Raw genomic sequence first — 144,179 nt, 5'->3', positions numbered from 1 at the left:
CAGACAGAGGCCGATGGCGTTTTCCTCCTCTGAGGCCCTCAAACCCCACTAAGAACCACAGACTGCAAACTCTGGGCGCTAGGACTGGGCCTCAGTGGGGAACGGGCCTCAGGCTGCCACCAGCTCTCACTCTATGGTCCAGGGCTGGGTGTCAGCAGGAAACCACTTTCTCTCTGACCACCGGCCTGAGGTGGTGACCTCTCAACATCCAAGGAGACCCTGCTACTTCCAACGTTTGCTCACTGATGCACAGCTGCCCTAGGCAGGCAAAGAGCGGAAAAGGGGAGAATCGCCGCACAGGACACCACCATCTTTGACCTAGAAAGAGTGGCTGTTTTCCACACACCTTCTTTTCTTTCTCTTTTTAGTTTTACTAGCTTTTCTTTGTTCTGATTTTCCTCTTACTTCTGCAGACAGGCATCTGCGTATATGTAGGGTTTTTTATTCTTTCCAGGATATTATGCACCTTTCTCTTACTTTCCCAGTTTTTTGGGTTTTACAGCTTAGTGGGGAAACTGAAGCTTTCATCATTTTCACCCTCACCAAGCTCAGTCTCCTCAGTCCTCCCTTTGCTCACCAAAGGCCAGGCATAAGTACTTACAAGGGAAAAGACTCAAGAATCTGACCTGTGAAGTATTTGTGTGCATGTGTGCGTGCGCGCGTGTGTGCACACACACATACACACACATACACAGACACTCCCTTCCCCTTTGGGCTCACACTCACCAGAGCCTGTTGCAGATGGTCACCTTTTTCTCGTTAACTGTGGTCTCGACAGCAGTGTGGCCCCTCACACCTAACTGTCTTGAGAACCCAGAAACTGAGTTTCCTGAGCTCTTGGTGAGCTGTAAGCTACCCTAAGGGCCAAAGGCTGATGAGCTCAGACCAGGCAACACGCCTGGAACGCTGCCGCTGGATAGCCCTGTACTCACAGGCACCCCCTGTCTCCCTGGGATGTAAGGTTCTGACAAGCTCTTGGTTCCAGGTCTTTAAGGGAAAGATACTAACTATTGTCAAATGGTTTTTCAAATCTCACCACTGACCCTTACTTGCTTAGTGAACTCAGGCAAACTTAACATTTCTTTGCCTCAGTTTCCTCATATTTAGAACAGGAATAACAAAAATCACCTATCCCGTAAGGCCTTTGGTCACATGAATGTGAAAAACCTACGGCTCTGGGTTGCATGCAGAAGAACTCTGCTCTGGACAACTGAACCAACAGGACAGCTCTCAGACTCAAGGCAAACAAACTGGATGCACAGGTCCCAGGAAAGGCAAGGTCTGGAGATACACGGGGACTTGGGGATACAGATACGAACAATGTCTTCAGGGCATTCTCGTGGGAATGAATCAGTTCCACTCATTTTTCCCCTCTTGTTTCGCTCAACTCAAGTTTCACATTTCCGAGAGAGAGCGGCCTGATTGGCTCAACGCGGCTCGCACACGCAGGCCCCTTGCCGGTGCGGCACTCAGGACTTTGATTCACACGCGTGGCAATATGAGGCCTAAAGTTAAGGTCCACTGTTCGGTGTGCCTTGACACGTGGGGAAAACGGGGAGGGCCTCCAGCAGCCAAACCGCAGATGCCCCGCCCTCCCGCGCGGAAGGCCCCCTGGCCGAGGAGCCTCCCATCGAGCAGATCCAGTGTGTTTCCCGCTTACCCCTGAGCCGCTGTTTTTGGTTCCCTGCCAGCTCGTGGAACTATTCAGACAGCCCAGTTGGACACTCATGTGGGAACCAAGGGCGATGCTGCAAAGTCTGCCCGCGCAACCTCTGCCCATCCGTCCCCTTGGTGCACGCAGCCCCGTGCGGTCCTGGGTGGCGTGCAGTCTTCCTTGCTTACCCTGTGAGGGTAGGTCAGGTGTCGTGCGTGCAGACATCTCTATAACCCCAGGGAGGGAATCTGTCCCTCACCAAGGGGGTGAAGAGGAAGCAAATAAAACAGGCCCCCAAAGATGACCCACCCCAGCAGAGGGGTGGACCCCGAAAGGAAAATCAGGGTGCCATTAGCAGGAAACGAGGAGGCATGCCGGACAAGCAAAAATGACAGGTGTCCGACGTACGGTGAAAAGTGCTTAACACAGGGCCTGAAAACCAGAAAGTGACCCCCCAAATACAGGTAGCAGTATTATTTCCAAATCATTGTAGAAATCAATGAAGGCTCTGAAAGGAAAGTTCTCACTGCAGCATTTCCCACATTTCTGGAGCCCTCCGCAGCCTCCTCCTGGCCCCTGCGTGGCCATGCAGAGCGGCGGGCACCAGGAAGCCAAGGGCAGCATCAGGCTCTGGGGCCCAATGCAGGAAGTACAGAGACATGCCTTGTGTGGGATTCCCGAGCTGAGCAGGTGGATGACATGTCAGGAGTGCGTCACACGTGCACCTTGCTCTGCAAAGAAAGTCATGGTCAGCCTCAGATGCACCAGGCTGGAGGTGAACAGATGAGAACCAGCTATTTCCCTCCTCCAGGTAAGAGTTAAAAACACTATTTCTGGCAAAGCCTTTGGAGCAGAAAGTGTGACCACTGCGTCATGATATATTCTGATCATAAATGCCAGGCAGAGATCCCCCTGACCCCAGACATCAACCTATTGCTTATTATTATGCCATTAAAGTGTCATTCTTCCCGTTTCTGAGAGTCCCCTTTGAAATGACATGGGGCCCACCTTGTCAGCTAATACTTTACCTTTGCAGAGGTTTGCTCTCCTTAGACCGAGAACCGAAATAGGACACTGTCTGGGTACCTGACTGGAAGCAGAACACCTGACTAGGACAAGACCCAGGAGGGAGGAAAGGAGGGCTGGGGAGTGGCTGGGGACACACACCAGTGACGAATATCAAGACAGCTGCCCGGTGGACAGGGCTCCACCAGCACTGGCCCCACCTTGAGCTGCAGGGCCATCTAGCCAAGTGGCGTGCCCGCAGCCTGGCGTCGCTCTGACCTCTGTCTGCTGAGCACCTGCCCTTGGCACGGACACCAGGAATGCGGGGGCCCCAACGTTGGCTACGTTTCAGAAACTTCCAGACACTGCCCAGGGCCTGGGAACTCAGCCCCTCGAGCACCAGGAAACCCTACCTTGGGCTTCCTGTGGTTCAATCCCCATTTTCCTCCTTCGCTTTCCACCACCATCCGTGTGGTGTTCAGAGGTCAAAATTCTTGTGTGGCTGCACGCATAGCTCTCTGCAGCCGAAGAGGAAGCATCACGATGCCAGTAAGGGTAACAATGAAATTAAAGAGCTTATTAAATGCCAGGCACTTCATGCATGTTTTCTTATTTATCCCCCTCCAACAAACCTGCTGGGTGGGCTTTGTTACTCTCCTTTAACAGGTGAGGAAATTTAAGTCTGGGGTGTCGTCCAAGGTCATGCAGTTAGTAAGTGGTGCAGCTGGAACTCGAATCCAACTGCAAAGCCTCACAGACACTTACTGCCCCTCGCAAAAGGTGCCGACTTATCACTACGTCCCCATCATGAGTTCCTACACCCATCAAGGACCCGTGAATACGCGATGGCTGCTCCCGAAGGTTTCACTCGGGAGTTCAGAATGTAAAGTTACACAGAGACTTGGATGCCAATGCATGGTCACACTTGACCTTGTGACTCAGGCTGCAGACCCAGACCTTTCCCTCGTAAATGTTACTCGAGCTGCACCTGAACTCTACCATGAACTCCAGCTGCCTTTTAGCCTGCCTCTAGAGTCCTTATGGACACCTCTTTTCAGTATGTTCCTATCTCACCCACGGCTAGGACAGAAAAATGTTCCTGACTTGAGACACCATCTGAACAGCTTTTATACCTTTTTAAAATGTGGGCATCCTTTAAAATAGCCACATTTTACAATAAACAACACCATTTAGAATATCCCAACACAGAAGCATTTTTTTCCTTCTGTTCCTCTTTTGTAGCCATGGAGACTTCAAATGTAGTTGAAAGGGACAGGCAAAATTAAAACCTGCACAAAATGCTGGTATCAGAGCAAATAATAATGATGGTTTATATTTCAGCGGTACTTGTGTCTGAGGAAATCAATCAATCATTCTACAGACGGTCCTTCGCTCTGATCTCTCACTGAGGTAGAAAAAGAACAGGTGGTCTCCTCCTTCTAGGATCCACACAGGACCCACGGTGAAGGCCGTGATAAAAACAGACTGGGACTGTAGTGCCCCAAGATACAAGGAATTTCACTCACCCAGTTATTTAGCATCAGACTGGTCAAATAATCATTTGAAGCTAATACTTGAATCAGTCAACTCAGCCATATTGGTCTATCCAGACAAGAATCGCCAAATTCACAACAAATCACGGAGAACAGCAGAGAATAAACCTCACTCAGGTCACTCCATTAAACGTGTGGCTTTAAAAAAAAAAGAAGTTTCCTCGCCCCGCCGCCGCCACCGTTGCTCACCCTGAGAACTGCAGTGTCCCACCTACCTCCCACTGTCCCCCGGGGGGCGTCTCTAAAACCAGATCTGATCACCCTCCTCCATTGACTGCAGGACGGACTTGAAACTCTTCCCGATGCAGGTCCCTCCCGGCCTGACCCCCTGCCCACTTTTCTGTCTCATCTCGCTCCCCGCCCCACTGCGCACTGTGGCTATAGGAAGCTATTCATCACTAGCAGGTATTTAAATATCCCAGGTCGTCCTGCCTCTCCTGACCACACGTAAACCCCCCAAGGTGACCTCCTCATTTCCTGTTTGAAAACACTCTTTCCTTTTAGGACTACCTTTTAAAGTAAACTATTTTATTACAAAAGTATAGAGAGATACAGTAAATAAAGAAAAAGAGAAACAAGAAAATTAAAAGCATACATAATCCCATTACTCAGAGATAATATCCTGTTCTCATTTTGATATACAGTTGACTCTTGAACAACATAGGGATTAGGCGCCCTGACTCTTCTATACAGCTGAAAATCCAGGTATAAGTTTTGACTCCCCCAAAACTTAACTGCTAGCCTATTGTTGACAGGAAGCCTTACCAATAATGCAAATAGTCAATTAACACATATTTAGCATGTTGTATCTATTATACATGGTACTCTGGTAAGCTGCAGAAATGAAAATATAATTGAGAAAATACATTTATAATACCTATTTAAAAAGTTTACATGCAAGCGGGCTCGTGCAGTTTAAACCCATGTTGTTCAAGGGTCGCCTACATTCCTTACAGTCTTCTTTACATGCACATAGCCAGACATTTTCTACCACACCACTTTGACTTCTGAAACCTGACTCTCGTGCCATATCCTTTAAGAGGATTTTTCTAACCTTTCCTCCCCCACATCCACCAAACTTAATCATGCGCACTCCTACTCACCCTTCGGGTCTCGGTCTTTTAAATGTCACATTCTCAGACAGTCCTTTCCTGACCCTCCCCCACCGAAGTAAATCACATCACCCCAGTTACTCTCTCTGCAGCACAGTACTTTTTTCCATCACATGATCTGAATTTATAACTGTATATTTATCCGTGTGCTCATACATTCATGCCTTTCTCATTAGACTACAAGCTCCACAAGAGTAGGGACCGTAACCGGTGTTGAATATATGTTGAGTGACTAAGTGAATAGCAAGAAGCTCCTTTCTCCATAGTTCCACTAACACCTTACCCATCTCTACCATGTCAGCTTTTGCTCACCACTGCACTGTACGCTCCTGGAAGACAAAGACTGTCTTTAAATCTATAAAGTAATATTTAATATATGTGAAGTCATACTTACAACCCTATACACCATGACTTGCACATAGCACATATTCCATTTTTTGAGCAATTGAAAAAATGAGGGACTTGCTAAATATAGGCAGGACAGCTGGCCAGTGATGCTGTTGGGTGATCCTATTTCTCATGTAAATCCTTTACTCCTGATTTTGCTTAATTGTGGTTCCTATATGATGCCAAAATACAGCTGAAAAGGGAAGACATTGCTCTGCGTTTCAAATGTTTCATTTTCAAAACCAAACATCCAGATCATTGGATTTATATGAGTGAGCATCTCTTCATCCAGGTGTTTGACATCTTGGCTCATGCAGAGTCTAAAGGAAAAAGGAAATGATGCTTTGCTCCTCCACCGCCAATAAAACTAAGTCAATATAAATAATTTAGAGAAAATGAAAACAAGTAATTACTGTGGTGAAGACCCACATTTTCAGCACACCGTAATCTTGCTACCTTCCAAAGAGCATTGGCTAACACAAGAGACAACTGCTAGGTGAGTGAGTTTGCTTTTAGCTGCAAATAAGAAAACCTGTCTGAAAGTGACTCAAATATCAATAGTTTTGGTAGAGCACGTAAGAGGAAGTCTGGAGGGTGGCTGATCAGGCAGCTCCGTCGCACCCGCCAAGACCCTGGCAGTTCCTACCTTTCTGCTCTGCCTTTCTTAGAAGAGATATTCCTCATGGTTTCAAAGTGACAGTAAGAGCTCCTGGCGTCACATCCATAACAAATAGAGTCTTGCAAAGAAGGCAGTTACTCCCACACACCTCTTTAAGTTAGCAAAGCAAACTTGACCACCTCCCTGCCCCATCTCCCTGCAGAGGGAGATTGGATCAAATGCCCATGCTTACCCCACTTACTAGAAAGGGGGGTAAGATTGGCCTCACTGCTTTAGATCAGCTCCCAGCGAACTATGCATAACTGGGTTTTGAGCTGTTCATGCAATTTCTGCTTCTTTGGATATTTCACTTTTAAACCATCTGACCATTTTTATCATCGCTGAAAACTTACCTTAAATATTTCTTCGTCATTTAAAAACTTTTCCAAATGATACAATAGGCCTTTTCTTCACTTTTCTTGCTTTTCTTTCCTTTATCTCCCTGCGGGCCTTTATAGTTCTGGTTTCAGAGTACCAAAAGTTGCAAATAGGTTTTTGAGCAATGACTGCATTTAACCCTACATTATCACAGGAAAATGATTTAGTCACAAAATAGCTGTGGTCTACCTGGTGTGGTTTGAAAGAACTACTGAAAATTCTTTCACAAAAAAATTTTTACTTACCTGCTTTATGATCTCAAATTCCTATTATTAAGAGTATATCTATCCTACTAGGTAAAAGCTTTGGGTTTTCTGCTAAAATGAAACTATTCATGGAAAAGACGATATATCTCACTTCTCTACTCAAAAGCTATCCGTTGATTCTCCACTAGCTACAAAATAACCTCCAGGTTCTGCATCTGATCATCCAAAGCTCTGAGACGAGCTGCCCTGCCTTCCCAGTGTCCTCCCCAAACCCTCCATCAGAAGCTCCCTGCCCAACAGGGCCACGGCGCCCGTGTGTTCTGAGCGCGCCCAGTGCAGGCCTTCTGCCAGCTTTTCCTTCTAAGGTGTCCAGGGTGCCTTCCCTTTCCATTTAAACATTTATGCTTATCAATTACCTACCTCTAACATTGCGCTTAAATTTTGCCTGGATTATAATTAATTTTTTTAATTCTCCCTGATTTAGTAAGTCTTTCTTTGGTTTCAAGTGAGAGAGACCCAATTCATTCATTCCTTCTCCAAATATTTATTTAGTGCACGCCACGTGCCAAGTTCTAGGCGTTCAGGGTGCAGCCGTGAAAAAGGCAGAAAAAGATGCGCAATTCAGGTTTAGTGAAGCCAAAACAGAGGAGGGAGACTGTCTTGGCTCCTGTCACTGAAAAACTAAATTTGGTTACAGTCACAAGCGAATCTAGGGACGTCATCAGACATGAATCTCTCTCTGTCATGAAATTCTTAATTCAATTCTACTTTTCTTGGATATGTTTCATTCTCTGGCAGGATTTCTTCGCAGAGAGAAAGAAATGGCCACTTGGCAGCCCTATGCTTGTAACATTGTAGAGGCAAAAGTGCCAAAGAAAATAGAGCGATTCTCTCCCAGGGAAGGGGCACTGTAAGGATCTGCTCAAGGGAAAGTCAAGCCGGGTGTGCACTTAGCCTGAGCTTTTCTGTGTGTCTCTCCCTCACGTCACATGTACGAAATTGTTTCTAGCCTTCCTGGGTAGGAGCGCTCCTACCGCCCGCTGTGCTGGCCATCCGGCCTCACAACACAGGGACGCAGGGACGCAGGGCCAGAGAGCAAGCTCTCTGACGCGGAGGGGAGGGCCCTGGAAGCGCTTGGGTAGGTAGAGAAGTGAGGCCTGCCGTGCACAGCGTCAGAAGCTGGTCCACGGAAAACGCTTCCCACCACGAACCTGTGAAATTCTCAGGGGAGAATTTCGTTTCACCTACATCCAGTCAAAATGCACGCTCCTTCCCACGGCGCTCCTAACTGTGAAACACCTTTCCCCTCCTTGGTGGAGACAGACAGAAGCAAAGACATCAGAGCTGCTGTGTTGCTGGGCACAGACCTACGGCAGCTCTGTGGGCAGAGTTGCAAGCTTTGTGCCCCTTGGTGTCATGCCTTGGCATATTTGATCCCTCCTGTCCTGATGAAGAAGGTAGTTCCAAATAAAATTTTGCAAAATTGTCAAAAACACAGAAAAATGGCCCATAGGAACATGTTGTCTTTTTCACTTGAAAAAGTCCATGAATTTATTGAAAAGTATAAGTAATATGGTATAAGAGTAATTTGATTACCTGATTTTATCTCGTATCCATTTCTGCCTCCCCAACTACCCTGTGTTAGTTTCCTAGGCCACAATAACAAATTATCACAAATTAGGTAGGTTAAAACCACAGAAATGTATTCTGTCAGGGTTCTGGATGTTAGAAGCCAGAAATCAAGGGGTTGGCAGAGCCACACTCCCTCTTCCTAACTTCTGGTGCCTCCCAGCGATCCTCGTACTCCTGGGTTTAACAGCTGCATCTCTCCAATCTCTGCCTCCATTGTCACATGGCCTTCTAGCCTGTGTCTCTGTGTATATTCTCCTCTACTCATGAGGACACCAGTCACTAGATTAAGGACGCATTTTACTCCAGTATGACCTCATCTTAACCAATTATATTTGCAAAGGGACCTTTTAGACCAAGTAGCGCAGTTGAACCTTTCCACAGTTTCAGAAGGAGCAACACCAGCTGGTCACCCAGCAGAGCTCTGAGAAAAGACACACAAGAGGGTGATACAGCGATGGGATCAGGGCGAGTGACAGGACTGAGGTCCTAGAGCCACCTCGTTGGAGGAGGAGCAGCAAGAAGTTCTGGGTATCCACAGGACTCCCTGAACCCAAGGAAAGGGAAGATGAACCTAAACCAAAACTTGGTGATATGTGCCACCGTTTTATAGGGTGAAGTTTCTAAGGCTGGTATTTTTGGTATTCTAGCGGTATTGTGTTTTCTACTAGATTCTATGTCTAGAATTCGCACAGGCTCAGCCACCCCCTGGTGCCTGAGGTTAAGGTAATCAATCAGCCAGGATTTCCCTAGTGACAGACAAATGAAAGACACATTAATTGAACTTTACAAATCAATAAAGTATAAACCCCATTAAAGTAACAAAACATTGGTGTTAACAATTCATGAGTAACTAACATTTGCACACATTTTAAAGGTTGCACTATAGAGAAGATAGTTAATAAATTATGAACATGTTAGGCACAAGTCAGACAGCTGTCTTAGCTTCCACAACTGCTATTAGCACTGCTTGAATTTCCTCGGGATCTTTAACATCTGGGCCCGGTACTCCTACTCAGTGGCTTCTCAGAAGCTTGCAGTTTGCAGTTCTCAGTTAATTGCAGTCAGCTGGCACTGATTGCCCTTAGGAAGGAATTTCATGGGTGCCTACGGAACGCTAGTCCCAGGAAAACCCTTAGGTTTCCAAACCTTCATTTCCAATGAAAAGGCTGTGGGTTTTCCACTAAGCTTTCTCTGTAGAATGCTCACAAGCATCCTCAAGGCAACCCGAGGGTAAGAGCTGTGTCTACGTGGCCCCCCCAAGCCAGATGTTATAACATGTGACTCCATTGAATTTCCGTTCTATTACAATCCTCCCCAACAAAAGTAATGCACCTCCAATGTTAAAGGACCTGGGATGTTTCAACTCTCCTCATGGTCACTTTCACAAAGTGAGAAGGAAGCTGGTGATGGAACCCAGCCAGAGTGCATTCCAGCGGGTCCACGGCCTCAAGGAGCCTGTAGCCAGGCGCGAGACCTTTGATAGGGGCTTTTGTTATCTTGGACCCTCCTGGCTGAAGCTGGCTTCTTGGCTTCCTGGGCCCATGTACCTCACTCTAGAGGCTGGATCAGCAAGAGGGGATAACCCGTTAGCTTCTCCCTCTCTTATCCCAGTATTCCTCAACCCATTCCAGCAATGGATGACGAGAGTTAACTTTTTATTGGATGCTTATCATGTGCCAGGAACCCATTTAAGCATTTTGCAGGTGTATCTCATTTAAGAGATGACACCTTTCTTTAGGCATGGATTCGAGCCAGATTGCCTGAGTTCAAATCCTGTTCTACCACTGCCTAGCTGTGTGACCTTGGGCAAATTTCTTAACCTCTCTGTGCCTGACTTAGCTTCTTCATCTGTAGAATGAGCTAATTCTAGCCATACCTCATGGTATCATTGGGGGAATTAAACGAGTTCATATAGAGGGAGCATGTAAAACAGTGCAATTTGAGTATTAGCTATTAATAATATGTCTGGATGGAAGAGAGTTTATGATGAGTTTTGGTTTTCGTGATATGGAGTTTTTCTCTTCCTGACATTTCAAGGGAGTAAAATTGGCATTCTGCTTTTTATTCATTCTCATAAATGTGAAGAATTTTCAAACAGAACCTTTTCGTGAAAAACTCATGACCTAAATGGAATTTAATAACTAAAAACTAAATATAGTTCTTGTAGGCTATTTTGTTTAATGTTATGAATTTTAAAACACCAATTAATTCAACGAGGATTATAATTATCATATGTATTTCTCTGCTTTGATAATAATTAATTTAATTTTATAAGTATTTGTAGGTTCAGAAAAGCATAGTTTTTCCTTAGGTAATATTGCTAATATATTCTCTTATATGTATTAACCAACATTATTTTGCTACTCATTTATATGAAAGTTCTTAGTACTTATTTTTACATATGAAATTATAGTTCTCACAATCATATTAATTATTGCAGGATTTTTCTCTGGCAGAAATAAATATATGTTTATACTTCATTTGACCAAGAGACTTAAATGAATAGGCACAGAAAGAGACTTTTTCCTTCAAGTTACATCGAGAATAATGCTCACCTACATTTGAATATTCCAGTATCCCAATATTCCTATGTTAACAGCAAGTTCAAACAATATGTGTTCATTGTACAGGTATTGTTATACTAATATTTTATGATGGCAAATTAATTATTACATAATCACTGCTCTTGAGTTCAGAGATGTCAGACATGATATTGAAGTAAGCATTCCTCTATCAGGGCTTCAAAGACTAAGCCTGAATCAAACCTGAGTAGGATCTTCTGGCTAAATACCAAAGCCAAGGTTCAGTGTGTCTGATATATTAGAATACTCTGCAGGCATGAAGGATGATAGTTCAAAAAATAAAGATACAGGAAAATGCTCATGACCCCTTCAGAGACCATAATAAAACAGGATATGCCATTATATAAATAAAATGAGCCCCATTATTTCCATAGGAACTCTTCAGGCCCTGAAGAGGGGAGGCCTTCTCCAGCTCGCACAGGTAAAAGAAGCCTGACTTTAGGATAAACACTGAGCGGTACAAAAAGAGTCAATGAAATTCAAGAGGAAAAACTTAATAGAGCTAAAAAAAGAGGAAGCAAAAGCAGAATAAGGGCAAGTGTGTTAAAATCATCACCTAACATGGTAGGGAATCAAGAGTCAATGTCTAAAGCTGATTAAACCAGAAAAGATTTAAGGATTTTCTTTAAAGATTCAACAAAGAAAAGCAATAGAAACACTAACAATAACTGCATTAAAAATAAGAAGAGGAAGAAGACAAAGATGGTGTAATACTGCTTTTGGATAGGCGATACGCAATAGATATATCCTAAAATAATCAATCAAAAATGAGCAAGACAAGCGTTCTACTTAGAAATAGACAGTAACTACCCAAACCTCTAGCAGGTGGGAATGGGGTAAGGCAGATACCATTGCTTCTTTTATAAGGCTTTCTACCTGATCTTTTTAAATTCAAGTTTCATGTATTACCTGGACAGAAAACTTCAAATAAAATGGCGGATTGTAGGAGAAACATACACCCACACAGTTTCTTCCCTAGGATATTTTTGTCTGCATGGAAGGTGAAGATATCAGCTTGTGTGTGACTTCTGTCTCTTCGCCTGAGAGGACCTTGGGATGAAGAGCAGCAGGTTGGGCTGGTGCGGTCCTGGCTGATATCTTCCGCGTCAGAGGGCAGCACTTCTGGACGCTTCTGTCCAGTGTGCCCCCTCCTACTTGCGATACTAACCCTGATTACAGCAAAAATGGGAAACTCCCATTTTTATTTAAAACTTGCATCTTTTTTCCAAAGACAGTACAAAGAAAGTGTTTCTCATTTACATTTCATAACTCCCTCAGTCACATAGTAACTTGTTATTCTATGAAAATGTGGAGTGTAAATGTAAATGGCTTCAAGAAGCCAAGCAGCATTAAAGAATATAATGTCTTTCTTTGCCCCATAAGTCAAACTCTGATAAAGCTGCATTAACATACTAATTAGTAATTTTTGCACATTAAAATTTTTATATAGATTCAATACCATTTTCAGCTTTTGTTTAGGGGATATTTAATTCAGAAAGCTATGAAATAATAGGTAATTATAGCTCTACAAGAACACATATTGACATTTAGTTTAAAAGACGGTGAAAGGTGCCTTGTGCTTGCAGTGAGTTTATAATTTAAACACAAAGGAAAATTTTAAGGTTGCCAATCAAATACTCATCAGAAGAAAGACTTCACGGAGGATTGCACGTCCTCAGGGCCCTCAGGCAAAGGAGATACTAAAAATAGCACAAGAGCAGATTTGGCAGACCTCGGTTAGGCAAAATTCCAAACACATCAAAAGAGGGCTGTTTTGTTTTGTTTTTTAATGTTTCTCTGGCTTGCAAGCAAAGGCAACAGCATATAAGGGTCAAGTTTGGAAAAGATGGTGGAGGCAATAAGCAAATGGGCAAGAAGGTTGAATTTCATTACCCAATCCTTTCTTTAACATCCTGTCTTAACGTGAATTGTCCTCCAATATCTTCAACCCTTTAAATGGAACCCAGGTCCCTCTTGCTGTTTCTAAGAAACTCATTTTCTCTAACGTGTAGGAACTGAATGAGTTTATCCCTTCTAGGGGATGGAGGGGTGGGTTACATTTTAAGAGATCCTTTTAAAAGGTTTAAACATGTGTACCTATCACACCTTTTCTTGCAAAGAGTCTGGCCAGGTTTAAGAAAGAAAATGTTAGAGACCTTCCAGCAACTCACCCCCTACCTTGCAGAGAAAGATCAGTAGATCTCCAATTTTAACATGCTTAGGAATTTTCTGGAATGCTACAACTGACCCGTCCAAATTCCTGAAATTCTGAGATTCTCATTCAGACCCAGAAAGCTGCACTTTTAACCAGCATAACAAGCGATTCCGATGTAACCCATCCCCTGACCCACATTTGAAAATCACTGTGTTGCACTAAAAGACTAAAGGGATACAGGAAGCTTCACTCTGTCTGTTGCAGGGAAATCCACCAGGACAGGTGTTGCTAAGAATGGTGTCAAGGACCAGCCAGGGATCAAGGTAAGGAGGAGATTAATGAGGGGAGACTCAGGCAGATCTACCTCTAGTACCAGGTGTTCACCCACACTGTCCAACAAAATGAGCAATATTTGCAGACTCAACATCGACAGACTAGCAAAGGTCCTGAAGCATTGCTGGAACAGAAGACATGGCATGGATGCCAAATTATTTTGGCTTCAGATTTGACTAAACAAAAAGTAGGTCAGCTACAATATGCTCTCTACATTCTCTACATTCGCGGATGGGTATTGATTGACTGGAAGCTAAAGGACTCAGCCTCATGGTGATGGTTATGAATTTGGATGCCAGTTGATCATACTTGCAGCTTTATGAAGTGCAAACATCCCACCGGCAAAGAGAGTAATACTTGCCAGTTAAAAATATCGGAAGAGTCTCATCAATAAGTCACAGGAAAAAATAATTGAAGAAACCTTGGGCTAACGCAAACATATTTTCATACCCCAATACTCCCACATCCCTCTTTGACTTGGTAGTTGATCCAAATACTTTTCTGTGCTTTTCTTTTGTTGTCTCATTACAAGGTATGGTTTTGTACGAATTATACTTGACCAAGACGATCTTCCTGTAATAGAATCTACTAATATTAACTAAGGAGGTAAGGGAATTGACCTAAATACCCAAGTTAGGCACCGAAGAGTTATAACTTTGCATTGTCAGTACTCAGAGGATGCTGGGAGGTTCAGAGTCAATGACTGTTTAGTGACAAGTAAATAAAAGTTCAGAATTTAATGCAAGCTAAACTTAGTACTTTCTAAGGTAACACTGTTCGTGGAAACATGTGAACCACTAATATGCTAATATGAGCCACATCTGCAGTTTTAAATTTTCTAGAGTCCAAATTAAAAGAGGTTAAACAAAACAGGTGAAATTGATGTGTATAGTATATTTTAGCACAATATGGCCAAAATATTATCTTTGTAACATATATTCAGTATTTTCAAACTATTCATATTTTACATTCTCTTTTGTTATCCCAAGTTGTTGAAATTCAGTGTATATTTCAAGCTGACGGCATGTCTCAGTTTAGACTCTTAGCCCCATTTCAAGTGCTCAGCAGCCCCATGTGGCTCGTGGCTGCCGTACAGGGCACCACAGTCCTAACATCGCAAATGGGTAGGAAATTCAAATACAGAAAAGCACTTACTGAATATATTATTTTAACATGCACCATGTTCCCTTGATTATAAAGTATTAAAAGCATCTGTAACTAAAGAAAAGCCACTGTGTATTCTCTTTAAAAGAAAATATAGAGGATTTTTTGTTTCCAAATTAGAAAAAGATATCCGTTGGTTAATTTTGTGGTGGAATCCTTCAATCGAGCAGAATTTAGAGACCAATGCTTGGGGATAATATGGGTCATTTATAACTCTGAAAAAAAAAAGAAAGCCCTGAAAGCAAAATATGACAGGGACAGGGTGAGAGAGAAGGAAAGAAGAAAGAGAAGGAGGAGGGAGGGAGCAGCAGGTGCCAGGCCTGCCAGAGACGGCCCAGTGCGGGGTGGGGGAGGGAGCGCATCTCCACCGCGTTCTTACCAAGAACCAGGGCTGGTCTTGAATACGTTTATGCCTCTCTATACCAGTTTGCAATTATTTATTGCTCTGGCTCCCTCTGTTCCGTAGTCACAAGAGACACATCTGAAGGATCATCTGCTCATTCTGAGCAGAATCCTGGCTGATCCCGATGACCAGGGCCTGCCCCACACAAAAGCGGGGGCAGTGACCTACAAAGGTCTTTGTGACTCGCACACCTCCCGTACTTTTCTGTTTGAGACATTAAGGGTCATTAATATAAAATATGGAATCAAGAAATAAAGGAACAGATAAAGGAGTCAAGACTAAATCGTTTTAGCTGGAGTCAGTGAAACATTTATTGATGGAAACACATGATGCGATCACTTAATAAGAGTAAACTAATAAAGGACCTCAAAACCCAGTAGGAGTCTGGAATACAGTTCAGAGACAGATAGCAGGTCCAGGTAGAGGACTGGGGCAGAACGAAAAGGCTGCCACATCACTTGGAGGGCCAAGGAGACTGTCTCAGAGGCATCTTGTGGGGCAAGAGGCTGAAGGTTAATGGTACGGACATTGAAAGATGTGGAAGCTCTAGAATGAAGGAGACATTCTCTCTCTTCCATGGGAAGTGTGATCTGGAGTTCCATCCCTGAATTTGATATGCATTTAACCTCTGGTCCCGCCTCATCCCTGACACACAGAATCACACCAGATCATCTCCTGGGGTCCCTTCAATGTGACAGGGCTGCTGCCTGTGTGGAAATGGCTTTATGCCCCTGCACACACGGATGCTGGGAGGCGCTCAGCATTCAGGTGAACGATGAAATCTGCTGGTCACAGTTAGCTGCTATTTTACTTCATTTTCCGTTCTTTCTTTAGTGTCAGACTGTTACTCCTCGTTTAGGAAGAGAATCAGTGCTTAATAGATGAGAGAGAAAGAACCAGAAAGGCGGTTTTCCGAGGGCTTCTGCACTCCAGTGAGATGATTTCTCTTCTCCCTAATGCTGACAGCAAGAGTCGCTGGCGCGTCTGACCTGGGGATGAAGCTGCTTTGGATGGGGGTAGAAAGGCACCTGTCTTAACACACATACTCACACATTTTCTGGAGCTTGTAAGGAATTAAGGTTTCTTTTCAAAGGGGAGAGAATAAGAACAAGCAAACTGTTTGTTCCTTCTCCAAGGGATTTTATGTTTACAGGCTTTTTATTTGTGTCGAGATCCTTCTGCCAGGGAGAAGGAGGCGCTGAGGATTTCCTCGTTGTGCCCTTGTTTTCAGGAGAAAAACATAAGCCTCCGTCCGTCATCCCAGAGGGGAGTCTCAGCAGCTCTGATCCGTGCAGAGGCTCTGAGGCTTCCTTTCCCGTTGGCCTTGACCTCTGCCTCCTTGGGCCTCCCTTCTGGTTACCCAGCCAGGGGGCAGCCGAGCACAGGCCACTCCCCCAGGAGCCCTTGCAGGCACCAGCAGCTCCCTGGCAACAGTGACAATTATGCTAACAGGAGACAAAACAGGAGTGGAGACCAGAGAGAACAGCTCCTTCCAGAACCTACAAGAAGGAAAGGGCAGGAAGGCAAACAGCTCTTTTCATCAATGGCTTTTTCCTCCCCGTTCATACCATTCTCCTGAATCCCCAACTCCCAATTTCTATCATCACCTGGTGAAAATAGCCTCCCGTCGGAGAGTTTAAAAGCAGCCACAGAGACTTATATGGAATAGTGTACTTGGGGAGACCCCGTAAGCAACCGCCGTCCCTCCAGTGCAGAGTGCTCAGGAGCTGAGCAGCCCCAGGCCCCATCCGTGCACACGCTGTATTCCAATCCCAGGATGTATTTTGACCACCTAATTGTCCTTAAGTTGTGTGAACAAAGAAGTACTGACAGGCAATTCTCTTGCTTCTCATTACCCTGACCACAGTTCCACCATAAGTGGCACTGGAGAGCCAGGCACAAGCACCCTGGCTGTTGCAACAATGCCCCGCATTTACTGAATCCTTACTCTGCTCGAGGTGCTGCCCTGAGCGCTGTGCAGACACGTTTAACTGCCAAAACAATGTTATGAGATCAATAATATTATCACCTCCACTTTACAGATGAGAAAAACTTGGGCTCAGACAGCCCAAGTCTGACTTGGCTGTCCAAGGTCATACATCTATTAACAGCAGGGCCAGGATCGGAACTCCCTTCAGGATGCGAACTCACGTTCTTAACTGTTTTGTTATATGTAGATAAAAGGTGAGGGAATCTTAGCAAATCCTAGGAGGAAGCTTGGATGATAAGGCAGAAATGAAAATTACCCAACTTTAAGAGTCAGTGGATGAAAATTAATTCTACTAAAGTCACCAAATAGAATATGCTAAGAAAAACTTACTCCTCGTTAAAGTGGGACTGTGTAATTGTAAGGGAGGCTGATCCATCGTTTTCATCAGAGTCCTGTAATACTCTGTAAACACCAACAGACCTTGGGGCATGTAAATGTCAGCCTACTGGGAAGAGGACCCTTGAACACCCTGTCATCCTCATCGTTCTGATTTGAAGAGAAACACTTTGAATGTGGCTGTGTGAGTCAGCACAAACAGAATGACATGTGGAGTGAGATGACCAGGACTTAGTCTTGGCTTGGCTGTCCACTCTCTTTGTGACCCCATAGAAGTCAATTCCATAAACATTTATTGTGTCTATGTCTTGCACCAAGTACTGACGTAGGAGCTGAGGAAATAAGAATTACCAGACATCGACCGTGCTCTGAAATGAGGTCCTGGGCTCATAGAACAAGGGAAATGGTGGACAATATCCCACATTCTTCTTACCTATCGACAGAGAAGACTAACAGCAACTTCTGTTGTGAGCATCACATGAGATAATGACTGTGAAGAGCACTTACTTATTGGCAATGTAATACGTCATGCAACGTTAATGGTGATTATTAGCGCTGAAAATGAGCTCTTAAAATAACTCACAGATATCACTGTGCTTATTATCTACACGAACTGATCCCTGCCGACCTCACCGACTGTATCATCCTCTAGCTCCCTGTCTCTCTCCTTAGTCGTACAGGCTAAAAATAGTCCTGCCTTAGGGTCTTTGCATTGCCGGGAATGTAATTACCCAGTTATCTGGATGGCTCCTGCTTTCATTTCATTCAGAACTCTGCTCAGAAGATCCAGAGAGGCCCTCCCCATTCACCTTAGCTAACAGAGAGAGCGTGTGTGTATGCCCAGATACACATACACACATGCACACACCACACGCACGGACAGACATGCTGTACACTCAGATGCATTCGTACATACACGCAAATCACTCCCTATGTCCTTACCCTGATTTACTTTCCTTCAGGGTACTATTTTTTGTAAAATCACATTTGTACATGCTTGCTCGTGGACGTATGTTATCTGAGTCCCCCACTGGAACGCAAGCTCTGTGAGGGCAGGAGCTCAGTCCCGTGCAACAGCCTATTGTCAGTGCCCAGAACAATTCCTGACCCGTAACGCAGCTCCGTAAGTACTGAGACATAATGCACATGCCACACAATTCACCTCTTTAATGTGTAAAATTCAATGGTCTTTAGTGTATTCATGGATTTGTGCGACCATCACCACCATCCATTGCAGAACATTTTCACGGCCTCAGAAAGAAAGCCCATTGCCATGGGCAGCCAGCTCTTCATTTCCCCCCAAAGGCCCTGCGCACCCCCAAGCCCTACTAATCTACTTTCTGTTTCTGTAGATTTGCCTGTTTCAGACATTTCATAGAAATAGAGTCATACAATATGTATTCTTTTGAACATTAAATTTTGATAAGTGAGCGGAAAATCCAATTATTTGCCATACCTTCTAGACATTAGTAGACCCCCCAGAGAGTCTCCTTCCACAAGTTTTGAGCAATCTAATATTTAATCAAGAAAATGAAGGCATGTAGTCTGGCAAAAATCTCATTTATTTATGGTACATTTTCGTTTGGTTGGTTTTCAAGAGTGACATCTTGACAGGAGTTGAAAGAGCGTCCCTTTGCATTATCAACAGAAAAAAAGGGAGAGTTGACAGCAAGTAAATACTTAAAATGAAATTCTGAGGGGCCTGTTTATCTACTTAAGAGACCAACTGTTTGCAAACCCTCTGAATTACAAGTAATTTAATTCTAATCTAAGCAGAAGCCAGCAAGACTGGTGCTCTGATATGTTGATTACAAATCATTCTCTATTCATTAAGGCATGACCCTGACCAGCCAACTTTGGTAGACATAATTCCACGCACACATGGACTTGAAAGTCATAAAATGGCCTTTTATTATTTATAAGCATTTCCTAATTGACTTCACCAACCCAAATGGCTTTCCCCTTCAATTATTTTAAATTAGTGAGGTTTTAGTGCATCAATATGCTCTTCTCCAACCGGTATCGATCATCCAACTATTTCTCACATTGGATTCACAAAGAGCCGTGAACATCAGCCTCTAAGTCAAACCATCAACTTGCTCTTAGAATTGAAAACGAACCGTCAGGTGTAACAACCTGTCGATGTTGGAATGAATCCCTGGGATAACCTCCCCAGCATGGACGCATCCCAGAGATCAGAGCACATCCGTACTTAGAGCAGCCTCCTCCATTCCAGGCAACTTTAATGCTAACATATTGTCCTTTATAGTAAAACCCCCAGGTATCCTAATTTAAAGATTTTTTCCCCATGTGACTATCTGGTGCATCTACTTTCTTTTAGTCCAAGATCTGGCCCCTCAGGTAAAAAATGGGAAGCCTACTTTTTCCGCCCGGGGTGAGTCAGTCCCTCAGATACCTGGAGACATCTCCTCCCTGGGAATTCTTCCCTGAGCTGGCCTGCCCGCAGGCTGTCTTACACCTTGGTCTGCAAACGCTCTCTCTGCGGCGCTCCCACACTACCGCCCCCCCCCACCAACCCCCGGCCACCACCTTTCTGGTCACCTGCCATCAAAGCAACCCACTGCCGTCTCACAGCACCAACCTGAAACACGGGCATTTAATTGTGAAACTTCCCAATAAAAAAAAAAGGAGGCTATCCTTGCCTTCTGCGAATTGCTAAAATAACCTCTTAAAGGCAAAGGCATGTATATGAATTGTGGAGAGTACATAGAAGAATTTATCTGTAGGTAGTGACTTCTGTGGGCTTTTCTCTTTCGTTTGTGGGTCAAGGACAGCTTTGAGCTAAAATGAGCAGATCCCACTTAAACAAAGGATGGTTGGTATCCATTCAGGAGCTCTGACCTGCATGTCCTATCTTTAGACACGTGTAATTTCAGCTGAAGTTACCATAGGCTGAACCAAGAGAGCCAGGGCTATTTCAGCAGCTGCGAAGACAAAAGCAACAATACCAAGCTTCTTGTATCCATTGAATGTGGAGCTTTCCCGAGCAGAAAAAGTAAATTTCAGTGTGCTTCCCATTTAAAGATGCCACACAGAGAATGTCTTGTGATTTCACAAGTCCTTCTCGTGGTCCGTCAGAGCTATAAGATAAGGGGAAGAACTGACAGCCTGTTTTTATCCGAGACACCATCTTAATGAGAATATTGCAGTTCAAGGTCTAATCTGTCTGTATCTTACACATTCAAGGACAATAACAAGTTCACCCAGAAGTGAGCCAGTTTGGAGGCCCGAGTCCCACCAACTGTGGCTACTCCTTAATTTTCAACCAGAGAGACATCTCTGGCCCAAGCGTGAAACAAGCAAGAAGCATCAAGCAATTTCCTCCTGACAGAGAGCAGCATGCAGGACAGAAAGAAGGCATGGAAGGTTAGTCCAAGCGAGATTTAAATCACAGCTCCACCATTTCTCATGAATGACTTTGAAGAATTTACTTAACCACCCTTAGTCTATTTCTACATCTAAAAATGGGGTCCCTGGATACCTACCTCAAAAGGTTGTTTTGAGGAGTCCTGTATGATAATATACATGAAGTGTAGTCAACAGGGCCAGGCACATAGTAGGTGCTCATTAGTAGTGACGCATAAACAAATGGCAGATAAGAAATTTGCTGGGTGAATGCAAAATGACAACATAGGGCGTGGGCTGTATTTAAGGACTCTCTCTCCAGCTCCGAGAGGTGAATGAGTTTCCTCCTTTCTGCTCTGTCTAAAGGCAGGGAGCAGCCAGCGAGAATGGCCTGCATTCTCTCCTGGGCAACAATGAGGTCACAGCGACACTTCCCAAATTTTCTATTTTCAGGATCTGCGCAGACAAAACCTTTCCCTGCCACTTGTCATTGTAGCACAACCCTTTTGGCATCAACACTAGTTTCAGATCCCTGCTTATACAGAAGATTTTTCTTTCTTTATAATCAATAGGAAGACACTTGAGCCCAAGGGCAAACTATACCTTATAGCTAAGCCTGGCTTGCTTCTGAAGGTTTTCTTTTCTTTGTTAAAGTTCAGTCACAAAAAGTGGCACTTTTTCCTTGGAGTACCTTGTTCTCTCACCAAACTCACCTGTTTGAGGATTCCTCTGACTATGGACAGATTCCCATCCTCTTGCCCAAAATTCACTATCATTGAATAAATGTAGAGTTCTCAGTTTTATCATTCAATACAAATGCACTGAATATCTTTTTGCTTATAGTATAGGCCAAGAAGAATGCTATATAATTCATGTTTTTAAGTCTGAGTTTATCCTAATTCTTGCCCAACTCTTCTACGTCATCAACCCCACATGTGAGAAAACTAAGATGCAGAGAAATCCAACCTGCCTAATGTCACAGAGACAAGTCCTCCAAGCCAATACTCCCTCCACTCCATTCCTCCTCCTGCCCTGGCACAGGGCCTGGGCTGAGCCACCTGACAGACATTCTTGAGGGATTACCTTGCTTCCTTGGCAACTGCAGGAACTGGCATATCAATCAGGCGTTTTCTGGGATGGCCAGTGGTTCAAGGGCCTGACATGGAATAGCAGCAGGTGGTTCCTCTCAGCATCGGCCTTTCTTGGCATGAGTAGAATGCTCTTTCAGGAGATGTTTGGTCTCATGGGACAGCGACAGCTTTGTCTCCTCCCTCTTCTTTCCTCTTATTGTCCATCTATAGAAAGGGAACTGACTGTGCAGCAAGTGGCTAAATCAAGATGCTGAAGCTGGAACTGGGGACAATCCAAGTTGGTGGCCACTGAATCATGAGGAGATTCTATGCTGCCACTTGCTCTTCTACCAAGCTTGAGTGACTCAGTTGTTTAAATCTTGTGGCAAGACACCTGGAAGCTATTTATCCCGTTCACTAAGGACTCATTCACAGGACAGAAATGTGATAATGTTCATTTACCACCACGCCTTCACCCTGAGACCCAGATTGCTGCAAACCCAATGCGGTGCTGAGCCAGTCATCCCGTCGCTGCGGCAACGTCCTCCTGCAACAGCTATTTATGTCCCAGCACCATCTGAAACACCTCTCATCTCCTCTTTGAAACGTTCAAGGCCCAAAGAGGCAGCCTGCTCTGAAGAGAACTTCATTGGCCGTGGGTCTGAGGAGAGCGCGACTGAAGGTCAGCCAGCCACCTTGGGGTCTTGCCTTCCAGCTCAGGCGATACCTCCTTCTTATCCTCAAACTTATTTCAGGACAAACTTCCTCAGAATAACAGGGTCACAGGCCACCTCAGCTCTGGGACAGTCCACTGCCCACTGCAGCAGGAAGAAGGTGGGGAGACGTCGGTAGCTGAACATTTGATAACACTTGCTTCAGACTTGCCTATGGCCTGACATGAACACTCAGTCACCTGCAAGGCATCTTTGTGCTTCAGTTTCCCCAACTAAAAATGAGGATATTTACCCCACAGTGAAATGAGGTAAATAAATGATGATATGAGGCTAACCCCATAATGGTGTGTAGTTGGAGTAGCTGGACATCCAGTATGAAGCCAGTAGAGGGGCAAAACTGTGAGCCTATTTATATAGTAAGGAAGTCCTCTCCTTCTGTCTCCTTCAGAGGGCCTGAGGTCTCTACCAGAAGAGTGATCGCCAGCCCTGACTGGTGTGGCTCAGTTGGTTGGAGTCATCACACAAAGTGAAAGATCGCCAGTTCAATTCCCAGTCAGGGCACGTGCTTAGGTTATGGGTTTAGTCCCCAGTCAGAGTACCGCGAAGAGGCAAGCAATCAATGTTTCTCTGTCATTTCAATGTTTCTCTCCTTCTCTTTCTCCCTCTTTTCCCTTTTCTCTAAAAAAATAATAATAATACATAAATATTTATTAAAATAAAAGCGTGATCACCGGGAGGAAAAGCTGTCCTTTTGTCCTCCCTCCTTCCAGGTACATCAGGTGACAGTGGTTGATAAAATGCTTGTGGAGGACTCTAAGCTCCTGGGAGATCAATGCTATATGAATAGAAAATCTTCTTATATTGCAAAACACTGGAGACTGGCTTCCACAGAAGCCCTCGCACACCAGGCAGACAATAGACGAAATAATTTCCTTTCCTTCCATCTGATCTCCGGCTAAAAGTTTCTCAGTCATTTAAGGAGGATTTAATCCACTAGTGGACTGTCCCCATTTGAGGACTGCTGGGCTAAAGTTAGTACTGACCTGAACGCGACAACCACAAGGGGAAACAGACCACAGTTTCTTTCTGCTGCAAACTAGTCATCTGCCAGTTGGCACAGCCTTCCTTCCCCAGAGTTTGGGGGACACAGTTTTCCACCAGCATCTCTCCTTGGAAATGCCTTCAAGCCAGAGAAGGCTCAGGAACACTCCCCACTGGCCTGCTCCCACCCCTGATTTTCACTGCCTTTCAAGGGACCTACCCTTCCTCACTGGCCAAGCGCCCTGCTCTTAAAGGCTAGTCATTATTACTCCCGTTACATGGTAGCTTTTTTCAAGCAACCAGTTTTAAGGCTCTGAGGAAGAGTGTTGCCAGGAGCTAAGGAAGAAATTTTCCTTTCAAACGGCTCCATAAAATTAGCTTCCAATGGCAGCCTTCATCTGAGTCCATTTCAGAAGGCAACAACTGTCTGGTCCCGAGAGAAAAGCCCAAGGGCGGGAGCAGACAAGTGGCGTGAGGATTACCTGATAGGACTGGGAAGTTTCACTCAGAGAAGGGATTGCTCCAGGAGATGCACAGGTGCTTCCAAACATGAGAGCGTGTGTAATTGCTGTTTGATGGTTACGGTCACAGACGACAGAAACCCATTCGAGCTACCTCAAGTAACCTGGAGTTGTTACGGGCTTCTAAGGGGCTCCGGAAGCAGAGGAAGCCACAGCAGGCCTGGGCCCCCTGGAGAAATGGGCAGGGCAGTGGATTTGAATTTGGTCTAGAAACTACAGTCGCAGAAGCTCAAGTGCCTTTTTATATAGAAAATCGTCTTTAACGTGACTCATCTGCAGGCGACCCATCTGCTTCCTCCTCTAACCATCAGCAAATTCCTTCCAAGTTGCTTCATTAAAATACCATTGAGAATCCCAGTGACTTGGCTTACTTTATTTCAATGGCTTTATTTTTTCTGAGCAGGTTAAGATTCACAGCAAAATTGAGAGGAAGGGAAAGAGGTTCCACATAGGCCCTTAGCCCCCACACATATATAGACTCCCCCATTATCAACACTCCAGACCAGAGTGGTATATTTGTTACAACTGATGAACTTGCATTGGCATGTCATTATTATTAAAGCACGTAGTTTACATTAGGGTTCACTTGTGGTGTTGGGCAAATGTATGATGACATGTACCCATTATATAGTATCATAGAGGGTATTTTCAGTGTCCTAAAAAGTCTCTGTGCTGTGCCTACTCATCTCTCCTCCCCCACCTCCAATCCCTGGTGACCACTGATCTTTTTATTATTTCCATAGTTTTTGCCTTTTCTAGTATATCATACAGTAAGAATCATACATTATGTTACCTTTTCAGACTGAAATAATGTGCAACTAAGTTTCCTCCATGTGTTTTCATGGCTTGGTAGTTCATTTATTTTTAGTCATGAGTAACATTCCATTTTCTGGATGTACCGCAGTTTATTTATCCATTCATCTACTGAAAGATGTCTTGGTTGCTTCCAAGTTTTGGCAATTATGAGTAAAGCTGCTATAAATATCCACATGCAGGTTTTCTGTAGCCATAAGTTTTCAACTCTTTGGGGTAAATACCAAGAAGCAACATTGTGGGATCATACGGTAAACATGTAATTAATTTTGTAAGAAATCACCAAAATGTTTTCCAAGTAGCTGTACCACTTTGCATTCCCATCAGCAATGAATAAGATTTCCTGTTTCATCATAGCCTCACCAGCACTTGGTATCGTCAGTGTGTGGATTTGGGCTCTTTTAATAGGGATTTCATTGTTTTAATTTGCATTTCCCTAATGACATATGATGTGGAGCATTTTTTTTCATTGCACTAGTATGTGGGTTTAAAAGCACAAGCTTCAGAGCCTGGTTTTGAGACCTGGATTTGACCCCTGGCTCCGTCCTTTCCCATTCGTGTGACCTTGGACAGAGAACTTGATCTCCTCGTGCCTAAATTTCCTCGTCCATAATGTAAAAATCACTTTACCCTCATAAGACTGTGACAGGATTATATGAGATAATGAATGTAAAAGCATTTTGGGTTTGGCCAAACAAAGCCATTATTATTGTTATCATCCTCCACGTCCTCACTTTCATTCCAGTAACCTTATCTCGCTTGGCTGATGGCGGAACCTGGCTCCCACATCTGGCTGACCTCCCCGCCCAGAGGTTTTCAAACTCCACTTAGCGAATCTATGTCGGACTGTGTTTTCAATTTAGCTCAAGAAACATCCACCACTTATTTAATATTCCTGCCAAAATTACATATTCTGACTCGAATCATGAGGGAACAGCAGACAAAACCCAATTTGAGGGACATTCTAAAAAATAACTGGCCTAAATTCTTCAAAGCTGTCAGTGTCATGAAAATCAAAGGGAGGCCAGAAAACCGTTCCAGATGCGTGATTCTGAATCGGGTCCTGGACCGGAAAGAAAGCATTGCGGTACACACACACACCAAGGGAACAGTTGGCAAAATGTAAGCTCTGTAACTAATAGCATGTCACTGTTAAACATCCTGAATGAATAGTCTTCAAAGAAAATATATACTGAAGAATTTAGGGACGAAGGAGCATGATTTCTGAAACTTGTTAATGGTTCAGAAAAATATGCAATAATATATAAAAATCTACACTACATATAAACATAAATATGTAAAGGATGTATTTGACATAATATCCAGGTAGCTCTCTACTTGGGACTCTATGAAAGATCTGTGATCTCTCATTGTCCTTTGTTGAATGAGGCTTAGCACAAAAACTGGTAATTTTTTAATATTCTCCTTCTCACATACCAGTGAGAACACAATAACTATTTCACGTACTACAAATGAACTTTCACAAGTTATGTAGGAGGCTTTACAATTGTTCCTATCAAATGTTGTGTTTTTTTATATGTGGAGAGAGAAAAAGAGAAAGGGAAAGAGAGGGAGAGATAATCATAAAACAAATTTGGCAAAACAGTAAAAGTATCCATTACAAGTAAGGCACTATGTATGACAATAACACTTGATATGATATAGGACTTTACAGTTTATGACACTTCCACACGACTTCCCATTTGATTTGATTTCACTGAATTCTCAGTGAAGTGTTATAAAACCATATCCTATGGAGGTAGGGTACAGAGGAAGGGTCTAAATGTTCAGCCAGGCAGGAAGGCAAAAATCATGACGTTTTTTAAAAACGGCACTCCTGGAATACTCTTTCTGTTTGTCATGTTATCTTGTAATAACAAAGCACCCATAAACAGAAACAGTCTCTATCTTACTTCTGAAAAGACAAAAAGAGAAGAGATAGGTCAATAATGGAGAGAGAGAACATTTATCCAACACATAGGACTCTTCCTCAATTTTTACAACAAACTTAAGAAGCCAAGTACTATTATTATTACCATGTCCTTGGGGAGGGGACTCAGACTCAGGGGAAGTGAAGCCATTACTCAAAGTCACAGCTATTAAATAGCTAAGCCCAGGTGGAGGAACACGTATTCTAACCCAGGCTTCCCTAATGCCCAAGTCTGTTCCTTTGACCACCTGCAACATAATACAGCTCTCTACAAGGCGAGTGACGGCCAATATTTTTTCCATTCCCCAAAATAGTGTTTTCTCAGCTGAAAGGGACAACCACTGATTAAACCCAGCAGCCCTCATTAATCAGTTTCTTGAATGAAAAATAAAACAGCAGGTTTCGGCATTTTTATTCTTAACCACCTTACTAGGAAAAAGAAGAGGGAAAGGGAAAGAAAGGAAATTAGCATCAGAGCCCTCGATGACACATTCAAATCTAAATCCGTCTTTCTTGCCTCGTTAGCCAGCTACCCCTGGGCTCTCCAGAGCCCTTCACCAGTTCCACGACAGCAGAATGGCTCACCTTGTTCCTGAACCCACGCGGGATTTCCAGTCCTATACCCACTTATTCCTCCACGGTAAGTTACTGCCATTGAATTGTGTTTCCCTAAGGTGAACAATGAGTTTTCCCTCAACAGCAACTGGCTAAAATTCTCAGGTTAGAATAACAATGGATCCGCCATCGGAGCCCGCTCATCCCCGCCTCCCCTGTCCCCTTTGCACTGTGGGCCAGGTGCTCTTGCTGCTCTTGGCTACAGCGCTAAGGTTCTGACACTCCTCCTTGCCACCACACAAATGCCCAGGGATTCATTCATAACTGACACCCAAGCCATCACAGCTTGCTGTTGCAAAAAGAATTTAGCGATCTTTGGGAATTATAACCTTTCCCCATTTTTCTCCGCTGCTGACAAATTCTGGAGGGCAGTAGGGAGAACAGTAAGATATCTATCATCTTGTGGGTTGACAAGCAACTGGCATGACCTTCTCAGCCAATATAACTGCAGGCTGACTTTAATCGTGGTCTGTTGATGGGGCTTCCAGGAGTACTGCCTTGGCCCATCCCCCTATTCCTCATCTGTGCCGAGTGCTCTGAGAAAAGCTTCCTACATCTCACCATCCAAACCCCAGGGAGGAGGAAGTTCATAACTAAACCACAGCTACAACTGTATATTCTGGGGGCGAGGGAATACAGAGAACTCTTTATTTCATTTGCAAAGGTAGCTAGGTAACACTTGGATCTTGTAAGTCCATGAGCCTTGAAAAAAGAATTTTAAGCTAAAATCTGAGGACATGAAGTTATCTGCAAATGTTAGCAAAATCTGTGCCAAATAAATGTTCCATCTTGCTGAGTTTTGCTGATTTCTTCCAATAGTGTTCATTGAGCACTTCTCCATTTTCTGAGATGGCACTTGGATCGTCAATGAGGTTAGTCATACCTTTGTATCCTAAGATTTATATCCACTATATTCTTGTCTGAAAGGCAGCAAAGGATTTATCACCTTCATAATTCTGATTCGATGCCATTACTATAATAATGTCACTCATTCACAGGGGTTCCTGATATGCTTTTCTGGGGCAGAAGGATGGAGTGAAAGGGGTGGCATTATGCATGATGCTGATGTTGTCCCCAAGAACGCATCCCAGCAATGCATTTCAGCTGATGTATGTTTCTTTGAGCAGAAGGCTGAGAACCAGCATTCTACGCCTGTCTCATTATGACTTGATTACAGTTTACAGCTGGCGCCCCTAACCATGCCTACCACGGTGCCTCGAACAGAAGGAGGTAACAGAACACAGCACATTCTGGACTAAGACTGTCTGGGATGAAAATCGGATCCACCAGCACAGTCAGCTGTGTGACATGGAGCAAGTTTCCAAATCCCTCCATTTTCTCTTCCGGGATAATAATTGTATTCCTTCAGGGGATTATTGTGAGGGTTGAATGTGATAATAATTTTAAGGTGCTTAGCACATTGCCCGTCCCAGGGTAAGCTCTATGGATATCAACAGTTACTACTAGCTTCTGTTATAGTAGGCACTTGGAAGATGCTGGATAAGCAAATGAATGATCTGTATTAAGAGCAGAAAATTACCCGAGAAATACGGAATTGGCCAGGTTATCTTCATTTAGGAGCTTTTCCAGGCCAAATACTGCCACACTTTGTTTATGCTTCTAAAGCACATATATTCGGGCACTTGTCACATACCCTGAGGTGGCGATGAGGCACTACATGGAGTACACTGTCCCATGTGATGATCAGTAGCTGGCATTGGCAAGAACTCTGGCCATGGTCAGGAATACACTTTGTGGTTATGCCAAAGAAATTTCTTCCAGAAATGCTAACTGCCTTCTGTGGGAATTAAACTTGCAGTTTTGGCCTCAAGTAGCATTAGTATAAATCAATCAGGAATAATGGGAAATCAAGAAATTGTATCTTTCTAGAGGGGGCATATTTAAAGTAACCCTCAGCCAACAACTCAGCAGGGTGACTAGTTGGCCAGTAGCCATGTAGGACAGTCACATTTTAAGAAGGGTGCTGATGAATTCCTTTCCAAATATTCTCTAGAGAAACTTCTGTGATAAAAGAGAATGAGACATGTATGATCAGTGGCTCTATGTGACTTTCTCACCAAAATTCACAGCAAAAATCACAGGCATGTCACATTTTCCCACATCTTTGGGCCTTTGTCTGTGCTGTTTCCTCAGCCTGGAATGTCCCCACCCACCCTCCTACTCCCAGAAAATCACAGTGGCAAAGTGCAGAGGTTAGGGGCACAGATTCAGATCCCAGTCCCACATCTCCCCAGCTAGTTGACATTAGGCAAGTTGTCTAACGTCTCTGTGACTCAGGTTCCTATGGGGTGATAACTGCACCCACCTTGTAAGGTTTGGGGAAAATTACATAGGTAAATATTAGAATAGGACAGTTCATGAAACACAGTGAGCCCTACATAATTAGTGTAATTGTTGTCTTAAATGCTAGCTCCAGCTTTCGACCCTTGGGAAGGCTCTTTCATTCCCCCGGGCAGACTTATACGCCTCCTCTTCTACGCTTGTGAGTCCTACATTCAATCACAGCCATCAGGGTGTACGGTGCCGTGCCGCCTTGCAAACATACGGAATGCGGACACCGTCCTTGTACCGAGAGCCTTTGGGCCTTATGACAGAGCCATGAGCTTGATAGATGCCCAATAAATGCTTGGTTGGCATAGGAATACATTAATTAAATGCGATTTAAGCTTTTCAGCTTCCCATCAGTATGTTTTCCTTCTCATATGAAACCACTGAGTGATTGCTGTTGCTATGGCTGCTTCTGAAGTCAAATGAGGTAAGCTTCTGAACTCTCTGCAAGTTTGCACAATAATCATTGGTACCATAAGAATTCTCTATTGGTGTCGTTCACAGAGTGGATTAGTGTTATCACTGAGCTGGCAGAATGACTTGGCCCCACACGTGGTATCTCTGGAGATGAGCCTTAACGTTTCCTCAGGCCGACTCTTGAGCACCGCACGCCATCGGCATTTCCCAGGACTTGTACATGTCACAGCTCTGAGCGGTTAGTCACAGGCCATCTGCAAGTGGAGAAGGGCGCCAGCAGGAATGTGATCTAAGGAGGCACTATAAATAAACAGTCCTTCGAGGGCCGAGAGAATTTCCCTTTGTGAAAGTGAGAAGGGGATGATGGAAATAAGCAGCTTCCTGGCAATGAAAAGATAACATCCGGTCTGAGACGGGTTGCGACAGAGGAACCAGGAACCAGGGGAGGCCCTGGCCGCCTCGGTTCCGTGTGGAGCAGTGGGGAAAGCGTGAGGTTTGGAATCGAATGAATCAAATCTTAATTCTTCCATTTGATGAGTTAGCTTATTCCTCTTGAAAATGCAGAGACAAATGATGAAAACTACAGAATACCCTACGCATGTAAGAAACAATTCTATATGTAGCTGGGAAAGGCCCCTCCTGGACTCCCAGAAAGGGCTCCCACTCTGAACAGAGACCTCTTCATCGTCTTCACTCTTGGTTTGAAAGAGATGTCTCTGCCTCCTTTTCATTTCAATTAGCACTTTTTGAAGAAGTTTACCGGAGCAATAGGCATAAAGGTTTTCTTGGGATAAAACTTTTATTAGAAATCTGCTCTTTTTTGGCCACCATAGCTTTGAAATACATGGAACCCTCCAGTGTGATCCAGGGCTTAGGAGGACGTTTCTCACCTGAGGAGCAAGCAGTTAAGGTGGTGAGCGTCAGCGGCTGGCTGCCTCCAGCTGGCGAGAGCTGATTCTGCACGTGGCTTCCCACCTCCATATTCAATAACCCCGGCAAATGACAAATGCTGTAACAGGATTTTTTTCCCTCTTGCTCCAAAAGCTGGCTTCCCAGCACACCACTGACGGGGTCCCAAAGGACCCAAGATTGCCTCAGCCATCACTCTCTATTCCAAATTCTATAATAAAGAAACCACACACATAACTACTAGATGAGGAATGTTACAGAGATACAACACTATAAGGACAGAAAAAAGGAAAAACTCTGGTACATCAACTGCACATTCCCACCACATGAGGTTCTGGCAATCAGGTGCCTTGGGTTTTTTTTAAACTGAGAGTAACTGTAATATGCCAGGGAATTTGGAATCAATCTTATTTGGAGCCTCAAATGAATATATCCAAATGTCATATTACAGCTAGAATTCAAACATCTCAATTGCACATTGAGGGTAATATAATAATGGAATAACCAACTCGTCAAAATAGATGACCTGTCATTTATCCCGGTGAGCTAATGTAGTGTTGCCTTTGTAACTTTTTAATACATAGTGGTCAAATGAATGAACAGGCTTTGTTTCCTCTTACATGTTCTATTCTCTTCCAGTTTAAATGGATTTTTCTTTTTCTTCTGGAACTCCTAACATTATACTATTCCCCCAGGTTGGTGCTTGTGATAGGAAAAGGAATATAATACCTTGTCTGTATAAAGTGTCTGGTAGTGCTCAGAGGTCTTTATTATATGCAAACCCAATGAATGGTTAGACACACCCTCTAAAATAAGGTGCATCCATTTCAGACAAGGAAGAAAATGTCCATCATGACACTAAGAGCTGTGGACTCTGCACCCTATTGTTATCATTGCTACTGGATATTGAACAGTGATTTTCATAGTCATCAACACTACAGCCACTAGAATAACTACCAAGCTGCCCTTGCTTCTTTGCATCACTCTTTACAGTCAGAAAGCTCAGGACAAGAGTTTAAATCTCATGGCCATACATCAAGTCCCATGCCAAAATTTCAAACAAACCAGTATCTGTTCTTATTTTGGTGTCTGCTGTGGAATGAATATCCTCTTCTTTGCAGAGCTTACAAAGTGGTGGATATGGTAGGTGCCCCAAACACAAGGTAGTTCAAATTCTGGATAATAGATATTATTATTATTATTATTATTATTGGCATCTATCCTATTCAGGGTAGCTTATCATTTGAATCTCCTTCCTACATGTGGGGAAATGTCCAAATCATAAATCATCACCACTCCAACATAGGAGCTGGTATGCAAATTTCCAGCCTCCCTTGCAGATAGAATTCAGGCACGTGAATTAGTTGCTGCCAATCAGGGATGCTGCCGTAAGATTTTAATTCAGAAATAAGCAACTAGAGGAAAGAGGCTCTGCATGGACCATCCATCTTTGTATCTTTGATGCCGAGGGGAGGCAGATGTGTCTCTTTTTGTCATGGTACCAGCAGTGGTGGCTATTTTCCAGGCACTGCAATGGTGTATTTCTGATGTAGAAGCAGCAGCTATGGAACAGCAGCAGTTTTCCATTAGATCCATCATTTGATTTGGAGCAACATTCCTCCGGGCTTGTTCACTCAACAGTCCTGTGATCCACCCAGTATTTTTTATTAGTTAAAAGGTTTTTCCATTTATTCAGCAAGAGTCAGCTTCTATTGCTTAGAAAACTCTGACTAATGTAAGAACTCTGACGGATACAATTATTTTTCCTATTTCCCAGATGTGAAAATGGAGGCTTTAAGAGGCTAACCTGCTCAAGATCACAAAGTTAGCCAATGACAGAACAAGGACTTGAACCAGGACCATCATAAGCCAAAGTCCACCTTGTAAACCAGAGAGATGATACCACAAAATCCATACAACCGATGAATCAAAGTTGTCCTTGTTTTTTCAAGTTAGAATAAGTCACAGAAATACCCAGTCTAACCTGAAGTTCCGAGAAATAAAATGGCAAAGCCAAGGCCACAACCCAGATATTCTGATCTGATGCGCCTTCTACGGCACTGGGCGTCTCCGTGATCCTGGCACATCTTTGCTTGACATATTCTGAGATGGACTTTTAAGAGCTATTGAGTTCAAGGTTATTATACAGGAAGGAGATTATGATTGTTTTTGGCACCCCACGCCTTCCTTCTCTATTCAATGTCCGTCTTACTGAAATGGATTCTTTTGTAGTTCTTTCGGCAAGCGTCTATTTTTTTAAATCGTTTACCAGAAAATGCCTCCCCCCCACCCCGCCACCCATGCTTGAGCGATACCGATTTCTAGGTTGAACGTTATTTTTCATCAACACTTTCCCAGTATCTTTGTGCCTGACAAGAAGTTTGCTATCAATCTGCTTGTCCTTCTTTTATGATTAACCTGGATTTTTTTCCCCCTAGTAGGTTTTACTATTTTATTTTACTTCAGTACACTGCAACATCAGCTCAATGTGAGGTCTGTTCTTGTTTATTTTGCCTGGGACATGGTCTAAGGGTCCTTATCCTCCATCAGTTCTGGGAGGCTCCCCTTCAGAATCCCTTCCAACATGGCTTCCTTCAGGGGATAAACTGCTAGTTGCCCTCCAATATCTATGTTTTTTTCCTATTTCTTTTGAGAACAGAACTATCATTTTCAGAGGGGGGTGGTCGGGGGAACATAGCTAGAACCTCTGCCTGCCTCTGTAGTGGCTTGGTGGGATGAGCAATGATATGTATACCTTCTGGACAGTGCTTTTAAAGCAAACAGGCACGCATGCCCCTTTTCCCTTCCCTGCACATTCCCCACGCTGCCGCCTGGACCTAACACACAGACCCGGGGGCCAGGGCCAAAGAAGCCACGCGGGGTCCTGAAACAGAAGCCACAGCCTGAAAATCACGGAGCCACCCTGCCAGCTCTTGACATCCGGGCTGTTGTACGGGAGAGAAATAAATCTCTATGTTGTTTAGACAAAATATTTGGGGGTCTTACCTTTTAAGCAACTTCTATACACCTGAACCAGTGTACCCCTGTCTCTACTCTCCCTCCTCCTTAAACCTTCCCTGCCATGCTGTGCCTGTGGGTGTGCCCGTTGCCTTCTCATTGTAGCCTTCATGTCTCCTGCTCTTGCTCATAGTTTTCTACCTCATTATTCTCTGTGCTGCATTGGAGGTGACTGTCTTCAATCTTTCTTCAAGGTCACTTTGTCCTCTTCAGATCTAATGTGCTATTTAGTGTATGCCTTTACATTTCTAATGTGAACAAGTCTATCTTTAATGGCTATTGGGTTTCTTCTTAAATAAAGCCGCTCTTTTTTAATAATATAATATTCTTTCATTTTATGCTTTCTTTTAGGTCTCTGACATTTGAAAGTTATTTATTTCCTGACGTCTTCCAGATTGTTTTTTAACTTAATTTAGTTCTCAGATTGCTAATTTTCCTGTTTATCTTTGGTTTCCCCTTCAGGATGATTCATTTCCTCACTTGGTTGGTAATTTTTTATGAAGATTTCAGCAGGGCTGGTTACCCAGTGGGTACCTGTGTGCTTAAATTGCAGGCATAACCCCACAGAACAATTGGTTTGTTTCTGGTGAATTTCTGAGGGTTCCAAGGTCCTGGATGAGGTTTTATGGTAATTTCTCAGGTTGCAGTTTCGAGATCCCGTAGGGTTGTATACATCTGAATCCTACATTGACTCATGGTAAGTCAAGGGGGACACATTTTCCCACCCGCGGCCCCAGACCAACTCCAAGCTTCCTTCCTACTTCTTCGCAACACTTGTCAATGTTTTCTCCTGTCTCTTCTTGTGGGTGAGGCACCCTTCAGGGCTCCAGGCAGAACTCTGCCCCAGTGAGGGTTAGGTAAGATATGGGACACCCAGTCAAATTTGAATTTTAGATGTATATTATTTATTATAAGTATATCCCATTTATCTTTTGGGAAATACTTACGCTAAAAAAATTATCCAGTGTTTATCTGTAATTCCCATTTAACGGGGCATCCTGCACCTTTATTTGCTAAAGCTCGCAGCCCTAGTCACAGCGCTGTGCCTACACCTGCCTGAGGCCACCTGTCCTGCGGGGGCCTCAACGCCACAGCCCCCAGGTTCCAGCACGTCCAACATTATCCAGTTACACGCTGGCTCCGAGTTCCTCTCTCATACTGCGCACTAGACTATTTCCCTTACTTTTTTCAATATTAGTTGTATGTAAATATTTTTAACTGCTGCCACATTTTATCTAGGCTTTCAATGTGATGGCAGTGGGAGGGAAGCCTTGTCCATGACAGCTGTCTGCCACTTGTCAGAAGTACTTTAATTACACTTGCCCCGACCCTCCAGCTGATGCTCCCCTGTGCCATCCAGTGGAAAGCCTGGAGCGAGGGCTTAACTCACCCAAGTTAATTGGAAGATGAGGGAATATGCAGGAACAAGTCCTCGTGACTTGTGTTTCAGAGATGCTGTCCATCTCAGCAAAAGGAAGCTTTCTTTTTTGGATTGGAAGGGATGGATTTTTCAAAGACAGGCAAACATGTCCCAGTTTTAGCTAAGGTCTGACTCCCAGAGAACCTGGCTACCCAAAGATTTTTCTCTATATTTTGGGAGCACAGAAAAGGGAAAAATATTCTGACTTGGCCGCACGTTATTTTCACTGGCCCGACTGAAAGATAAGAAACTAGGGGATAAGGTAAAAATAGAAAATTATTAACTAAAAAAGGTTTAAACATGTATATTTTAAGATCTTTGATTATTCAAAACCTAGAAAATGGAAGACACCTAGTCATAGGATGAGACAATAAAGTGCTCTTGTATTGGAATGTTTTCCTTTCAAAATAGTTCTAAATAAAGTTCTCAGAATAGAAAAAGAGTATTTTGTTTTCACTTTGGACATGGAAAATTCTGTGAGCCAAAAATTCCAAACCCTTTCCTGATATTTTGTGATTTTTTTCCAACAATTCCACACCCTCCACACGGTTTCCAGGCAGGGCTTTGATGATGATGATGATGATGATGACGATTCAGGCAGAGATTTTGACATAATCTCCAAAGGAAGTTTTACTTTCTGGTTTCACATTCTCTGTGTTAAAGCTACTAATTGGTTCAAGACAAGCATTTAAAATACACCACATTTTTAAAACTCTGTTTTGAGATGTGTGTGTGTGTGTATGTATATATATATATATATATATATATATATATATATATATATTTAACATTCCAGAAGTCTTACAAACTGATCCATGCCCTGGGCTTTCTGCACCCTCTGACAGGCTCTGCTGCTGAAAAATTCATGATTTGTAAGCCTCAAAGTCTGCATCCCTCCCAGACATCTCCTACCTTGATGTGAGTTCACAGAAATAAGGTGTCCATACTGCTAAATAGGAACTATCCCTAATTCAAAGGAAATGGAACAATGCTCCCGACTCTTGCCTCTGTCCCAGAAGTTGTTTACTGTGTGAAGTCTTTGGCTCCAACCACCCCCACCTCCACCTCCTAGGCCTGTAGGACTCTCCCTGCAATCGGTCTGCTCCGTTTATAGAAAACTTCCTGGGTGACAGAGAATGACTATCCAAACTTTGCAAACATTCTAAGTCAGAGAGCCACATTGTTCTAATACATGTTTTATTAGATTTAACCATGCAGTCTGGGAAACATTTGGAAATTACACAAAAACATAAAGGAGTGGAAATCACATGTATCTTCACCACTCACATACGTTTGTCTGCATAAAACATATTTTCAACACAAATGAAATCATGTTCTACAAGTTTTAGAATTTGCTTTCATCGTTTATCTGTATATAGGGAACATTTCCCACCATATTAAATATTTTTCTATGGAAGCATTTTAGTGACAATTGATTCCATTTTATAAATGTGTCTTAATTTGTCCCTGCCTGGTGTCGCTCAGTGGATTGAGTGCTGGTCTGTGAACCGAAAGGTCACCGGTTCAATTCCCTATCAGGGCACAAGGCTGGGTTGCAGGCTGGGTACTGGGTTGGGGGCATGTGAGAGGCAACTGACTGATGTTTCTCTCATCCATAGATGTTTCTCTCCCTCTCTTTCTCTCTTCCTTCCCTCTCTCTGAAAATAAGTAAATAAAGAAATATTTAAAAATATGTGTTCATTTGTTTCATCAGTCCTATATTTGGGGGCTCTGTGATAATTATCCTTGCAGAAAAGCTGTTCTTGCAGTCAGCCATGATTGCATCCTTGGGATACATTCCCAGAAGTGACACTAATCTTTGGTCTGAATAATACACACATATTCTAGATTCGGGGTACACATTACCAAATTACCTAACAAAATGCTTATCACTCTCATCAGTAATATTTAAGAGAATCTATTTACTTGCTTTAAGGAATCTTGCATAAACTATAAGAGACTCTATCATACAGAAGTATTCTTCCTTAGTGAAAAGGATTTACAACGTGATTTCTTTAACACTGAACTCTGCCAGCGCATGTAAAACGTTATCCAATTTCAAGGATGACTTTAAGCTTCTGTGGACATTTTCTGTAACACAATTAATAAAGAAAATAAGGTATTTTCTCTATTTGATTTTTGTTTTAAAGGAAGCATGTAATCTCTCAAAGAATTCTTTCTCTTCTGTCCTCATCTCAAAAGAGAAGAGATGCCACAGTGCAGCGCAGTGTTTCTGCTCCTGATCTGTGGTCTATTTCATATTCAGGTTCCCAGCATGCACTGCATAAACACGGAGCAGCCTGACATGCTGAGAAGCCTTCCCCGAAGACTGCAGCCCACACCCACCCATCCCTCCACTGAACTCTTATTATACTTATTGTCTGTACCACGCAATTAGCATTTTATTATATACTGTCTTGTTCTCTAATTGTCTGTACCACACAATTTAGCACTTTATTACATTCTGTCAGATTCTATAATTGTGTCATGTATTTTTGTCTTGTCTTTCCCCCTAGATTACAAGAACCAGTGTGGCAGGGACCCGGCCCGGTCCTGCTTTGGCATTTCCCACAACACCAAACACTGTCCCAGGGAATAACAAAGTGGGTCTTTGACAAACACTGGCTGGTTTATCACTCGGTGGGTGGGCATGTTGGTGGGTGGGTTGGGAGACTGGTTGGTTGTTATTCTGATGGGCTTTAAGTAGACTGAGCCGGAGGAGAAAAGAGAGAGGAGCTTGGGTCACAGGACAGCTGGCACCGTGTCACCCCAGCCACTACCCTTCAGCCCAACCTGCTTTGGCACCTAGCAAGTCATTTAGTCTCCACCTACATTTCTCTGTGTATGTAGAACAAGTCAGTCAAAACATGTGACCAGACAATACCATTTTTTAAAATAACATGAAAATCATGGTTTTCATCTAAAGATTTTACATTATAATATTGTCCACTTGTGTAGGTCCTGCCATGTAGAGCGAAGAGGTTATGGTTTAGAATTAAAGAGACTTCATACAAGCTCTGTGATCTTCAACAAATTGTTTAACCAATGTCTGTCTGTCTGTCTGTCTGCCTGTCTCTCTCCCTCTCTCTGTCTCTGAAATGAAACTCTCATTTCTCGTCTCTGAAATTATTCCAGTGACTATAATTATTTGTGATACTGCCATTGAGTGTCCATGAGCCTGCTGGAATATTCTTATTTTTTCCAATTCTGCAAATACCGTGTCTTACAGTAAGTGTTGAGTGCTATTATTATCACAATAAACATAACTGGTGGCTCGGTTTGTCTTGGCTAAGGAGTATCTGCCTGCTCTGTGATTCATGGGGTCACTTCTCAGAGAATAAAGTCAGATGATTACACAATCTAGCTTTCTTGGTTGAAGAGTTATTTACATTTAGTGGCCTATCCCATGACGTCAGACTTACTGCTAATAAATAATAAGAGAAGAAATACCGATATCTAGTATTAACAAATCCATGTCCCATTGTCACTTTTCTCTCTGCTCTAAGCACTGAGGTGACTCGAGCACTGAGTTAACCATATTTCCCTGAATTTGGGATGACACAAATAAAATGTTCTGTCTTTGTGTTGTCTGCTTGTTCCCCTTCTGATAAATATGTTTTGCCATACTGTTTTTGTTTTCACGTTTCTGGCCTTGTTTTTTCCATCAGCAGGTACACAATAAATTGTAACGAGTCAAAGAGTTGTTCAACGTGGTATTTTCTCAAAACAAGATCAGCGTAAGCTTCTCCCAGAAGTTCTGTTCAAAGCCTGCATGTTTTCTACCCCTGAGGACACAAGGAGCCTAGACAGCTTTGAATGTCCTACTTTGTAGGGCAGAGGGCGCCCTTTAAGAATAGCTTCCCTCCTTGTGTGTGTGTTGCCTGAGTGTTCCTTTGGCAAAGATGAGCAGTTTCCTTCTGTGCATCTATGCTGAGTGACTGCACGATTATTCTTTCAAAAGTTCTTATCAAGGTCTGCCAGGTAATAGGCAGGGAGGGGGTGCCAAAGATACGAAGGTAAAAACCACACAGTTAGGAACTCAGCTCTGGAGGAACCCACAGTCTAGCGGGAAGCAGACATGTCAGCAGATAATTGCCACGTGAGATAAGCGTGAATACAATGTGTGTGGCCAGGGTGCCAGCCTGAGCCCAGTTGCGCCCACCACTAAGAGTATGGCCAGCTAAGGGAGCAGGTGATGCGGTGAGGAGCTGATTAGACTGGAGGGAGCTGACCGCTTGAGAACGTGTTCATGGCAGCCTTGGGGTGGAAACGATGATCAGAAGGGGTAGCCTTGCGGCGAGGGTGAGGAGAAAAAAATGCCTTGTTCCTGCCTTAGCTCCCTAGGCTCACCCCTGAGCCTGTGAAGGGAGATCATGCATATAGGGAGGGAGGAGCCTCAGGGAAACGCTGAACACAGGTCACACTGCTTTGGGACCTGGGTGAAAACAATACGGCAATGTAAAAGAAAAGGGGCATTTCTCCCTCTTTAGGCCTCAGAGGAAAGCAACCTTGGCAGTGTCTGACGACGGCTGAGATGGAACACTGCCCTCTAGTGGTCTCATGGCAGGGGACACCAACAAGGAGCTCAAAGTCGACCGGAAAAGAAAGGAGGAAAAACATTGGTGCTACAACCCTGCCTCCTGAAAAACCGGGGAGACTTTGAGAACAGGACGGTTGTCTGCTAGACAGGTGGAGGCACAAGCCAATGCAACGTGACCTGGTGCTACTAACATAATGACCATCCCCATAGCGCTGAGGCACAGGCAAACACAGGGCAAGCCGCTGCACAGACCCAAAGTTGTGCGAACACCAAAAAGCATGTGTTTTCTGGCCACAGACTAAGCAGAGTCATGTCTAGACCAGTTAGTAAAGGGATCGAGGTCTGGTACGTGGAGAGACCAGAGGTCCAAGGTAAGAAAAGGAGATTCTGAGAGCAACGTTGGGATTGGGGTGGAGACAGAGGGATGGTGAGAGGAAGGTGTGCTTCCCCTTCCCTGTGAGAGAAGGGGTTTAAACCCAGCCCTGGTGGAAGTTTCGAGCAAGACAGGACTATAGAAAACGGCCCTGAGGTTTCAGACAGACTGGAGTCAGATGACTGGACAGAAATGCCCAGAACCGAATTCTAAAAATAAAACTTACCTCCTGAGCTGAACAAAATGAAATTCTATCTACTAACACATGGTTAAGTAGAATTCAAACAGACAAACAAAAAAAACATTTCAAACAGTACTAATGGGCACACCGAAGAGAAGTCCCTCCTGCCTTCAACCCCCTTTCCCAGGAGAAACGATGGATAGCTGCTGGCACAGTAGCATATGCATGTGAGTGGTTAAAATATTTAAATAGCTCCCTATAAGTTGGTAAACTGCCATTGCTTTAAGCTCCTGGAGTGCTGCCCCTCCCCCTGAAAATTTCAGTTGATCATTAAAGAGTTAAAGCTTATGTATTAGAGGATCCCAGCATCCCTGCCTGCCAGTGCTACACCTGCTGTTCAGTATTCTGAACATCACTGTTTTTCTTCCAGAAACTATCTCTGCATATCAAGGTATACTTCTACATGGGCCTCTTTTTTTTTTTTCTTTTAATACAAATGGAAGACTTGAATACCGCTATGTACTTGGCCTCTTATTTTTTAATCTACATGGTTCACCTTTAAATGCATGACCAAATATAGATTGCACATTTTTCTTTCAGAGCTAACAATCTGGCTTCAGCTGAAACACCTAACCTGAGAAAGTGCTGGAACAATTTATGGGAACTTTCCAGCAGGCCCAGGAAAACTCGGTCAATAGGATGGTGGAAATGATGCTGAAAACTGGAATCCAAGTGAACTATTCCAGGACAGCAATGGCCTGATGGTCTGGGCAGAAGGAAAAAGGAGAAACAAGACCAGCAAATTCTCCCCAGGTGCCCCCCCCCCCCGCCCCAAGGCTCTCTGGGCTCATGCCCCCTCCCCACCGCGGCCAGCTGACAGGAGGGGTCTCAGCCCCCAGAAGCCCAGACTATGAACACTCACATTCAGCTGTTACCAAGAATCTAACCAGCCTTGGATGGAAAAGAATTAAATTTCAAACTGCACTTACCTCATCAAATTCTTTCCAGTGAGTTTTCCCTTCACTCAAAAAAAAAAAAAAAAAAAAAGAACATAAAAGTTCTTCATAGAAAAGATAAAATATATTTCTCCCAATTGCCCCATTTTTACCTCAAATGCTAAAAGGAAGCAGACTTATATACATGGGGGAGAAAATACTAAGTTAAACTTGGACCAGATTTTTAAGTGTCCTCTATATATCAAAAAGTTAAGACCACTGAGTGTACCCTTTTTATAGCCATGTTTATCTTCAAAACACAAAGAACCAGTATTTGGGGGAGAGGGCGACTTAATTTTCTATGTCTAATTTCTATGTTTCTAAACATCTTTTTTTTTCATTGTTTTAATATTAAGAGACAGATTTTAAAAGAATGTTAAAATTGAAGATGTCAACTGCACAAATTCTGGGGAAAAAGAGAATAAGGAAATGGGATCAGGAAAAGATTATCTAGTATTTTTTAAAATTTATTTTTATTTTATACTAAATAAATAAATTCCCAGAAACTTTCAGTTTGAAAAAGATTCAGTGACAGAGAAAGCAGTTTGTGCTGAGAGACTGCCCCCTAGTGGTAAGTTTTTACCTCATTCAGAACGTGAGCCGCCCTGAGTTTGGGGTGCTTTTGGAGGACGCGCTCCCGACTCCCTGAGATCCCTGGGGGGCCCTTGGTGCATTGGCACCAGTAGGAGAGGCTCTCTTGTGCGCTTCCCCTGAGCCTGCGTTCCCGGTGAGCCGCCTTCAAAAGGAGTTTGTGCCGCTGTAATTATCCCGATGTTGTCACGGAGGCCCTGCCAAGCACAACTAATGTTAACTTTCTCTTCTGTTTTCAACCAATGGCACCTTCATAACTCTCCCTTCCTAGGAGTGACACGAGGCCCGAATTCCCCATGTATTAGAAGGTGATCAATTAATGTGTTTAACCCATTGGTTCATGAGTCCAGATGCACAATTCAGAAAGAGGGTCTCGAAGTCAGGAATGAGGCAACAGTCTCCAGAGTGTTCTCCAAGAGGCACTAACTGCATACAGCCCTCTCCCTCCAGCTCCTGTGTCCCCCTTGCTCCATGGCTTCCGTTCCCTGTGCTGACCCCGTTCCTCTCGGCCATAAGGGTCCCTACTACAGCATCAACAGCAGTCAGCAAGGAGGCCCCCTCCTCCCAGCCGCGCTACAGTCTTTGTTCCGGCCGCAGAGCGAGCGTTCTGCTCTCGGTTACTGACATGCACCTGCATTTCGTGCTCATTCAAACTTTCTTGGGCGCCTACCACGTAGCAGGCACTGTGTGTGGCCCAGGGAAGAGAGCAGACCCGTACTGTCCTCAAGAAACTTACAAACTAAAGGGCAGAACTTTTCTCTACATTGCCGGGTTTCATACTTGAATTGCAGTGGGAGGAAAAAAAAAAAGAAGACATGATATAGAATATATATATATATATATATAATTTATTTTTTTCACAAAAAAAGAGACAGTAGTGTGGTGATTGCTGGAGGAAGGAGGGTATAAGGGGACTACATGGTAATGGAAAAAATATAATAAAGACAAAATAATGATTTTTAAAAGAGAGAAAGTTGAAGGGAGTACATTTTTCCAACCCCACCCTCTGGGCCGCAGGGGGACCCACGCTGTCCTCTGCGCTGTGGGCAAACAAAGAAATAGGATGCGGCGCCGGCCTTGAGCACTGCCCAGTGGAGTTAGAGGTCAGGAAACGAAAGCATGAAGAGTTCAGTGGTGAGGGTTTTAAAATACTGGACAACAATATAAGAAAGGTCACAGAGCCCTTGCCACTTCCCAGCAACGCGCTGGAGGCCTGCGGCTAGGACTGAGCCTTTTGCTGCCTCTCCCTTCTTCTAGGTCCTATTCTGGTCTAAGACCGAACTTGGCTGTCACCTCCTCCAGGGAGACTTTTCTGAAACAGTCTCCTGCCACACACACATGCACACACAGACACACACACACACCCCCTCAGCCCACATTAGTCTCCCCCCATCCGTGTTTCTTACTACCTTTGCAGAGGCCTATCGCTGCACTTCCCACGTTTTTAAAGAGAAATGTCTTTCCCACAATTCACCATAGAGGCTGTGGGTTTCTCAAGGGCACATAGTGGATTCTGTGATGTGCCCTCTTCCTCCAAGGAATTCCAGTCAAACCCCCCCATCAATGGTGCTGTGCGGAACTGTCACCGGAGGGGGCCTGGCTCTGAGTGGGTCTGCCCGGGGCCAGCTGTAGTGCGTGGGTTCTTGACTTCATGTCGGAGAGATTTCACAACACGGGTGACTATGAGGATCTATGTATTTTAAAGCTGAGGACAGTGAAATAAGGGAAAGTGCAGCATAGAAGAAGCCACAGGAGAGCCCAGGCTGGGCTGCCTTGGCTCACTGAAGGCAGAGAGAAGGGGGCCTTGGGGACAGGTTCAGGGGATCAGGCCGGGACAAGCTGCCGGCTGCCCGTTGCCTGAGGGAGACACGTGAAGAAAGGAAGGAGGGGTGGAAGGAGGAAAAGGCAATGGTGTGGGGGGCTCTCCAGCGGGAGCCCTCGCTGCAGGGGCGCCCAACCTTTCAGTGTCCCGGGGGCCACACTGGAAGAAGAAGAGTTATCTTGGGCCGCGCATTAAATACATTATGACACATACTCGCACAAAAAATCTCATACTATTTTAAGTAAATTTACGATGCTGTGTTGGGCTGCATTCATGGCCACCCCGGCTGCTTGCAGCCTGCAGCCCGTGCTGGAGAGGCTTTTGCCAGGGGAGGGTTTTGGTAGAATATTCATCAGCTCTCCTCGTGCGTCCTTTCAGGGGCGTGGTCTCCACTGACGGGGAGGGCGGGGCGGGGGGCGGGGGGGGGGTGTCCTTCGGTCTTTGAGGCTGGCCCTGGCATGGCCCGCCTGGTTGGCTGCTGTCTCCAGGGAGGTGACCGCCTGCACCTGGCTGTAAATTGCTTGGCCACTGCGTTCAGCTATCTGTCTCGGTTTCCCTGTTCCACTTGCCAAGGAATTTCCCTAGCTTCTTACTATCCTGTCTCGCAACTGCCGCCCTAGGAAGATGGGCACCCTCTCTCTACCGCAGGTAACAGCCCCACATGACAAGCTAAAGGCTCTCCCTGCCTTCCAGGGCTCCCTCTCCCAGTCAGTCTCCTGCACATCGAGTCTCACTTTAGCATCTGCTTCTTAGTAGCCTGACACATTAGTATAAGGAATTGCTCATACTGCCATATTTATATAAACAGGAGTTATATAAACAATTAGAACATCAGTAGAATATTGGTTGATGATGTTAAACCTAATGACCTATACCTTTTGGGTATAGAAATACTTAATTTTGCATATATTAAAAGTATGAGTGAAAAAAATTACATTGTCCCATTAGGATATAATGTTCTTGTTAACATTACAAAACAGACAGCTGTAACTAGAACACTTCCTCCCTTTCTCCCGCTCCCTTCTTCCCTTCCTATTTTGAAAGAGAACAGAGTAGCGGTGGAAAGACTACTCTCAGGCTACTTGAAATCAAATGAAATCACAACACAACCACTCAGTAGCTCTATGGCCTTTAGCAAATCACGTAAGTGATTTAAACCTCTGTTTCTGATCTAAAGTGGGATGATAATGTTTCATCTGTAAATATGAATTTAAAATATGCCCACCACATAGGATTGTTTCATGAATTAATTAATTACTGGTGCTTGGTGCAATTAAAGAACGATTATTATGGATTTAATAGCACTTTGCAAACTAGAAAGCTCTTTGAGGAATTTATTTTCTCTAAATGAAATAATAAACATGAGCCATTGCTTTGTTTGCAAGACTAAAGTTACATCACATCACTGGAGAAAGCAGAGGACTTGTTTGGGTGGTGTTTCTGATTTATTAGCGCAGGACATGATTTCAGAAAATAAACCCTTACTATTCCTGCAAGTGGAGGTTTTTGGGTAAAAATACATTTCCCTTTCAACTGTTCTCAGGAATAAGCCAGAAAAGCCGCTGCATTTAGTACCTAATCCACTTTTTAAATCGGTTCATCTCTCTTTTTAACCTGAGAGTGTGCGGTGGTGGGGCAGTAGCGGCAGCCAGAGGAGCTGCGATGAAATGACCATGAAACACCTGTTGTTGCAGTGCCAGGGTCTAAGGAAAGTCAGACCAAGACGTAAAGGTGCCCTGCAAGGGTCAGCCAGGAGCCCGCGGACCGTCGCTGCGGACACCGCGGTGTCAGCGCAGCGGCTCGCAGCTCTCAGGGAGCCTCGCGCGGGTGATCCCTTAGCCCCGCTGGGTCAACTCAGACCCAGGGAAGAACTGCAATCTCGGGGCGCGCGATTCTGCGCGACTCTGCGCGACTCTGCGCGACTCTGCGCGCCCGCGCCGCCCTGCGCGCCCGGCGGGCAGAGGCGCTGAACTGCACCCCCGGGGCGGCTGGGCGTGGCGGCGCGTGGTGCGGCGGGACGGCCCCCGCCAAGAAAAAGAGCGCGGCGGAGCGGAACGGCGACACTACGCGGAGCGGCGGCGACTGGCACGGCGAGGGAGGCGACCCCGGCGTCTCAGGTGAGCGTGGATGGACGGCCAGGGACGGAAAGGCCACCAGGGAATGCGGGCTGAAGGGCGTACGAGACGGGGTGAGAAGGTGGCGGCCCGGGGCGGGGGAGGCAGATAAGCTGGGAAACGGAGCCAGAGGAAGAGTGGACGCTGCACCCTCCGGCCTGGAGCAAGTGTCAGGCAGGACGAGGGCAGAGGGACCCCTGGATTCCTTCCAGGTCACGCAGCTGGTCAGTAAGGTTCCTTTTGTAAAAATGATCAGGATTAGCGATTGAGCAAAAGAGAGGTTAGCGATGAAACTCCATACAATTTTTTCATTGTATGAGAAGTTGGTTGTACTTCTGAGATTGGTTTGTTTTGTTTCATTTCTCTATTTCTGTTTCTTCCTTTCCAAGTATTTCTCTGTCAGTCGTTCTCTTTATTCAGAGTTGCATCCTCTTTCTCCCCCAAAGATTTCTTTTTTTTTTTTTTTAAACTTTGCCCTTTTCAGAGAATTGGACTAAGGCAACCTGAATCCTTTGTGCTAAGTGTTCTTGTTTATGGATAGAGGCATAAGATTTCAAGAGTAATACCCCTTCCCCAGTGTTTTGAGTAATCATATTCTAAAGTCACATTAAACCTTTGGCTGGAGAACATTCTAACCATTTGCTTTTGGTACAAGCTATAAAAGAATTTCAAAGCATAACATTACTAAGTTTATTCAAACCTCAAATTGACAAAATATCCGTGCTTCTCCAGTTACAGCTGCTGTGATCTTTTACCTGGTCTCTTCGTGAGAGTTTCACAGTTCACAAAGCCAGCAAACGTTGCTCATTTATTTAGAGCGTTGATCTGTGCAAAGATACATCTTTTAAAGCTTTTCCTGTTCCCAGATGGCTTACAGCTCTGATGTATGGTTTTTGATAAAAAGCCAGTGTTTGGGGAAATTCTAAGGGGTTTGAAATTATTTTCATCCTAGGGGATCAGGGAACATTCCTAGCGTTTTAAAAGTTAGCTAGACTGAAGGGATGAAGCAGGAGACAGGGGCATCCTAGGTTGGAGAGCCACAAGCGGAAGGCAAGCAGGCCAGACGGGACAGGGTAGGTAGCCACGGAGACCCAGACCAGGGCGTCCGGTATTGAGTTCATGGAAGCCCGGGTGAGAGGTCATTGGCAAAGGAAAGGTCAGAAATGCCTGCACTCCTGGAAGATTCACCTGGCAGACTGTGTGAATGGAAAGAAGGTAAGAAAGTGGGAGTTAGGACAGTGATTCCCAGCGCCCATCACCGCCCCCCCCCCCACTATGCTTTGGAAGTTTTAACTAATCAAATTATACAAAGTCACTTAACATGATTTCTTTTATATATGTATAAATGCCAGTCTGAGCTTCTGACCATCGTAAGAATATCAGTGTAACTGACGTGAGCATGAAATAAATGCGGCTAGAAGCCCAAGAATATGGAAGTCTGGCGTGAACAGCCTCAGACAGTTTGACTGCGGAGACTTCCCGCTGAACCCTGCTCTTGGGGCTCCTATCGCTTGAACCTCCTTGAGCCCCTTGGGCCCCCTGGACCTGGGTTGTGCCCACTGGTGTAGATAAGAGGGGACAAAGGGTAAGTTATGAGAGGGGCAGCCGAGGGAGATGGAAGGAATGCAGGAAAGCAGATAACGGACTTGAAGTGGCTTAGTCCCTGAACAGGCAAGAGGAGCTGGTGGTGAGGAGGACAGGGAAGAGGCTGCTGGTAAGGGAACAATGGCCGTTCTTGCCAATGTCCCATAGCCATCAGACAAGATTTCGTGGAGGGGGCTGGGTTTGTATTTACTGTGTTTCTGGCGCTATTGTTTATCACTTTTCTGGAATTAATTTAATTCTCTCAACAACCCTAGGTAGTATGAGTCCTATTAACCACATTTACAGAAGGGAACATTGAAATAGAGAGGGGTTAACTAACAGTCACAATGAGTTTTTAAATGTGCCAGTGTCCTCAAAACTATAATATACCCCCTCTTGTTGATTACCTATAGACATCACTATATTTGCTCCAAGCCAACCATCTTTCGTATAATTGTCCCCAAATGCTCTGTGACTATATTTTATGTTCTTCTTCAGTTGTTAGACTTCACATTTGTGGCTTCGGATTTTTGGGTCTTATGGCTCAAACAATAGTAACATTTCCTGTAACTAGTAAGTGGCAGAGCTGGGAGTTGAACCAGGCAGTCCGCCTGCGGAAGCCAGGCTGTTAACCAGGAGGCCGTGTTGCTCTCATTCCCTCTGGGGAACAACTGCCTGGCTTTCTTACACTGGTCGTGGACAAGAAACTGGCTCACAGACGGTGAGGGATCCTTCTTCCCCGAATGAGTTCTGTCAGGTTGACTCCCTCCCCTTCTGTGGAAGTCACCATCCAGCTACAATCTGAACACGTCGTTCAACCAACCAAAACTCCATCCATTTTAATTGGACACAAGCTGTCTGCAGAGCAATCAGTGAAGGAAAAACAAAGGCAAATTGATGTATTCCCTGTCCTGGGGAGCGTGGTCTAGTGCAGGAGAAAGAGTCAGTAACTGTGATTTCTTTATGCGGTATATTAGAACTAGGAAAACGGGACAAAACTGGTCAAAATTAGAACCTGACAGGGTACTTAGTGAAATCTGAAGATAGCTGCGTAGATTACACTGACTCCTTAAAACTGTAAGTGCTGATGTTAAGTAACTTTCTTGCTTAACAGGCTGAAGACAGAGGGAGAGATAAGAAGGTCCCTTTTCTCCTGACCATATTTCCGTCTGAGTAATAGCAATTCTATATTTGAACTCCGAGTTAGGTTCATGTTCTTCCTTGGGTCTGTCGTTTTCTTACCCCTGCTCTTTGAGTGTTGACATTGCCTTTTTGGTGGTATGTTGCCAGACCACTGTTCTCCTGACTTTGAAAACCAGCCTCCCCTCCTTTAGAATTAAGCTCTGAAATTCTACGTTCTCACTTGCTCTGTGTTTGCATACGCATAAGCATTTTTCACAGTTCAAAATGGTGAACGGACTTTGCCCAGGAGTTTTATCATTAATTAACATTCCTTGAAGAAAAGGGGAATTATGTTGTATGTTTTCCAGACTTTTTTCAAGAGCTCAATGGCCTCCCGGAAGAAGAAACTTCAAGGTCTGGTTGCTGCAACCATCACGCCGATGACTGAGCATGGGTAACTACCATTTGGGGTCTCAAAGGGATCTGTTCTCACGCCACCCAAGGGACTGATATTCTCTATGTAACAGTCACTTAAACTCTGCACTTCTGTGGTACTGGTGTCAAGGTGGCAGCTTCCGTCAGTCGTCTATGGCCCAAGGCAGAGCCGAGGTCTCCATTGCTCAAACAGTGCAGAGAGAGAGGAGATTAGCTCCAGCAGCTGGCCTTTCTCCCAGGGGCTATAGCTCCACAGGGCAGATTCTCCTTGGATTTTATCCCAGCCCCGGCTTTCCTGAAGAAGGCCAGTGGACTTGGGTAAACGTTCATTTCTGCAGGATTTCGTCTCCAACCCTGGCCTGACCCCTGTGTCTAGATATTTGCATGATTCCACCCCAGGCTGTTCATAGACGTGATGAAAGTGGAAAAGGAAGCTACAAAAGTGACCCCGTTCGGCATGTTTACAGTCTCATTTCAACATTGGTTCAATGTTGGGGAGCCTGCAGGAGTGGGAGGTAACAGCAGATGATTGCTGAGAAGTCATCGGCCAAGCGAGTATTTTGACTTCCTGATGAATCATATGGCAGTCTCTTTGGTCATGTGCTGTGTGTCTACACACTACGTATAGCTCCTCCCTGGACATTGCCACTTAGAAAAAGGAAATTCAGACACCTCCTGGATTTAAATGTTTTTGACCTTTCAGAGGAGTCAGTCTGTCAAAACCATCAGACTTCTGGCTTCTTTAAGCTTCTCCTTCCTTTCTCTATAAAATATGATGGTCATACCTACGTCACGGAGTTAAGAGTGTTAAGTGAGGTTATCCATAGAATAGTGCTTAGCACAGGATCAGTGTGCACTTAGGTCCGTAAGTCTGAACTGCTCTTGCGGCATAAGACCAGGGTAAAAGGAAGAGGAGGAATTTAAGATATCTTTAAATAAGTCGTGTATTTATTTTTGGTCGTCCGTTGCTGAATTTGTAAATATTAACCCTACCCCTTTAAAATAGAAGAAATTTCTTATAACTTTTACTGTTCTCATTCAAAGTTGGCCACATCACTGTTTTCCCTTAGCTCATTAGAGTTCAAGACTTGCAGTTTCTAAAAATCATGAAAAACACACCTTTGCTAGGGCCTGAATAAAATTCTCATTGAGATGGCATTTAGATTACTTGGTGATTAGTAGCAGGGTTTTTTTTTTTCTTTCTGTTGCTTCTCCCTTTCCACAAGTTCTAAGAAAGACTGAAGTCAGCTCTTTCTCATTGTGTCAGCCACTTGTTGGACAGATAAAACAGAGGACACGTGATTGCATGAGCAGGCAGAATTTACTTCCTGTTATGGAGTAAGATCCTGTTTGCAAACTTAACACACTACATCAGGTTGATGCTCCGTAACCTTTTCAGTCAGACCCTTCTTAGACTCAAAGTGGCTTCTGGAAACAGCCTTGCTGGTTCATCTGGGACCCACTGAGAGTGTCAGTGGGTTCTTCCTCCCTTTTCTGCTCTTTTCCTGGGACACCGGCCCCCATGTGTTGGCAATTACTAACTGACTGCTCAGCTGGTTCCATCTCTGTCTGCCCAATACCTCTGGCCTTCCTGCCCCCATCTCACTGTTCTCTCTTTTTTCATCAATTCAAATCAAAATAAGAATACATTTTTTTTTTGTAAGGGGCCTGTAAGAATTATATTATTACATTAAAAATGTATATAGCCCCTAGTAGGCACGTAAGCTGCGTCGGTTCCCTTTTCTCCCACTCCTTGCCCCACCCAGACATCCCCATAAGTAGGAAGCAGGTTTGGAGCACCTGCCTGGAGCAGGTCAGCATTAATGGACTTGCCCACAAGGGGACCTGCACTTCAGACATGTTTTCAAGGGCTAGGACCCAAAGAAGGGTCACATGGAATCGCACACCAGGACATTCTGCCTGGTGGCCTGCCATCGAGGGAGATTCCCTGAGCTGGCTCTTCTGGTGTCCCGGGGACTCCGTGACTTGGAATGGCTGGACAAGAACTGTTACACTGCATCCGTTTTTATTCATGATTCTAAGGAATGCTCATTAACGAGTCCACTCTCTCAGTATACGTGGGTGTCTTGGAGTGGGGAAATTGGCGAAAAGAAGCTGTGTACAGTCGGCCCTCCGGCTACAGCCCCATTTCCCCAAACGCCTCACACCCTCTTCCCGCTGTGCTCTTCCACGTTCTGTGCCCCTGCCTGTTTCTGCCACCGCCCCCTTCTTTCTCTGCTCCGCTTGAACGCTTCTTTTCACCCATCAACACCGTCCGTTGGTGATTCTTCCTCATTTTCCCTAAAAAGAGTTAGAGGCTCCTTCCCCTGTGATCCCACAGCACCCTGCGCATAGCTTTTCATGTTACATCAAAATCATTTGTGTACAGTAAGCATTCCAATGACTGTGTGCCACGTGCCTGTCTCTCCCAGCAGGCTCTGAGTGGCTTAGCCATATTCTACAGCTATTTCTGAAGTACTACTAGGCAATACACAAGGACTGAGCGTGTATCTTATTTATCTTTATATCTTCAGCATCTAACACAATGCGCGGTACATTTTGTTATTTCATTAGTGAGTATAGTACAAGGATGAATAATGCTGATGGTCAAAAAAAAAGGAAGAAAGGAAGCTTACACTGATTAGCTGAACACTCTGTGTCAGCCGTCGGGCCGGGCATATTCGTGCATCTGTTCCAATTTAGCCTCCAAGGACTCCTTGGCAGAGCTGTTATCCCCAGTTGTGCAATGAATGAAACAAAGATCCTAAAGGTCTTGCCCCCAGCTGTGCAGCTGAAATGGGAAACCTTCCTGTACCCAGCCCAGCCCCTTTCTGTTTCTACACTGGAGTAAAAGACTTTTGCTTTCCTGAGTTGTTTCGGGAAGTCTCTTTTTCCTTCGGGCAAATACAGTCGTTAGAACAGAAGGTCTCTTTCAGGTCGGCCACAATATCAAGGGAAAAAAGTTGTGTTTTCTCCCTCACATGCCCTTGACTTTACCGTGGGAATCATCAGCACAGGCTCTAGTCAAACAAAACCCATGACCCCAGTCAGAAAGGCTGGCCTGCTGCAGTGCGAGTTACACAGATGATTGTCTTCTTAACTGTGTTCGGGAGACTTTGTGACCCATGTGTGCAGAACATGCTCTGGCAAGTTGGGGCAAACATGATCCCTGCTCGCTTCTCTACTTGAAGGAGCTTCGAACTAACCACGTACTGTAGCTGTTTTGCCCAAAGCGCACGTAACTTCCATCTGATTTCAAATGCTGAAAGATATAGGTGAAGGGCGAAAAGATTGGAATGTCAGGTTTTCTGATGAGTGTGCCAGATCATGCCAATTGGAGAAGTGCCATCCTGTTGATTCTGTGCTCTCAGAGAGAGAGAGTCTTTCCTGTGTACTGGGGGCCAGGAGAGGAAATAAACAGTAGTGGAGATTTTTCTCTGAAAAGAGACTTCAGAAAAACTCTATTATCCTTACATGGTAAGAGGAGAGATGTAGTCTGCGTGAGGTTTCATAGTTCACCCACTCAGGGCCTCTGTTTGTTCTTTAAAATAATTCAGTTAAAGGTCTCTCCACTTACAGAGTTTGGAAGTAAACTAAAGATTTAGGAATAGAGCATTAGCTACATGAATTATGGGCATTTATACTGTGACTCGTGTAGCCACTATAGTAGCAGAATGGCTGAAGATGTGGGAAAATAGTCAATGTGGAAGACTGTGAAAAAATATTACAATTATGTGTAATATGCCTATAGTTATGTAAGAAAATACTGTGTGGTTGTGAATAGAAAAATATCAAACTTATAAGAGCAATCATCTACAGGGAGATCTTGACAGGTTTTTTTCCGTTTCTTCTTGTGTGTACTTTCCAAAATAAATTAAATCGCTTCTGTAATACGAAAAAAAGTTAAATGCTTTTATTTATAATCATGGACCTATGGCAAAGACTCTGACTCCACGGGACCTGAAATTAAGATGTTACATCTGAGTTAAGAATGAGAATGACGACAGCGAGCCGGGGGCGTGGTTCTGCGCCAGTCCCCCAGGGTGGCGGATGGTTGGCTAGACATGTTCATACAGTAAAAAGCCAGTGCAGCTTTTTCAAGTGAACTTTTTCAAGTGCCACCTCGCACTCCCATGGGCACCAAGCCACAAAGAGCCAGTGAGGAGAAGAATAATTAATTCTCATCGTCCCATTTGCTCTAGTGACTTGCTGGTAACCGACACAGCGCCTGCAGCAATGAACAGGATCGCAGGTGCCCTGGGGAGGCAGAGGAGGCAGGGAAACAAGGAAGGGAGCAGAGACCCCCGGGAAAAGGTTCTTCCTTTTACCACCCGAGCCCTGCTCTCTGGGTGCCTTTGTGACAAGTATGGTAACAGCTCCGGTGATTTCACTCGGCTCGCTTGTGACGGGGGCCACTGAGCACCTCTGCCAAGGCTGAGACTTGCACCCGTGGTCAGGCGGGAATCGGAAATCCCTGAGGGGACCTGGGGCTTCTGTGCCTCCAGAGGGGACAGCCACTGAGCCTCCCAGACAGCTGGTGTTGTGCCGAAGTGTACGCCTGGCCTTGTTAGAGCTGACTTTTCAAAGAAAATCACTTTTTTTAACATGGGAAGGAATGTTCACAGTGTGAAAATCAACAAAACACATGTGGGGGCCACCCCTTTTCAACCTCTGACCTTTCCAAGGGGATTTGGTAGTTCCAAAAGGCCATAAGTCTAGGGACGTTCCGGGTGACTCTGCCACTGCCCCAGAAGTTCCACTGGTAGCAGCGCTCCTGTAGGCCAGAAGCATTTTACAAGAAGCAGCAAAGTTTCTCGGAGGGATAGAACATCTATCACCCATGAACAACCCTAACCTGAGTGAAATTGCCATAGCTTGTCCTTTATGAAGGCCTAAAGGAGTAGGGGGTTCAAGCGTGGATGGAAACGCTGCCCGCTGAAGCCATAAGAGAGTGTGGAGTTCACTGAGGAAGGAGGAGGACCCTGGGTTTCACAGACGTACCTGGCTGTGCAGCCCGCTGCCTGGAGAGAGGGGGTCCAGGGCAGAGCAGACAAACCGCAGCCCGCAAAAATATGGCAAGGAAGGGGGCTCGTGGGGTTTCATCCTGTTTATTATTCCAGGTCCACGTCCTCCCTGAAGCCTCCTTAGTTGGAATGATCGGTCCCTCTTCTGACCGCTACACACGGTTTTTTTTTTAAGATTTATTTATTTTTAGAGAGGGGGAAGGGAGAAGAGGAGAGAAACATTAGTGTGTCATTGCCTCTCGCACACCCCTACTGGGGACCTGGCCTGCAACCCAGGCATGTGCCCTGACTGGGAATTGCACCAGCGACCTTTTGGTTCGCAGGTTGGCACTCAATCCGCTGAGCCGCACCAGCCAGGGCCACACATGTAATTTTTAACTCATAGCCTTCCCCATATTGTCCTTAATGCGTCAGTTCTTTATATACGCTGTCTCCTTCACTCACTTAATGTAATAGTGAAATTTAACAGCACGGTGCGAGTGTGAGGATATGCTGCTTTTCAGGCAGATCATGGGTATTTCATGATCATTGTACGTTCCCGCATCATGGATGCCTGTCCCCAGCCTTTGTTGAGCATCTGCGCTGGGCCCGGTGCAGACTGGAGATTACAGGGTGTGAAAGGCACAGCCACGCCTTCAGGAAGTTCTCTCTGCAGCCTGGGGGTAGACATAAGTAATTGATGTTCAAAATAAAACGGTTGTGAACTTGGCTGAGGGTGTGTGGCTTTTCTGGTTTTCATCGCAGAGGAGTAGGAACAGCAGTAATGACTGAGCATTTCACTGGAGCCAGAAATTGCCGAGCACTCGTGCCCGCCGGCCATGCAAGGCCCACTTGGTGGTGGGGGTGTCTGCGGAGCTCAGGAGCCCACTTCCGGGAGGACACACATGCACCCTAACCGCCTAAGTCTGCTTCTCTCTTTAAGGATTTCTAAGAATGTAAATAAGCTCTCCAGCTTCCTCTTCCAAGTGAGGAAGCATTCAATTAAACTGAAAGAATGCACAGTGCCGGCCAGGCCTGGGCCATCCAGGGCTCTACAGGCTTCTGCTCGGTGAAGGTAACAGGGCCTCTGTCTCCATCTGTAAGCGAGCGGGCGGGGCTGGGGAGGGGTCCAGACTTCACTGAACGTGTACCAGAGCCATCTCCTTGGAATCTGTAACCCCAGCCCAGGCTATTGCCTGGGGAGGCTCTTTCCAGGCTTCCATCTGTGATTCAGAAGTCCCCTGGGTCTGCTGGCGCTGTTTCTTGGTTGTTTGCGTGAGTAGATGGACGTCATTGGTCAAAACCAGCATTAGTGTCATACAAACAAAGCCCCTGCTGGTGGTTCCTGCATCCCAGAGCTTGTCCCAAGTGGGGAACAGCTGATGGAAGCCGCAAGGAGCAGGTGTGTTCATAAACGTCTGGTCCCAAGTGGTCAGAAATGTCTGAGCAGGTCAAGCTGGCCTAAATGAGGGCCCTCAGATGAACTGTTTAGGTAGCTTATTCCCCCATCTTATGTTTAAGTTAGAGCAACCTACATTTGCTGCTGACAGGCGAGGATTTGGCATTTAAGCCAGTGGAGGAGGGAGGCCTTCTAACTGCATTAAAACACACCTGTTCCCCCTGCTGGTGGTTTGCATGCTGTGGGCAGCGATTGCTTGTAAATTTCTTGTTTTGGTCTCCATTGTTCCCGTTCTCTTTGGCAAGTACCCTTTTTTGTCTTTGTTTTGAATGTACATCAGATTTTTTTTTGGTTTTGCCTTTGTTCTTTGAAGAAATACAATAAGTAAATGAGAAAAATGTATTAATAAGGTTAAAATTAAATTAGGGTTCTCTGGCCCACTGACAAATGCAGACGGCTGCCAACTGCTACTTTGTGTTCTTCGGCTGCTATTTTGTGTTCTTATCCACGGAACCATGGTCCCACCGCACTTAACACAGGCTTTTCCCACAGTTCTTTGCGTTTTCACTCTCCACCCCCCGTCCTTCTCCCCTGTGCTTTGATTGAGAACAGGTGGCTTTTAGATGGTTTGTTTTTGAGTCCGTTTCTAGATTTTAAAATCAATATGATTTTCAGGTAAAGAGCCCTCCTTGCCTTAAGCCTCAGATCCTCACGAGGTCAGCACGCTGCAAAGCGCACGCAGGTGACGGGGACCACAGTGCAGACCCTTGCAGCGCGCAGTGGGACTCTGCATTTCCAACAGGCTTCCCCCGATGCTGCCGTTCAGCAGACCCCACTTGGAGAGGCCAACTGATAGCAAAATTCTTCCAACTATTAATCCTCTGATTTAAAACTAGCAAAGACAGGTGGATTTAAGCCTTCATTTGTTGTCATAAATATTAAGTGCTAAAATTCTTAAGTTATTAAGGTTGAATTTTCCTATTTTTTAAGCCAAAACGATTGCTCCTCACCAAGTGGGAAAAAGTTCTTATTTAAACATGCCCCCAACTATGACTCTTCCTCAAAGGGCAAAAGATGATTCAGTAGCTTCTTTTTTTCCTATATAATTCAATTTTTAATAATTAAATGTAAAGCTTTTATTGATTAATAGTGTTTTGCACACGTAAGTAAGGAACTCGTGGCTAAGCAGAGAAATCACCAGACTCAGAAGAAAAAACCCCTGCAAACCTAGGTATTACTTGGAGGTGGCTAAGAATTTCCCTGACTAGGTGGATTTTTAAAACCATTAACAATTGAGTGCAGGTTATAGACTTGGGGACTGGTGAAATAATATTCAAAAAAGGACTAAATATACATTTTTTTCTATTTTTTCCTGTGTCTCTTAGAGAAATCAACTTCTCAGTAATTGGTCAGTATGTGGATTATCTTGTGGAAAAGCAGGGAGTGAAGAATATTTTTGGTAAGTCACCTTTAGACATCTCTCTGCATAACTCTAGCTCAGCCCTTAGTAACTCTTATCTAGTTAATAGCCAGGATGTCACAGTACCAAGGTGTCATAGGTTGTGACTGAGTCTGGCTAAGCTATGTCAAATTTGTGAGTTGGTAGATTCATCAGTTTTAGACCAAAAAAGCACCTGAAGAGATTATCTGATTTGGGGGTGGGACTTCAAAGCAGATAAGGTATTATTTTTACCCCCATTTGAAGAAGAAAATTTATGGTTTAGATATGTTATTTAGGTTGTTCAAGTCTATTCAACCAAGAAGCAGTAGAAAAACAACAAAACCCAGGCTTCTCTCTCTTTAGAATGGGCTTTATTCTCTTCACCCAGACTTCTCATATTTTAAATGTAAGAAAGACTTTAAGGCAACCACAGATCTAAGTGGTGGAAACTTAGAAAATCAGACCTTGAACATTTTAAGCCTGACAGCTACACTTACCTGCAGCTACATTGCCCCTCGTGCTGGGCTCTGGGCCTCAGCCTTTTGGACTGGTCGTCGTCCTAAGGACACTGCACCGTGGCCCTGAGCACCTGCTCCACCACCAGAGTCCCCTTCAGAACTGGAGGCACCACAGGGTCATAATCACAGCAGGTTAAAATGTCTGTGAAAAGGCGGCCACATGTCACAGCACAGCCTGATTACAGAACCACTCACTCAGTGCCGGCCTGCGAACCAAAGGGTCTCCGGTTAGATTCCCAGTCAGGGCGCAGCCTGGCTTGTAGGCCAGGTCCCCCATAGGGGGGTGCGCAAGAGGCAACCACACATTGATGTGTCTCTGCCTCTCTTCCTCCCTTCCCCGCTCTCTAAAAATAAATAAATAAAACCTTAAAAAACAAAACCAAACCCCTCAGTGCTTGCCTACAGCTCTCAGCCACAGCGGGGAAGATAGGTTCTTCCTCCTCCGAGGGCTCCAGGGAGCACGCTTGGGGCAGCTCAAGGCCCCAAAAGAGTGATAAAAACACTCTCTGCTGTTCCCCCTCTGTCCCTGCTGAGTGCTCAGTATTTGGAGATCCAAAGTGCTCCGTTAGGCCCGGTGCTGTGTCCTAGTGCCATCTGTGTCCTTTCCGTGACACATTGGTAGAAGAGAAAGTTTTGGAATCACAGAGATGTGGATTCAAACTTGGCTTAGTTAGTGACTCAGAACCTCACATTTTCATCTGTGAATGAGAAGAATTACTTGTACTTTGCAGGGCTGTCGTGAGAAGAAGTGAATATATATGAGTGCTTGCTACAAAAAAAAAAAAAAATACTAACATCCTGGTGCTTTCTTATAAACTATTATTTAAAAGAAAAAAAGTAGTCCTGGAGCGCCCCCATGCCCAGCTACAGGCAGAGGTCATGGCTGCCTGGATGTTCTGGGGCTGGACGGTACCAATATTCCTGCTTTTCGAGGCCAAATGTCAAACTGGGTGGTATTTAGGAGATTTGCCTAAAACATAGGAGTCATCTTGGTCTTTGCTCTCCATCCCTGATAACAATGGCTGATCTATAATTATAAGTCAAAATTAACTTTCCTGTTACTTATGCCAAGGCAAAGATGGAAAATGGAAATACGGCATTTTGCCCCTTGCCCTCCTCGATTCTGTCCTCCGACGGTTCTCGTTTCTCTGGGTCACTTCCTCTTAAGCAGGGATTTCTGACCCCGCCCTCCTAGCGCTGGATGAGTGAAAGGTACTGGTTGGCCCCACTGACTGACTTTTCATTTGTAACAGTGAATGGCACAACGGGAGAAGGCCTGTCTCTGAGCATCTCGGAGCGCTGCCAGGTCGCAGAGGAGTGGGTGACAAAAGGAAGAAACAAGTGAGTAGCTCCACCAGGATAAAAACACTCACCTGCAAGAGCTGCATCGACAGAGGAGCACCCTTCCTCTCTGTGTGGAAGGGTGGCTGGGCTGCGAGACACGTCTGGCTCTCAGATTCCATCCAGAAACGGGAACCCGCCTCCCATCTATCCACCAATCAGTCCTCTTGGGTTACCTGGTCTTGGGCTGGGGGCATAAGAGGGAAGGTGCTGGTGACTGATCCGCTGGGCTCCTGGCTCTGCGGCTGAGAAATTCATGCTCTTGCCTTCTCAGGATGGACACCTGATGCTTCTGTGTGAGCCCTGCTACCTTATAGGTCTTCTCCTTGCACAGGATCAACGTACTATATATGGGGCTGCTGCTTCTTGTCTTGGCAAACTTTCTGCATCCTCTAACTTCAGAGTGATGATAGATTTTTCTTATAATTCTCAATTTGTGTCATGGTGAAACAAATAGGAGAGTGTCAGTTCAATAAGCACATTCAGTTAACCAGGTTTCATTCATTGTCTCTTATGTCATCATGTGTTATGCACAGTACCGGCCCCAGGGATCTAAAACCGGATCTCAGCCCAGTGAGATACAGATTCACACAAGCCTTTTCTGGTGATCCATCAGCTGACAGCTAGTTTTCAGGCAGAGCCTGGACCCAAAAGGATTGAAGACCATAGGCAGAGTAAAAGAAGAGGAAGACTAAGGATAAACATTAAGAAAAACACCAGAAACAGGGATACAGATGTGGACAGAGACAGGCAGCCCTCAGAAGCTGAGACAGAGGTGGGGTGTGGATCCTGTCCCTGAAGGAGGAATGGTTTCAGAAAGTGTCACAGTGGCATGTTAATTAAAAGCAGGACAGGAGAGCCAGGCTGCCAGAGTTTGGGGCCTCTGACCGGCTCTATGAACTCAGGCAAGTCTTAACCACCCTGTGCTTCATCTGTAAAATAGGAATAATGACGCTGCCTGTCGTATAAGGTGGTGGCAGGGACTTGAACAGTGCCTGACACATAGTGTTAAGTAGCACATAAGAATTTACTGTCATTATTTGCAGTGGATGCTGTGATCATTATGAAGTTTGTTATCATAATTGTTAGATGCTGTGAAAGTGAGAAGGTGGCGTGCTGAGAAGGCCACTTGGATTGACATGGAAGAAGTGACCAATACCTCGGAGAGGAGGGAACCAGGGGAGATTGTAGCAGAGGGAGGCTGCAGTGGCTGAGGAATGCAGCGGACGCGGGGACGCGCGGGCAGGAGTGGAGCTTATGCTCAGAAAAAATTTCTGGTGAAGGGAAGGAGAGGGGGCCCGGTAGATTAGAGAGGAGGGAGGGCAGCTTCTTTTTCTTCAAGCGGGGAAGCCCGGAGCGTGTTTCTATGCGGAGGGGATGTCGCCATGGGAGAAGAGGCTAAAGAGAATGGAGCACGGATGCCTTGGATGGAAAGTCTCGGTGTGGGGCGTGGGGCGGGGGAGTGTGTAGTAAAACCAAGAGGTAGGGTAGCTTTAGGAGCCGTCCAGGAAGCTGCATGGGGAGCTCAGACAGTGACTCAGCTCAGCGCGGAGCAGGAAATGTGAGGGAGTCTTATGTGTGAAAGCAGCTTCATCTTTGACGTCTAGGAAGTGAAGACATCTGCCCAGAACAAGGAGTTGGGGTGGAATTTAGAGCTTAAGGAGAATAGTGAAGATGTGGAGTAGCCACTGCAGGGAATTGGAAAAGCAAGTCAGTCAGGTTGACCAGAAGGCTTTTCGGAGCCTCCTTCTCCTGAATCAGGAAATGACAGGGGTGTGTTCCAGCCACAAGGTGGTTTTCTCTAGCAGTGCCGAGCAGCAGGGTGGAGAGGAGCAGAAAACGGATGACTGTTTTAACTTGAGCCAGGAGAAAGGGACAGGGAAGTCCTGCAATAAAGCTGCCAGTGAGAGTGAAGCCAGTCAGTCAGCTTCTCTTCTCCTGTCAGAGTCTTTTATTATCCTTTACAGTGCCGGCCTCATCATATCATCTTCCAGCTAGGTCCCATTTTATTTAAGACAGACAACTTAAGAATCAGTGCAGGACACAACTGGGCCTAAATGGAAATGTGGTGTCTCCATCCATGAGGACAAGGTCTGTGTCGTTCAGTCCCTCAGAAGACTCGCTGGGACACCTGGGTTCTCAGCCGAGTCTTAGTAATCCTACCCTGAGAAGACCAGCCTCACTGGCCTCTTCCTCAGGGCCGCACGGAGCAGCTCCAGCAACGAACACCGGAATCTCAGAGAAACCTCTTCTGGCCACATTCTAGGGACTGACAAGATAGGAAGAGGCTTTTTACAGTGAATTCACTTCTCATATGGTTGGTCCTGGTTGTTCTCTTTGAGGAACCTCTTTATTTTTATCCCCCCACAAACACAAAAAAATCTCACTTTTATACCTATCTTTATGCGTGTTATCATAATCAAATACAGCATCTAAAACAAGGCTGTGTCAAAAAAAAAAAAACTACTTAAACATTGATTAATCAGTCACTGGTTGCAAAATTCTACTCCTTGATTGAACCTTAAATTTTATTCTCTGGACATTTTCTTAATCCCAAATTAGGTTCATTATAAGTAGACCACTGCAGAGCTTGATAGTCATGAGAATGAGATGCGTCAAATATTCGCTAACTGCAAAAACCAGCACAAACCAAGATGGCACAGCCCTTCTGTGTTGTTGTAAACTTTGAGTGATGCAACCATGCTTTCTCTTTTGCAGGTTGGATCAGGTGGTAATTCACGTAGGAGCCCTGAGCTTGAAGGAGTCACAAGAACTGGTATGTATGTAGGTCCATCTGGGAGGGACCACTCGGGGGCCTCCATTTTTATGCTGAAGCTACAATCAGTACCATTTTTGCTACATATTGGATGCTGTGCTGGAGAATATAAGGTGTGGCAACTCACAGAGCTCCCCAGCCAGAAGCAGGGGCAGAGCCCAAAGAGAATACCCAAGGTGATACCCGTTGTAGCAGAGCTTTGAATGGAAGATGGAGGCACCTCTTTTTCTGAGCAAAGTAAGGATGGGAATAGAGGTAGCTAAGTTTGCAGGTAAGGAGCACACTTTAAGCCGAAGTGTTTTCTCTAAGAAGTAAAGGGCCAGGTCCCTGCTGGGCATAAAGGAGATGGAACATGGGGTTTAGCCAGGATGAGTGGAGAGAATTGAGAAATGCCGCCTGGAGTGGGAGAGAGAACTGGAACACAAAAGCTCGCCCCAGCCGTGCCCATTGCAGCGCTATTCACAAGAGCCAGGAGGTGGAAGTAGCCCAAATGCACATCTAAGGACGAATGGATAAACCAGTGGGGTATATAGATACAGCAGAATATTATTCAGTCTTAAAAAGGAAGGGAATGGATTCTGTCATATGCTACAATATGGACGAACCTCTTTGAAGGCATTCACATATGTTTAGTGAAGTAAACTAGCCACATGAATAAGGGAGGACTTGCTCTATTTGGTCTTTGTCCCTTTTTTGGCAAAGAGCTCCTAAAACGCTTGGAATCTCCTGTGATGAGCGCAGTAAAGGTGTGTCTTGTTAAAGAGGTAACTTTTGTAAAGCACCTAAGGGTGGGGGCTGTTGCCAGGACAACCAACCAAGTGAGCAGGGGATTACAGGGGAAGGGACTGGAACTTGAATTACTCACCAATGGCCAGTTATTTAATCAATCATGCCTATGAAATGACACCTCCACAAAAATTCAAAGGGGGGGATTTCAGAGGACTGCCAGGCTGGTGAACAGGTAGAGATTTGGAGAGAGTTGCCCACTTGCGTTCCACAGGGCATGCGAGCTCCACGCCCTTTCCCCGTGCCTTGCCCTATACATCTCTTCATCTGGCTGCTCCTGAGTTCTATCCTTTTTATAATAAACTGGCTATCTAGGAAGTTAAATGTTTCTCTGAGTTCTGCGAGCCGCTCTAGCAAGTTAATCAACCCATGAGTGGGTAGTTGGAACCTCTAACCTGTAGCCGGTGGGTCAGAAGCGCAGGTGACAACCGGGGCTTGCGACTGACATCTCAGTGGGGGGAGAGGGGAAGGGGGTTGAGCCCTTAGTCTGTGGGATCAGACTCTGTCACAGGTAGATAGTGTCAGAGCTGAACTGAACCATAGGACACCCAGCTAGGGTCAGTGAATTGCTTGTTGGTGTGGGAAAACCCCCACATCTACTCACATCAGAACTGGGACCAGATCCATAAAAGTCTTCTTTCTTCTTTTAAAGGCCAAACATGCGGCAAAAATAGGAGCCGATGGCATTGCTGTCATTGCACCTTTCTTTCTCAAGCCACGGAACAAAGGTAATGAGACAGGTCTAAATGCTCAGTACCTCACACGGTCCACTTCTTCTTGCCTTCATCCACATGGTTATATTTCACTCATGAAAGAAAAGTTTTGCAGACTGGAGGCATGACATTGCAGTGGTACAATAGTTCTCCACGATACTTGGCCTCCCTGGATCCATTAAAGAAAGACTTCATTGAAAGATTTCAATTCTTTTGTCAAGCAATCTGATTGGGTCATCCTCCAAGCCCCGGGTCAACCAATGGGTGCCTGTGTTTGGGTCAGGTATCCAGTCCTTGGTGTATCAACTCTTCAGAGTTGTCAGAGTCACATGGCAAAGCGTGGGACCGTTTTTCTCAAAAAAAGAGGAATATAAGTGCTGAGCATTTTGAGACTACATGTACTCTGCAAGGTTGAGTGAGGAATTTGAAGAGATTTCACAGAAACATCTATTGTCTTCCAAAATATCAAGGTATTATTTTCTCCTCCTCTACATTCTCTATAAAAACTATTTGTGGTTTCCAGGTACACTGAGTCTTTTTAATCCTTTTGATTAGCAAAAAAAGAAATACAAATTTTCAAAGGATTAGAAACAGACAAGATGTTATTTGCATGCATGATTAAATAAACCCATAACTAAATGGATAATAGGTTGAAATGATCGTGAAATAACACCTATTATTGGTAGAGAGAAAATAGTTGTTAATACAGATAAGTAATTTAAATATTGCTATTTGGGGACTTTAAAATGAACATTTGAAAAATTGGGGGTTTTTTTTCACATGGCTTTTTAAAATTCTACATGAATACTTTTTCCAAAAGGCAGGGAAAAAAAGTTATACATAATAATTTTGTCAGAAATACTTATCACTGACAGAACATATCATCACAGTATTCAGGTGAAGAATATAAGATTCTCTCTCCCACTCTCCAGTGGCATCAGAAGCAAGTCTGCTGGATTTGTTTATTCTCCGCAGTAATGTTGCACCTGAAGCTCACATTGGATAATGGAGAAGGTCCCCAGACCTCAGTAAACTGGAGTGAGCCCTCTCCTGACATACCTGGATTTCTCCCCAAAAGGAAGAAAGTACCAAACCCTGGCTGAATTATTGTGTTACGTGTGACTCCTATTGAGAGAAGCATCAATGGGTTGCCTCCTGTCGGCACCCTAACTGGGGATTGAACCTGCGTGCTAGGTCTGTGAGCTGACTGGGGATTGAAACCACAACCTTTTGGTGTATGGGACAATGCTCCAACCAACTGAGCCACCCGGCCAGGGGTGTGTGACTACCCTTGAAACTTCCCTCTTTGAGCAGATGGTGCTTAGCTTTTGGTTGTAGAACTTTCTGTTACAGTTTTCTTTTTCTGATCCTCATGCAAAGTCTGTGTTGTTCACTGAGCACACTTAGCCCCTCTGGGGTGAGGGGGCAAGAGTCCTACCTGATGGGCTTCTCGTTTTTGTAATAGTATTTCATGAGCTTCTCTTAACAGGTGAGAAGGTTCACACCAGAATTTTAATAATCCTTTAAAATGGTAGAAGAGCGATCGCCTATTTTGGCCTTTCTACAGAAATGAAAATAAAACTTTGAATGAAGTGAGTTGCAAAGACATTGCAGTAAGCAATCTCAGGGAAGGCAAGAGGGACCAAGGATTTTCGGCTTCCAAAAAGAATGGCTGCATTTCATTAGATGGTTCACCTACCAGGGAAAGCCAGTGCATTGCACATGTTCCCAACATGACTTTGCCGGCTCTTCTTTCAGATGACCTCATTGGTTTCCTGAAGGAGGTGGCTGCTGCTGCCCCGGAACTGCCTTTTTATTACTATCACATCCCTTCCTTGACAGGGGTAAAGAGTAAGTACTGCTTCCGTCTATGTTTCTTTCTCTCCTGCCTCACATCTTACCCTGTTGGGCAAAGAAACCCCACTCACTCCTTCCCTCCCACCCCATGGCAGAAAAGCATAACGCTGTTGACTAGGTGGTTCCAATTGCTCCAAAATAAGTCACTCTCCTCAAAAGGAGGTCAGCCCTTACCAGTCACGGACACCACCTTAGGATGGAAGTCAAGTGTGAAGGAGCAGTTGACTCCTGGGCACTTGTCGCACCCACCCCTCCCCCTCATACAGGAAGACGCAGCCTGGAGGCCCCACGAGGACAGGATTGTGTCTGCCTTGTACCCTGCTGTGTTCTCAGTGCCTGGCACGTAGGAAGGGTCTCTGACCTTTTCTTGCTTTTCTTTTATTATTACTGTACTTCTCCAGCAAGAGGATTGTTACAATTAAATGAAATTATTTAGATTATTTTCCCTTCCAACTTTCTTAAAAATAAAAATAGAAGTTGTGCTCTACAAATATCCATCGATAGTCTTCAAGGAACGGAAGACTTGGGGCTATAACTTGACAAGTATAAGACCTAGGACCTGCTAGGCGAGGGCAAGGTGTCATGTCCAACCTGCAGTCAATCAAGGCCGAGAATAGCTCCTGGGACCTCAGTGCAAATGTGTGGGGCTATATGGAATGTTATTCGATGTTTTCTGGAGGTGGGCGGATTAAGAAGGCGCTCGTTGTTTTGAGCAGTTCGTGCCGAGGAGTTGTTGGATGGGATTCAGGAGAAGATCCCCACCTTCCAAGGGCTGAAATTTAGTGACACAGACCTGCTCGACTTCGGGCAGTGTGTTGATCAGAATCGCCAGCGACAGTTTGCTCTCCTTTTCGGGGTGGATGAGGTAAGTCACGCCTTGGCATGTCCCATGGGCTAGTTTCCCCCCAAAATAATTTTTGGAGCTGCTTATAAAGTAGCATCTTCTTTTTCTTTTTCGTGAAAGTAAATACCCTTTGTCCGTTTCTGACTAGCAACTGCTGAGTGCTCTAGTGATGGGAGCGACCGGAGCAGTGGGCAGGTAAGCAGGGCTCGTTTTTCCCCGTGGTCACCAATGTACAAATGTGTAAAAGGCCCCCAGAGAGGCATTCATCTTCTAAGTAGTAATGCTTGTTGCATGTACACCTTTTCTGTGGAAGTTGCCTTTCTTCCCCACAATCCTTCAGTGGCTGGGAATTAAGTAGGGCTTAGCAACTCAGCCTTTGTTATTAGAAGCATCTGTTGCAATAAGAGGTCAGACACACAAGCTCAGAGCATGCACATAATTTCTTGGTCAGAAATTATTTGGTCACAGATAACATTAACCCATTCAAACTAGCATATGCGCACTAAGGTGTTATTGTAAAATACTAGGAAATTACATAAAACTCAAGAGGAGGAAGCATAGCCAGGCCTGAGGGAAGATGAGAATCCAGAACTACAAGGCTCTCAACAGCCAAGGCAGCTCATTCTCCATCCATCTGCGGTCCTCTGAGACGCTCACCTCTGCATCTCTCTGCACGACTCTATTTCCCCCTCTTTCTTTCTCTCCAGATGAGCTTTCTCTGCCTCCACACACATGCGATCTATTGAGCTGCCCAACGGTGTCCACCTCAAATCCCACCTGCTGCAGCCAGGAAAGTAGAATCGTGGGGCTTTAAGCCCACTAAGGAGAAGGCCTAGGGAAGGCAGGCAATTCGATTAGCATGTCCACTGCGCACGCTAACCTAATTCATTAGAAAGGTGCCTGCAAGCAGTGGATTGAAACATTTGCACTAACTGAGAGTGCATTTCTTCCCTGCAGGAAATGTGCAGGGGAAGCAAGGTAATATTCATAGCACGTCTGGGTGAGCATGGCTTTGATGAAGAGTAACTGAGTTAGATTGTCTTCATGGCTTGTTCACAAGCTGGGATGGCCTTTATAATCCATTATCACGGTAGGGACATTTCTACCAAAGAGACATGAAGGCCTGCATCTGCTGACCCTGGAACCTTTTTCCCCCTGGAAATGGTGACTTTTTTGACTCTTGTTTTTTGGGTTTTGTTTTTTTTCGGCCTCAATAGTAAACATTTTCTGCCAACATAATTTATAAGCAGAGTGGTACACTTGGTTAGACGTCGTGTCTTCTTAATTGATAATCATGTTCGTCTCTGTCTGAGGACACGCCTAAGACCCTGGGATATGAATGTAGTTTTCCAAAAGTTCTCAGACATTCATGTATGTATTGGGACTTAGGAGTGTTTCATACCTACAAGTGACTTTTCTCAGCTATGATATTTTATTTTCCTTACTTAATTACCAGACAATAATATAAACTTCATGTTCTTGGAACCCTTTGCTGCTTACTCCTAGGTCTACATACATGAAGAACATTCTGTTCTTGGTACAAGATAAGCATGTGTTCTGATGCTAACTTACTTTAGAAGGAGTTGTTAACAAATGGGGAAACATTCTAGCTATAAATTTTTATAACCTATCTTTCTGGTTTCTCTAAGATTTTAGTGATTAATCTGAGGTATTTGTCTTTATTGCTAAACTTAGAGATTTTTTTTTTAAGTCAACAAGAACATTTTATGAGACCAAATGCTTTCATTTTATTGAATTGTCACAGAAGGGAGCATGAAGTGATGGAAACTTTGTGACAACTCTCTACCCTTCTTGAGCCACAGTTCCGTCACGGTGAACTAGAAACCAGGCCTACCTTGCAGGGCTTGGAGAGAATGAGACATGATTTGCGTCAAGCACCTTGAATATAATTGACACTGAATAAATGGCCTCTTATTTTATTATCATCATTTGCTAGAAACTGGTCTCTAGCTAATACAGAAGTAGTGAAAGAATTCAGGTAATCCGTTGGGACCTGCCCCTTTTCTGTGGTGCGCCCTCCACCCACCTCCCCAGCCTCAGGCCTTCAGGACTCACCTCAGACACCACGTCCAACGCACAGTTCTTACCTAGCACTGCGCGCGCCTGTGCCCTACGGCAGGGGCTGCCTCGGTGGTTCCTTACTAAACACACCTCCATCTTTCCTTTTTTCTCATTTGATCCTACTCTCACTTTTCTTCACTTCCTTCATCGCTTGGGTGTTCTCTCCCTCCTCTGGGGGCTGCTCAGCGATGCTGAAAACTCAGAACCGAAGACACCTGACCCTCCAATAGGCGAGAGCCTGAGAATAGACTTTCTGAAAGGTGGGTATATCTGTGCCTTGTAAGCAACAGGGTGGTTTGAAGATCTGGACCTTTCCCACTGGGTTACTGACCCTACAACACGTGCTGTTTTCTTTCCAGTACCTACAACTACCTGGGGAAAATGACAAACCAGATGTTGGAGGCTTTTGAACGGAAGGACTTCTCTTCGGCCCTGAATTACCAGGTTGACTTTTTATTTCCTTCTCATACGTCACAGCCTCCATTCTTTCCCACCTGAACACCCTCAGTCTCTCTCATCCTGCCATACCTGCCCTTGTTAAAATTGCCTGGCTGCCTCCTTCTCTACTTCCCTTCTGCTTCTTGCTTTTTTCTTGTTTAAACTCAAACCCGTGCCCATTGTCCGTGCCCTTACATGTCTAATCAGGCCAGGCCCCGTGCAGGAAGGACTCCTCTCTGCTCCTCCTAGTAATGATCTCCTTTTTACTCTATGTTCAAAGTACATTTGGGACTGTAAAATAAAAGCAATAGATTTCTGGGGAAGTGACCACATGCCATCCCCTTAAGGACGTCAGCACCTGAGTCACCAGAAACTGAGACGCTGGTGACCTAAAATGCGGAGAATTCACTCAAGGTCAGAGCAGGTTAGTCCTCTTCCCCACAGACATGTGCTGAGAACGGAAAATGTCCACCGGGCAGGAGACAGGCGCTACCGGCTTTGAAACGGGGAACGAACAGCAGCAGGAGCTCACTGGCGATGGGGAGGAGCCCAGGGAAACGGTGGCTGCGGTGAAAGTCGCTCGGAGGACGGCCTGGCTGTGCAGGGAGCAGAGGGCCTCGCTGCACAGAGCTGATCTCAGCGGCTGGGCAGCGCATGTACTTCCGGCAGGTGGAATGAGGTGAAAAGCAGGAGAGCAGGCACGAGAAAAAGGCTTCTGGAGGCCAAGAGGCACAGAGTGTTTCAGGACAGTGAAAGTGACCGAGAGGGACCAAGAAACTAAGTGGGAATGAAAGACATAAGCAAGGTCAGACCTGGTGGCCTGCCCTGAGCACCGTGCCAGCCGAAATTGACTTCCTATTTAGAGTTTAGACACTTATTTTAAATATTTACCTTTGGTCAGCCCCTAACCAGGTAAAGCTGAAGACAGGAACAGCGTAGGGGCTTAGGAAGCTATGCCAACGAATGAAACACTGGCAAGGCTTTGACTTAAATGATGATAAGAAGTGTCAGTTGTATGGACTCTGCCATCTCTTTGCATTCATGGTTTTCTTTTTTCTTACTTTCCCAGAAAATGTTATTTCTGCAAATTGCAACCTGTCCTGAGCTGAATGACAGGGAACACACAGGACAGAGTAAGCTGAGAAACAGCTGTGAGGTGGACCATTAGCCTTTCCTTTTTCGGCTGATCCAGTTGCCATCTATTTTTTCCCCCTTTAGTCCTACTCAAATAAATCGTCCTACTCAAAACCGTATTGGTAAGGAAGTTAGTTTACCGTATTCTGTTTCTTCCTACAGGAAGGCGAGTGCAGGTCGGTTGCATTTACTCACGCACGTGCCAGGGGCTGAGCTGAGCACAGTATTTCCATAGAGCTGGCCTCGACCCTACAGGGGTTTGCAGTCAGTGAAGAGGCAGTCGAATAGCTGTGGCTCACCTTCGTCATTCTCATGGGCTTATATACCATTTGTTATATTTATACACGTGAAATGACACATGTACAAAGATATTCCTTACAGTATTATTTATGATAGCAAAAGATGAAAACTGCGCAAATATCCATCTATAAGGGAATGGTTAAATGCATTATGTTTGAGTTACACAATCAAATGATATACAGCCCTTTAAAAGAATGAGCTAGTTTTATATGTACAGATCTGAAAAGATCTCCATGATATATTAAGTGGAAAACAGCGGCCAAGTGCAGCCTTGTGAATGTGATGTGCTATATAGTTTGGGAGTGAGGGGGGAAAAGGTATATATATGTTTGTAAGGCTCTGGATATTAAAGTTTTGTTCTGCATTGAATTTTTTATTACTACCGTACAGTTAATTAAAACAACACAAAAGTAAAATGTTATTGGAAGCACATCGCTTAGAGATGGATGGTAATCCCTTTTTATGAATTAGCTCATGAAATTATGGATGAGTACTACTTGGTGCTAAGATGAGTTCAAGTTTAGCATCAACACTATTGCTGGTTTTTGTCTTTAGAGAAATGAGTGCTGTGAAACCCTGTCCATATAAATTACAGGTAAGAATGGAAGAGATTTTGTTAGAACAGTGTCACAATTCTTTTTGAGTCACGTGCCAAAAATCCAAATGTGCGACCATTTAATGATTTTCAGCTGACAACATGAGCCGCAACGTTGAAAGCCATGTTGAAAGCAAAAAAACTGAAAACCTCTGATTTTTTTAGAGCACCCGTTCTCCATCCGTTAGAGCAACCACTCTGTCATTTTCTTTGTTGATGCCAACGCCAACATTTTGATTTGCCCCTTTATTTAGTTCCCAGAGGTGTCCCAGGGCAGTGATGTGGGAGATATGTCCTTATTTTGTTCAAAAAGGGGAGAAAAAGAAGCACCGTGAAAGGGGAGATATAAAAGGACAACCCACAGGCCCCTTATGTGTGAATTCTTATTCTGATCAGTTTTAGAAATTAGCACTTAACGGAAGCTGAATATCTAAAAATTGATTCCCATAAATCTTCGCTTTGGCCACTTGCTCCTTAAGTGTCTTGGAAAAAGTACCCCAGAGGTTAGTGTGCCCCGGTTTGGAAACAACTGTGCTCCCTGATAAGTTTAGCTACGTGAGCTTGATGGGTTAAAGGCTGTCTTCCCTATCTTAAGTCTCTGTGGCACAGTTCTATCATTGGAGCTTCTTTTCTGTGTGGGTCCATTTCATAAAGCTTAAATGTATGAAAAGATCCTGCTGAACCATCTTTGCTTGGCTCTTTTTCTTCACTCTGAGGGACTTTTAGAAAATTAAGGTGTGTGGACTTTTTGGTTTGGGGTTTGTGTAACTTCGAAATTCTTACATTGTTATCACCATCCAGTAATACTGACTATAGATTTCTTTGTTTCTTTCCAGTTTTGTATTCAGAGATTCATCAACTTTGTGATCAAACTAGGTAAGTTTCCTGCCTTGTCTGCTACGGGAGAATGTGAATAAAATGGACTTTCTCTGAGGATTTCAGGAAAAGGGATGATTGCTTTCTCTGAAGGTTCAACAAGAACAACTTCTTTTTCTAAAGATTGATTGATGGATGGATGGATGGATGGATGGATTTTAAGAGAGGAGAAGGGAAGGAAAGAGGGAAACATCAATGTGTGGTTGCCTCTCATGCGCCCCCTAGTGGGTATCTGGCCCACAACCTGGCCATGTGCCCTGGTTTGTAGGCCGGCACTCAATCCACTGAGCCACGCCAGCCAGGGCAAGAACACCTTTTAATGCTCTGCTGAAAAGATAACTGTTTCCAGCTCTAACCTGCAGGGCCAATCTGATAAAACGGTTAAGGAAACCTAGTTGAAAGTCTGGGCACCCTTTCTCAAACCTCTCTCCGCCACGTTAGCACTTTGTTCACCTCCCACCCTAACCACACACCATTTCTTACTCCTTGTCTCCTGCGCCGTCAGCCCTCCCTCCCTCCCTCTACTTGCCTCTGCTCATTAAAATTCTCCTGCCACATTGCAGCTGATTTCAGCCTAAGTGCTGGGCGGAAGGCAGCCCGAATATAGATCTTACTAAATTGTGAATGACTGACAGCTCTCCCTAGAGTATTTGCAACTTCAAAAGAGTTTATCTACACAACTAAGTTTAAATGAATTGAGGATTAGATAATGGGACACTGAAATTGGAGGGAAAGGGAGTGGAATTGAGTAGAGAAACATCTCCGGAGTCTCCTGTCTTATCCTATGACACATGGCAATGCTGCCATTCACTCCTCTTCTGCAAGAGATTGGTTTTTCTTGAGGACCTGGGTCAAGTCCAGGAAAAGTGTTAGGTCTAGCCTGCGCAAACCTCCTACCTTGCGTCCAGAGCCCTGTCCGACCTCTCCTGGCCACCGCTCGGGAGCCCGGAGCACCCCGTGTGTGTTGTGCCCCCCATTCTCTCAGGGTTCCCAGCCAGCTCTCCTAGTCCTTCAAAGACAGTGTTTCCCATGTGCCTTTTTTTTTAAAATCCTTACCAGACAATATGTTTTCATTCATTAGAGAGAGGGACAGAGAGAAACAGCGACCTTCCTGTATATGCCCTGACTGGGGCTTGAACCCATAACCTGGTATGTGCCCTGACCGGGAACTGGACCTGCCACCTTTTGGTGTGCGGATGACACCCCAGCCATCTGAGCCACCAGCCAGGGCCCACCTGCTTTTCCCCTTTCATGGCTTTTGTTGTGTTTCTGTGCTGCTAGTGCTGTTGATGACCTATCGTTATTCCCTTTCCCTAAGCAATACTTTTTTCAAAACTGTGTGTTCAGTATGAGTTGTATGTTCCTAAAGTGCATTGAAGTGGATATTGAACTACTGAATTTTTAAAAGAACTAAAAGTTTACCTGTTTATATAATACTGTTTTGCATATCAGCAATGATACTACAAAATATAACTCTAAGATATTAGCTGAAATGATTAACTTCTTCTGGAATATTTGCATTTTAAAAGAGGACTCTCGAAGACAGTTTCTAAGCTCTAAAAGAATATATATTAAAAAGCTTATTTCAGCCCTGGCTGGTGGGGCTCAGGGGGTTGAGCGCCGGCCTGCAAACCAATGGGTCACCCGTTCAATTCCCAGTGAGGGCACATGCCTGGGTTGCAAGCCAGGTCACCAGTGGGGGGCGCACGAAAGGCAACCACACACTGATGTTTCTCTCCCTTTCTTTCTCCCTCCCTTCCCCTCTCTCTAAAAGTAAATAAAATCTTTTTTTTTTTTAAACTTATTTCTAACTTTCTTGGGAGTTGGCATTTTCATGGTTTATTCAAAGAGAAACTTATCTTGAGAAACTTGTAGCCCTATCATGAAGGTAGCTCCTTATTCCACCATTCATAATAGCCTGGGAGGGCCACTTTGCGTTCATCAAGCTGTATTCTGTATGTTTAGTCATTCTAGTATTTTCCTTCCCAATGCTGAATTGTTATTGTAAGTAAGTTAACTTAGCAAAAGAAAGTTACTCCTTATACCATGGATCCAAATGCAATAGACAATTAAAATTAAAACAAATATATTTTCTCTTTTCTGGATTATTTTCTGAGCTCTACCTTCAAAATCATGGATTCTATCTTTAGTTATGTTTACTTTCACCAATTATTTTTCACAGTATTTCTCATTGGTTTTTTTTTTTCGGGTCTTCCTATTCTTTATTTTTATGCCCTTCTCTTAGCCTATGGCTTCTATTTCTTTTTTTTTACCTCTGTGAAATTCTTTCAGAATTTTGTATCATCAGTTCGCAGGCTGTGAAATTTGCTAGTTGTGCACTTGCGGGCTTCCATGCAGCTTCTTCCTCCTCATGTGCCGTGTAATTTTTAACTCTGAAATCATCTTCAGAGATTGTTGTTCTCTGGGGAGCCCACTGTGCTCTAGGTTGTGAGGTGTCCTATCAGGTGGTGTTATGTTTGCCTCTTCTGGGACACACGGTTTCAGCAGTTCTAACCCATCTAGATTATCTGCTCCCGCTCCTTCCTCCCCTCCCTCCCTCCCTTCCTCCTCATGTCTGCTGTTTGCGCTATCACAGATGTCCCATTTCCCTTCCCTTTGCGCCCACCTCTCCCCCACCACCACCCCTCTTCCCTCAGGCCATCACCACACTGTTGTGTGTCTCTGTGGATTATGCATATACGCTCTTCGGCTAATCGCTTCGCCTTCTTTCATCCAGTCCCTGTTGGTTTGTTCCATGTATCCATGCCTCGGTTCCTATTTAGGTATTTTCTTAATCTGGTCCCTACACCAAGTACACAATGCAAATATGGATCTATCATTCATATATGGCCCAGGCTTGGGATTTCCTTCATGTGATCTTTTTTCACCCACAGCCCTGGCACAAAACAAGGGCTATGCCTCTATCCTTAAGCCAGTGGGCTGGATTTTTCTTCTTGCTTTTCGTGGAAGGTTGGCTACTGGTTTTATACAAAGAGCTTGAGTCCAGCTCCTTGCTGTGCACAGACCCCAGGCTGCCTTTGCTTTCCTGCCCAGCTTCTAACAACCAGCCCCAGGACAGCAGCGTTGACTCATAACCTGCCTCAAATAGTGCATTTCTCAGGGACTTCTTAGATATGCTTGAACTAAATTCTGTTCTGGCAACGAAGTCCTATATCGTCTGATCAACAACAGTATACTCCTGAATCAGATTATTCTCATGGACCTGTGGCTTCAACTCCTCACTACTCTGACCTATTTTATTCCTGATAACTTTGGTCCCTCCTCCTTGCTTTTGAGGTTGACTTTGAGACGTACTTTGTTTTGTTTTACACGTTGTCAATTTGTTAAAAACATTTTCCCCAGCACTTCTATGTATTTGAAGCCAAAGGAAGGATTCCCTCTGTCTTCTCAGTCTGCCATGTTGACTAGAAATGTCCCTGTGTCTCAGCCCACCTTAGGCTGTCGCAGTACTCACTGTAAGACAGTGAGCTCTTCTTTAGGATGTGTGTGGTGAAGTGGACAGTCCGAGTCACATTTTCCTCATTTACTTTTTCTGTGTAGGTTTTGGAGTGTCACAGACCAAAGCCATCATGACGCTGGTGTCTGGGATTCCTATGGGCCCACCCCGGTTTCCACTGCAGAGAGCCTCCAAGGAGTTTACAGATAATGCAGAAGCTAAACTGAAGAGTCTGGATTTCCTTTCTTTTACTGACTTAAAGAATGACAACTTGGAAGCCAACAGCTAATGCCTCTCTGTCAAGTCAGGGTGTGTACCTCATAGTGTAATCCACCTTGAAGAGTGCATCCATTTCTCAAGGACTGTATAGACTGTATCTCTCTTAGTTGCTTGAACTAAAGTCTTTCCCACCCAACGAGATCGCACATCAATCAACAAGTATTTTAAGTACCTACTATTATCTTTAAAAAGTTTTATGTCCTGAAGGAGCAAAAACTGTAAAAGGGGACGTGAGCCCTGAGTCATTCAACGCTGCACAAACTTTGTGGGGAGAAATTCCTGCCTGTGTGGATGAAATGGAATCAAGAGGAAAATTGTAATTCATTCCATTTGCCTTTGGTTGCTCCCATTATGTTGATTTCTGGTTGTTAATCCTGTTTTGAAGTGTTCTCATTTCAAACTACTATCATGTACTTTCATTTTAATGAATATTCATTTGGAACCTGGGGAAAAAAAACTCTGAGCTATGGCATTCGGGCAGGCATGCTAACTTTAATGCCAGATTACAACATGACTTAACTGTACACAACTATTGCATTGACACACCAAGCTGCTTTGGCTGCTCAGTCTAACTGTAGAGTACCTGCTTTCAGACTGTGATGTGACAGGTTTTCCCCTAACACTGGGTTAGGTGAGGACTTGCTTCCGTTCCTATACCTAAAGGGCCCATTAGGGTCGTTTTCACATAACAAAGGAAAGGCCTTCCCAAAGAATTCGAGTCTCCACCTGTTGCTATATGAGAACTTCTGAAAGCTCAGAGTTTCAAAGAACCAGAGTTCTGCTCCTGGCACCACAGACTTCACCGTCCCCCGCTGATAAGGAAGTTTCACCCCCACATCACCCCGAATTCTTGGCAGTGAAGGCCACCACCCCTTCTGCAGTGTGCCCAGGGCTGCTGTTACTTCCAGTCACGCTTTCGAGGAGTCACTTTTTATCAGTGATAGGAGATTTATCCATTTTATATTATCTATTAATATATATTAATTTTCTGAAATCAGTGCTTGGAGAATGTTTAAGATGCTGGTGAGATCTTATGAACACAAAGAGCAATATCGTGGTTAAAACAAAATGAGCAGAGCTGAGCTTAGCTCTCTGTTTGAACATCCAACCCTATAGAAATGAGTATTATGTCGCAGTAGGTTCCTAATAATGCCTTTAATCAGAAGTAAAACTTTCTAATATTATAAACTTACTGTTATCTTTGAATTTAGTTTTTAATGTCAAAACTAAACTAATGACATGGGAAATACTTTATTCAACATAATACTAAAGTCCTCTTTTCTTCTCCTTCTACCCAGCATCTAGTTTGTGACTAGTTTCCCTCCTACGCTGGACTTCTGAGTTTGTTTTATTACAGTTGCATTTGTTTTGAATTCATTTTTGTTTTATTGTTGCTGTTGTTCCCTTTTCACTGATCGTGTAAGGCGTCCTGGCTTCAGGTGGGGGTCTCCTCAGCCTCTTCCCTTTGGGCGTCTGCTAGGCTTTGCTTCCTTCCTCCCAGGCCAGGCAGCTTTCAGAAAGTGGCAGCTCAAATTCCTCAGTGAGCAGCAGAGACTCTCTCAAGGTAGATGCTTAAATCGGGGTTCTCTTGCCTCTTTGGATTCGTTTCTTCATTTCTCTTTTGTTTACTTTTAAGGCATTTTCTTACTTTCTTGGTAGCGCTGCAATTTTTAGGGCATCTCCATTTTTTTTCTAAGCTTTTGGAATTTTTTGCTTTAGACACCTCTTTTAAATACAGCAAATTTATGTTTTGCTCTGTGTTCCAATCTGAGAGTCATTGTCTCTTAGTAGGTGAGTATATCTCATTTACGTTTTTTGAAAGTTTTAAAGTAGTTTGCAGAGAGAAACATTTTTATTTTGTACATGTAAACACAGTACATTCTGTACTAAAATCTAACAGGAAATTACAAATTCTAGACTTGTGAAACACTGCAAAAAGTAAAATTCCATAACCTTATAGAAATGTATTAGAATCAGTGAAGACTGATATAAAGCAGGAAACAAAATGCTCAAATACACAAATGCATGGGGAAATAAAGCCCCACACCTTGATACGGCAACTGTAAAAGCCAATGGGAATATGGTGTTTCAATGACCACATAAGTAAGAAGCCAAGCTAACATTAAACTAATTTCTATAGAATAAAGGCAGAGAAGACAAATATAACTGTAAAAGTGGAACAAAGCATATTGCAAAATCCAATGAACTTGAGTAAATTTCTGTACAGGTAGCCAAAGGGCTTATAGGTCAATGTTTCAAAAGAAACTGGTACATTGGATATAGAAAAATCATACTTGTGAATGACCTTCAATGTCATGCTTGCTTATTTTTAAAAAATGAATGGAATAGTACCCAGCATATCATAGGCACAGTGAAGTGTTACTTACTAGTTTTTGTAGCTATCCAAGCAGTTTAGTACATGTTCTTTATACAACTGAGAAAAACATTACATCACTGCCTAACCTTGTAATTAATAGCTGGCAAAATAATAACATGTGCACAGCAAGCCATAAAAAAAGAATTCTAGAAGAAATCGGCATTTCAATGAATATCAGTAATTTGAAAGGTATCAGATGTGATTTATTCTTCATCCTCCAGATCTAAACAATGATTTCTGCTGGCCAGATTATACACTTCAACAGTTCCACTATTAATCCCACTTTAAAAAAGATGTAACTTTTCTCTTGTTTTAATGTGTTATACTTCTGTGTCTAGCACCTTTCAGGGCTGTCCTTATGTTCTCTGCCTGTATCGTTTGCTCAGTTAGTGGGCACCCACAGTTCCACTCAACAGCATCTTCCTCTGGGTCTGGAGCATTAAATTTGAACTTAATGTTGGATCAAAAGCTCCTTGGCTTTTGAGCCATGGGTTACTGTAGTAACACACTTTTAAAACTAAATCTTAAAGGAATAATCCAAACTCTACCTCTGATCGGCTTTGTGTTTTGTGTCTTATTATTTTGTTAACAAGATCATGCCTAATAGGTGAAATGTGCAGTCCTACTGGGGTGTTCTGTGTTGGTACATTTTGTCCCTAAAGGGTAGCACATCACTTTGTGCTCTAGGACATACTGATCACTGGCCCCCTTATCTGTATACCTCTTGCCATTCTTGCCCTTGACGGGGCCTCAGCCTTTCAACCACGTGGGTGCAATGAGACAAGGTAATCCTCAGGTGCTGTGGTTTTTACTCTTTAATAATGTATGATGTAAGTAATATTTCATCAAATCTCATGTGCTCTTTATTGTAAGACATTATTTTATATATACCTATGAGAAAGTAAAAAATACTGACAAAGTATAACATGCCATCTCACTCCAGGATTCCAAACCTTTTTTCAAAAGTGTATTTTAGAAGGGATACAATATAGCATCTTCCCATTTTCAAAATGAAATAACTATGGCAAAGAGAACTAAGCATCTTAGTCAAGGCCACACATGATTCTGGCAGAGCCAGAATATAAATCTTAACAGAGTAACAACAGACTATTTCACACCAAGAATCTTAAATTCATATGTCCACTTTTAACAACCCCTCTTAGCATGCCAGTGTTATGACCAAGGACTTACTGACGTCGTGGAGAGTTGGGTTCAGTCTAGCGTACAATGGCAAACAGCGTAACATGGTTGTATGGGAGGCAAGGCTGCCCCTGTGGTTATTGGTATGACCTTAGATCGAGACCATGTGGGCTCAAGTCTCAGCTCCATCACTTACTTACTCGCTGTGTGACCTACATGTTATTTCACATCTTAGTCCTTCAGTTATCTCATCTATAACATAAAAATTAAAATACCTACCTTCTGGGGTTATTCTGAGGATTACATGATGTAATACATATAAAAACAGCATCTTAAAACAGCACCTGGCGCATCAAAAACATAGTGAAGTGTTGGCTATTATTATTAGTTTTTGTAGTTATCCAAACAATTCTATATATGTTCTTTATCCAACAGAGAGAAACTTTATATCACTGCTAAACCTTTAAACTAATAGCTGGAAAAATGAAGTTGAAAATGATAGTAAACCTAAGGCAATGACTGAAATGAAAATTTGCATTTGTTATTACCAGAGCCCAGACTATGGTGCCATCTTCATATTTTTTCCTCCGGTTGGAAATTTTTGTCCTCCTCTCTAGTAGTAGAGGAGAAGGAATGAAAAATATTCACGTGCTCTTGAGTGACCTATGTGTGACTACTTGAAATAGTGAATAACAAACACAATGAGAGAGCCTTTTGCTAAGTGATTTTAAAGGAACAGCAGTCCAAGAGGCACAGGTAAAAAAAGGGAGCATGTTTTGAAGCATGTTTCATCTGCAAGTGTTAAGGAAGATTTTAAAGAGTACTACGGTAATGCCAGTCACTGACACCCAATCCCCTGGAGATTTTAGGTCTCAGGTGCAAAAGCCAGATTAAGAACCAACTCAGTAATAAAATTTTCCATAATCCTTGGAAGCTCAAGCTCTGCCTCTGAAATCTTTGTTTATTCTTAATATGTTGCTGTGTGCATTATCTAATTCAAAATACTTGCAATCCATTTATGCTAGTTGGGTTTCCCCTATCATAAATATCAGGCACTTGCAGCTGTAAGCACCCTAAAAGCTACAAAGAAACAAAAATTAATGTCTTTCCCTGAATGATGTTACTCTTAATTGAAGAGAGCAAATATATGGAGAAAATAAAAAGATATATACATGTTGAACTATTATCCCGATTGTAAACGCAACAGAGTTTTAAAGGGAATGATCACTATGAGCTAGAAGAGTTAAGAAAAAACAATCAAAGAGGTCAAAAATAACGATGTATAGGTATGATAGGCCCAAGTAAATTGATTAGTCTGGATTCTCTGGAACAACCCCAGCCTGGTATATTTTGTATTGTTGAAGACAAAAGGATCTCCAATAAGCCTAAACAACCTTGCAGGATATAACCGTTCACTAAACTAGTTTTTGCTGAGCTCCTAACAATGTGTCAAGCACTGCGGCGAGTGGCCTGAGCTAGCCAGGCAGGGCTATTGCCTTCACTGAGCTTATTTCTTTTTCCAGTATCTGAATCTCTACAATAATGACTCTTACTGAATACCTACTACCTGCCAAATACTGAGCTAAGTGCGTTTCATATGCTATTTTATTTGATCATAACAACCCTATAGAGTTAGCACCTAAGACTTCCAGTGCTGTCTTCGAAGGGCACCTCATCCACTAGAGAACAAAAATTGCAAAACATTTTGCTGCATCAAGATGGTACAGGACCCCAACTCTTCCAGTACTGGCGAGCTTGGGCCCGTGGGGCGCCACGGATCTCCTAGACCACGGCAAGCGGCCCCGCCCCTCCCTCCGGGCGCCCTCGGCCCCAAGCTCGCTCCCTGCGCCTGCGTACGCTCACCGACCCCGCCCCTCTGCCGCCGCCGCGGAGCCATTTCGCTGCCCAGTCCATGCTGGCTGTGGTTCGGTTGTCGTTTGCCGCGGAGAAAGGCGGGAGTCACGGACCGTCTTAAGAGGGCTGTGCTCTCGGGTACCAGGCAACGGAGGTCGGTAGGAGAAAAACGTCCTCGCCACCCGTTCAGGCGGCGTGGGGCCCCGCCGCTCTGCAGCCGGCCTTTGTTGCGAAGCGCGAGCGGCGGTGGCGGGTGGGGGATGGGACGAGCCGCCGCACCGGTTGCCGGGATCGCGGGCTGCGTCGGTGCTCGCCACGCCTGCTCTGTCCTGGGCGCGTGCGGCCCCCGGCCTTTCGCCCCGCAGTTCCCAGTCCTGTCTCCAAAGTAGCCAAACCCCCTTTCCTCCTCTGGCCTGCGCGGCGGGGCGTGGTCCCGCTCTGCGAGTGACGGGGACGGTCGCCAGGTGATGAGCCCGCCAGAAGGCACCCTCGCCTAGGGTCCCTCGTTCGTTCGGGCCGCAAATCCTGGGGACTGGCCTACAGGCTCTGTGAATGGAGCTGTAAACAAGTTAGGCACAGTCCTGTCCCTCACCGGGGTGGCTGGCGATCGGGGACAGTAGGGAAACAAACGTCTGCTGCTTTGGGTAAAAAGATGAGAAATCGGAGAGTGTAAAGGAGAGAGCTACATAGGGCGGACAGGGAAGGCTTTTCAGAGGAGGGGGACCTTTGAGCTGACAGAGTGGCTCATTAGCCTGAAGACCGAGGAAAAGCAAGAGGTAGCAGAGATTAGTTGGTGTTTAAGGGCAGAGAATGGAAAGAAACTGAAAAGGCCGTGTGACCGCATTGTGAAGGATTTAAAAGAGTGGATTGGAGGTGGCCAGAGTGGAAACGGAATTATTCAGGACGACATTGCAGTCCGCCAAGTGTGCAGCCGTGGCGGGCGGGGAGATGGACAGAAAACGTCCAGACCTGTAGAGAATTTTTATGAGATCATTTGAGACAAACATGATAATTGCCAGGAAGCAAAACTTCAATGGATTGAGAAAATGCTCTGGAGAAGGGCAGTTTTACAGCTTAATTTATACACTGGAATCAGAAGAGGGAGTGTTGCATGAGATCTAGCGGTGGTAGATCAAGGGGGCTGGGAGAAAGCAAAGTGAGGAACTCTGGGACTGGATAAAAAGTAAAACAGAAACACACATTCTTTTATATTGGTGGGTACCGGGTAGTTGATCGTGAACATTTACAGGATCTAGAGATGGGATGCGGGGAACAAGATAGCAGTGCGGGGTTCTGCAGTAGGGTGTGCCCGGAGGGGCCTGGAAAACACTACTGTCATTTCAAAGGTATGTCATCTAGATTCCAAAAGGCAGTAGACAGGCTCACTTAGGATAGAGACTGACCTTTGTCAAGGACGCTACAGGCCTAGGACAGAACTACCTGCCACGACTGCGTTTAGTTAAGAATTGTTCTGTTTAGACCATCCGGAGCTTGTCTGGTTTAGTACGTGGCCACTTTTTCCTCCACAGAGATAGAGATACAGAGATAATGCTTGGGAGGCAGAATTGTTTAGTAGATTAGGAGCCCGACTGTCTGCCGACTGTCTGCCTTTCCCAGTGAGGGCCTCTGTCTTCCAGGGCAAGTTGTTGTCTCAGTTTACTCACCAGCGAAAAGGGGATGATGATAACGCCTCTTCTGTGTAGTTAGAAGGGTAAAGTAAGTAAAACAGTTCCTATAGATGATCTTGTAAGGATACTGCCTGGCACGGAGTAAAGGCTCTGCAAGGACAGCTATGGAGGACCTTGGGGGAGTCAGTGACTCCCAGCTGGGATGGGGTAGCTGGGTGCCTGGTGGTGCCATGTGGGGAGATGGGAACTCTGGAATTGGGGGTGGGGAGGAGCAACAAATTTGGCGAGGAAATTTAAGATTCTGTTGGAGATGTCGAGGTAGACTGCATTCTAATGAGTGTGTCAGTGCTGTAGTTTGATGAACTTTTTTGATTTTGTAGCTTAGAAAGAAAGGACTAAATTTTGAGTATATTTTTGGGCATCATTAATATGTAATTGACAGCTGAATATTTACGGAGTTCGATACGACTACATACACCCAGGGAGGAAGGAACTTGGTGGTGTAGTTGTACCTATTTTATGTTACTCATTTACCCTGAAGGCTTGTTTTTAAGTTAATTATTTAAGAGTGGAATAAATAGACATCTTCAGCTTTCTGCAGCTTTTCCATTATCAGGATGTCCCTAGGTTTAGTCTGCAGCTACAAAATGAACAGGGTCCAGTTTGATGACATTAGATTTAGGTGTTAACAAAATGCACTAAACACTAACAGAAGACAAAGGTTTGATATTATTTATGGGGTTTCTTCTTGCAGCAAACAAATTTGGGGGGGGTTCTAAATTAGGTCTCATATCTTGATTATAATTTAGACCCATATTTTAGGCTCTTGAATCTTCTGGTATCTTATGAACTGGGGGGTAGAGGAAGAGTGACAAGTATGTGTGGTATGCTCCACTTCAAGAAAACTTAATATCCTCAGACTGTAATAAGTAACAAGGCCAAAAAGAGAGATTTAAAGTAACAGATTACTGTTTCTAGTTCAGGCACTGATTGTTTAATATATTTGGGCTTACAGTATACAGCCTACGACTTGGAGGAGAGTCTGCTGGGAGACATAAGCAGAATGAGAATTAACTATTAACTATATATGCAAAATGATGGATGACCATTTCTTAGTATAGAGAGTAGTTTGAGTTTGAATATAAGCCTCCACAGGGAGTGACTGGGAAAAGTTACTTAACTGTGTATGTCCTAGTTTCTTCCTCTGTAAAAAGATGATGATAGTGTCCACAAGATAATGTTATCTACCATTGTTGTGAGGGTTAAATGAGTTAAAACACATAAAGTGACTATTGTAAAAAGCAGGGCATTACATAACATTTTTTAAAGAGAAGATACAAGTCACTTGTCACCCAAAGATAACCATTTTGGGGGATATTTCTTTCCCCATCTTGGTTTATGCATATATACTTTTTTATTTTATGTAGGTCAAATTATACAGTTTTGTAACCCTCTTTTTTCTTATAACATGTAATAGATTCAAATTATGTCATTAAAATTTCTTCATAGACAATTTTAACAGCAATATGATGGAATATCCTGTATTTAACCTAGATTTTCAGTAAATTCCAGTTTTGATATTTCCAGTTTGGTAATTTCCAGTGTTTGCTCTTAAAAATGATGCAGTTTTTAACCTTTTTTTCCTTAGGTCTGAAGAAGGCACCTGAATCATGGGTGATGTTAAAAATTTTCTGTATGCATGGTGTGGCAAAAGGAAAATGACCCCAACCTATGAAATTAGAGCCGTGGGGAACAAAAACAGGCAGAAGTTCATGTGTGAGGTACTGAAGAACACAGTGTGCGTGATACGGTTTGTGAGGCTTGCTTTGGTGTTCAAGGAACGTTGTTTTCTATTTGGAAATGTTAATGGGCTACACATTAGATAACGTTCTTTATTTTGACTTGCTTGCTCTTTTTTAGCTTTATAAAGCATTTTCAAGGAAGCATTACTTTGAAAACAATCTGATAGGAAAATTCTTGTTAGAACATGAGTCTTCTTCAGCTTTCCCAGTACCAGTAGTACAGAATGGAAAAGTTAGATCAGCTGTTTGCAGTTTTGCTAACTCCTGTAGAAAGTGGAGCAGTTCTCAATTGCTTAGGTCTAAGTGCTTAAAATAAATATAAATAGCTTGTTCTTGGGTCTTATAGAATAATGTGGACCATTCTGGTACATGAAAGGGGGGTATCTGAGTCACGTAAATTCATACCTTGTCTTGGATTAGCTCATCCCTTGACAACATAATTCAGGCTTTTTTGTAGGGCGGCCAGTCCTTGAATTCTCTCAGGTGCGTTATTTAAGGTGTGTTTCTGGAGTCTATCTCCAGCAGTTAACTGTCACCCCATAATGGACTGTTGAATTAATGGGGTTTTTTCCTAAGTCCCAGAACTACCCAGGTCAGTCTCTTAAATTTTTTTCTGGACTGTTTAAGGTGCGAGTGGAAGGATATAATTACATTGGCATGGGCAATTCCACCAATAAAAAAGATGCACAGAGCAACGCTGCCAGAGACTTTGTTAACTACCTAGTTCGAATAAATGAAGTAAAGAGTGAAGAAGTCCCAGCCGTTGGGGTAAGTACTTACAGCCACCCTCGGAAGTGTGTTACAAGGTTATGCTAACCCAATACGTATGGAGACTGACAATTTTTCAATGTTGTTTTCATATATATTAATGTGTTTCCTAGTATACCTTGGGATTGGGTTTCCTCAGCACTGGGATGCGTTCCTGAGGATTTGATTTCATTCTTAATGTTCATGACTTATGGGCTCAGGAAGTTCATTTAATCCATACATCTTACGGTTTAATGTATTTCATTAATTCGTTAACCAGTTTTTCAGAGCCTGTTGTGTTCAGTGTACTTCTGAAGATAACATGTTAAACAACATAAAAGTCAGTAACATTTTAAGATCCAGTGTTGGGTCCCATTAATGCTTTCTTATAAAGTAGAGAGAAAATAGTATTTCATGCAGTGAAATGTCATTCTAGTGTTTTGGTACCCTGATTATTTTAATCACATGTGAACATGCAACAAAGACCCCTTTCTAGTACTGTTTTTAAGAAATAAACTTTATTTCTCATTTAATTAAAAAGAAAATTTGAATTTTCACAAGAATAGGAGAATGGTTGACATAAAAACGTTCACATTATGATTTAAGTGGATCCCTTAGGTAACTTAAATGAAAGATTCTGTTTTTTAAAACCTTTATACAAATTTTAACAATTTATTTTCACTGAATTTTTGTGTTCCAACTTGTAAAAATCCATGTTTTATTTTCTTTGATTGGTTTTGACTCAAGTCAAGAGACTTTCTAGTATATTGTACCACTAGATACTTGGAGGATTTTTAATTACATTGGTTTGCCCATCTGTAAAATGAAGGGATTGGACAAAATGATCTTGACATTGTTTCTGGCCACAAAAAAAATGTTGTACCTCTTTGAAATATTTGAAAGCTTTGGCATTTGCTCCACATGTTGTCACCTATTCTGTAATCCTTAGCCTCTTCCTCTCTTTTGTCTTACAGTGTAGGCCAGTGGCACATTCTCTTAAATTTTCTTTTATGTGAAAACATTTTTATTTTCCCTTCTTTCTTGCGTAATGTATTCACTGTAATAGGATTTTGGGGTACCTGTTTTCATCTTTCAGCACTTTAAAGATTAGTTTCATTGTCTTTTTACCTCCACTGTTTTCTAATGGGAAGTCAACTTAGTCCAATCATTTCCCTCTATGTGTAATGTGTTTTCTTTGGTTGCTTTCATTTTTTTTCTTTGTTTGGTTTCCGTAGTTGATTGTGATGTGACTAGATAGGGTTTTTGCTGAGATTCATAGATCTGTACATTTGTATCCTTTACCATGTTTAGGCAGCTGTCTGTTATTTCTTCTGCCTCATTTTCTCGCTTCTCTTTCGGGGACTCCTGAGTTAATATGTGTGTTTAACCTTCTGCTGTTATCCCACAGATCCCTGAGGCTGTCTTCTTTTTTCTTCCTACTTTCTGTCTGCTCCTCAGATTGGGTGATTTCAAATGATTATCTTCAAGTCCACTGGTTATTTTCTTTGTCAACTCCATTTTGCTATTAAGTCCATCCAGTGCATTTTATTTCAGATACTGTCTTTTTCATTTCTAGAATTTTTAGCTCCCCCCCACCCCGTGACATTTCTTACCTTTTCATCCATTATAAACATGTATTCATAATATGAGTGAATTTCCTTTATGCAATTGAGCACATTTACAATAGCTGCTTTTAAGTCCTGGATGACTGATTCTAACATCTGAGTCATCTAGGGTTTGGCTCTGTTCATTGCATTTTCTCTTGAGATTGGATCACGTTTTTCTCTTCTTAGGTCAAGTAACTTTGTATTCCGAGCATTTTGAGTATTATGTTGTGGAGGCTCTAAATAACATTCCTCCAAAGAGCGCTGCTTTTGTGTTGTTGTCAAGCAGTTAAGTTGGTTGGACCCAGTCTGCAAACACTGCTTTTGAGTAACAGGTCCAATATCTTACTTCAGTTTTCTGACCTCTTGCTAGGCAGCTTGGAGCCTGTCTGATGTATGTGTAGTTGAAGAGTTTGCGATTTGGGCAGGGTCATACACAGAACCTCTTTACTTCCTAGATTTCCTCCTCACTTTCTAGCAGCTCTAGTTTCCCCAAACCCTTACCATTGGATGCTTCAGGGCCAGAAAGACTGGATGTTCTTTCTGTTGGAGTTTTAGTAGCCTCTCATGGTCTCTGTCAGACTAAAAGCCATAATAAACACGGGTTACACTTTTGCTGTTTCCTGGTTTCTCTCATTTTAAGTTTCCTGCAGAGTCTGCTCGCTTCTGTTCACTTTTTAGTGCCTACATATAGTTGTGGAGGTCCTTGGTATTTTTTTCCATAGAGTTCATGTCTGCAGCTGTGGGTAGTCTTGTGCAGGAGCTTGCTTGGCCATACCAGAAACAAGATCCTTTGTCTTTTCCTTATTAGCATTTGACATGCTCAGATCTTTTCCATTGAATGCTCTGACCGTGCATTTCCTGTTTTCTTCCTCACCTCCTGTATTCCAATTACACTGGCCTTCTTGCGGTTCCAGCACATTTCTGTGTAAAATACAGAAATCTTTCCATAAGAAAGATTTAAAATAAAGACATGAATAAAGCTTTATCAGGCAAATGAAATACAAAAAGGACTAGCAATATTAATATCAGAATAAACTAGATATTCTGATATTAAGATAGCAGGAAGACAAAGAAACATCAGTTCATAGTGTAGCAATTCACCCAGCATTAGAAATGCTAATGTATATTGCTGGAAGAAAGTCCCAAAAGTCTAAATTCAAAACCCATTCAGAAGAACTGACAAGCCTTATTCAAATCCATAAAAGCTTTAATAGGAGAAACAAGAATCTGCACCCCTCCTAAAACAGGGTCTCTTTTTTATAGAGGTTAATAGTAGAACCATCTGGTAGACCATCAGAAAGAACAGTGCATTCCTAAGTTAACAGATAACCATGCGGCATTTATCATACTCTGTACATTCATAAACCTGCTTCCCGGAGACATGACGTTTTTATCCTTGGGTGGCATACAGGCTTTCTGGGTAGTGGGCCAAGCCAGAAGCTACAGAGTTGAGACCAACATTTCCCAGATGCGTTTGCTGCTGGAGCCATATTGCATCTCAGCGAGTTCCCCTACATATCTATTGTTAGCGTGGCCGGCGGTGCGGGCTGTGAAAGAATTCACAGGGAAGAAAATGCAGAGAGTAGAGTTTTATTTTTACTTTCCCAAGAGAGGGAAGGAACCGAGTGTAGAGAAATGTATCAGCCCTGGGGGATCAGGGCTGTGAGTGTTTATTGTATCAAAAAAGGGGGGCGGTTATAGCTGGGTAGCCATGCTTGACAAGCAGTGGTAAATCAAGAGGTTTCGGGCTGGCGGTGCAGGCTTCCTCAGGGTCGGGTGCTTCTGTCTGGTATGTCCTGTTTGTATAAGTTTTAAGACATCTGCGCGGGGGATGCTTTTAGTAATCTTCCTAGTCCTGGGATAACTGCTCAGAAACAACAGCTAATTATGCCTGACAGTCTTAAAGAAAGAGAGATCAGTCTTAAAGAAAGAGGGCCTGAAAGGGGCTCTTTTGTCGTTTCGTATATTGGCAAAACTAAAACGGTAATGTAAGGAAGTAGCAAATGGGCCCCCCGCCAAAAATCCTACTAAACAGTTGGAAATGTTAACACTTGTTTCTAAATGAAAATTTAAAATTACAGTTACAGACTGTTTAGATAAGTGTCTATCAAAACTCTGGAGGGTTAGAGGAGCGGTCATTTATTCAAAGGAACATTAAGTGCTTTTATTATTGAACAATAAATAGGTTTTAAAGTAAATAAACTAATAAGTATTAGCTTAGGAAACTAGAACAGCTAAAATTGGAAGAGGTTAATGAATATGAAATCAAATTGCTGAATTAGAAAGCAAAAAAAAGTAAAATTTTAAATGCTCTTGGTAAAAGATAACTTTAAAAAGTCCATTCCAGGTTTGATTTTTTTAAAAATTAAGTAGATACTGTTGATTCACAGCCCTTTATTAAAAATCCAGGTGGTTTAAGAATTCAGAGTTTTTCATATTTTAGAAAAGTACTATGGTGCACGATACCGTATCTTACATGACATCTCTGGCACATTTCTTACTATGTCACTTTAACGAGTTTATGAGAAAAATATCTACTCAGTGTCAGCTTAATAAAGCTCTTTAAAAAAAAGCATTTCATAAAATTAAACGCTTATTACCAATAAAGTATTTAGGAAATGGAGTAGAAAAATGCTTCCTCGTCGTGCTAAAAGGTGTCATCCAGAACTGACTTAACCTTGAACTGAATGGAGCCCTTGGGCAGGTTTGTGAGGAGGGCGGAGCAGAACTGAACACACACTGAGAAGCGGGAGTGTTGTGACCGCCATTTACGCTCATTGACAAATAGGAATCTTGGGCTTGTATTTTATATGTCTATTTTCTTCACAATTTATTTTTTTGGATATTTTACAAAAATATTGTTCCCAGTTGAAAGGGGGGAAAAACTGAAGCTTCTTCATCTCAGATAGTTGAGATGCGCTGCCCGAGGGGGATTTCTGTCAAGTTGTGACCTAAGTGTCTGTTGTCACCACCGTTACTCAGTGTAATGCAATAAAGAAAACGAAAAGATGTAATACAAGAAGAGAAAGTATAAATATCATAAATAACCTAATTGGGAAAATTTTCCTATTCACCGTAGTAGTAAATATTACAAAGAATTTAAGAATGTATAGTTTGTAGGACCTGTAAGAACAACGCAACAAATTTTTATTAAAGGATAGTGTGAAGAACTCGTAAGAGTCTGAGATTTTACCATACTTGTAAGCTAGTAATTCATCCTGCCACAGTTTCACAGATGCTGGCAGAAGACAAAAGAACTTCCTAATCAAAAACAGAAGTTGTTACCTGCAGGATGGATTCTCCCCTGTCCCCAGATCTCTTGGAAAACAAATCTGCTTCCTATCTTGAGAAGATTATCTCTGTCTTCCAAAGCTATTTGCTGTTCAGATACCAAGACATCCATGGACAGTTGCTCTCAGCAGATTGAAGGCTTGATGAAACGCAGAGCCATACCCTGTTTCTGCATGGGAGGTTGTTTTATTTTGTAACATGTCAGTTCTCCCTGAGTAAATTATATAAGTTTAACATACTTGATAATTTAGACAAGTTCATTAGGAAAAATCATTAATTAAGAATAGCCCCCCAAAAATGGGGAAAAGTTAAAAGCACTAGCCAATCCCACACATATGAATAAAGAATATTATTTTAAAATTGCAGTAACTAAACTGACATCATACTAGCTCCAAATGTATATGACATACATTTATATATAATATATATTTATAATATAATTATATAATATCTATTCGTAATATATAATAAGTATATGATCATAATGCAGAATAGGTCTCAGGGTAGGAAAGGCTGTTTTATGGAGAATGTAAAAGACAGAAACTAGATTTCGCTACAGAAGAAAACAAAATACCATTTTGGACAGTAAACCATATTAATAAAGTTAAAAGGAAAAGGACAAACAAAAATTTGGGGGGAACTTGTAGGACAAAGAGTGAATATCACTTGAAATGTTAAAATCTGAAATTCATGGTAACATGAATATCCAGTTAGAACAATGGGCAAGGAAAATGTAAATTAAAGTAATAGTTTGCTACAACAAGAACCAAAACTAATATTGGTAAAGATGTAACATGAACTCTGAATTACCAGAATTGGAGAGGATGTGGGGAAATAGATTTTCATATGTACTACTGGGTGAGTATGGTATTCAGCAAACTTTTTCTAGAGCTCTGGTGATTTTTAAAATGTTGATGCCTTTTAACCCAGGGAGGTTACTTTCATGAATTTTTCCTAAAAGAAATAAGCCTAAGTACAGAGATTTTATGGCAGTGTTCTATAATTTAAGGTTGGCTATGGTCTAAGTACCCAGCAGCATGGTATTGATTGAGTTATATATGGGAGGGGGGTTGCCTGTGTGTACCTGCTGTTGAGTCGGCTCTGACTCATGGTGACCCTACGAATGAGCGAGGTCCACAATGTCGGGTCCTTAACAGCTTTGTTCAGCTCCAGTAGACTCCTCCTGCCCTATGGCTTCTCTTTTAGAGGCAATCCATCTTGTATCCCGTCTACCTCCTTTCTTTCTGCCCTCTATTTTTCCCAGCATCGTTCTTTTCCAAAGACCCTTCCTTCTCATGATGTGCCCAAAGTAAGACAGCTGCAGGTGCGTCATTTTTGCCTCCAGCAATGTTTCAGGCCTAATTTGCTCTAGGACCCGCTTGCTCGTCTTTTCTGGCAGTTCAGGCGTCCATTGCATTGTCCTCCAAAACCACATTTAAAATGGATCAAGTTTTTTTCCTGTCAGCCATCTTCATACGTAGTAATTGAGACTACGAGGGGGTCCATGATCTTAGCCTTGGTCTCCAGTGACCCGTCTTTGCTCTTGGTGATCTTTCCTAATTCTTCCGTCGCCCATCCGAGTCTGAGCCTTCACGTGGTATCTTTGCTGCAGTCTGCATTTGAATTGATGACTGAACTGAGGTGAGCAAAATCTTCAACAGTGTCAGCGTTTTCATTGCCTATGTTAACGTCGTATCTTTCTTCTGTAGGCTTAACTTTTGTCTTGATGTTCCGATGGAGTCCCGCTTTGGCACTTCCATCAGAAGTCATTTCAGATAATTGCTACTTTTCGTTTGTATAGTGCATCCGTACAATGGAGTAGTAAGTCCTTAAAATTAATGCAGATCAGTATTTAAAGAAGTAGAAAGTGTATGTCAAATATTTTCCATTTGTCTTGAAACTTGATGCTTCTTCTCTGGGAATATCGTCTCCCAGATCCTTTTTTGATTGGCTCTTCACTTGCTTCGTATCTCTTCTCAGATGTCACCTGTGAGTGCAGCTTTCCCTCTTCTCTTTATTTAAGTAGTGACCTCTCTCAGTCCCCATTTTTCTTTTCTGCTTTCTGTTTCTCTGTAGTATTGTATCATACTTGACATACTATGTATTTATTTACTGTCTAGCTCTGTAAGACTTGTTGTATAGAATTAGAATATAGCTCTTTGAATATAGCTCTGTAAGTACAGAACGTGTCTGTGCATTGTTTTATCCTCAGTACCCGGAACGATGTCTGCTATGTAGACAGCTCCTAACAGATACTTCTTGAATATTGAATGTATTTATAAACATAGTAAGTGGAGAAAGTAAATCAACTATACAGCATAAACTGATCCTGCTTTTTGTGGGAATATTATATATGTATACATCCTATATATATCTATTCCTATATACCTATACCTATATATAATATATATGTATTATTATATATATATAAAATTTCCAAGTGGAGAATTAGGAGTAATTTATACTATCACCCTTCTCTGCCTGAAATGAGAACATGACAGTTCTGTAGTCACTGAACACCAAAATGTTACTCCAGGGAGAGGAGGGGCAGTACGCGGGCCTCCTTAAGGAGAAGAGGACTTACTGGTTCCTGTGAAGGCAGACGTGCTGGTGCTGCATTGACTTTCTCACTTGCAGGTGGCACCGCCTATGCCCCCGCTCACCGACGCGCCTGACAGCGCAGCAGGTACGGATGGGGGCCTGCCAGCCACCATGGGGGGACCTCTTCCTCCGCACCTGGCTCTCCAGGCAGGTAAGGGACCTGAATCTGTGCGCCTGGCTGAGAGTGAGTGAGGCACGGTCTTGGCCACCGTCTCTCCTCACTTGGCTAGAAAGAAAGAACTATAGTCAACAGTTAGCTTCTCTTATAGGGTGTGATACAGCTTCATTCCTTGCTGTAATTAGCATCTAATTTCTGATCTCTGGGTAGATTTTGCACAGGCTAGAACATTTGATTCAAGGGTCTTACTTCTTGCCCTTTCTTTTTCTAACTTACTCCTACCAAATACCAGTTTATTACAGACTTGTTTGTTTACCTATGGATCCAGGCCATTGTTGCATTCTATATATTACCTAAACTGTTATTGCTATGTGCACTGTAGGGTTAGATGAACTAGGATATTTGGTCATATTCCTTAAGTCTCATCTTGTATTTATGAAATGAGAATAACAGTGGCATTTACTTCTAAAGATTGTTGTGAAAAGTTTTTAAAAAGCATGTAATAAACTCAGCAGAGTTAAAATCAGTCAATATTAACTCTTTAATTACTCTGCTTTTTTGTCAGGATTCATCACTTTCTTACACCTTTTCAGCTTCTCATTTTCATTACCAGCGCCAGCAGATAGCTTCCTTTCTAGCAGAGAAACGGTTTATCATTTCACCGGTTATTTTGTATGTAAAAACTTGAAAAACAGAGCGACATCGGTGATGTGCGAGGGACTGTCAGTCGCCCCCGATCATTACCGGCGCGTTACTGGCAGCTTCCCACCGCGCACCGGCTCCGGGCCCGCAGCTTAGCCCTCTGTGTCGGTCGTGTAACTCTTTTCAAGTAAGTTGTGGAGATTTCAGACCCATTTCCAAATGACTGAAACCGAGGATTGGTAATTATGGAGCGCCAAAATCTAAATTAGGAATATTCGTTAAAATATTTAGGATCTTCCTGCAGTTTGATTCACCAAGAGAACAGTCGTTTTCTTTCCTTAATAGAAAATAATTCTGGAGTTGGGGCCTCTGGCTACGGCGCTCCTGGGCCCACCTGGGATCGAGGAGCCAACCTGAAGGATTATTATATTAAAAAGGAAGAACAGGAAGTCCAAGCGGTAAGGCTGTCGTCACCGTGTGTCACCCTCCAGCAGTGGGATCTAGGATTCCGTGCGCGGCAAGGTTTAAGATACTCGCAGCCGAGTAACTAGGTGATTCTTTACCGTGGTTGTTTGAGACAGCTTGATCACACGTGACACTATAAACCTAAGCTGCCCATTAAACCTGGTCACTAGAATTGCCTGTGAAATAAAAGTATTTTTTTCTTGGTTGTCATAAAAGATCTCATCTGCTTTGTAGGAAATATATATACCTCAGCCTCAGTAAACCTCATTTTATGAGCCCTTATTGTAAAAGTGCCTTGATAAAACAGCTTATTTACCTATTTAACTTATTTAAATTGGTAAAGCAGCACAAAAAAATAGTTGTCAAAGGTTTCTTAGGAGTAACTTAAATACGTTAACTAATAGGTCACGTATTTTTTTCGCTAATAGGCCATCAGATACAATATGAACTAATTCCAGCTCAATTTTGACTAGAAATAAAAACTATGAATAAGTAGCCTTTTTTTTTTTTTTTAAAGATTTTATTGATTTATTTTAGAGAGAGGGGAAGGGAGGGAGAAAGAGAAGGAGAGAAATATCAATGTGTGCTGGCTCTCGTGGGGACCTGGCCTGCAACCCAGGCATGTGTCCTGACTGGGAATTGAACCAGCGACCGCTTGGTTCAGAGGCTGGTGTTCAATCCACTGAGCTGCACCAGCCGGGGCAAAATAAAAGTAGCTTTTTTAAAAGAAGCTTTTATATTATAAAGGATGGCGCAAAGAAGTTATTGTTATACATTTCTGTACTTCAGATATTCATAACTAGAACTAGCGCAGCAAATTAATTTTCATTGATTCAACAGACTCTTGAATCAGAAGAAGTGGATTTAAATGCAGGGCTTCATGGAAACTGGACCTTGGAAAATGCTAAGGCTCGGCTGAACCAATATTTCCAAAAAGAAAAGATCCAAGGAGAATATAAGTACACCCAAGTGGGCCCCGATCACAACAGGTTTGCGTGTTTCATTCTTTCCCTTCCATAATAAGCTGGGGTGGGTTGGATATTTATTGTTCTGTATTTGTACAGCTGTGTAAAAAGGTATGCAAAACTCTGCTGTCTGTATTGCTAGATTTTTTTAAGGTTCTCTTTGAATTGGACAGGCAACAATGGTAGCCACAGGTGGTGGTATCAGCCAGAGGTGGTGAGTTTATTCACTGTGGTATTGTTAGAGGCAGTTGTAATGATTATTTCTTGAACGGGTCAGGTTAGACACTTAAGGTTTAGTCTTGGAGGTAGATTGCATTGCACTTGATCCAAACTGTCTCTTCAGCTTTGAAACTTGCCAGCCCTTAAGAGTTCTGTTGAAGTTTTACGGGCTTAGTATAAAGCTGAACAGCCTCGGTCTTTGTATGTGAATTAGGCTACTTCTAGTCTGTTAGTTTTATAAAACTGAACATAAAGGGCGGTTGTTGTAACAGTGACAGTATGTTTCTCAGCCTGCTTGCTATTCTTCCTGAGAGCATTCCAGGGTGTAGTAATTATTACTCCCAGGAAGGCTCATGGATTAGACTCTTGGGGGGCACTGTTCTTTACTTATATGAAATAAACTATGCAAAATACATTTAAAGTATTTTTCTTACAAATCAAAGCATTCTTTCTCCCTTGGATGCATCTGGCAACCCTAAATAATCATTACTAAAATAACACTTGGCCGCTGTAGTCAGTGATGTTTAATGAGCATTGTTACCCCTGCATCCACTGCTCTGTGCAATCCTGAATTCTCAGATACTTCATTCTCACATCAAACTTGAGAACCCTCAGAGGTTGTAAAGGAAAAACGTGTTTGTTAATGATTTCTCTTTCCTCTTTTGTCCTTACGAACTGATTGGGCTTAGCAGCACACGGGGACTTTGAGAGCAGTTAGATAACTTAAGTGTGCCCACCGCTGCTTGCAGTAAACGTTTTTTGATGTCACTGTCTTCTCGGTGACTCCCGATAGAAGGAATTGAAGAATTCAGGATGTGAAGAGGAGGGAGGCAAAGACAGCTGGGGGAGCCGGGACAGCATTGCTCCGTGCGTGTCCTTTATTTAAAGGCACAACAGACAGCAACACCAGAGGTCTGTGTTCATACACACATGTGCTGCTGCTTAGGCTGAACTAAGCAATCACATGGGAAACGATTGTAAACTGATTTCTGGTGTCGCTGTTCCCCCAGGTGGAGGAGAATGAGATTGACTTTAAGCCTGGCTGAGAAACATACTGGCATCGGTGTCATTAATGAAAGGGTGGATGTTGTTCCCCTGAAAGTCAGTGGCCTTTGACCCCTGAAGCAGCTGTGCCTGAAGGTCAGTTCACAAGACGTATAGGAAGGAGTCTAACATTAATTTTTTTTTCTTAACCCTCACTTAACCTTTTATTTACAGCACAACGTCAGGGTTAGAAAGTACCTGAGCAGCACAAGGATCAGAAAGCATAGTTTCTAAAGGACAGCTTTTCCCTTGTAAAACCTAAACCAGCCCCTAGAGTCTGCTGGCAATTTTAGCTATAATTTTCAAAAACATTTTGTTCTCCGTAACCTGATTTAAGTAAACGTAATACAAATAAGCTAAATTTTTTGTTATCGAGGGCTGCTTCCAACGGTAGGCAGACACCAGACCCCCCCCCACCCCCAGCCTCAGGAGCCACTGGTAGATGCAGCCGCGTGTGTGTCCCTGTGTCGTGTGCATGCGTGCGTATGTTAGCTCAGCTTCACAGACGGAAGCCAATAGTGGGTAGCCCACGCAAAGGAATCTTTAAAGTAATCACAACTAGGATTTAAAGAGCTTTGGTCCTATTTATTTCTTGGCCCCAAGCTAAGTGGAAAATTCCTTTTCATTGAATGTGTTCTAGCTCTTCAGAGTACAACCTTTGGAATAAGAGTAAGAGTAAGTAAATATAGACTCTAAAACCCTAACATTTTCTTTCCATGAAAAATTGGCTCATCAACTTTGATTATAGCAGTCTCGTGCCATGTTGTATGTTATTTGAAGTTTACATACTTCATTTGTTCTAGGATTGAACAGAAGCAAATGTTTACACTGTTTTTTTTTGCTGTGATTTGCTTAAGCAAATCTTTGGAAAGTGTGCCTGACTTGGGAGTCTGAATTTAGTAATTTCTCACTGAAATTCCTAACCCTGTTTGTGTATGTTGTTACAGGAGTTTTATTGCAGAAATGACCATTTATATCAAGCAGCTGGGCAGAAGTAAGTGTCGCTGATGTGATGAGCCTTGTATAATGGAGTAATATTCATAGTGTAGTCTTGGGCTGCATATACATGGACTTTATTAAATTGAAGGAGTATGTGATATAAGGTAGCATCTAGGGTATTTTCGAATATTAGTAATTATAAGAATTAGCCCAGTTTTCCAATTTGAAGGTGAAAAAAAAAAATGATCAGGCTAGTGTTATATTTCAAAGGATAAAACATGGTAAGCCACTTAAGAGTGTACCAGTGTCAGAGAACTTTAAAATATTTTTTCCTTTTTATACACAAATGTTCTTTCAGTTTGTTTAGGTAAAACTAGCTAGGTGAAATTTAGAAAAGGGGTAAACTGGATGATAAGATTAGGAGACAGATGTATAGCATTTACTAGTCATGAAGTCGAGAGGAAAAGGTAAGACAGTTACCTTGAGAAACAGAATAGGTTGGGGTTACTCATCAAGGAAGTAAAAAGGCAAAGATACCATGCATGCGTTCTTCTCTGCATAAACAGTACGTTTAAACAGGCAGTGTGTGGTGCTTGAAGGATAAGGAACTACCCCTGTATACCTTGTTTTGTTACTAACAAATTTTGTGACTTTGACTATCGCACTTTACGTCACTGGAATTCAGTTTAACGTATCTGTGAATTGAGAGAAATGGCCTAAGATTTTTTTCAGGTTAAGAATTCTGCAACTGACATTTGTGTTTCAAATTTCATATATGAAGGACTCTCCTGATAGAATAAAAACGGACTAAATCATCAGGAGATGATGTTGAATTTTTTATCCTAGACTTTAAAAATAAGTCACTTGAGAGGGAAGAGGACAAAGGCAGTCCAGTGCCTGTCAGCCCATTGATCTGACCATCAGAGTTAATTCGACTAAATTGGCTAATTAGGCAGGAAGGACCTGTGTCCCTTCTTGCTTTGTCATCGCTCCTAAAGCTGAATGATGCAGAAGGAGAGGAAACTTTCTATTAGCATTTTCTTTAAGAACATGAGTAACTACTAGCTTCATTCTAGTGTCACAGTCCACAAACTTACAGTCCCCTGGCCAAAGACAGCCCGCTACTTCTTTTATTCAAGTTGTATTGGAACACAGTTTTACTCATTTGTTTGCATCAGGGGATAGCAAACGTCTGTAAAAGACCAGGTCGTAAATATTTTAAGCTTTCCAGGTTACATGTATCACATGCTTATCATTGCCATATTTGTACAATTCTAAAAACATAAAAATTATTCCTAGTTCCTGGGCCTGTAGTTTGTCAAACCCTAGTTAACTATTGTCTGTGGATGATTTTGTGCTTTAAAGGCAGAGTTGAGTAGTTGTGACAGAGATCATGTGGCCTGCAAAGCCTAAAATATTTATTATCTGACTCTTTATAGAGAAGATTGCAAACCCCTGGTGTACATAAACCACTTTGAACCCATTTTTATTTTTTCGTTTTGCTTTTTGGCCCTTTGCTTTTACAAAGTGAAACTGTTTTCCCTCTTCCTTTTTAATGTGATATTTATAATTTTTATTGAAATAGGTTATTTGCTTTTATAGTGATGATTTGTATGTGTCTTAGTATCAGCCTATGTTCAAGATGGTTCGTTACTTAATTGATGAGTTGTTATGGAAATTGCTTTGGTCAGCAGTGGGAATGAAAAAGAACCTAGAGTCCATTACGTACTCTGTACTTTAGGGCGGATTTTGTACCTAAGCCCCTACTTGCTTATGAAATAAGATGCTTCTTTACTTAGATGAGTTATTATTCTGTCTTGGGTAATCTTGACCTTAAATTATAGGGATTTTTGCACGGGAACATGGATCAAATAAGAAACTGGCAGCACAGTCCTGTGCCCTGTCGCTTGTCCGACAACTCTACCATCTTGGAGTGATCGAAGCTTCCTCTGGACTTACAAAGAAGAAAGAAGGAGAGACAGTGAGTTTTTAGACTCAGTAGCTCAGAGAGGTGCTGTAACAGTTTAGCTGTTGTGTAGGATTTGGCTAAGGAAGCTAAAGTTACAGTGATAGGAGTCTCCCTTAAGAGACGGAAGTGGCCTAGTCATCTGTGCGTGGTGGGTCGCGGAGTCCACAGTGGGCAGTGATCGCTGAGGTGGTCCCTACGCGGGAGGGAGCTGCCTCGTTGTCGGCTGCAGGAACACTGTAGACCTGGTGTCGACCGCAGGCTCTTAGCCCTGCCATGGTAGGTTTGAGCCGTGAATGTGTGTATGTGATGTGATTTTCGTGGTCATTCTTTTTCTGTAGGTGGAGCCTTACAAAGTTAACCTCTCACAAGATTTAGAGCATCAGCTGCAAAACGTCGTTCAAGAGCTAAATCTTGAGATCGTACCCCCAGTAAGCATACGGCTATTTAGTTCACCTTTGTATCGAAATTCTCCAGTCAGACAAGCAACTGGTAGTGGTTTTTTGTATTCTTATTTTTTAATAGCCTGAGGATCCTTCTGTGCCCGTTTTACTCAGTGTCCGCAAATTGGCCCACTTCGAGCCAGCTCAGCGGCAGAACCAAATGGGAGTGGTTCCTTGGTCACCTCCTCAGTCCAACTGGAATCCTTGGACTAGCAGCAACATTGATGAGGGACCCCTGGCTTATGTGAGTGCATCGCTGTGCTTGTGTGAGATTAGACTCTTGCATTTTACTTTTGAGCCTGTTTTCATTCGAGTGTCTAGATAAAAAGTGGGTTCAGTTTGAAGATGAGTTAAGGTGCTTTTGTTTGACTCTCGCCTTCCCATTTTATAGGCGACGCCAGAACAAATAAGCATGGACCTGAAGAATGAATTGATGTACCAGTTGGACCAGGATCACGACCTGCAAGCTGTAAGTCTGTGAAGTGTGATGTGCCTGCGGTGCCCCGGGCGTCGGACTTTCCTAGGCGTGGGCAAAAGGACAGCGAATAACTATGTTCTGCGCTTTCTAGGAAAGTGGATCCAAGAAAGTTACCAAATGGCTCATCTGAGTTACTACAGAGGGTTGTGAGGTTTAAGGGCATGGGATTCTTAGTTAATATAAGTGGAGAGATTTAGGGTAATAGCTCTATTTGGTGTTTTTCAGTATTTTTCTAATAAACAACATTAAAATGTTAGAAGAAAGGAAATGTCTGTGGAACGTTCAGGGAGAAAGCAGGAAAATGAGGGTGTGGACAAGGCCATTAGGTGGATTCTTCAGAAATTCAGTAAGAAGGGGCAGTTGTATTAGATAAATATATACTTTCTTTTGTGAAAAAGTATATTTTGCGTATTAAGCCAGTGGAAAGGAGTTGAGTTTTTATAGTGATGGCAATTCGCTTATTTATTTATTTATTTACTTACTTACTTACTTACTTATGCAGTAGGACAGTCTCTTCTAATGTATATGTTGGTAGAAAGTTGAGGTGTAACTTTTCTAATACAGATCTTGCAGGAGAGAGAGTCACTGCCTGTGAAGAAATTTGAAAGTGAGATCCTGGAAGCAATTAGTCAAAATTCAGTCGTCATTATCCGAGGAGCTACTGGGTGTGGTAAAACCACACAGGTTCCCCAGTTCATTCTCGATGACTATATCCAGAATGACCGAGCGGCGGAGTGTAATATCGTAGTAACTCAGGTAAGTCGCAAGCCATCTCACCGTGTGTTTCCTGTGGTTGGTTTGAAGGTGGAAATACCTAGAGGCCAGGCGATTGCTAATTTTTTGATCAACACTCCTTTGTAGCCACCCAAGGTCCTCAAAGTGGTAGAGCATCAGGCCTTTTAAAATTAAACAAAATATAAAAAGAACTAAAGTCTCGTTCTAATCTCATGTATCCTACAGTGATAAACTAGACTGAAGCACGTAGCAGATTCTTTTTTTGTCCTGGGCTGAAGGGTGTCTTTGGGCCCAGAGTCTAAACAAGAGTGAGAGTAATTTCTCAAGTTCTTGGTCTAAACCTTGGTCCTTTCTATTTTATCACTTAATTTTCAGTGATAACCAGGTAGAGTAAATAGGCAAGCCAGCAGAACAGATAATGGTTGACTTTTACTGAGTGCCATCGTTTTGGGAGCTCACTGTTCCTCATGTAAAATAAACTCAGAAAGTGGAGCCGGATATGTTTTGTGATGTCTGGCACCTTTGAAATCATTTTATTGCAGCTCCATTCTGTTACCACGTATTTAAATACCCATATGAGAAATAGAGGTAGAGTTCTGGGACCTGTACCCCATAAGTTAGACACCTCTAAGATAAGAGAAGTCGCTGCAGTTCTGGATAAATGTCAAAAGAGGGTACAGCAAAGAGGCGGGCCCTAGACTGCAAGAGCACAGTGTGAGGCAGGCCTGCGATTGCCTGCGGTATGGAACGTGTTACCCAGTGTCTGACATAGAGGGAACTTGAATCCTCAGTAACTATTCGCTGTTTCAGTTAAAGTGAACACGGATGAATTGTGAAGGAGGTACTCAAGGGCTGGGGTCCAGGCAAGAGTAGTAAGACTCTGCAGAGAAAAGGAAATCAGCGGATATGTGCAATGAATATGCAAAGAAAAGCTCGTACCCTGGAGGATAATTGAAGTATTGTGTTGGAATGACCTCACAGTGTTCCTTGCTTTCATCACCAGTATTTCTAATTAGTTTCACTTAAATCAGTTATTGTTATTAATATATTGTTCAAATACAACATAAAGCTACAACAGTAAGAGGCAGTGTAATTGGGAGAAGGATTAGATTGGGCGTAAAGAAAATTTGTATTACATCTAAAGTCCTTTGTGTGAATTTAGAAAAATAATTTAACTTCTCTGAGCTTTATTTTTTTAATCAGAATGAAAAAAAAAATCTGTTCTGAAGCACAAATAAAATAGTATATGCAACTGTGGTTTTACTGTTACATTACAAAGATGTTAATTGTGATTATTCTAGAGGTCTCCATTGCCTTGATTCTTCATAGTTATTTTGTAGAATATAGAATATTGCTGTATACTATGTAACAGTTACGAGAGGAATAGGTAAGCCATATGTGGAAAGGGAGCTCTGCGGGTAAAAATGATGTTTCACTGGCGAGCCTTCCCTTATATTCATTCTCTGTGGGACAGCATGTCAGAGAGCTGTAGGAAGCCCTGAAGGTCAGGGGAAAAGGGATGAATTATTCGGGGAACAAGCAGGGCGGCAGCTTAGGCCGTCGTGCAGTACGCAGCCTGAGATGGGTGTGAGCGTTCATGGGTAGCCATTTACGTTAAGCAGTATTCTACACAAAATGCTTATCTGGTGAATATAATGACAATTAGATTATTTTTACTTGCCTTTTCTGTCTATAAAAGGAATGTGTAGGCATTGGGAAAAAATTAGTAATAGAGTAAATTTTAAAGAAAGCCAGTCAACTCAGTATCCCACCGTCCAGAAGTAACCATTTTTGCTGTTGGCCTTCCTCCTCGGAGACTGCGGTGTTCGTACACCGCACGTACACCATCCCCGCCTGCTCCCTGTACGTGACAGCATAATGTGGTATTAGAGCACTGCGTGTTTTTAATACTTCATGGTCTCCCATTTTATGCATATGCCCTTATTTTACTCTTAAGTGATGGAGATGTTTTAAGTTTGTTTTTAATATTTTGGTATTTTCATATGTTGGGGTGAATGTATTTGTATGTGCACCTTTATACATTTGTTTGGTTGTTCCATTGGAATAAATTCCTAGACAGAGTTATATCAAACTTTTATGCACTTGGCCACACTCCCCTCAGGAAAAAATCACTGATTTCTAGTCGACTCAGTTAGGAATGAAAAAAGCACTTCTCTCTTTGGTATGCAAGTGTTTTTTTAAATGTTTGTTTTAAAGTCAAGGCTGTGGAAACAAGAATTTGTAAGTCAGAGCGGTATACAGAATGCGGGAAGGAGATGGCAGGGTCATTTGTTTCTTTGCTGTTTGAATAGGCGCCTTGATGGTGATGTTTTCTGTACATCCTCAGGTGGATTTACCTCATCTAGCTTCTGACGATGGTTGTTTAAAAAGCACCTCTGATACTAATTTATAGCACTCTCTGTCATGGATGGCTTTCTGGAGTCTTAAGATAGCTGTGTTTGGGGGGGACAGTAGAGTTAAGAACTAAACTGGATGCCACTTAGGGACTCTGCCGTCCCCTGCCCGGATCACTGAGAAGGCTGGAGTCTGCCTCCGAGGAGCTGCGAGGTGATGGAAGCGGCCCGAGTGGCCGAAAGCATATGAATGCGCTTCTGAAGAGTCAGATACCCTCCAAGGTTTTAAGTCCTAGAAGGCAGTTACTTAGTAGAAATGTTGAATAATGTAGGAAAGACAGAAGTTGAGGAACGGGATAGTAGTAGTATTGAGCATTTACCTGTTATTTATACAATGCAGAGAATTTCTTGAAAGCGTTCAGAACACTTTGGATTTTGTAACTTTCAGTGGAATATCTTTTTCACATTTCCTGACACGAGTAGATAGCAGAACTCTTCTTAACGGACAACTACAGAGCTCAGTTCCTCATGTAATGCTTTTTTATTCAGGGTCGGGGAGACGCAGAGTGCTGTTCAGGAGAGATCAGTAGAAGCCGCCATAGTTTAGCAAGTCAAGGCACATAAATGAGACAATATTGGTTAGAGTATAAGCTCAGGAAAATTCAATACACTGTGTTCAAGAAGGCATCTTTTAATCCTTTATCTTTGGTCAGGATAAATATGAACTGAGTGATTGTACACTTAAACTTGTATTTGTTATCAACCCCATTCCCTAATGGAGTCTTATATTAGGGATACAGAAAATAATACATCATGTTTTGTAATTCAAAGTTCTAGTGAAGTTATTGCGTGGGAGGGTTGTTATTTTGTTTGTTTGTTTTCTGTGGGTGCTTTTTTAAGATTCTGTCAGCCTCTGATATCCTAAGGAGTCACCTCATGATGTGGGATATCTTCGTATAGGTACTTAACTAGATAGGACACTCAGAAAAAGCTTTCTTAAGCAAGAAACTAAAATACAACCTGTCATCAGGATTCTGACAAGATCAAATTGAAAGCTGCTTAGAGGCACTCCATCTTTATAAACCTTCACATACCTCCGTACCTTTAGGACTTAGTACTCACCAAATGAATATTGCTTTGCATACTTAGAAGATATGGAACACTTTGGAAAAGTTTTTAGAAAAATCAAGGTCCAGCTCTTAAAACATAAACTACAGGATTTCCCTTAGGGTTTAGCATTTTATTGCTGGAGACGGTAATTAATATATGCTGTTTTCCCCACTGTGTAAGCTCATCAAAAACGGGAGTCACGTCGGTGTCCTGTCTAGCACCTGTGTGGCTCCTGATGCAGATAGCAACGAATTTGCGTGCTTTCTGAGTTAATAAATGAATGAAAGGCGCCACAGCAGATAGGACCAAGGAGGAGATTGTTCACCTTCCCGATACCACACGTCTTAGTTACCCTTCTTTACGTGTGTGTCTTCCCTGGGGAGGCAGTCGCAGGAACAAAATGCCGAGTGTGCTTGCGCTCACTCCCTCCTGGAAAATCACTCTGGGTGACCTTAACAGCTTAGGCCAATGGGGAAGAAGTTTTATTTTTTTACAAAAACCTTGGGATCACTTTATATACAAAATGAAAAACAGCATTTTTAAGTGTCTACCATAGAATTATGTAGTCATTTTTTTGTCCTGAATTTTTTTAGAGGACTTTGGAGCTTCCTAAAGATAAATCGCTGTTACTGTTTCTGTTGATTATTGAGCTTGCGGTGGGACAGATTTATTATAATAATTTAGTGACCCTGATAGACAAGTGTAACTGTAATTTTGTAGCTTTTAAGTCACTTCTGTCTCCTTGTTTGTGCTCAGCCCAGGAGAATCAGCGCCGTTTCCGTGGCAGAGCGCGTTGCCTATGAGAGAGGAGAGGAGCCTGGGAAGAGCTGCGGCTACAGCGTGCGGTTTGAGTCCATACTTCCCCGCCCTCATGCCAGTATCATGTTTTGTACTGTAGGTCAGTACTGTGTTTTGTTTTGGTCTTTCATTTGAGGGTTATAGTGTGTTATTTTTGATGAAAATTTGGTAAAATCACAGAATGGCTCAAAATAATAAATCAAGGAGCCAGTCTCAGAATTCTCGTTTAACTAGAATGTCGGGGGGCATGGTGTATCTTCTGGACACTGTAGCTTAGAACGAGTGAAATCAGCTTAGGCTGCTAGAGTTATATCTTTTAATTCTCTTTTCATTAAACAAATATATTTCAGAGAAAGCCATTAGCTTTTTAATAATTTTAAATATGCAAATAATTATTTCTTAAAATGATGCTGAAGTTATATTAGTTGATTGTTATATAAGCATAGTTGATTGTCTAGAAATTTATTACTGTCCACTTTTCTCTTCTCCTTACTTTAATAACATAGAAACTCATCTTTAGTCGTTGTTCTGATTTTCTGTTCAAGGTGTGCTCCTGAGGAAACTAGAAGCAGGCATTCGCGGAATCAGTCATGTAATTGTGGATGAAATACATGAAAGAGATATCAATGTAAGTAACAGCGTTCTGGTAAGGGGCCAGTGCTAATATTCTGGATAAAAATAAATCAAAATAGAATGTCTGCTTAAGTTTTCTTCTCCCACTGCTTACATCTTCCATCAAAACCATGGACTTTAGTCACTAAGATGTTGGACATCTTTTTTAGTGAGGCCATTAAACCCTTTTTTCTTTGTAAACTCAAAGAATTCTAAAAGTAAAGACCTTATTGTAAAGTAAGTATAATTCCAGTGATCAGTAAGAGCACAGTTACCATAGATAATTCAGTTTATGTAGCAGGAGACATGAACATGAATGTTCATAGTAGCGAATGTTCACAGTAGAAGAATCCTGGAAGCAACCCAGAAACCTGCAGTAGGTACCACCACATGCCTGCTGGTGAATCACTTGGTATGTTCACACATTGGGATGTTACACAGTCATTCGAGTAACTGTAGCAACGTGGGTGAAGCTGAGCAGTGCTGCATTATGTGAGAAAGGAAACCCCCAAAGATGATATAAAATATCGTATGTTACTATAAAGTTAAGAAAAATGAAACTTAAAAATTTATATAGCTCTATATGTAAATATATATATATGTATTTAAGTATCTGGATAGATGAGGTGAAAGCTACATACGTTAAAAGGAATATAAAAAGATTCGGCATGGTGGTTTTCTGCAGTTGGGGAAGCAGAGTGATGAGCTAGACTACCACAGAGAAAAGTTTTGTCAAAGTTCCAGCTTTCATGGTCTTTGGTGGGTCAGTGGATATAGTACATTATTAAATAATAAATGTCTGGGCCATCATTTTGTTTGAATGAACCAGCTAGGACCTTTTCATCAGTTTTAAGATTTGCTTTACCTGTGACTGGTAAACTGACTTTGGCTCATTGTGGGTTTCCTGTTTTTTTCTAGTTGAAGTTTGTGTGCCTACAAATGTAAATTTTACTGAAAAATTTGAGATAAAGTCTTTGCTCTCATTGATGTTTTTTTTTCCTCTTCCCTTCCTTATCCAAATAGCACTTGTCTTTCATTCCCACAGCTATTAGTCAATGACTGTTCTTTAAAAGACTGTTGCTGCATTCCACCATAGCCCTGCATGTTAGGCTTCTAAAGTCACCCAAGAAACTGAAATCTTTCGGGTGCATCTTACTAGCAAGGACGTCTTTGTGCAGTATTTTTGTTTGTTTGTGTTTGAACAGACAGACTTCCTTTTGGTGGTGCTGCGTGATGTGGTTCAGGCTTATCCTGAAGTTCGCATTGTTCTCATGTCTGCTACGATTGATACCAGCATGTTCTGTGATTATTTCTTCAACTGCCCCATCATTGAAGTTTATGGGAGGACTTTTCCAGTTCAAGGTAAATAATTTGGGGGTGGATAAGGAGAGTGGCTATCTCTTGTGCTCCTCAAGAGCATAGTTTGTTAATTGTGGAGATTAAGAAAATGTCCTTTTGAGGTTACAGGACATTAAAATACAGGCCAAATTAGAGTATCAAATGCATCACAGCATTCGTGAGGTCTTAAGTCAAGCAGGAGTGAGTACAGTCTGAGGAGTGAGAACAAGTTTCATTTGTTACATGCAGAGTTTGCATATCTAGTAAATTTCCTGCCCTTTGTAGCCAAACTTAACTTTTAAAATTGTTGCAGTCAAGGGTAGATCAGTATGATCTGTAGACAGTTATGGCAAATTCTCTTAAAGGTTGAAGCAGCCAGAGTCAAATTAAGAGAATTTTTCTGAGAACCAGGACAGGCAGACTTTTGAAATGAGATTAAGGTGTATATTTCAAGATCAAGTATTTCAATAGTTAAGATTCTGATAGTTACAATTAAGTCTTCACTTTAAAAGATTTTTGTCATCACTATTTTCCAGTAGCTTGGGTTAAAAAAATGAATTAATGCACAGTGTAATTGAGGGCATGAAAATAAGCTAAAAAGTATGCAGTGTCAGTATGAAGTGATGAGTGGATATTTCAGGGTGCTAATTTTTTAAATTTAAAAATAAGAGCAGCTCTGAAATTGACCAGTGTAGGGATTTTGGTAAAAATGGCAGCATAGGTAAACATGGCTGGCCTCCTCACACAATCACCTCAAAATTACAACTGAACTCTAAAAGAACCATCACTCAGAACTGTTAGAAATTGAGTTGAATGGAATTCTAACAACTACAGAATTAGAGAGACCACATCCATCCAGACTAGTAGGAGGGGCAGAGATACAGAGCCGGTTGGTCCCACATGCACCAGTGGTGGATAAAAATTCAGGAGGAGTATCTTGGGAGCGCGGAGTCCCAGGACCCCCAGCCCAGGGTTCCAGTGCCGGGGACATAAGTCCCTCTAACTCCTGGTTGCAAAAACCAGCAGGGATTGAGTCGGTGGAAGAAACTACTGTAGTCCCAAGCAGTTCCTCTCAAATGAAGCATGATTACAGTTGGGGACATCAGTAAGAACTAGTATTTGGATAAAATCATAAGATAGAGTTGTATCAGTACAAGTGGATAGATAACAGAAGTGATTACAATGAATGGATACAGGGGTTAATGTGTGTGTATATATATTTATACTTGTGTATATGTTTGCATATATATATATATATATATATATATATATATATATATAATACATATATGTATATATTTCCCAGCTCTGTCTGCTGAGCAGTCCTAGAAGTAATGATATCCCAGTAGCAAGGAACATGCCAACACCCAGATCTTATTTTCAATACCATTTTCCAGTTAAAGAACCAGGTGTCCATGGAGAAATGGCTGATTCTGAGATTAAGGCAGGGGATGTTCAAGATGAGCCTGGATGATTTTGTAGTGCCAGAAAGTAAGAAGGTGCTTGAAAAAAACACGGTGAGAAGGAGAGTGACTTAGGAGCCACTGTGAGAGATCTCAGTGGCCAAAGCTGCAGTAGTTTGAGCAAAACAAAACCACATAGTATTGGATTATAACTCCATAAAATAAATACTCTTGACTCTATATGACCACAGCTAAATAAATAAGTGCGTAATAAAGACAAGTGTCTCATACAGAAGAATTCCAAAACATGTATGTAGTTACTCTCCCTTAAGTGGTTTTGCCCTAACTGGTTTGGCTCAGTCAGTTGGAGCACCGTCCTGAAGACCAAAAGGTCACTGTTCGATTCCCAGTTAGGGCGCATGCCGAGGTTGCAGGTTAGTCCCCAGTCAGGGCATGTGTGAGAGGCAGCTGATCGATGTTTCCCTCTCTCTCCTTCCCTTCCCATCTCTAAGCATGTCCTCGTGTGAGGATTTAAAAAAAAAAAAAAAAGGCCTAACTCCTTGTCCCTTGAGTGTGCTATTGAATGACTTGTTTCCAAAGAGTATGGAAAGGAAGAAGCAAGTGTAACTTTACAGTGTAGTAGTTGGGCAAATACTATCTTAGGTGCTCAAGTTTAACATCATCAGTAATAAGTCATGCTGATTGTATGTACCTTGGATATAATGTGATGAGAGTGGTGTTTTTGGCTCCTGGGCTTAGAGTGCAAATGTTTACATTATGAGATACTTCTGGGCCCATCAGGGAAGCTCAGGAGCATAATTGTCCAGCAGATGTTCCAGCCTTTGCTTTGAGGTCCTTCTTCAGAGTATTAACTAAACAGAATCATTTTAGGTGCATATCCTTACAGAGGAAGGATGGACCATGGCCTGTCAGTGTATTGATGTTATTTTTATATAGAGCTCCCACCCCATCGGAGTGCACAGCATGGTGCGTGTGCACAGCAGGCGTTCCACGAATGGCTGATGGAACTCTGTGTGTAGAGGGTACCCCGACTGGCTTTGCATAACCCTCCTTTTAGGTTTAAGAGATGGGAACACTGAGTTAGACTCGGCAAAGATTTACAGCCACTGAAATTTCTTGGTAGTTGTGAAGAAGTAGGTTGGTGGATATTGGGTAATTTTGAATTATGAATTAGAAAATGAGTTTAAAAACTGCACCATTCTGAGTGTTGAATAGTACTTACCTGACTGGATTATCCTTGCAGAATATTTTTTGGAAGACTGTATTCAGATGACCCACTTTGTTCCTCCACCGAAAGACAAGAAAAAGAAGGACAAGGATGATGATTGCGGTGAGGAGGATGATGTAAGTGAACTTCATGGAGAGTCTTTATTATGGGCACATGGTGGTTACAGAGAAGAGAACGGATTTTAGTAAAAACACACGATAAGTTAGCATTACAGAAAGCTTTTTAAAAAACTGGCTATGATGTGTATCTTTTGAGTCGACAGTGTCATTCCAAAGAGTCTTTCGTTTAGTGACAGGCTCTTCGCATACCATGAGTTAAACAATCTGGCAAAAAGGTCAAAAGAAAAGGAAGAGAAACAGCAAGATGTTTAAGGGCCCCGGCACCTGGGTCACTGACTGGTGGGAAGGTGGACTCTTGAGCCCCCCGCCGCCGCCCCCCCCCCCAGGTCCGCTAAATCAGAACCTACATTTTAACAAGCTCTCCAGGTGATCTGTGTGTACAAAAAAGTTTAAGAAGCACTAGCTTTAGCCCTAGATTAGAAACACAGTAAGGTGGCAACACTATCATGTGGAAGAGTATTAAGCTGGGGAATAATAAGGGATTTTCTTCATAGGAAAAAAACCTTATTTTTATAGCACTTATTTTAGAGTGCTATAGAGTTGGACTAGTGATAAGATAAAAATTTATCTTGGAGCTCGAATTTGAACAGAATGAATAATGTAAGACAACCAGCAATACAGAATTTGGTAGAAAATAAATGTGGGATTGGATATTTTAAATCAGAAGACCCAATGTTGTAAATGAATAGCAAATTAGAAAGTTTTGATGGGGGGGGGGGCAGGAGGGGAAGATCAGTTGTAACAACTTTGTTTCTCATTCCTGAAGGCTTGGTTTGTCATTGATTCCAAGGCAGACTTTTTCGGGAAAGACTGCCCATGCTCTTTCAGAAACCGATGAGAGGGGTCAGGCCCCTGCCTGCAGCACACTCATTTAAGAATTACAGGACTTCCCGTGTGGTGTGCAGTGAGCCTGGGAATTACACAGGGAGGCATTTTGTGTGGGTAAATTATGTGATAATTGATACACACAGGAGCATATTAATCAGTAAGGAAAATATTTTTGAGAAACCAGGAGTTACAGTCAGCCATAAGAGAAGTACACTCAGTAGAAGGAGCCATTAGAAGTTTGAGAGTCAAATGTTAGAGTTTGTGCTTGAAGCTTGAATTTTAGTCGTGACCCATGGGAAATACTGGTCAGTAGGTACATTCAGTGTGTCAGTGTGCAACAGATTATACATTTTCAGAAATTAAATTTCTTCTATATACCAGGAGGGACTAATCAGCTGGAATTAATGAGGACATTAGGTGTCATTTGAATATTAAGAGCAAACATAGGAGACTTACAAGTTGTAGAATACAATCCCAAATATTTCTCCCTTTTTTGCAGGCAAATTGCAACCAGATCTGTGGTGACGAATATGGCCCAGAAACAAGAATGAGCATGGCTCAACTGAATGAAAAGGAAACCTCTTTTGAGCTCATTGAGGCTCTGCTGAAGTACATTGAGACCCTGAATGTTCCCGGAGCCGTGCTGGTCTTTCTGCCAGGCTGGAATTTGATTTATACTATGCAGAAATACTTGGAAATGAACCCACATTTTGGTATGAGTCTGAATTCTCACATAGAGAGAAAATGAGTATTTTTGCTTGTGTCTTAGCCAGTACGTGAAAACAAAATTTAGTGTGTCCACTTTCAAATAATAAGTATAATATAGAGCAATTTTAAACTAGGCTCCTATTTTGCGACCTTAATCTTTCTGGATTGTTGTAGGAAGCCAGAGGTATCAGATTCTGCCTCTGCATTCTCAGATTCCTCGGGAGGAACAGCGCAAAGTATTTGATCCAGTGCCTGTTGGAGTAACCAAGGTAAATAGTGAGCATTCCAGTTATGGGACCGTGAGTGACATAGGTACTAAACAAATGTTACTAGCCTTCAAAAGACTATAAAGAAAATTGAAGTCTGCCTAAATTGAGGGGATAAGGGGATCTTCTCTCCGAGTTTAGTAAGCTTTTCATTAGCTAGTCAGTGGCTGAGTGATTTTTTTTAAGACCTCTGTTAATCCTTTTGTCATTTGTCACAAAAGTAAATCAGTCTTTTCAAGTACATAATGGAAAAATAATTCCTGAAGAGTAATTTTTCTTAATATTGTTTCTTCATAGGTTATTTTATCCACAAATATTGCTGAGACAAGCATCACCATAAATGATGTTGTTTACGTCATTGACTCCTGCAAGTAAGTTCCCTAGGAGCCTAACTGCCTGAAATAACCTTTAGGAAGTTCCACGGGTCAGTTAACAGAATCAAAAACGCTGTATTTTTAAATTCCTTTGTTCTTAGACCATCAAAATTACTGTGCATTTTTATATATTGGGTTATAGGCTAATTAATAATTCCTGTTGCTATTGATCATCACAAATCAGTTATGGAAGTGACATAGCTTAACACTCTGACTTCTGACTGATTCCCACTGCTCCTGTCTACAGGTGCTGTGCTCATTTCATTTCCCAGGTGTTTCTTGACAACAGCACGCTGTTTGGTGTGGCACATGACAAATACCCTACCTGTACTGTAGGACACTCATTTCAGAATTAAAAGATTTCATATTTGGTATGAGCCTGGGAAATACACAGAATGGCGTTGTGTATAGATAAAGTGCTTATATGGTAACTGATACACAGGACTAAAAAGTCAAAATGTGGTTATATCTGGTTAGCTTGTGTGGCCGTCTTCTCCATATAGTCCTCAGCCAGCCCAGCATTTGAAAAAGATTTGCCAACGTCCAGTCTAGGGAATAGTGAACAGTATGCAGCTCTTTTCTGCGAATCCCAAGCAGTTAGCACCAGCCGCCGGTGCATAACGGTGAAGGGTTCAGGGCTGCATAGTGGTTCAGAAGATCGTGGAGCCCTGCTTGGCGAGGTCATGAGACGTGCCGCGTGTTCTGTTGAGCGTGTGACCTTCAGATCATAGATAGTGTAGACCATCTTAAGTGTCCGCTTATACTTAATGTGCCAGGTTCTGTTTAAATGCTTTACATTTATTAATTCACTTATTACTTATAAATTAAAAAACCGTATGAGGTAGGTAATAGTGTTACACTCATTCATATGAGGGAAACGAGGCACAGAATGAGTTAGTCACTTAGCCAAGATCATCCAGGTGGCAAGTAGCACGTGTGTTACATTGCCTTTTGGGAAGTTGACAGGGGAGTGCAGTCAAGTTCTCGTTGGTGCGGTTCCCAGACAGATGTGAGAGGTGGGCCTGGCGATCCGGAAGTCATCCCCCACTTAGTGGAATTATATTTATGTGTTGGTAGTTCATAGGAGTCTTGGAATCAACCACTCTTTGCTCTGTAGGCAGAAGGTGAAGCTGTTCACTGCTCACAACAATATGACCAACTATGCTACCGTATGGGCATCCAAGACCAACCTGGAGCAGCGGAAAGGACGGGCTGGCCGCGTGCGGCCGGGCTTCTGCTTTCACCTCTGTAGCCGAGCTCGTTTCGAGAGGTGAGACCAGTTCTGGGACACAGATTGAATCTGCTTTCAGCCTTTTATACAACTCTCCTCTCCTCTGTCCCCGTCTGCCATAAACTCGGTGAATCAGTGCATCAGTACATCCAGGATATTGGAGGAAACCTAGCTTGGATAACAAGATTGCAGTAAGAATGAAAAGAAATCAAAGTGTTATGGTGGCATGTTTGATAACCAGTTTACTGTATACTAATAAGCTTTTAGGAGGAGAACATATGGACATTATTTTGGCTCCACATAGCTTTTTCACTGTGGGATTACTAATATTTATAGAATGGTTAACTTTCTGAAAAACGTTAATATTTTGTGTTTATAGAACTTTTTTTTTTCACTGTTATATCACCTGTCTCATGGTCCTCCTCTAGTGCCTAGGAAGTAGAGGCCGTTATCTAGTTAAGGAAACTAAAGCTAAAGAGATTTAGCTGACTTCTCCAGGGCTGCAGTCCACATCTTTTAATACCTTATCCGTTTCCATTTATACAACCTTTTGGGAAATGTTTGTGTATGGGACCTGTTGGTTTAAAAATCCTTGTATCTCTGAATTAGAGATTTAAGATACGAATTTAGTTGTATGTGTCTGGAGATCCCTGTGGTATATATTAGCTTTAACCAGTTATCAATAAAGGTGGAGTTAGGGGTTTTGTAAGTGTATTATGGGACAGGAAAATGTAGTTGACCAGTTGTACACAACACGTTGAAGGAAAGCCAAAGAAGCTTTGACTTGCCCTTATACCGGTAACATATGGCTCCTAGTAATTATAAATGTAGGTTTATTTTAGCATCAGAAATGCTTGCAACATTTGGATGATAACTAGTTCTTTTTAAAGGTTAGAAGATGGTCCTTTGGCCTGAAACAAGTACTGCACTCTTACCATCTTAGCGCGAAGCAGCTGTTAATGCATGAATAGACCTATAACGAGGGATTTTTGCTCTTTTCTCTGTGGGATGAGGAATAAACAAGCTATATGCATTTATGTACACCCGGTTTAAGCTAATCTAAGTCTTGCCAGTAGTGCTGGAATCACCTGTAATTGTTCCCGTGGGTCTACATCATGAGTAGTTATGTAAGGAGTAAGCCTGGGTCAGAATCATTCTATTTGTGCCTAATATATCGCATGAGCTTAAACATTTACACTCTTTAGGCCTGTCGCTGTAAAATTGAGGTTAAGCTACTTAACCGTCCTGTATCTGTTTCCTCAGCTGTAAAAGAAAGATAGTGTACTACCTAGCCTGTAGCTCTTATTCAAGAATTTAAATGAGTTGATGTGAAATGCTGAGAACAATGCTTGGCACATAGTAAGCTCTCAGTAAATGTTAGCTATTATTATTGTTGGTATTAATTTATAATAATAACTTCTGTTACTTAATTTTAAAGGGTAGAATGATCTGTAAGATCCTTTCTAGTACTAAAATTATACAGAGTAGGAAAGGGAAGTTGTGGGGAAAACGTATTAGCCTACCATCCCCACAAAAGGTCTTGCTACCGTTTTTATCCCATGTTAGCAAGTGGGAAGTGAAGAAGCCATAGGTGGGGGTAGTAACATTAGGAATTTGGGATAATCTCCTTAACTCCCCAGCTGAAGATGCTGTCAACCTCTAAGTATAGTCATAATCCCCTACTCAGCCAGTGACGAGGGTCTTGCCCAGAGAGAGTTTTCCCAGTAAACAGAAAGCATTCTTTGGGCCCTGGCTGCATGGCTCAGTTGGGGCATCATTCTGATTCGATCCCCAGTCAGAGCACATTTCTAGGCTGCGCGTTCTATCCCTGGTTGGGGTGTGGACCAGAGGCAGCCGGTCAGTGTTTCTCTTTGACATCAACATTTCTCTCCCCTCCACCCCCCCAAAATCAATGAATAAAAAGTGAATGAATGAAAGACATATTCTTTGATAATTCCAAAAGGATGAGGGAAGGGCAGCTGCATATTCCTGGTTATATCTCAGCAAAGATTTTACTAAACAGATATGTGTACATTTGAGGGAGGATGGTTATTTTATGCTTGGTTTTCTCTTAGACTTGAAACCCACATGACACCAGAGATGTTCCGAACACCATTACATGAAATTGCTTTGAGCATAAAACTTCTGCGCCTGGGAGGCATTGGCCAGTTCTTGGCCAAGGCGATTGAACCTCCGCCTTTGGATGCCGTGATTGAAGCAGAGCACACTCTTCGAGGTACCTACAAACGCGGGCCTCCCTACCACAGGCTAATTGTACCTGTCTTGTCCTGGCAAACAACATGTAACAAGGAGACAAGAAGCAGCTCTGATGCTAATGCTTCCATGTTGTCTCATGAATGTAGTATGATCGGAATTATAAAATGAGAAACATGAGATAAGGAGCTAACGTCATTTTGGAAAAATGGAGAAAAGGCAAGATGTCATTTCTTAGCCAGTAATGAACAATCAGAACATGAATTACTCATGGTATAATATTTTGTGTACATTTCTTAGAATACCTATTTTTTTCCTCATTATACTTATGTGTGAAGTATGGAAACAGTGTAGTATAGTGGAAAAAACAAGAGCTTTGGAGCCAGGGGATCTGAATTTGAATTTTGGGTTTAGTACCTATCTTCTGTGTGAACTTTAGACTTCTTCTCAGGATACCATTTCTCAAAATTATCAGCAGATGATACCAGACTTCCTGTGGCACAAAGGCGCTTACGCTACTATTAATGTTTATTACTGAATTTATAGACTTCGCAGGGACTGTATTCAGCTTTACAACCTACAAGAACTAATTTTAGTACGTGTTCATATTAGGTGTCCCAGAATTTGGTTTTCTATTTTTGAGTGAAGAAAATTGTCGGCTGTGGGCATGGTACTGGCAGTTGGCTTGACAAGTGAAGAAAACTTAAGTGCACGGTCCTAACCGGACTCTGTAAAGAACTGTTTCACCTTTGCCTGGGTTAAAGGGGTGCTCGTCACTATTTCTGCTCACAAATATCTTCCCACAGAGCTTGATGCGTTGGATGCCAATGACGAGTTGACTCCTCTGGGACGAATCCTGGCTAAACTCCCCATTGAGCCTCGCTTTGGGAAAATGATGATAATGGGGTGTATTTTTTAGTAAGTGCTTTTGTTTTATTGCTGATAGTCAAAAGGCGGGACAGTTTCAGACTCTTACTCCCCTCTTCATAAAACAGGGTGGGCTCAGGTAGGAGGGAAAAACTAAACATTTTAAGTACAGCAGTGGCATACTTTGGATCCTGCACGAAGTATGAAATGAGAACAACAAACAGTTCCAGTAGATGGGCACTGGGACCCAGTTTGCTGCAGGAAGGAGCTCAGATTTCTCAGAAGTCCCTCTCCTCTTAGGTGGTTGCTTAAGTAGTTGTCCTTGAAAGAGAAGTAGCATTAGGAAAACAGGTAAGATCAGAAAGGTTTAAAGATTAATAAAAGATTTTGTAAGATGGGGAAATATACACTATTTGGTCATGATTTATGGTAACTATATCTCCATCACTATCAGAGCTCATTCTTTTTTCCTTTCTGCTTCAGGAGAGAGCAGTTGTAAAGTTCGTTGTTAAGCCAATTTCAGTGCTAAAAAGCAGTATCATAGCCAGTAATGTCGCTGACCCACAGTTGACAGTACCGCCCGAGCTGCTGAAACCAGAATGTCTTTGAGACTGGCTTTTCCTGTCTCTGTTTCAGTGTGGGAGATGCTGTGTGTACCATCTCTGCTGCCACCTGCTTTCCAGAGCCTTTCATCAATGAAGGAAAGCGACTGGGCTATATCCATCGAAATTTTGCTGGAAGCAGGTTTTCTGATCACGTGGCCCTTTTATCAGTATTCCAAGCTTGGGATGATGCTAGGTATGGGTTTGAAAGAGGATGGTTGTAAGATTGGGTGAACTATCTTCTAGTTTCTCATCTGTATCTAGTTTTCCGGGTTCTGAAAATGACTGTCTGTTTACTTTAGAATGGGTGGAGAAGAAGCAGAGATACGTTTTTGTGAGCACAAAAGACTCAATATGGCTACGCTAAGAATGACCTGGGAAGCCAAAGTTCAGCTCAAAGAGATTCTGATCAATTCTGGATTTCCAGAAGGTAAGAAGACTCTTAGTCTTAAGGCACTTCTGGAGGGACATTTATGCAGTTACACACGCTGACGGTGCCTCTGTCTCAGCTCCCGACTGTGGCCCTGTGCTTTTCCTGTATTCCCAGCTCCTCGTTCTTTGCACTGTGGTAATAATCAGGTTTTCACATTAATTCAGTCATTTTAAAAAGGAAGTAAAAGGTTATGATGCTCAGATGTAATGTAGATGATGATACTAGGTAAATTGCTACTTAGGAAGGATTTTTCCCACCTTTTCATTTTGTGAAGAGTGCTGGTCTAGCTTTCAGTACTCTGAGAATGAGCAGTTTGTTTTATAGCCTCAAATCGTGGTTTATGAAGTGATTTATCAATCTATCCACGCGTTTATTTTTAGACATGAAGTAAATTTTACCATGTTGCTTTTTAAGTGGCTTTAATTAAGGTTTTAGTGTGTGGACAGTTACAGAGGCCTTTATGGAGTAATCCAGTTACTCGCCTCTTGATACGAAGCAGAGCTGTTGTATGAACTTTTCTTTTCCAGCTAGGTTAATAGACAAAGTTACTCATAACCTGAAACATTGAGAACTCGTTTTAACAGGTTCTAACATGTAACCGAATTAGGACCTGTTAGACGGAAAGTAGGTGGGCGTGATGGCAAATTTTAAAAGGATACGGCCTGAACTAAACAAAGTTCTCTTCTCTTGTTTTTATTGAAATCAAAGGAAATGAGAAGAGCCTTTTTTTATGTGATAGAATCTTCATAACGGTCCTGGAATGCAGCTGTTGTTACCCCATTTTATCTAGGAAGAAACTGACAACAGAAGTTTCCATTACTTGTCCAAAGTCGTTCAGTTAGGAGGTTTTAAGACCAGAATTGAGGCTTGTCTAGAACAGACTGTCTCCGTACTGTGGACACATCACCGTCATCACTTCCAAGTAGCGATGACACGCCCATAGGGCGCGCCCTGAGGGGAAGCGCCCGCCTCATCCCGGGGTCCCCTCGGGGCGCCCCTCTGTGTCTTCTCTAAAAGGAGCAGCTGTGGAAGGGTATCAGAAGGGATACTCTGGTCCTGTCAGCCTAACTCTTACTCTGAGAATAGATAATTAATGGGTTGGTTGGTTGTTCAGTCACTCTAAGCTCATGTTATGATTGAGTTCATGAGAACATACAGGCATTTTAGTTTCCTTAGTGTGGAAACTCGGCAGGATTTCTTCTTGGCCTTGGTCTGGGTGTAAGAGTTCTGAGACAAAAGGCAGTTAGGCAGGTTATTTGAAAAAAGAGGGTGGAGGAGGAGCCAGTTCTAATTCTCTTTAGTTTGCATGCAATGCGAGGATTGGTCACAGACCTGATTTTGTGTTTACCCGTTCCTCTTAACAGAGTGTTTGTTGACACAAGTGTTTAATAACACTGGGCCAGATAATAATTTGGACGTTGTCATCTCCCTGCTGGCCTTTGGCGTGTACCCCAACGTGTGCTACCACAAGGAAAAGCGGAAGATCCTCACCACCGAAGGGCGGAACGCACTTATCCACAAGTCATCTGTTAATTGTCCTTTTAGCAGCCAAGACATGAAGTACCCATCTCCCTTCTTTGTATTTGGTGAAAAGGTAAGAAAAGATTAGTTTAGAAAAGCTTAGGTTGAAAATTAAAGTTGTCTTACTAATCTGCAGTGGGAGCATGAGTTTTAATTTTCAAAGCACAGTTTATTATCACTATGTAGCGGTTGATTGGCGGTTGGAATGTCAACTCTTACCTCTTAACTCTTTCTCCACCTGCAGATCCGAACCCGGGCCATCTCTGCCAAAGGCATGACCCTAGTCACCCCTCTGCAGCTGCTTCTCTTTGCCTCCAAGAAAATCCAGTCTGACGGGCAGATTATGCTTGTGGATGACTGGTATGGACATCAGATGTGAACTCCAGAGGGAATTCTGAGAATTGAGATGTGATAAAATTTAGCTGCTGATCTAACTTAGTTTATAAAACAGACATGGCAAAATTTGGTGGCACAAATGAGGTGCTACAGAACTTTGTCATTCTTTGCAGTCCAAATTTTGGTACTGTGGTTTACGCTTGGCAGTAAGTCTTAGATACCCTTTCATGTACTCTATATTTTGATTAGAGATTAAGGGTATGTATACAGATGTACTTGGCAAAAAATGGAGTAGAGCTTAATGAACACTCCATAGGCTCAGTCGTATTCTTAAAAACTTAGAAAGCTCCCAACAATGTGAATGCTGAGTGCTCCGTATTGCTAACAGAACAGAATTTTGCTTGATAGACTTTTTGATTTACAACTCCTGCCAAGAGCTGGCAGTGAATTTTAAGACGTTAGTGTAGACATAACTGTGTTTCCCTAAGTCATAGCGGAGGGGAGGGGGGACATCACAGAAGTTGAAAGTATTGGTTCTTGGTAAGAAAAATACATTCCCCCACTTCCTGTGGGTGACATGGAGAGATAGCAGGCTTTTTCTGTGTGTCCCCTCCCACCCTTATCATTTTTCTCCATTTTAGGATCCGGCTGCAAATATCTCATGAAGTCGCTGCCTGTATCACTGCTCTCCGCGCAGCCATGGAGGCTCTGGTTGTTGAGGTCACCAAAGATCCAAATATCATCAGCCAGTTGGACCCTGTAAATGAACGTATGCTGAACATGATCCGCCAGATCTCTAGGCCCTCAGCTTCTGGGATCAATCTTATGATCGGCAGTACACGGTGAGTATTACAGGAACTTCTCTTCAAACTAAGCGGAGGACAGTAATTCCTTAAGCCAGCCTAAAGTTCCCACAGTTCGTTGATAGAGGCTTTGTAATTTATGTTAAAATTCTGCACATAAACTGAATATGGAATTTAGTTCTGATTAACACACCTAGAAAAAGGATACTTACTTTTGTCTCTATGTTAATATCTCTTATGTCAGTGCATGTTAGAGATTGTAAGGGACCTTAAAAGTATATGCAGGCACATTGTTCAGTCGGTTCCAGAGCCCTGAAGTACAGTGAGTCACATGAATTTTTGGTTTCCCAGTGCATGTAATGTTTAAACTATACTGTCGTCTATTAAGTGTGCGTTAAATAGCATTATATCTAAACAAGCAATGGGTATATATCCTAATTAAAAAATGTGTTGCCGAAAAACGCCAATCACCTCCTGAGCCTTCAGCGAACCATAAGCTTTATGCTGGCAGGCCTCGCCTTTGATGTGTTAAAGCGTGCAGATGTGCACCTGGGAAACGCCAGGAAGCAGGGCGTGCCTCCTGTGTGAGGGCAGCGTGGGTCACATGGCAGGAAAGTAGCAGAACCCAGACAGTCCTCTTTGCACAGTGTTGTTTGCCATCTCCAAGAAAAAATGATGACGACAGGTCGGATTGCTGCTTTTTCTAATGAAAAGCATCAGTGTTTGTTTTAGGGAAAAAGAAGGCTGTGTATACCTTAAGGCAAAGAAATGTAAAATAGCTTTTCAATTCTTAAATGTTTCACTTGCTTTCATTTTTTTCACCTTTTAAATTTTTTTTTTGCCCACAACTTTTTATTTGAAAATAGCTGGTATTTACATAAAAGAATAGTATAGTGAACATCCATATAGTCTCTTAACTTGGATTCTCTAATTGTCGGAATTTTGCGACACTTGCTTTGGTGTGTGTTACGTGTACACCTGCTTCTTTTGCCTAATCATTTGTGATTAAGTTGCACACGTTATGATGTTTTACATCAGTATACTCCATGTATACACCTTTTAAGAACATAGCTATAATACCACAATCACACCCCCAAATTTTAAGTTACAATAGCACTAATATACAAACTGAAATTTTAATATCTAAAACTGCTGTGGGCTTTATGGATTCTGGTTTCCCTTTTTGGCAATAAATGAGTTCCTTTTTAATACTAATGTACCCAGCACTGTGCTAAGTGGTTTCCTGATCTACCTATGATGTACTCAGATCATTGTTCCCTTTAATATGAAATAGGAAACGCAGCACAGAGCAGTGAGGACCCAGGGTCGTACAGCTAGTGAATGGTGGAGGGGCTCAGAGTCAGGCAGTGCGGCTCCTGGAGTAGCGCTTTCATGTACGATGCTGCACATGTGACCCTCGACCAACACGGGTTTGAACCGCATGGGCCACTTACATGCGGTCTCCTTAAAATAAATACATAGTCCTCCATGTCCCCAGGTTTTGCGTCCAAGCGTTCTCCCCAATCGCAGATCAAGAACAGTATTTCTGATCTACAGTTAGGAATTGGCAGGTGCAGAGGGCTGACTGTATGCATTGTTCTACACCATTTTATATCAGGGACTTAAGCATCTGTGGATTTGTGTATCTGTGGGAACGGGGTCCTAAAACATATCCCCCACAGATACTGAGCGACAACTGAAGTTTAAGGGGTCAGCACCCCTCGCCCCCACTTCGTTCAGCGGTCCTCCCAGCAGATCAAATGAGCAGAATTATTGAGGAGACTTCAAAAACAAAACTGAAGAAATGTCATAAGCAGATACAAATGCAGTTCTCCTAGGTCTTCAGAAGAGGGGAGACTGCATTTGGCAGGAGGTTGGCAGGAGGGGGGCTTCACATATAGCCTGCTCTGTTGAGGACAGGAGGTGGCAGAGAACAGGAAGTGGGGGTAAACGTAAGAACAAATTGAGGCGGTATGGATGTGACGGCGCCCCGAGTCACCCTCAGGAGGACTGAGAAGGGGACAGGTGAGGAGGTTGGACAGCTGTGCAGCAGTGTCCGCACGAGCGGGCGGTGGCCCGAAGGCAGGGCGCGCTCGGTGAGGGAATGGTGGCGGGCCCCAGGCGCACTCTGGGCCTGGCCGGCTGCCCAGGTGGCCGTGCCAGTGCGTAAGCTGCACAGGAGGAATGGCTGTTCGGGGTGGTGTTGAGTTGGGGTTGTTGGCAGAACATCTTGGTTTCTGCAATTTTCCATTACCCCTCATTTTCTTTCTTTGCCATGTCAGATTTAGGCATAAACAGATTGCCCAAAGACATTTTTCAAAAACAAATTTCAGAGTTCATGCAGGAAAATATCTGGTGATAAAGATCAAATAATTTATTGTCAGCTCCGGGATATACTATTGCTTTCTTAATGCTACGTAGTTGAGCCCTGGCTGGTGTGGCTCAGTGGGTTGAGCATCAGCCTGCGAACCAGAAAGTTTCCGGTTCGATTCCCAGTCTAGGGCACGTCTGGGTTGCAGGCCAGGATCCCATTAGGAGGTGCGCAAGAGGCAACCACACACTGATGTTTCTGCCTCTTTCTCCCTCCCTTCCCCAATCTAAAAATAAAATCTTTAAAGAAAAGAACAAGAATGCTATATAGTTGAGCTGAGTGGACGTGAACTATCTTAAAGTTGTAAGAATATACTGCGGAATTGAAGATCTTTGAGAATGAACCAGAAAGAACTTTAAGAAAAACAGATGGTTACAGTTAATGACTTCCCCTGTGTCTGTTTTGGAGTAGCAGATTTATTTCATTTGTTTTTGTGTAACTGACTTTATTCTCTTTATGTGTTACATTTCAAATATGACTAAATGTTTACATTTTGTGACTAGCTGAGAAGTATTAAGGATGCTTTGCTAAAGTGGTGGCTTCGTGTTTTTCTTAGGTATGGAGACGGTCCACGTCCTCCCAAGATGGCCCGATACGACAATGGAGGTGGCTACAGAAGGGGAGGCTCTAGTTACGGCGGCGGCTACGGCACGGGAGGCTACGGCGGCGGCGGCGGCTATGGCGGTGGAGGCTACAGAGGCGGTGGGGGCTATGGCGGCGGCTACGGCGGTGGCGGCTACGGGGGCGGCTCCAACTCCTTTCGGGGAGGCTACAGAGGAGGCTCCCGCGGTGGCTATAGAGGTGGGGCAGGAGGAGACTACAGAGGGTCTGGGGGGTTCCAGCAAGGGGGGGGCCGGGGCGGCTATGGGGGTGGCTACTTTGGGCAAGGAAGGGGCGGGGGCGGCTATTAAAGCTTGGCTACATTGGTGCCTATGCATAGACAGTGAACAAAAAATGCATGCTACCTGTTTTCCCAGGTTGTTTATTTACTGTTAATACGTAAACCCGTTCTGTGGTGCATTGTAGTTTAAAAACCTGGCATACAGGTACATTAGTGATTTTGTTTATATTATGTAAAATATAATGATCTATTACTAAAGTACCACAGTTTGTATTTTTGTTTTCTTTAAGGATTAAAGATTTGCCTTTAAAATTAACTTGACATTTTCTTGGCTTTAGTTTAATACAGTAGGAATTACAGTATTACCCTGAATACAGGCAGTGTAATTATTGATCTTACACAGAATAGTTTTACAGTGCCAGTGATATCTGTCGGGGTTAAAACATCAGAGGAAAGACTGTACTGTTTGAAAAGTATACCAAGTGATACTGTTATTTGTAGTAGGATAGTCAGCCTTGGAATGGAATTGTTATTCTTGCAGTAAATGCTGGCCAGTATACCATTCACAGGGACCTCTGTGTCTAAATAAGACTGTTGACCTGGAGTTGAACATTTTGGCTTTTCCCCAAAATTTGTCTTTGAAAAACCTAAGACCAAGGCCAGCATTCCCTTTTCTAAGTTAGTTTCCAGTGCAAAAATTATAATTAGAAATAAAAATTAACCTACAAAACTCTTAAGTTTATATTTAGGCAGAGAAGGAAGGTAAGTTTCACCAGTGCATGAAGTTTATACATTTGACAATTCTGCCTGCATTAACATACATGTATTTCAACAGATACTGGTTAAGCTAGTTTATTTTAGTAGAGATGTTTATATACCTAAAACACTTTACAGTTTCCAATGGCTTTTTACATATTTTCAGTAGAGATTACAAAGGCTTTAGATTAAACAGAACTGGGCTCATATGATAAAGCTGCTTTCTGACACTTGGGTGGTCTCAGGTGAGTTATTTTGCTTTCATATCCTTTTCAAAATCCTCGTCTCGGTCTCCACGTCCTTTAGATCACCTTGAGCAGTTACTGTCGGGCAGCCCATGGCTCCAAATCTGTGTCTCCTACTGAGATTCCTTTGTGAGCATCAGACTACTGCTTACAGGACTAGTATAAACAGTACTTGCTGGACACATATTTCTGCTTAGATATCCACTAAAATTTTTTTAAAAACATACAGTTGACCTTTGAACAACACAGGTCGGGGTGCTGACCCCTCAACGCAGTCAGAAAGTCACAACTTTTTGTGTCCATCCATGGGCAGTCGGTTCTACGGACACCCCCCGCCCAGCCCCCCTGCCAGTACCAAAAATCTGAAGGTGCCCAAGTCCCCTGTACAAAATGACATAGAATAATGCATACAGTCAGCCCTCCGCACCTGTGGAAATAGCTGTTTCTGATCCGTGGAAGGTTGAATCCATGAATGTGAAATGTGGGGATGCAGAGGGTTGACCATGTATTGGGGGGAAATCTACATTAAGCGTCGACCTGTGCAATTCAAAGCCGTGTTGTCCAACGGTCATCTGTACTCGAAACTGAAGGAAACCGTCTAAATCACTCCATGCCCTCAACCCTGTTCGCTATTCAACTGTTTTATCACAGGAGTTTCAGCTCCTTAATTAACAAAGACATGTATACATTAATCAAATCAGTTCTACTTCCAAAACAACTTTCATTGTGCTTTTATAAAGCAACTGCCTATGTTCTGCTGAACAAATCATTGGCCTGGGTGTACGATGATGCAGCCCCCTCTTAGCTGACCTCAGCCGCCTGCAGCCTTGCCTGTCTGCAGTGCGTTCTCCACACCCGGGCAGGGTCGGCATTCCCACACCGGTCTCACACCTCTCCCCGTCCCCTCCTGGCTTACACCAGGGGCTTCTGTTGCCTTCAGGTAAGGGCTGAACACCTTGGCCTTCACTTCCTACGCTACACTGTTTCACCCATAGCCACACTGCACTTAGAGCCTCATCAATGGAACATGCCTTCTCTTGCTCTTTGTACATGTGAAAACATGTCTTAAGCTTTTGGGGCTATAGAGGCTTCTCTGAGAATATGGTGAAAGCTGTGGACTCTGCCAAGAGGCATATAACAAAAATTGTTTAATTAAAATTGCAGGTAGTACACAGACTCTCGGAACTTGAAACACCTAATTTGGTTCAATCACTGAAGGTACAGTATAGTTTGCTCAGTCACCACGTTAATAACTTTGGAAAAATGAAGACTCCTGTCCTCAAGTTTACTGCTTTCTGGTTCTAACTCTGAAATAACATGCATGCACTTCCTGACTCAGATGTCTCATTTGCTCCTCTTAACAGAAAGGAGGCAGATGACCAGCGAGTGACAGATTTGCTCACACAATGCTGTTGCTTTCTGTTCACTCAAAAGATCCTATCACCTACTCTTCCTGAAGCCAAAAACACAGGTGCAGGAAGAGGCCTGGAAAGGACAGTCCCTGCTCTTACAGCTCATTAAAACCATTACTGATTGTTCTTGTTAAAGCCTCCATGGACAGTCCCGGAAATTATCTTTTATGTCATGTCGCACTGCGCAGCGGCTATAGGGGAGCGCCGCAGAGAGCGCAGCGCTCCCTGAAACCTGAGGGAAACCGTCTGAGGCCAGCTGAGCTGGGAGCAGGGCTCTGAAACCCGCAGAGCCCCGGCCCGGGGTTGTCACGGATGAAGGGGAATAAACACAAAACGCTGCAAACACTTCTCTGTTTGCTGAGAGAGCAGACGGGGCACTTCCCTCCTACTAGAGAAGGCCATGGCACGTCCCCCGCAGTGGGAAAGGCTTCGTTCCCCTTTGTTCCCAGGCTTTTATTGAAAAACTTATCAGTGGGCTAGGCAATAGGAATGCATACATATACACGTTTATATTAGCATGTTAAGTTTCACAAAATACCTTTAAGAAAACAGGTGGCAGAAGTGTATTGATTTATATGGGGCCGAGAGAAGAGTAGTCTAAACAAAAGAGAATGAAAACAAGGGCAAACGCCTTAATGATCAAGGGCAAGGGGTGTAAATAATGGGAAGGCCCTTCGCAGCATGAGCTGACCAGAGATCTGAGGGAGGAACAGAGCACACTCTAAAAAATTTACTTTTAGGCCTGATTACCCTGGCAACCGCCAGATCTGATTTAGGGCTGCTTTTCCTGCACCGTTAGCCAGACAGGGGGCGGGAACCACCAAGGGATAAGGAGACTGCTTTTCAGCTGTGGTGAGGACTTTGGCCGTCTCCAAGCCAAGCTGAGAGGTGTGGGGGACTTTTGCCCCTTCTCCGTGTCCCCAATTTTTTATCTGCTGCCCCTATCGGCCAAGGCCTGTCTTAGGTTTCCCCTCCCTCGAAGGGTCTCACCCGTCGTTGACCATTGACCCTCACAAGGCAAAGCAGAGAGACAGGGGCTGCGTCCCTGTCCAGGGGAACAGGTCAAGTCGCCTCAGGAGCCTGTTTTTCCAAAGCCGCCTGATTATTTCCAGCCTTGGGGCCCTCCAGCCTGTTGGCAGGGTTACAGCTCCTGAGACCAGGCCAGGCGTTTCCCAACAATGTCACCCATATTCCATGAAACACTGAAGAACAACCAGGCCTTACTCTGCTCGGCCGCAGGAGAGTCTCCATGGCAACACAGGGTCTCTTGCTGGGTTAAGTAGTAAAAGGCAAGTTGAGGAAAGAAAAGTGTATGTATGTGAGCCTGAGTGTTTATTTCCTTTTATGTCCCAAAGTCAATATATAAGTTTTGCTTTGTGGAAAAGACTTTTTTAGAAATGAACCCCCTCTTTTGGAGGACACATGGCCATCCAATTTAAAGTTTATTTCCTACCTTATGTGCAGTTAGGTGTAGCCATGTGATCTAGCTGGGGAGAGGTGGGGAAGTTGAAGCAATGTGTGTGCAACTTCATGGAAAGGCCCTGTCCCCTCTGCTTAGCTGGAACTTAGACGTCATGACTTGAGCAACTGTTGCTGTTGGACCATGTGGTGGTTTTGAATGGAAGCCATGTAATGGTAAATCAAGATAAAAGAAACTTGAATTTCTAGCATGGAACACCTACACCCACCAGCCCTGCACTCGGTAGGCACATGGAACATCTACTAGCCCTATACGGATACCTCTGGACTTCTTGAATATGAGGGAGAAATACATCTCTATGTTGTTCCCTCTTTTATTTTCAATTTCCTTGTTTCCTGCAGTTGAACCTGATCCTATGTTAATTATATCATGTTTCCTTATTCTTTCCATTCTCTACATAGAACCCTTAATGACTAAGAGTAAAATCAGTGTTTAAAACCACATTTGTTTTTGGAGTTAGTGATGATGGTGGTACCATTTACTAAAAATATACTAAATACCAGTGAATCATATATTAAACTTAAAAGGATGAATTTTGTGAGTTATATTTCAAAACTTATTTTAAAAACCTTAAAATGGATTATTCAATGAAAGCATTAAAATGTTTAAATATTTTTAATAAGTTTTGAATTTAAAACTACTATTTCTGTGGGAGATAAGATTTATTAAACAGCTGTCTATCTGAAATACAAAACTTCAACATAAATAAACCCAGATGCTTTAACTTGTGACGATTCTCATATCCCCCTTTAAGTTTGCTTCTATTTTATTATCATTCATTTCCAGGTTCAGATTTTGCATTACTTTGGAGAGCCTAGTTTCATCTTTTTTGTCTCCTGAAGCAGCCCCTTTGTTGAGGGCTTCTGCTACAATAAAAAATTGTTCTGTTGGTTGATTAATGCTTATTCCATAGCCATTGTTGCTGTATATATGATTATTAGTCATCTTCAGTTTGGGTGCAGGAAGAACCTGTTAAAGGTAAATTAGTTTTCAATAATTTCTATAAAAATGTGAACTAATGTCAAAGTCTAGAACTTATTCTTGTGTTTACATATTTAAGACAACGGAATCTCGGTTTTGAACAAGTTATTTTTGTCACACTGGATTAACGTAATATTAACTACAGAAGTGTTTAACGAGGAAACATTAAATGAGGTTTTCAGTTTTATCAGTTATTGATAAACATTGACTCTAGATGGGGTTACAGCAATATCCCATAAAGCTCACTTTTAATATAAATATGAAAATAAATGATTTCAGATAATTAAAATGATAAACATGTAAATAATTTCAATGATACATAAACTAGATTTCTATGCAAAAACTTCATTAACTATACAAGCCTAGAGAGGAGCCTAGAAAGGTAGAAATTACAGAAGTAAAAAGGAATTGGGAGGCATTTCACTTAAAAATTACTGCTATCAGTGTTTTAATTGGATAGTTTACAAAGTTTGAAAGTAAGGGAATATTTCTTAATATATTTATTATTCTCAATTTGCTTTACTTCCCAAAATGTATTACACATCTGCTCAGTGGAGAACCTAAAACATTTTTATAAGAGCAAGCTCACCTACTTTCTCATATTCAGAATTATTTGCTAAGAATTCAAGTTGAAATCATTCAATTATAACACTGAACTTGTTTCCTATCAGCCATCATTTAAACCATATTTTATTATTTGTACTATTTTCCAAGCGATAATATTTAGACTAAATTTTAAGACTAAAAATTAATAGTATCTTTCTAATTATAATGTATATAATAATTATTAAGAAATGTGAGAATACCTTCATATTCACTCCACCTAAGGTGCTTTCTGAACTGTCACTGGTTCTGAGGTTATTACAGTGATGAATTTCGTTCCTTTCCAAAATGGCTATACTCCCAGGATACAGCTCAACACCAGCACCCTGTAAATAAAAAGTAAATAAAACAATCTGTAAAACATACATACCTCCAAAATTTTCTTTAGACTTGAAAGTAGTAATTCTGTTAGCAATGTAAACACACTTAAGTTACGTGAAAATACATCATGTGAAAATACACAATAGTGCAAGCAGCAGTTTATTGTATAGATGTTTGAAAAATGTGGGAAACTAAGTATTATCTGTGTTAAGAAAATCTTAGGCCTAGAAAGAAGGTTGAAGTCATATTCCATTACATTGCTCTTGTACCCAAATGAAATCTCTAGAAGGGAGTCAGAAATTTCTTCAAGCAATTATTTTCAGTTATAAAAATTTACTTAAAGGTACCCTAAATCTTTCATAATGCTGCTAAAGTCTATTCATTTTAGTGGAAAGGAAGAAAAAAATCATTCAGTTAAAGTTCCTCTTATTTTTTTGCTTTTAAAAATCTTGTTTCTCATTCAATTTTCCAGTCCTTTAATGATCTTTGTGATTGTTACCCGAAGACTAAAGCTGTTAGAAGTAATCACAATACCTTACTGCAATGTATGATAACTTGTAAGTCCTATTTCTTTTTAAATTATCAGGTAACTGATTCATGATCTGTTTTATAACCTCTCATTCGTACATTATTTTTTAAAAATCACACCTAACACAAAGCTAGTGATTCCTAACTTTGAACTTAGGCAGTTCACTTTTCTTAAATGTACTATAACACTCTTGTCCTCATTTTATTTTCATTAGTTTCTAAGCTTAATTATAATTCAATTCAAAGATGAAATAATTGTTACCCTTTGTTTGCATATTAAGATCACACCGAGTTATCTACAGTCATATAAAGCCGTAGTTTTTAAAATGAAATACCTGGGCACCAGTTATTTCACTGTCTGTGATTGTCAGAGCAGCCCCTGTAAGCACACACACTCCTGTTCCTTCGCATTTTAATACACAGTTTTCTACGGTCATGTGACCAGACTCCACCACCACAATACCATCAACTGTCCCTTGTTGTATCAAAGACAGATGCATTAGTTTCACATTATCAGCTTTGGATACCACAAAACTGTCATGAGAAGGTTCAGAAGTAATTATAATTTCCTCTCTCTTTCCAACTCCTGAATCAGGAACAAAGATACATATAATTAAATCAGTAATCCCAAAGTTCGAAGCCTTTGGTTATTCAATAATACTACGTTTTTTTCCATAAGTTTTTAATAAGCAATATATGTAATTATTCAGTTGTAACTAACTAGAAACTTACCTATAATGTACTCTTTCGTCCTTATTTTGCTGCCAGGTTTTGGGTTTATAATTAATCTAAATCTACCTATGGTGTTTGTTTAACATACTCTTCCCACTACATATTTCCATAAATTATATATAATCAGTCATCTACAGAATGTTAAGACAAAAAGTATCTTACCATAACCTAGTTTTAAAACCGTAATAAATTACCATACTAAGACAGACTGGCAGAGACTCTGGAATTACGTTGCAAGATTAATGTCATCACATCCATAGTTTCACTCTAGAGGAGTGAGAACAATCATCTAAATTGAACATCAATCCAAAAATAAAGGGTTGAATCTTCAAGAAGTCTACAGAACTTTCAAAGTTACTAGTGTGATCTTATTATCCATGTACTTCAGTAAATACTGATTACAATCATCAAAATCTAGTGAAAATTTTGCTGTTTTTGCATAGATAGGCAAAGTTTAAGTGGCCCGTTCTTTTGGCCAGACAGGGGAGAATTACAGTTACTAAGTATGTGCAGAAGGTTAAGGAAAAGTAAACTGGACTTTTCTACTTACATTTTAGTAAGTTTTCATGTGAATTAACTTTTCTGAGACAATGCCGAATATACATTAATAGCCTGCATTTGGGTTTTCCCACTAAAATGATATGAAGTGCAGTGGAGATAGATGAGAAGAAAGTTGTAAAAATACAGATGATGCTAATAGAAAATATTATGAAGAGGTTTTTATTTCTCTAGTTTTGATCATTTAATGAGAATCTGTGCTATATTATCAGTGGGAACAAGTAGTGTCATTGATCTGTCCTGGTACATTATGTCCAAAAAAGGTCACCTGTACAGACAACGTACACATGAACAGGTGAGAACAATCTTATTTGTGAAAGGCACAGAAGGGATTTTTGTGAAAAATAAACTGTTCCAATTTCTAGTGATTTGGTAAACCATGTTTATAATAATACAATTTGTTAGTACACATTGCTATAAGAAGATTGCAAACAATGCCCTGCTAACCCTTTATAATGATGTCATCTGTCAATAAAGCAAGATTTACAGCTTGATATTCTCCTGGAAAAATAACTACTGTATCTCCACTATAGCAACTCTCCAAAGCCAAATCCAAATCATCATGCTGTTGGAGAAATGTGTCTGAAGATAAGTCCTTTACCTGAAAAGAAGAAATAAAACAGCATACCTTTAACAACAGGTTAAACTGAAAGCGGTCATTTTAATCAGTAACTTATTGATAGTGTGCTTTTCCCAAGACTTACCTTGTATAGGTAATACACTGTAATTATTATATGTATTTACGTTTGTTAAATGCTCAGAGTATCGGACCATTATTTAAGGGAGTGACAAAATAAGGTTTTCTTTATGATCACTAATCATTTTACAGCCATTAACTACTGTAAGTACAGGAGTCATATTTTGAACTTTACTATCTCCGAAGCTTCACAGCAGTTCTTTGAAGTAAAGTATTGTCATCTCTAAAAGGTTAAGGAAATTGAAACTAAGCGAGATTACAGGGTTTGGGATTTTATTTGAGATGATGAAAATGTTTGGGGACTAGAAAGAGGGTGGTTTGCACAACATTGTAAATATACTAAATGTCACTGAACTGTTCGCTTTAAAATGGTAATTTTATGTGAATTTCACCTCAAGAAAGTGGGGGGCAGTACAAGAAAGAACACATTGTCTTTGAGGAGTCAGGTGGCAACAGAATCAGCAGTACAGATGGAAGGAAATTAAACTCATCTTTGTAGCTGGTATATTTTCAGACAGCACATGTTGTAGCATTTCAGGGAAAATCTGAGCAATGACAACACATTATTGGGATATGAGCTGCAAAATAGTAATAATAATAACAGTTGGCATTTTTGTGGTAGGCATTGCCAAAAGATTGATATAAAATCAGTTAGGCCTAACAACCATACCGGATAGACTCCATTACTCCCTTTTACAAATGAGGAAATAGCAGAATCTATGTAACTTATTTAATTTCACACACATATTAAGAAGCAAAAACTGTGACTCAAACCCAGGTCTTTATTCTTTCAAAGCCTGCGTTCTCCAGCACTGCACCGTCCAGTCTCCAGACTGAAAAGGGAGAGCACAGAGGCCGTGGTGAGCAACGGGGCACTGCCGTTTCTCGCAGGCCCGCGACAGTGACTCAGGTTTAACTGCAGTTGAGGCACTGGCACAAGTGCTCCTTGTCTTGGCCAAGGATGACTCAAAAGCCAGAGTGGGTCTAAACCCCAAGACAGCCATCACAATTTGAGAATTTAGGGAATAAGAGGAGGTGAGGGCTGATACTAGGTTGACCGGAAAGGTATTTATGACATTACAGAATATGGGAGGCCGAGGATGGGCGGCGTACAAAACAGTTAAGTTCAAAGTTAGAAGAGTTGTACGTTAGTGAGACATCCAGGTAAAGAAGCTGAGAGGGGCAGGTAGTGATGTTGGTCAGCAGAGGAAACAAGAGAGAGGCCATACATTTACCGAAAAACCACTACGTGTTAGGCACTGCTAGGGATTTTATACATAACATCTCATTTTATCCTCACAAAAGCCTCTAAGGTGGTGGTACTTATTGTGCACAGGGCATTAGTCTAAACATACTACAAATATGAACTAAATACTCACAACCCTATAAAAAAGGAACATAGGATTATCCCCATATTACAAGTGAGGAACTAAAGCACCCATGGGTAAATATGTAACTTGTTGAAAACCACACAACTAGTAATTGCCAAAGCCAGAATCTGAATCCAGGTAGTTTGGCCTATGTTCTTAATCAGCACAGTACACAGTTTTTATCTTTCTCTCTTTTTTTTTTTTTTAAAGATTTTATTTATTTTTAGAGAGAAGGGAAGGAAGGTAGAGAGGGAGAGAAACACCAGTGTGTGGTTGCCTCTTGAGCACCCCCAACTGGGGACCTGGTGCGCAACCCAGGCATGTGCCCTGACTGGGAATCAAACGGGTGACCTTTTGGTTCACAGGCCAGCATTCAGTCCACTGAGCCACACCAGCCACGGCTTATCTTTAAAGCGCTCTGCAAATAAGGAAATTGAGGTTCAGAGTTTAGGCAGCTTGCCAAGGTGACAGTTAAGTGGCCTCAAATTCCCGGCAACCTTCCCCTCATTATCAGGGCCTCCCAAGTCCATGGATATTTCCTTACACAGAAAAGACAGGGTTGCAAAGCACCGGATGAACAATCAAGGAAACTTCTCATTATTACATAGGAGAATAAAGTCAGAAATAGATTTCAAACAAAAAAGAAATGAAATAAAAATGATATAAGGCTGAAGATAAACACAAAATCTATACCTTTTTATAAAGATGTTGCAAAGATAATCGGTAGAATAGTTAATGTTATTGACTAATATAATCCAATAAGCAGTTAAAAGGAAAGTTAAATTTTGTTGAAAATAACAAAAATGGGTAAGATAGCAGACAAGACCAGTCGAATGAGTCAGCTTTATACCTCACCACCTCCTTGCTGGACTGCCCTCTGCTTCTCCTACAAACCACACTCTCCATCAAACGCACACTCGTTACTCCTTCAACCGAACAGTCGGGCCGCTACCATGTGCCAAGTCAGCATCAAGCGAGGTGATGGACATAAGGTAGATATATGCCCTTTGCTCATGTTCTAGTAAGAAACAGACATTCAGAGATTCCCACAAACGGTATGAAGGCCAGCCGTGACCCAGGGAGAGCGGCAGAAAGGGGAAGGCAGGCGCTCCGATGGCGTACGGCCGTCTCCGGTATTCGGGAAGGGGAGCAAGGCTGCAAAGGACGTGCAGCGGCTCTGTGAGGCCAGGTGGTGGACACCAGGGTGCACGTTAGTGACGGGGACAGTGGGTTGGAGGCGGCGAGGGATATGAACAGGATCAAGCTCAGGACTTGTAGTCAGCAGCTGGGAAGATGGTGGTACCATTTACTGGGAGAGGGAACTCTAGAATATAAACAAGTCAATGAATACGATCATGAATTTAAACGTGGACGTTTGAGTTGAAGTTCTTGTGAGATAACCGAGTGGTGATAAGCAACAGGAAGTTGAACATAGAAGGTCGGGGCTCAGAACAAAAATCTGGGCTGTGGACATACATTTTAGATTATCAATATATATAACTGAGGTCCTGGGTAGAAATCAGAGAGATCGCTCAGGGATATTATAGTGCAGGAAAAAGCATCAAGCATTTAGAGGATAGAAGGAAGGGGGAAAGCATCTAGAAAGAATGAAAACCAGGAAAGTATAGTAACAAGACAGCAAAAAAGAATATTTCAAAGAGAGCTGTGAAATGCTACTGAGAGGCTGAGATGGAAATACTTACATTTTGATTTAGAGCATTTTCCCCTCTTGGGCTGGTTAAATTTATAGTCTTCCTTCAGGTTACTTCCTTCAACTGAGTTGTGTGTTCCAGCCAGTATTGCTAGAACTGCTCATTCTGGCTTACGTAACTCATCTTACATGCATCTTGGACATACTGCTATCATAGCATTTATCATTCTTTGTCATAGTTGCCTATTTACTTGTTCCTATCCACCATGTTCAACCTTGTAGAATGTGTGAGGAAGCAAGACCATGGATCTGGTTCAAAGCTGTATGTCTCATCTTGGCCTTCCATCCTTTCCATACTACTAGCATAGTGCCCGACAACAAAGGTTAGCCCTCAGCAAATAATTGTTGGCATGTATTCATTACTACTTACTATAGGCCAATCACTAAGCTGGCTGTAATGGGGGAAATAAGGCGTTCATGGGTTGGATGAGAACGCTGCCTTCAAAGAGCTTCTTTTCTGAGTATATACGACTAAACTTAAATGAGCAAAGAGGAATCAAGTGTGTGTCTTACCATGTCAGTAGTCAACACTTGCGCCACAATATGGGTTATAGTCTTTCCAAAATCTCTTTTTCCTTTTCTACGCCTCAGAATTCTTGGGAAAAAAGGTCCATGGACTCTGAGGTTGAAAACATTTATGATTAACAATGAGAAACGATTCAACCTATCCTTAAGAAATAACTTAGTACTAAGCATCTTTGACAAATAGGTGTCACTAATTTTAAGCTCCTTGAGAGCAATGAGCAATTTGAGAACAATGCATGATTAAAATCATTTAGATAACAGTGTTTAAACCCTTGAACTCTATAATCTTTTCATTTTGATGATACATACCTGAAATTTGAGCACAACCCGCTGCGATTAATACCTCAATCCCCTCGACGTTTCAATACAGTAGAAAATTGCCCTGATTGTACTTTCATAATCCATTGAATTATAGAATCAAAGCAAAGGTGGGTTATGCCTGTGATACTGAGTCATAAGAGTGTTTTGGGGCATATCTAATTTTAGATACTATGTTCAATTAACAAATTGTCTCAAAGCATAGGGTCGCCATAGAAATAGTTAGCTGTAGGCCTCCCAGAGAACAGTTCTAGTTTTCTCTTAGTTGTTTTTATAGTTTGCTATTCAGCCCTTCTAATTAATTCTCTTCTTTCTCCATTACTTTACAGTTCCTGTTTTCTAGCTCTTAATCATTGATGTGTTGCCAAAAGAAAGAAACTTTGAGTGTAACTTTTGCCATTACTGTCAGCCAAAGGGACACTCCTTTTCCACCAGAAGTCGCTTTACCAGTAACCTCCTTAGGTGTAAACCTCTGGGTCCGCTGTAGCGCTTTGAGTGCTGCTTGGTACTAACTGGGATGCAGCTTTAGCGCCAATATGTTTTATGTTATATTTCAATTATCAAATATTTTCATGCAGTTTCAGTTTTCAGGAAACTGGTTCTAAGAATTTATCATTCATTATTAAAACTTGAATTCCAAAATATTAGCAATGTTCTCCAAAGCAAAAGTTTCATTTAACATTTCAAAATCAAATCCACTCAGCATTTTTATACCTATGTAAACAAGTGGTTTTGATATTGAGACAGGGAACTACTCATATGTTATTTTTTCACCATATTCTTGATTACTATTGCTCAAAGAACAAAGAAGCATCCTACATTCAGGAAATAGCAGTAATCATGCAATCCTAGTTTTAAAATCAAATGTACGTATCGGTGTGTTTTTTTAAATCAAATTTATTAGGATATAATTTACAGAAGTCACTAATTTTAAGTGAATTATTTCATGAGGTTTCACAAATATATACACCCATGGAGCTCAATTACAATAATCAAGATACAGAACGTTCCCATCATGCTCAGTGTTGCATCTAAACACTCATTGCCAAACCCAGGGTTGCCTAGGTTTCTGCCTATGTTTTATTCTACAAGTCTTACAGTATTGTTTTATATTTAGGCCTGTGGATCAGTTTGAGTTAATTTATGTGAAATCTTTTTGCTTGTTGTAAGCAAGGCTAATGATAACTCACAGACTCCTTACATGTCCAAGCTGAATCTGAAAATCCTTGGATCTTTTCTCTAATTTCCATTTCTCTGTTGAGATTTTCCATGTTCTGATTAACACCATGTTTCCCTTTAATTCTGTAATCATGTTTTCCTAAACATATTTACAATAGCTGCTTTGAAGTCTTTGATAAATCCAACATTTGGGCCCCCTCACAATTAGTTTCCACCGTTTTGTCTCCTGAGTATGGAGCTAACATTCTGGTTCCTTTGCCTATCTATTAATTTTTGGTCAAACACTGGAGATCTTGGATACTATGCTTTAGTAACTTTGGATTGTGCCGTGTCCTTCTGAGGACTGTCAGCCTTGTATTCTGCCAGGCAGTCACCCTGCCTGGTCTCAGGATGCGCCCCCCCGCCCCCGCTGAGACCCACCCAGCATTGCCAGGTCCACGGCAGCTGACGTCTCTGCTCAGTTCCCTCAGCTCCCAGGTTCCTTTTCGAGCGTGGCTCCCAGATTTCTCTGCCCACCAATGCCGGCCTAGTTCACTTAGTGGTCAACCAAGGATTTGAAGAGGCAGAGTTCATGCTCAGTTTGTGGATCCTGCCTTCTGCATCTTTCACTTTCAGCGCACCCCACCTAAATTTCCAGGTGATCTGGCAGCCCTATACCCTGTCCTTTCTCACCTAAAAACACCCTGCAATTTTTTTGCTTCCAGAACTATGAGATTTGGTGATTACCCTCAGATCAAAAAGCCACAAATTCTCATTTCTTACCCACTCCAAGGATAAATCCATTTCAAGGATAAACTTTTCCGGTTGTTGCTCACTTTTGGTTATTTCGTAGTGCCTCAAAATAGTTGGTTGCTTTTAATAAATTTTGTTCAGATCTTATCATTGTTATCAGTGGAAGAGTTGGACCGATGAACTCACTCCACCATGCCCAGAACTAGAATCTCTGTGAGTCTATCTTTTAGGATGAGAGAGCTCTGTGGTGCCCTATTGCCACTGAATCTGAGGTCTAGCGATGATAAGTTATATTCAGATTCAGGTTTTGTTGAAGCTGCATGTCTAGATAAGTGGATTTCAAAAATCGTATCTATATTGATTGCCCAAAGTAACCCCAAGGTTTTGTTATACAGGAATCCCAATAACAAGGGAACATTAAGAATAGGCACTAGAATGGGAGTCTTAGTGATTGAAAACTAGTCAAATTTGAAAGAAAGCAGAAAAAAATTTAGGCTCACAGTCAACTGATAAGTAAAATGTGGTTCATAATTCCTAAGGCAAAGAGTGAGTAAAGGGAGAACACAAAAGAAGGGGTATAACAATTTAGTATGAAACAGTCAGAAGTTACTTGGTTCCATTCAAGATTTTCTGTTGATTTGGGGACCAGAAGGAAGGATTCCTGTTTCCCCTCTATTTAAAAGAAAGACAGCAATATATATTTTATTACAGAACAATGTAAAAATGTTTTAATACATTTGTAACTATTCTGGAGGAGAATGATACTGGTTAAATCTGCATTGTTTTATTTATCATCAAAAACAACTCATCAGTTTACGTTGGTTAGAACAGCAAAACTATGAGGCAGCCAAATTAGTCAGCTCTCTCTTTACTCTGCACAGGATATGTGGAGGAAGTCGACCTCCTTTTGAATGTTTTGACCATAATTGAGAAAGTAAAGATGAAACATAAGAAAAGGACTAGATTTATGAGACTGCTTTTTCACACACACACAAAAAAGCCACGGCTGCTGTGGCTCAGTGGATCGAGTGCTGGCCTGTGAACCAAAGAATCACCAGCTGGATTCCCAGTCAGGGCACATGCCTGGGTCGTGGGCCAGGCCCCGAGTTGGGGGCATGCAAGAGGAAACCGATCGACCTGTCCCACATCAGTGTTTCTATCCCTTTCTTTCTCCCTCCCTTCCCCTCTCTCTAAATAAATGAAATCTTAAAAAATAAGAACAAACCCTAGAAACTGAAAATGAATGAGATTGACAAATTTTTTTTAAAAAAAGATTTCAGGTAATTCAGCTATTATAAAAGTAATTTTCCAATACTAGTAGTTGCACCTTGTGCTTATCTCATAAATTGGACATTTAACTTTATAATCCTATCAATGGGGCTAACAAATATAAGTGATGTAATTAAAGAATGACCACGTAATCTTTTTGTTTCCATTTAAAATGGAGCAAATTATTACCGGAGGCGTAAATCTTCCCACATTTTCAGTAATCCACAGAGCATTACTATCTCATAGTATTTTTTCCAGCATTCAACAGCCTCTGCTGCAGAGGGATCTTCTTTAATACGGCTCTGATACTCGATGAGCTCGACACGCTTGTTTTTATATTTCTCCAAGGTTTTTTTGAAACGTTGTGCGATGGGGCCAGGTATTGTTCCATCCTGCATATCACACCACCTGAAAAGTGTCGACATAATTACAATATTTATCTTATACAATGTGCTGAATAAGTTTTTCAGATACTTACAGATTAATTCTTTCTTCAATCAAAGCTGTATAATTCTCAGAACTTCCTTCATCATCCCAGTCTCTCCAAAGAAAGTCATAAAAAAACCTATGATCGAATTAAGATGAAAGTGATCAAAAGCAGTCAGTACCACATTGAAAATTAAAAAGACATTCTGATGTCAATATTGTTTAGATGAATTTTAATACTTAAGAAAACATTTTTAAATGAACTTTTGGAGCTAATATTAAAGGTAAAGTTAAAAAAATTTGATTATCTGGATTCTATTTTAGTTACTACAGATAAGACAATGTTCCTTGAAGTGGAATTGTAAATTGCAGGTTTCAGATTTCATAGATTTGGGTTATTATTTTGTATACAAACCCCCTCCAAAACTTAAGATATCATCAAATCTGTATATTGAGGGGAGGAAAGCATTAGAAAAACAAAAACATGCCCCAAAATATTCTGTGTTAAGTTTATGGATAACTTCTCTCCAATTGTTCCAGGCTGTAAGAACCAATTATAATGTGAATAACATCTAGTATTTGTAATACCCTTCAATGTGAAAAACGAAATCCGATATATTTAAGATGCATCAACATGAAAAGAATTTAGTGTTACTTATCACTAAAATTTTTAAGTTAATTTTTGTAAAATGCAATACTGAAAAATAGCAAACTTTTATTGCCTGTATATACTACTTCACAAGAGAATGTTTTAACTTGGAGTTACAAATATGTTCATTAAAAATGGACAAACTGAATTCAGCAGTGAGTGAACATTAAATCAATAAAAAAAAATTCATGAAGTACCTGTATTAACAAAACTTACATATTAAATCAAAACTTTGAATAGGATAATTGTAACTTTCAGAAGTATAAAACTCTAATACCTTACAATTTCTAAGGCCAAAGCAATATCGCGTATAGCAGAGTCTTGTCCTTCAACAGGGTACACTTCCAAGAGAGGCACACACTGCTCTAGTTCCTCTAGAATCTCATCAACCAAATCCCTTGGAATATTTGCAATATTAGAAGAAAAAGGCTCAGCAACAGAAACAGTAACTTTGAAACAAGATGTTGAGCCTTGGCGTGGTGTACAAGTTACCTAAAATAATTATTATACAGTTTGTAATTAAAATTTGTGAATGAAAATAAACCACACACACTTTTTTCTCATATATTACCTACTTTCAAATCTTGTAAAAATTTGTATGACTTCTCTAACAATCAAATATAGCATAATTATAGATTAACAGTAAATAAAGTACCAACATAATTTTTAAAACTATTTCTTAAAGACATTAGCTTTCAAGGTTCATGAGAAGATTTGCATATCTCCTACGTTATTTATTTCTAAGTTTGAGTTGCCAGACTTTTGGATTTTATAAGACAGTAATATTTAAAGTTTTGGGGGGACTAATTTTGCCATGAAAGCATGTTTTAAAAAATCCTTCTATTTGTATTACATCATTTGTAAAAGAAAGGTTATTCAAATACAAAATAAACAAAAGGACATATTCAAACAGTAACTCCTTAAGTTGAAAAAATTTAGCTTTACCAACAACATACTACATTGTTTACTTGTGTTGCTTACTGCACACAAGTACTGCATTGTGGTGAAATGTTCATTTCACCACAACATAGTGATAACCCCCAGCACTTGCCTGACAAATCAGTGCTTGAGAATCTCTGAGTTGACAGTATTGTTTTCAAAATAAATAAATATTAACACAAAATTTAAAAATTAACAGAAGCTGGTAAAAGGGTACAAACTTTCCATTGTAAGATGAGTAAGGTTTGAGGATCTAATGCATAACATAGTGTCTATGGTTGATAACATTATATTGTATAACTGAGATTTGTTAAGACAACTTAAATATTCCAACCTGCCCCCCTAAAAGGAAATATGTGTAGTGATGAATAAGGGAATCAAATTTATGACATCAGATATACCACAATATGTAACCTACAGACATAGAAAAGCAAAACTTCATCAGATGAAGGCTTGGAAGTTGATGTATTATATTAAAAGGGTACTTTTCATAAGAAAAAATTTCAAATTTTACTGATAGTTTTCTGATCCATTTTTTTTCTTTCCTAATCTAACTGAATATCTTAATTGAGATACATGAAGAAGGGAAATGATGGGAAAAGTCTCAAATTTTTTAAAGCCTAAAAAATTACTAATTTTTAAGAAACACACTTTTAGTATCTTTATGTCATTTGAGCAATTAAAACTAGGCTAATAAATACTGATATCACTAGATTACATTTAATGATATTATAGGTAAATGGGTGCTAATATTCCCCCTTACCTTCTTTTTACACTAATTTAACTACAAACTTAAAAATATAAGTAAGCTTTTGCCAACTTTTGTTTAAATATCAAAGCCCCAAATCAATAAGGTCATATTTTAGTCTTAAAAAGAACTGATAATTTCCAAAGAACAAAGACTAGGTAAAAATTATTTACCTCAACTAGTATACCAACAAAAGGGATAGAAGCTTCTTCATATTTCACAAAGAATAGCTCAGGATTAGTCTTCCAGACTCCAAGCCATTTGTCTTTCAACTTTAATTTTTCTGATAGATATTTATTCATAGCCTCATCAGCATCTTCTGCCTAGTAACAACAACAAAGAAAAACAAAAAAAATAGCATACATAAAATTATATGAAATTTCAGATATATATATATGTATGTTTACTAATCTCTATTTTAAACATGGAACCAATATACTCGTAAGTAATGAAAAACCTGGAAAAGACTAGATCTGAACTGAATCTATATTTAGTGGAAAATATGAACATAGTAATTATCATACTTAAAAAGTTATTTCCTCTGAACTTTAAAGATGTAATGACTTAACTATTCAAAATATATTCAGTACATAAAAATTTAAAATAGCACTCCATTCTCTATAACAATTGAATATATTAAACATTCAATAAATATTTTTCCATTTGATTTTTTAAAATTTAAATTCAGCTATCTCAAGGATGATGGCCTAAGCTATTATGAAACTCAGTCATTAGACCCTGTTTGATTAATGACACAATCATTTACATAACTGTTTTTCAAAGTCTTTAAGAGACCTAGCCTTCTGCAACCCTACATATTAAAGTTGGCCACTAAGCCCTGGCTGGTGTGGCTCAGCAGACTGAGCTCTGGCCTGCGAGCTAAAGGGTCTCTGGTTCCATTCCCAGTCCGGGCACATGCCTGGGTCGCAGGCCAGGTCCACGGTAGGAGGCACGTGAGAGGCAACCACATGTTGGTGCTTCTCTCCCTCTCTTCCTCCCTTCCCACCCCTCTGTCTAAAAATAAATAAATAAAATCTTTTATTAAAAAAATAAATTTGGTCATTAATACTGTCCTAATTTTATGATAACTGTTTTTAAGAATAATTTTTTCAGTTATAAGATATGGTTAAGCTACAGAAAAATCTGAAAAATACATAAAATATAGGGAAAACAAAATCACCCCTAGCCTTGGCAGCCAGAGTACAACCGCTGTTGATATTTTGGTGTATTTCTTTCCAGCCTTTTTTCTATGCATATATTCATCATATATATAAATCAATGTTTTGTCTGCTGATTTTCTTAATTAATATTACAGCATAAGCTTATCTATAGTTCTTGAAAACATAATTTTTACAGGTGCATGGTTTTCCATTATACGAAGCCACAAGTTCTTTACTGCCCCAGTAGTTGGAAATGAGCTTCTAATTTTTAGTTTTTATAAATGTCACTGCAGTGAATATCCTGGTACATAAATTCTTCTGCTATACCTTTTAAAACAACAAAATAGGTCAGAAGCTGACAATGTTTGCTCTAATCAATATTACCAGGTACAGTATATATCTTCTCTACAAAACACCATTCCACACCCTCAACTGATGTGTGGGGGCCATTTTTAGGGTGTAAGCATTTTTAGTATTGCAGCGTCAAACCCAGGGGTACGGAATTTTACCCTTATGTCTGGGCACAAATTATTAAATGAAAAACTAAGACGTATACGCAGGCATCGATGAGTCCTATCTACATTTTTCAGAAGCTTTAGGAAAACCGGAAGAAACCCTATTGGCGCTGCGCCCTTAACTGACAATTTTTCGGTTGGACGGAAATCCAATTGTAACTCTTTAGGACGGGGCCTATGTGCACCTAATACGGTGTAAGCCCTACAAACGTTGAGTAAATTTGATTTTTCTGAAATGCACGTTTCCTTTGCGCCCTCTGAACCCCCATCGCCGTGAGTTGGACCCGATTCCCCTGCTCACCGCGCCCCTCCCCGCCCCCTTACAAGGGACCTGAGCTGCATTCTGGTCCTATTTCTCCGCATTCTCACCTTACAACCCTGCAGCACCTGGTCGCAATAGAGCGCCACCTTTTCGTCGCGCCACATGCCCCTCATGGGGGACACGCAGACGGGAGGCAGTGGCTGCGCCTCCGCCTCCGCCGGCACGGAGGGAAGGGGCACCTCTTCCTCCTCCGCGGCCCCCTCGCCCGGGCCCTGGGCCTGAGTCGCGGGCGGGAGCTGCAGCCGCCACCGGGCCGCCTCCCGGCCCGCTTTACCCTTCACTGGTCGAGGGGAGGCCACCACCGGCCGCACCGGAGACGCCCCGCTCTTCAGCGTCCCCGCCGCCGCCACGTCCCCGCTGGGCGCGGAGGCAACCTTTTCGCGTCGCCTGCCAGGGCTCACGGCTCGGTCCCAGTCCTCAGCCCTGGACCTCGACGCCATCTCCGCACCCCGAGGGCCAGCTGCAGCGGTTAGCGCCTTTCCCGCCCTGCGCCGCGTCGGCCAATGGGCGGGCTGTGCCCTGGGAGCCGTCAACGAGCGCGGTGGCTCGAGGGGGTCCCGCCGGCGGTGAGTTGAGGATCGGGTGCCAGGGTGGCTGTTGGGGATGGGGCTGTTGTGGGGCGCGGCTTGACGGGGCGGGGCGGAGGGGCGGTTCAGAGAGAGGTGTCGGGGGCGGGGCTCTCGGGGGGCGTGGTGTCAAGGGGCGGGGCGGGGCGTGCTGGTGGGGCGGGGCGAGATGTCGAGGGGCAGGGCTTGGGCACGAGGTGTTGCGGGTGGGGAGGAGTGGGTTAAAGTGTTGAGCTCAATGCTGTGCTCCCATCCCTCCTTGAAATCACCCAGTAGCAATTCTCACCCCAAGGGAGCATTTCTTAGGGTTCCCGTAACAAGGATGATTGTGAGTCCCCTTACAGGCCATCATGGCCTAACAAATGCGTCACCTGCAACTACACGCACGCCAATTTGCACAAACGGAGCCTGAAAGAAAATTTATGTTTATGCTGGGAGGCGATAGTACCTGGAACCCTCCTGTTATTACTAGGGGAAACCCTAGCGACAAATCGAGCGACCCAGAGCTTCCACAGTCTATTACACAGTTCCCAAGATAAAATGTCCTTTACATTTTTAAGTAGACAGCCACTTTCTGCCAAGAAGGATGGGTTAGTCTGTTGTCATGTCTCTGCTGTGCTGCTTAGGGTTCTCGCAAAAAAAGATCATATTATGTAACTTTAACTGGATGCAGGTTTCCAGCTAAGGAGTAATTAATATGTGCAAACTATA

At 42.5% G+C, this 144,179-nt stretch overlaps 3 protein-coding genes across 3 annotated transcripts; 2 read left to right on the top strand and 1 right to left on the bottom strand.

Annotated features, from left to right (window-relative positions):
• The first annotated feature begins 46,258 nt into the window (after nt 1-46,258).
• NPL (N-acetylneuraminate pyruvate lyase) lies at nt 46,259-76,409 on the top strand. The gene is made up of 12 exons (XM_054587535.1): nt 46,259-46,310; nt 49,382-49,467; nt 57,236-57,309; nt 59,063-59,150; nt 61,869-61,926; nt 63,365-63,440; nt 65,184-65,276; nt 65,999-66,147; nt 66,275-66,321; nt 68,568-68,652; nt 71,512-71,551; nt 75,113-76,409. The coding sequence occupies exons 2-12, from the start codon at nt 49,400-49,402 to the stop codon at nt 75,295-75,297; spliced, it is 963 nt and encodes a 320-aa protein (XP_054443510.1). The 5' UTR covers nt 46,259-46,310; nt 49,382-49,399; the 3' UTR covers nt 75,298-76,409.
• Nucleotides 76,410-80,671: 4,262 nt separating this feature from the next.
• DHX9 (DExH-box helicase 9) lies at nt 80,672-123,005 on the top strand. The gene is made up of 28 exons (XM_054587684.1): nt 80,672-80,812; nt 83,935-84,067; nt 84,716-84,856; nt 92,371-92,485; nt 93,440-93,552; nt 94,400-94,548; nt 96,735-96,781; nt 98,571-98,707; nt 99,034-99,123; nt 99,218-99,379; nt 99,527-99,604; nt 100,178-100,369; nt 104,569-104,710; nt 105,156-105,238; nt 106,428-106,584; nt 109,228-109,328; nt 110,659-110,872; nt 111,042-111,136; nt 111,431-111,504; nt 112,625-112,777; nt 114,814-114,974; nt 115,759-115,870; nt 116,456-116,617; nt 116,724-116,851; nt 118,219-118,448; nt 118,620-118,735; nt 119,353-119,553; nt 122,442-123,005. Exons 2-28 carry the CDS (start codon nt 83,957-83,959, stop codon nt 122,794-122,796), a joined length of 3,819 nt encoding a protein of 1,272 aa, XP_054443659.1. The 5' UTR covers nt 80,672-80,812; nt 83,935-83,956; the 3' UTR covers nt 122,797-123,005.
• Nucleotides 123,006-127,234: 4,229 nt separating this feature from the next.
• SHCBP1L (SHC binding and spindle associated 1 like) lies at nt 127,235-143,383 on the bottom strand. The gene is made up of 10 exons (XM_054587682.1): nt 142,950-143,383; nt 141,079-141,228; nt 139,496-139,710; nt 138,622-138,708; nt 138,333-138,551; nt 134,634-134,739; nt 130,790-130,943; nt 129,388-129,638; nt 128,407-128,529; nt 127,235-127,588 (listed from the first exon to the last, which is right to left on the bottom strand). The coding sequence occupies exons 1-10, from the start codon at nt 143,340-143,342 to the stop codon at nt 127,340-127,342; spliced, it is 1,947 nt and encodes a 648-aa protein (XP_054443657.1). The 5' UTR covers nt 143,343-143,383; the 3' UTR covers nt 127,235-127,339.
• Nucleotides 143,384-144,179: the final 796 nt, after the last annotated feature.

This window comes from Pteronotus mesoamericanus, unplaced genomic scaffold (assembly GCF_021234165.1).
Source record: "Pteronotus mesoamericanus isolate MK-2021 breed Mesoamerican mustached bat unplaced genomic scaffold, CSHL_Meso_final scaffold_1186, whole genome shotgun sequence".
In the NCBI taxonomy this organism is placed as follows: domain Eukaryota; kingdom Metazoa; phylum Chordata; class Mammalia; order Chiroptera; family Mormoopidae; genus Pteronotus; species Pteronotus mesoamericanus.
The sequence above is the reverse complement of the archived record's forward strand: the minus strand, read 5'-3'. Positions and strand labels throughout refer to the sequence as shown.

Excerpts from the sequence above, each read along its gene's own strand:
- DHX9 (XM_054587684.1), top strand. The coding sequence starts at position 83,957 with ATGGGTGATGTTAAAAATTTTCTGTATGCATGGTGTGGCAAAAGGAAA. Across the intron at positions 84,068-84,715 it reads GGCAGAAGTTCATGTGTGAG|GTGCGAGTGGAAGGATATAA; the intron begins GTACTGAAGAAC and ends GGACTGTTTAAG. Across the intron at positions 111,137-111,430 it reads TGCCTGTTGGAGTAACCAAG|GTTATTTTATCCACAAATAT; the intron begins GTAAATAGTGAG and ends GTTTCTTCATAG.
- SHCBP1L (XM_054587682.1), bottom strand. The coding sequence starts at position 143,342 with ATGGCGTCGAGGTCCAGGGCTGAGGACTGGGACCGAGCCGTGAGCCCT. Across the intron at positions 139,711-141,078 it reads TTGTTGGTATACTAGTTGAG|GTAACTTGTACACCACGCCA; the intron begins GTAAATAATTTT and ends TAATTATTTTAG. Across the intron at positions 129,639-130,789 it reads AGATGACATCATTATAAAGG|GAGTTGGAAAGAGAGAGGAA; the intron begins GTTAGCAGGGCA and ends TTCCTGATTCAG.
- NPL (XM_054587535.1), top strand. The coding sequence starts at position 49,400 with ATGGCCTCCCGGAAGAAGAAACTTCAAGGTCTGGTTGCTGCAACCATC. Across the intron at positions 66,322-68,567 it reads GCGACCGGAGCAGTGGGCAG|TACCTACAACTACCTGGGGA; the intron begins GTAAGCAGGGCT and ends TTTTCTTTCCAG. Across the intron at positions 71,552-75,112 it reads CAACTTTGTGATCAAACTAG|GTTTTGGAGTGTCACAGACC; the intron begins GTAAGTTTCCTG and ends TTTTCTGTGTAG.